The following is a 144,179-nucleotide window of genomic DNA, read 5'->3' on the forward strand; positions in this document are numbered from 1 at the left end:
AGATTCCGACATCTGCAACAAATGCAAAGCAGATTACTAACCAGATAAAAACTCTAAAATATACACACACACACATGCAATGAAAGCATATATACAATGAGTTTTAATACACTTAATAATAGTAACATTTGAGGTACAGCCGTTTCGGGGCTGCGACAATGGAATCCCATCATAATCTACTAACTCGTAGGCACCTTTTGCCAGAACACACTTGACAATATAAGGACCCATCCACATTGGTTTGAATTTCCCTGCTCCAAGTTTATCAGCTTCCTAATCGTAAAGCAAGACCAGGTCTCCTTCTAAGAATATATGAGGCTTGACATTTCTATCATATTGTGCCTTAATTCAATTATTATGTGCTTCATTAGCCAATGTAGCATCACGATGGGTTTCATCCAAATGGATTAATTCCAAGAAACATGCCTCTTCGTCAGAAGTGTCGGGTAACAAGTCAATCGCGAGTTTGAGAGATGAAATTTCGCACTTTATCGGTAAGATTTCTTCCAAACCATACACCAACTGAAAGGGTGTGAATCCAGGTGCATTTCTCACCGAGGTTCGATATGCCCATAAGGCAGAGTACTGGATTAAGTGTTAGTTTCACTTATGAACCCCTATCATTCTCTGCAACATCTGCTTCAGGACTTTGTTGATGGCCTCAACTTGTCCATTCGCTTGTGGGCAATAAAGGGTAGAACTATCATGTGACAGTCCTAACTTAGCAGCCAACTCAACCATCATGTGATTGAAAAAATGCGATCCATGATCTATAACTATGGCTTGTGGTACACCAAACGAAGCAACCACATGGTTAAAAAAGAAAACAACAGTCGTTTCGCCACTGTTGTTTAATGTTGGCATCGCCTCGACCCATTTGGTAAAATAGTCAATGGTGACTATAATATACCCATGCCCCCTGGCCGAGGTGGGGTTACATGTCATAAATTCAATGCCCCATTTGGCACATGGTATAACAACAATGACTAGATGCAATGATGTAGGTGGTAGTATGTTTTTTTGGTCATATATTTGGCATGCGTGACAGCTTATGACAATAATATTAAAAATATTTAAATATAGTTGGCAAGAAGTAACCAGCATGGAGAATTCTCTGTGCGGTTTCATATCTAGATAAGTGTCCACCATAGGCACCTGAATGGCAATAATTTAATGCTTTCTTGGCTTCCTCATGCGTGAGGCACCTTCGTAAAATCATATCAATACCACAACGTAAAGAGTGTCACCAGTGATCAGATAATCTTTAGCTTGGTATCGAATACGTCGTTGTTGTGACCGAGAAGTATCAGGCTGGAAAGTTTGGGTCTGGAGATAGATCAGTATATCTCCATACCACGCGTTAGATGATGATATTAGGAACAGAGACTTATCCAAAATAAATGGTTCAGATGTTGAATCAATGGAGGTCGAGGGAAAATTTCAAAGTAACTCTGCGAAAACTAGAGATTTCTTTGATTTGGACTTGATGAATTCTAGATCAAACTCCTACAAAATGACTATCCATTTTAAGTATTTCTCCCCCAGCAATTGACGCGACAAAATGTATTTCATAGGGTTGCAATCTAAAATGAAAGTTGTTTTCTAGAGCAGGATGTAGTGGCGAAATCTTTGAATAGCATGCATAACTGCCAAAGCTAGTTTCTTGACATAAGAGTACTTAATTTCTGTATCATTGAGATTATGGCTCAAATAATAAATCGGATGTTCAATCCCATTTTCTTCCTGGACTAAAACCATGCCAATGGTTGTATCTGCAGCGATGAGATATAGGTAATAGTCGTTTTGATAATTTGGAGAATACATTAATGAAGCTCTAATCAAGGTATCTTTAAGAGCATCAAAGGAAGCTTCCGCAACTTGATCCAAATGGAAGGGTATCTCCTTTTTCAAAAGGTGCATAAATTTTTTAGCCATCCCAATGTAATTAGGAATGGACCTCCTTAGAAAGTTTTCCTTCCCTTAAAGTCTCTGTAACTGTAAAAGGTTTGAAGGTGGAGGCAAATCAAGAATTGTCTGAACCTTTAATGGACCGAGTCGAATCCCCTCTCTAGACACTACAAATCCAATCGACCATAACCAACAAAAAACACACATTTGTGTGGATTGAGTCATATCTTGTAGTGTTGGCACCATAAAAATATTGCTCTCAAATTTTGCGGGTGATTAGTATGCTTTTGTGAATGGTCAAGTAAATCGTCAAGGTAAGGTTGAACAATGTGCTTGATGTCATGGAAGGCATAGTTCATTTCCCTCTGAAATGTGGCCCCTGCATTCTTCAAATCGAATGGGATTTTTCTATATGCGAATGTGCCTCATGGAAAAATAAAATCTATTTTAGATTTGTCCTATGGGAAGATATTGATTTTATTGTAGCTGAAAAAACCATCCATAAATGAGAATATTTCACATCCGGCACATTCGTCAATAATCTAGTCGATAAAAGGAGTAGGATAATTGTCCTTTGGACATGCTTGATTTACATCCCTATAATCGACGCACACTCGAATTGTCCCTTGTTTCTTCATGACAGGAACAATGTTGGAAACTCAGTTAGTAAGAGGCATGGGGTAAATGAAACCGGCATGCAAAAGTTTTTCAACCTCTGCTTTAATTGTAGCGGCTTTCTTTGGATGAACAGGTCGAAGCCGCTGTCAAACTGGCTTGACATCAGGGTACATTTTGATTTCGTGTTCAACAATACTAGAGTCAATGCCTAGCATCTCCTCATAAGACCATGCAAATATATCTCTAAATTCACGAAAGAGAGTATGGTAACTATCGAGTTCTGATGGAGAACAAGATTTGCTGACATGAATGTTCTCTACAACATTAGGCTTGGTTGAAATATTAATAGAAATCGTTTCTTCAATATTTGATAGGTTTCACTCAGATTCCACTGTGTCTATGAAAGTTGAATTCGAAAGGAAATCAATAAATGAAGGGTGGTTTAGTTTATTTGAATAATCTTCGATGTCATCTAGAAGATGGGAACAATGATGATAATCTTCCCAAGGTTCTTCTCCTATCATCATTGATTGGACGATTCCTTCATCTGTAGAATGTAGACATGAGAAAGGATCCAAAGAAGTACCATATTCTAATGAACGATCTACCCATACAATTGGTGAATGTGGATTTGGGTTTGCCGCACAAGCCCGAAAAGCTGATTGCTATGATAGTCCAATGGGGCTTAGCAGCATGACCTCAATATTACTATCAACTTCAAAATTGTTGGTAATCCTCCTTAAATCAGATGAGGTGGAGGAAACCATGTTGCAAGTCTCTACTCTTGTTACTTCTGCCAAATCAGATGGTGACAGTAGTGTAAAAGTACTCATTATGGAAGGATCTTTAAAGAGACCTACTCCAACAATTTGAAGTGACAGCGGGGGTCCATGTACCAACAAAATGCTTCCCGTAGCCTGTGAACTATTGACAAAGAAGGCAAGATGATCATTCACTATGATTCCACCCTTATGAGGGAATGCAATAGTACGAAGTACGTGGAAACCACAGAAGCCATAACATATACCCATGGCCTTCCCAATAAAATGTTGTAATCGAGGGGCTCATCAACTACCTCAACTTCAACAATAACTATTTTGCCCCCTAGTTCAATTTGCAGGCTAATAAAAATCCCACAAGGAGTATATGTTTGTCCATATGTAGTTGGTGATCATGACAATGACTAGGAACCAAGTGTTTTCCAATAGCTCATTAACATAATGCAAGTATATTCCCCCTCATCAATAATAGTTCGGTGAACATTCTTATTGGGAGCTTTTACCTTAATTAGGAAAGCTAACTACGCCGATAACTATGGTGTATATCCTGCATGGTTAAAAACCACAATATTCGAATCCATAGGGTCTATTCTGCCAATTGCTGACAGCAAAGCCTGCTTCTGAGAGGGACAATTTTGTAACACCTCGAGTGTCGACATAATAGAAGGTGATTGAGCAAGATCTTCCACTATTTTATAGTTCTGTGCTGCTTGAGCCCGAGGGTTAAATGTCAATTTATACACAACTCCCTTTGGTGGTTTTATTGTGAATTCTGGTGTAATAAGTGGTGGAATATTTTTAGTTGAAGTCAAAGTCAAAGGATTAGGTTGATTAGTGGCCTGATTATTCGAAGATGATGGTGGATTTCCGTAATATTTTTTTCTCGTTGACATCAAAACTTCGTTTTGTGGCTTTGTGATGGATAACATGAGTACTTGGGATGTAGAAGCATGGTCTGTCACAACCAAATGTGTCTCCGGGTTTAGAAATAGATCAGTCAACACTGCAGATGTGTTAGAAGTCTTTAAAAGTTTAGAGACTTCTGAGCGGTGTGGGAAATCTCTTGTAAAATGCTCGTCATTACATATTAGACATGGATAACGAGGTTTCCTTGCCGAATTAGAGGAATCAAATGATTTCTCTTGAGGGGAATTATCTTGTTTCTTCTTGTTTTTCCCCTTCTTCTTGCCTCCTAGTTGCTTTTGATTTTTTCCTTTGTCAAATGACACGACATTAACTTCAGTAGCAAGAGTTTTTTCTAATGCATTGGTAGTTTGATTGGTAATAGCAAGAGTTTGACCAGATGGTCTTCCTTCTATTTGTGTGCTCAAATAACTGATCACATCATCGTCGGCATGAGAGTCCTTACTTGATTGTGGAGGAGGAGGAACAGTGAAGGCTGGTCGGGGTGCATTGGGAATTTTGTCGTAGAGCATGTCGGATTGTGTGTATATCAAATCCAAGTATTGGGCACAAGCAATTACTTGCTCTCCTGTGACAACTCCACCTTTTTCCACATCCTCGGTGATTGATGGCAACAAGGATTTTATGAACCACTCATCCAAAAGTTGATCGGGAACATATGTCTTAACCATTCGACGACGATGTCTCCACTCATGAATATGATCTGATATATGGGTAGCAGTAGTCTATTTAAAGTTGCTTAGGAGTTTTGTTCTAGTCTCGTATCTGATAGGTAACTGGAAATGGGTCAGAAATGTGGTGGCTAAAGTCGTAAATTTGTCAAAATAAGCTCTTGGTAACTCAATGTACCATTTAGCAACCAGACCAATAAGTGTTATTTGGAAAAGACAGAGTCTGACTGAATCATCATTTAAGGAGTTTCATGAACACAAAAAATGAAAGGTCATGGCATGATTTGATGGGTTTTCTCTAGGATTTCCATTGAATTTTGGAATGTTAGAAGGTGACTTATGCAAAATCACTGACCACTAAGGTGCATATAAGATTGGATCATTAGTGAGCTGATTTAAATCTGGTAATTCTAAAGTTGCTACAAATGGCAACTGTCGATTTATGCCAGGTTGAGAATACCTAGGATATGATGGAATTGCCTGAGTAATAGGTCTTTGCATACCAACATAGGGCATCTACATTTGGTAACCTTGATGAGGCTGTTGTTGAAAAAATCCGGCATAAGGTGGTTGTTGATAACCAGGTTTAATTTGCGGTTGTCCATAACCTGCAAAGCCTTGTTGACTAGGACCTTGTTAAGCTTGATACTGTCCAAAACTAGGTTGAGCTTGTTGGGCTGGTCCAAATTGGGGTTGGAATTGTTGGAATTGAGTTTGTTGAAATTAGGGCTGACACGGTTGTTGAATCAATTGTTGTTGATTTAATGGTTGTTGTTGTCCAACAATGAAAGGTTGGCCAAGTTGTGAATAAACTATACCAGTGTAAGATTGGGTCAGTATAGATAAGGGTATACTAACTTGACGTTGTTTTTGAACCCTGGAAATAAGTGGTTGTTGTACAACAACCTGAGAAATTTGAGCTTCTTGACCTGAAATTTATGGTTGTGAGGTAGAAGGACCACTTTGTACTGGTTGAGATACAACAATTTGAACTTGTGACTATGGTACAGTAGTAAAAATAGGTGTAGTAGGAATAACTGACACAATTTGCATTGGTTGTGTTGGATACACAAACCTTGGTTGAACTAGCATTGTTAGTTGCCATTGACAAACTCGAATTCCAAGTTGAGAGGATACTTCCATATGACGGTCCTCCATAGGGAGGACAAGGTGAATGGGCATATTGCTCTCCATATGGTGGCAATCTAGTATTTAATGGATACATAGGTATTTTTTAACTAGATTTCCCAACTTGATATTGATATGCAGGATCAAACTGTTGAGTTCTCGTTAAATAAGAACCAGGTAGAATTCCGGTTGAGGACATGGGTTATGACCATAGTGTAGAAGCAACCCCTGAGTGGGTTCCAGATAAAGATTGGTAACCAACCAAGATGGATGATTCACCATATAGGTGCGACTCATGTTTGGTAGAAAACATCGAAGAGGTTGCAACAAAAGATTCTACCGCAGTTGCATCAGATGATACAGTTTGGGATGTTGACGGTTGTTCAACCATAGTTAACTGACCCAAACGTTTTCCTAAAGAATCGATGGGTACTTGAAAATAAGCAGGATCAAATGGAGTAGTAAAATGAGGAGTATGAGGGTAAAGATAAATCCTAGTTCCAAAGTGGAATGGGGTTCCAGGTGTAGAATCTTCTTCCAATTCTTCCTCGACAACAATTAAACCAGGTGGAAGAACTTCACCGTCTGGTCTGTAAAATATTTCTGGTGTTGATAAAGTGGAAGTTTCAGTAGTTACTGATGTCTGATGGGTAACCAGTTGATTATCTTCTGGTAAAGTAACAACTTTTGAATGTTCAAATTCGAAGTCCATATGTTTAGGTAAAAGAACAACAGTTTCAAAAAGAGGTTCCTGAACAACTTCAGGTTCAAATGTAACTTCTGTTTGAACTGTGATAGGTTCTGGATTAAATTCTGGTTGAACTGATTCAAGTTCAGAAGTAATTTCTGATTGAGAAACTTCAAGTTGAGGATCAATTTTGTTGTTGAACAACTTCGGTCACTGTTTCACTAGGATCAATGCTAATGTCCTCAAGTAATTGTGAAACCTCTTCTTTAGAAACATATGTACCAGAAATGGTTGGAGTAACTGGAGTCTCAGTACTTATCGAAATAGATGTTTCAGGTAATTCAAATGAAGAACTAGGAGTCCTTGATGTACTTGACTCAGTTAAGTGAGACTGCTTTGACCGAAAAAGTGTAGCTTCAGGTGGCAAAGGTGGTTTACTTGCTATTCTCCAAAAATGACAGGGTAAGGGTTGATGTTCCTCCAAAATTGTTGATTAATTTTATTATCAAAAAAGAAATTAAAAAAAAAGGGGTAAGCTAGGCAAAAGGTTTACCAAGCAACTGTGAACTACAAAATACCTCCTGGCGAACCAATAAGTATGGGCAGGCAATCTCCTCGAATGCTGTGTTCGGTGTATCACAATGTACAAGGTGGTCAAATCGGTTACCTAAGGATGGATAGAAGCCTAGTGTTGTCCTCCCATATATACCCAAAGGTACGTGGAGGCCCAGTCCGTATAAGTGTTTTCTAATGCAAAACTGCACATTGACAACATTCCCATATACTTTACGTACTGTAACACTGCCCTATATACACGAAGGTACGTGGATGAGCTACGATATACTCATGTATGTGGAATGAGGTATCACACTCGGGATGTATTATAGACAAGTTAGCAACAACGGCTTTGTTTTACGACGCCGTAAAATGTCTCTAGCCTAGAACCACTAAATTTTCTCATTAATGACAATGCTCCATTAGGTAAATTGATGTTAATTTTAAGTTGATCTTGCTTAGGAATTTTCCTTTCAAGTTCACCACGTGATGTATTCTGAAATTCCTAGGAATGAAACTATCATGATAAACATTCTTTCCATTCAATTTAATGATGAAAATCCTAGTTACTTAGGGATAGAGCAATCAGATTTCTTTTGATCAAAGAGCAAAGAGCACAATCTAATGCAATTTCCCTACACTATTCCTATGAGCACACAAAAACGTTTCAATGCAACATGCATGTATTTCTTTTGGATTTCCTTAATGTGAATATGAACAAAAGGAAATATGCACATACAATGAATCAATCTTTCGTAAGAACGAAGACTTTTACGACAGTTCTGTTTTGAAGGAAAAGAAGACTTTATGACACTTTCTTTCGAACGAAGATTAATCAACTATATTTTGACTTTGACTATAGATTGATAATGACAAAGAAAACATTAAAGAAACATTAATCAATCAAATAAAAGTAGGGGTAGACAAGGAGATAGAAACTTGTTCTCTAAGACATAACATTCATTGATCAATCAACAAACAAACAAACAGAAAAATGCTGGCAAAAACGCTTTCCAAAGATGGGAAACTCACCCTAGGAGGATCAGTGCAACCCTGAATGGGAGACAATGTGATTCAGAGCACTGTACCTAAGCCAAGGGTGCTTTGCAGTGCATTGTGTCCCTCACAAACCTGCACTAGTGACAATACGCCATTTCAAGAGGCAATTTGACACAGTTTTGACCAAATTTTCAATGCAAAAGAGTTGAAATATAATCACGAACACAAGTAAGGTATGCAAGGATGTCCTAGGAGGTGGATAAGCTACTAGGAAAGAGGATCTTCCCCAGCGGAGTCACCAATTTATTTTGGAGAATTTGGCATCTATGAATAAATACTAATTCCCTAGATAAGTAGCCCTATCTAGAACAACAGTTTAAAGTGTTTTAGTCTTTTCCTATAAGAAATAGATAAGATGAGAAGACCTACTTGCAGTTCCACTTTCCTCTCGTCTCCCTTTTATCGATCCTATCACTCCTTCCCATACTTAATACACTTGAGAAGTACCTGTAAACACAACAAAAAATAAAGAATCGATCAAAGAAAAAGATCTATTGAATATAAGTGAATGGAATCAGATAAATTTCACACATATAAGCATTATAAAACAATACAAACATATGGGAGAAAGGTTCAAACACTTTATTGAATAGAAGAAGGAACTACAACCATTTGTGTCTGATTCAAATCCATTCCTCTAGCTTGGATCCCATCCACATCACATCAAAAACATGACAAACTTGTAGCATTACAATACTTGCTTCAAAGCCAAATCTCATAGCAACATTATCTCCTTACAATTCAACATAATCCAGCCCCTAATTACTTAGATGAGTGGTCAATTTATAGGAATATGAAGGAGGTTTTGTAATAAATGGTGGTATTGAATGGCCTTCCATACTTAGAATTAGTTCTATGGAGGAAGGGATGAGAGGATAGGATGCATCTTAACTCATTCCTCATCCATTTTCGAGCTCATAGGAGTTGATAAGTGAGGGAACCTTCTATATGAATCCAAAATATAGTAATATTCCCCAAACCCTATGTGAATTTCGTTCAATCTCACCTAGCGCAGGTGAAAGGAAGCCTAAGTGCTCTGCAGAGCACCCTGGCATGGACTTAACTACTTTGCAACACACCCTTACATGGGCCTATCTGTGCTGGTCCCTCTAGAGGCTATTTCTGGATTCTTCAAGTCATGAAACTATCTGGGAAGGAGGCATTCAAAGGGGTGACTTGTTTAGGGCATGTAGCAACTGAAATTAGGGTTTGATGAGCCCTAAAACACTGATCTGAATGATGGGATTGATGTGCCCAAATGGATCTGTAATAGATGGGACTTAGTGATAGGTTAGGGGAGAAGGCCTAGAGACTACGCAATTGCACAGTTCAAGCAACCGAGGGTCAAGCTTGATCACTGAGACTGCACAATGCATAGCTTAGGCCAGACTAAGGGAAATTTCTGCACAGTCCTCAATGAGGGAAAGAATTGTGCAACGGCCACTGAGAGACAAAATTATGCAATTTAAGTAGGCAGTGGCTACTGCGGGATAAGGTCCTAGGAGGACAAACCTATGCAGTTTCAGGAGGCAAGGAAAAGACTTGAGGGTTACAGATGCGAAGTGTGCAATTTAGAAAGGATGGATGAGGCTAGGTTGTTAGGAAACCTCCAGAATTTGGCTAAGTGTGGGATCAATGGAGCCGATGTGAACATTGAGAGAACTTGACTATGATCACACACTTGAACATTTATTGATACAACATAGACCATCTAGAACATATGAAAACATACTTCGCGTAATGCAATGACCCTTGTGGAAGCTTACGACAACTGTGGCTTCGATGATAAACTTTGTGAGGATAAATAAGACACTTGTGAAATAGTGCATGAAACTTTGGAAACACGTGAGAAACATGTCTATATGATGAGACAACCCTTTTTCACAAGGATTTCCCCTTGAAGAAAAACAAACTTCCCTTTTCATGACAAGTGATAATCCCTATCCCTGAAGATGACACATACTATATAAAGATAAAAGTTTGAATGACTCTGACGATCAAAGAAGGGAGCTTGAAATCATCAACTTACCAATAAGGGACTAAGGAAAAATCAATCACAAGATCGAAAATAGGCTCCAAAATTCAAGTGTAGGCCAAAATTTTGGAGGTTGTTGTAGCCACTACAATGCTTGGTGACACACTGGTTGAACTCCAGCTTCTCTGTCTTAGTTGGTTTTTAGTACAGGTCCTTGGTCCTTCAGGGAGTATTGATTCGTTGTGCAGATTAATTTGGCTTCTCCATTTACCTCATGGGAAACCATGGTCCCCTTTGCACCTTCTAGTTGAACACAACATAATATTTATCCATCTCACAGTGTTTCGAATTGGGAAGGGTAATTTAGCTCGCGAGCCTAATATTTTCAAAGTATAGTTTTTCATCTCTGGTGTTTCTCTGCTACCAATAGGCCTGGACAATACCCCGACGGAGTCACATAGGAAAAAAAACATTACTCCACTACCAGCAAGCCTGGATAGTACACTGGTGGAATTTCCTTCTTCACCTCTCAGCGCAGGAAGCCTTTCTCTTCTTTCACCTTTATTTATTTATTTAAAGAGAATTTTGCATTGACACTTATTTATTTTTGGGCAGAAGAGGGATCCAAACTTATTGAGAGCAGGTGAGTTTTTTCCTTCAAAGAAGCATATAAATACCTTTGATTTAGGTTATCTAGTTTAGATTTTCCCCTTCTCCATTCTACTAGTTGGATAAGATTGAAAACACCAAAGCAAAAAACTCAGCATAGGCATGAGGTTCCCAGAATGGACATAGGTTCACGGTTGGACCAAATCTCTCTTTACGAATGGATTGTATTTTCCATTAGAAAATCATCGTCTAAAAGATACAACCAATTACAAGGAAGGTAGTCACAAGACTCTTTATAGTCTCGCCACACACATACTAAGAAGCCAAAACAAGTCTAGGAACAACACTTATTCATGTGTAGAGAGAAAAAAAAGAAAAATCAACAAGAAAGGAAAACAAGACGAAGAGAAAGAAACATACAACCAGGAATCAAAACTAGAAGACAAGAAAACAAAATAACTAAAGCAAACATGGTGTAGAATGAGAATAAGGAAACGAGGACAGATTACAGAAAACTAGTGCGGAATGAGTGCAAGAAAGGGAAAGCTAACAATATAACTAATTCTACTATGAACCTAACAACTAGAAGGTCAGGGTTATGTGTAATGAAATTTCTAGTGAAGCCACTATAGTCATTCTCAACCCGCATCCACAAAGATACGATCGATTAAAACAAATGTAAATTGATGTGCAATAGAAGATACAAAAACTTGAAAAACTTGCATAAGAAAAGGAAGGTCTTTTCTTTGGGTGGAAAGGTGTGTCACATCCACTGCTCTTATCCAATTCACATGCTTACCTTTTCGATGAATACCATTTTCAAAAAAACCTCGAAAGCTTCTTGTGGATATGTCTTCATCTACACTAAGCTCCTTGGAAAGTGTGAGGAAAGATAGAAACTTGTTGTTTGCTACAGAGCTTTCCAGGTAAGATTGTTCCAACCATTCAACAATTGGATCGTAAAATTCATGATGGCCCTCTTGAAAATGTCACGATCTTTGAAAAGATGAAATTTTGAATCAAGAAGCGGGATCACGATGCGAATATTGTAAGCAAAAATATATCTAATCATTCTCGATAATCATGCCAATACAGTGAGGACCTCCCATAACCATAAGAAAACACTGAAGTGCCTCACTTGCTTGATAAAAATTTGAATAGAGAGATGTTGAACAATGAAGACCAAAGGGTGGGAAACAATTGTTGTTGGATTTCCTGATGGGAAAATGATAAGCCAAATGATAGTCACCAAAGACAAAGAAATGGTTAGATGAGCTGATTGAAGCATTAGATTCCCAGTTTGCAATAAACAAATAAAAATAAATTTGAACAATCTTGTGAATGCTCTAAACAATCGAACCAAGTTCCTTGCAAGCTAGATATGATAGATCGTTTTTCTACAACTGGTGATAAATTGTACAAGCATTGTAGTCAACAAAAGAGTTTAAAAAGTATGCTAGCACGATGAATGCATGAGACAAGTTGGGACATGGTGAATGGAGAGGAACTTCATTTGTGTGACAACTTGCACATTAATTATCACTCAAGGAGATTCCTAGTGTAGTGAGAGGAAAAATTTGCAACATAAAATTCGCAAGAAGACCTAGGAGTTGACCATTCAGGGATGGATTTGATAAGCATGATTTTTATTGGAAAAGATAGTCCTTGAGGTGATCAACTTCACAATTCCATGACTTTATGAGAGATGCACATTTCCAACCCAAGTTTGATGTAAGATATTTTCATGAAGACAAATGAAAAGTGACAGATCCTTGAATTCGGTCAGAAGTAAAATCTTGAAAGTTCGCACCCAAAATACCAAATATTTTTTTACACGGAAATCCACGCTGAGTGAAACCATGCATATGGACAGATTGTGCAAGAGAAACCAAATCTGATTCAGTTCAGGGGGCTTACCAAACTCGCAATATCCTAGCATAAACACCAATAGAAGTTGAAGTGCCTCAACTCCCTGGTAGATGCCGGAACTTTCTAGGGTCGTAGAATCACATTTTGAGATTGAAATAGATCATGCATGGTTTGAGGATAACTTCTATTTCTTATTTTAGCATGACCACTGCTCATCAGAAAACAACCATCTATTTTATAGATTTTATCGGAGTTTTCAACTTCAACAACCATATTTCTCAAATGGAGAGGCTCTTCTGATAACACATTGAAAGATAAATGAATTGGTGAGATCACATGAGCAAGTTGATTTGAATAATTGTCTTCACACAAAATAAGATATGGTGTGGGGCGGGAAGAGTTCTCTATGATTTTACTGTTTTTAATTTCATCATAACAACCTCACCACCTTGTGTCAATTGAGGGGATAACTCATCGGATGAAAAAACTGAAGAGCATGGAGTATCTCCATCATAAGTGGATGTGTTGCGAATCGTAGGACATAAGGGATAGCAAGGTGAAGAGGAAGTTTCAATATGAACGTCTTATTTGACCAAATCAAATTCTATATCTAAATTAAAATCTTCATGAGGAAGTGAAAAATCATATGATGTGCTTGGGAATTCATCACGACATACGAAAATATTGGAATGATTACTGCCCAAGGCTAGGGTTTGCTTGAAAGAATTGATTGTATTGGATTTTCCATCGCGATTAGCAGATTGAGAATCATTCAAGAATGGAAACGCAATATCTTGACATGGACCATTTTGAAAAACAAAGGAAAAATTGAAAGTGTCCTGACCTTTCTGCTCCTCTACCTGCATAATGTGACTGATTTGTACCCAGTCGCAATTCGGGCCAGCAACTTGACAATCAAGAGAATGTGAAGAACCAACTGATGGATCAAATTGATCAAGCGAGTCATGGTACAAAGAGTCAAGATATGCAGATGATAGAGGAAAATAGAAATCCAGATCAACTTTGTGACCAGAGTTGTGAATGGTGACATCATCTTGCAGAATGGAGGAGTGAGTCTTCACCATAGGCTTCATGAGCCATTTTAGAATTTCCTCCATTGATGCAGAAGAAGAATGAGAATATGGAATGGAGATTTGATTCACAAATTTCCCAATTTTACAATCACCGCAAGGATGCACCCTCATTGGGACCGAAAAAGGAGGAGGACAAAGAATAAAATGGATAGTAAGCTCTTGTTCTGAAATTTGAGGTGTCTCATGGTTCGCAAGAATTGGGGAAGAAGAAAAATTAGGAGGTTGAGGCTCACCGTATGAATAGACATGAACCAAGTGCTCAAACTCTTGTTTCAAGAATTCCTAATTCAAATCTTGTTTAGGAATTTCATAACAGAGGTGAAGGAACCGATCAGAAAATCCTCAATTGATTCATCAGGCTTCATTATTAAAAGATAGATTCTCCCACAAACATCTCCGTAGTTATACTTATCAAAGGCTTGATGGATCTCATTGAGGAAATGATGACAGGAATGAATGGAAGTAGGTGGAAAGGTATGGCACCACTAATTAGCACGACCTTCAAGGGTGAGGAAGAAAAGCATACAAGCAAACTCTTCATCATTGATTTTGTAAGATTCGCAAAATTTAAGAAAAATAAAAATGTACTCGGTTATGGATGCTCCATCCTCACCATCAAAATTTAATTGGGACAAGTGATCAAGAGGCTCATCGAGGAGTGAAAATTGACAAAGGGAAAAATTGGAGAAACATCCCGGGGTACGATTTGTGTATGAGCCATTTTAGGTAAGAGATTCAAACCAGATGCAATGGGTTCAACTTGTCATCTGGCCCTCATTCTAGCACCATTTTGTTTACGGTGCTGGAAATCTGTCAACTAAGGGGATCTCCCTAATATGAAGTCCCAATTAAATCTTAGACCATTTGGTGTAGGAGTCCCATTTGATATAAAGGCCCAGTTTCTAGATCCTCAAATATCTTCCTTGGATCTAACTGTCAACATAAGAGAGTGATGCAATGGTGTCTTTGAACAACAAGGTGAGTGTGCATGGTGAGTGTTCAATGCAACTGTGTCTAGGTTCTATTACTAAAAAATAAGGGAGAAAAGTGAGCCTCTAAGTGAGGGGTAATAGTACCACCCAGGAAGAGACACACATGAACCAGAAAGGCGTCCAACATCTAGCAGAATAGTCCACAATGGATGCGACAGTCGTTACAACCAATGAACAAGGGAAGCTTCATCTAACATCCAACATAATTGTCCACAACGAATGTGATGGTATTTATATATGGTAAGAAAGGAAATGTTTGTCTTGCATCCCTTAGAATATTCCACAGGGATGAGACAACAATGGAAACCATTACAACACATTCCCAACAAGATGAGCACTAAAATAACCGAATTAGTTAAACTATCTTAGTACATGTGAAAGCAAACATGAAATACAAACGTTCACTAAATATTCTTACAAAAATCCACAAGTCATGCATGAAAACGTGCTAGCCTAAAAAGGCTTCTGTAATTAAGAAAAATTTCCAAGACACATATTTACATTGTACATCACGAGCCCCAACAGTGGGACATTGGAGCCACTCCTTACTCCTCAAAGAATTGACTGTAACTCTCTATGCTTTGCCGGAGGATCCAAGGTGAAAATTCCTTTGCTCATACAATGAAGGGGTATATAAGGGGTGATGCTTGAAACTTGTGACTCTTTGACTACCCTCATGACTATTCAACTTCCTATGACTTTTCAACTGACATGACTCTTCCTATTCACGTGTTTCCATTGGAATTCCACTTTACATTACATTTGATTTACAATATACATGGCTCATAATAGTGATGTTGCCTTTGAAAAATCATGACACGACTTGACATGCGACTGCTGACATGGATTGACTTGCTGAGGTGGCAATGTCAAGGCATTGTTGCTTCTGAGGGATAGATGTGTTCTTGGATGTGATTTCTCTTCTCCTCCGCATAGCTTAATGATGCAGGGTCTTCAATGATCTTTAGTATTGAGAGGTGGTTGCATACATGTGCTCCTTTTGCTTGCTCTCGATAGGTTTCTTTGTTTGTCTAGCTATACGTGAGTCTTCAAGCATGTTTCCTCCTTCTTCTACTTTTTCATCATCTCGCTATGATCTAACAGCGTACATGTTCCTTCAATTCACTCATGATGAGACGACATTAATCCAAAAACTTCATAGTCTAATATGATGCATTATTATCCATGGACTGAGCCTGGTACAAGTGACAGGGTGGAAATAGGGTCGAGTAACTACGCATAGCATAGTTCTAGGTGACAGGGAGAGAGGTTGGTCACTGAGACTACACAGAGTGTAGCTCAGGCTTGACTGAGGAACTTTCCAGCACAATTCCCACAAGGGAGAAAAATTTCACAGTGGCCACTAGGAATTAGGATTGCGTAGTTTAGGCAGACAATGGATGATGCGGGATGAGACCCTGGGAGATAGATCTGTGTATTTTCCATAGGCAAGGAGGATTGGTTAGTAGAGAGGCCTGGAGGAAAAAAGCTACATAGTTCTTGAGGACAGTGAGATCCATTTAAGGGAGGACACTAAGGGATACCTCTGCATAATTATGGAGGTCCAAGGGAGGTTGGTCTCTTTGCTTACTACAAGATTCCAACAAGAAAGGGAAAATATTGAGGACTAAAAGTGCAAAATGCACAGTTCAAGCCGGATTGGAAGGAATTGCTGCATAATTCTGGGAGTTTAGGAATGTTTCTGAACTCTGGAATTGTTCAGTGCAACTACCCTGGAGGATAGTGACTACACATTGCGTAGTTACAGTCATCAAGGTCACATCACTGAGGGTTGAGACCATGCAGTGCACGACTCAGTCAGGGCCCAATGAAGTTGAGTTTCATACTCGAGAATATTTTTGAAAATGGCTAAGTGTGAGGGAAAATATGGAATCGTGATGAAATCAAAATATGATCACACACTTAGCATACTTCAACGACATGAAAACCACAAACCATCAAAACATAAAGTAAAGAATTACCCTCTGAGTGATTGTCTCATGACAAGAAATGACAAATGCAACACTTGGGATAGACTTTAGGAAAACCGTGACGACACTAGTGCGACAATTCTCAAGGCATTGTGTATGAGTGCGATAGGTGTTTACATGGCTAGGACAACTCGTATACACAAAGGTCAACATTAAAATTCACCAGGAAGGTTCACAATCATGACATAATGGTCAAACATGCCAAAAGATGATAGTTAATCGAACAAAAAGGGAGCAAAACACTTAGAGGCAACACATGGAATGACTTTTAGTGCTTGAAACCGTATATGTCATTGAAGACATAATGATACGAAAAATGATAAGAAATCCTTCATGTTACACTAAGAGGCATATTTCAAAAAGATGTGCCTTGTTTTCCATACCTAGCCTCCAAAGGTTTATGCATCAGATGGAGTCTTCATGTGGTCTCGATCTTCTATCATACCCTGGGTTCCTTGGTCTTCTTATCTGATCACTATATTTTCTCCTCATCTCGTTGAGAGTCATCTAGCATTTCATACTTCTTCATCATCTTGTCATAGCTTGGTAGAATTCTTGTATCTGTAATCTAATCATGACAAGATGATATTAGTCTAATAAACCCCTAGGGTAAAATGCTGCACTTGGATTCATAAATTGGGCTGGGACTTAGTGACAGGTCAGGGGAGAATGCCCAGTGACTGCACAATTGTGCAGCTCAAGCACCCAAGTGTCATACTTGATCATTGAGACTACACAATGTGTAGCTCACGCTATACTTATGGAAATTTCATCACAATCCCCACTTAGGGAAATAATTGTGCAGTGGCCAATGAGAGACAAAATTATGTAGTTTAAGGAGGTAGTGGTTGCTGCAATATAAGGCATTAGGAGGAAAAATGTACATAGTTTCAGGAGGAAAGGAAAAGGCTTGATGGTTTCAGATGTGAAGTGCGCAATTTAGAAAGGGTGAATGAGGCCAAATTTTTAGGAAACCTCCGGAATTTGGTTACGTGTGGGATTGGTGGAGCCGATATGAACAATGATAGAACTTGACTATGGTCACACACTTGAACATTTAGTGATACAACATAGACCATCCAAAACATATGAAAATACATTTTTCTTAATGCAACAACCTTTGTGGTAGACTTTGTGAGGATAAAGAAGACGCTTGTGCAATAGTGCGTGAAAATTTGGAAATGAGTGTGAAGCATGTCTATATAATGAGACAAGCCATTTTTGCAAAGATTACCCCTTGAGGGAAAACAAAATTCCCTTTGCATGAAAAGTGATAATCCCTATGCTCGAAGATGACACATAATATATAAAGATAAAAGTGTGAATGACTCTTACGATCGAAGAAGGGAGCTTGGAATCATCAACTTACTAATAAGTGACTAAGGACCGATCAATCACAGGATTGACAGTAGCCTCCAAAATTCAAGTGTCAGCCAAAATTTTGGAGGATGTTTCCTAGATGGGATAGTTTCTATTACACCTGGTTGATAATGAAGTTAATGAATATATATTGAAGGCAACAAGTGAACAATGGATAGTGATGCTTCAAGAGGGAGATGATCACCTCTTATTGAAGATAAGTATTTCTTGATTTATGATCCTCCTTTATGTCTTTACTTTTGTTTAGACTTATGGATTTGACTATTGTTTTGATTATTACCTATATTTCCTACATGTATATGTGAATATTTGGATACCTCTAACTTCTTGATGAGATATGATTAGGGACAATTTTAGGGATTAATATTTGCAGGTGGGATAATTTTCCATGTTTTTCCAAAAAAAAGATTCTCCAATTTCCATTTTTTTTCAAAAAATGGTTCACCCACATTTTATAGTATAGTTTTATTTTACTGTAAATATCACCAAAAATTTTAATAGACTAAAATAAAATCACTAGAGATCTAAATATTTTTACAAAAATATTGCCAAATGTTTTACAATTTTCATATTAGGAACTAGTAAGATTCACCAAGGTTTCTAAACTTTAAGATAAACTTCCATCCTTAAAATTTTCCTTGGATATGATAAGTGGGTCCTTCTTGAGGATCGGTTGAGATTTAGGAAAATATGGCTAGTGTAGGAAGATAAGAACTAGCGTTGGAAAAGGAAAGATGCACCTGATGAAAATTTGAAAAAATGCTACAACTACCTATGCCAAATAAGAAGGTATTTGAATACTACAAGGTATGAATGGTATATTGTTTCAATGTTCTATTTCGGTTGTAATATTGGATGACAAGGTAATCCTTAAGGTATGATGAAAATGTTTGCTTCACAAATGGCTCATGCATATGAAAGTAATTATTATGATGAAATTACTTGGTATTGAACAAGTATCCTACTTCTTAAACATGATGAAATTCTTGATTCTATAAAACTACTTTAAATTGATCTTTAATATATTGTTATACTTTATGTTTGGCTAATATCTATCATTTTGGATATCTCGATCCCATAAAGAAGGTTAGCACCTTGATTCTGGTAGATGGTAACTTGATACTACTGATATTGTTTGTCAAAAGAATTGTAGCCATGATGATAGAAGTGTAACAATGAGATTGATATTGAGGATCTTTTGTTGACAATGGTTAGGTTTTAATGAGCTTAGTAATTATCACATATGGTAAAATTGAATGCCTTGACTTGATGGATTGGGTTATGTGACAAATAAGTAATGTTGTAATCATGCTTCTTGAAATATACTCCTATTAGCTATTTGAAGCTAACCCTTGATGAAATATTCATGTCATGATGTAAAGGTGAAGTAGTTGATGCTAACATATATGATAAATATGTGATATAGCTTGAATTTATGGTCTAACAGATCTATTGATGCATGATATTATTATAAGGTTGGTGAATTGAATGAAGATGACTCATGCGGAGAGAGTTTTCCCTTACTATAACCCTCAGTCACATGGAGGTAAGACTATGGGTGCGGCTGTAGCATCAACTGTACAAAAGTAAGCTCAAGGGTACGACTATAGCCTCCCAATAACGCGAAAGGCCTATGGGAGTGATTATGATTGGAGGAAAAAACATTGAAGTCTTGTGCATGAAATTAGAATTTCACCTAAAGGATGTCAGTCCTACAGACATGGAGCAGACAACAGAAAGTTATATGAGTAGGGAAGTTTGAATTTTTGACTTACTTAATGTGAATATGTGGACTAAAATTGTGTTTGTAGGTGACCAAGATATTCATATCAATATGTCATTATGATTTAACCATTGAGGCTTGTGTATGAAAGTATTTGATAACAATTGCAAGGGTTTGACTAGATTTTGTTGATTGATATAGATAAGCAATGTTTGGAGTTTTGACATGATGCATGATAATGATTTGGAACTTTGACTTGATGATTGAGATATGTTTTGGGCTGTAGATCTCACTATGATAGAAAATTTTGGATTTAACCTAATGAATAATGATTTGATTTGACAACTGACGGTTTTCCTTAATAACAATGTTATATGGGCATAGTGACTTTCTATGACTTATATTGGAATTCTGTGTTAACATCATTAACTTTGACATAATGGTTGAAGTGTTAACAATTATGATTCTGTATGAGGTAATCTCTCAATAAATGGATGAAACCTACATGACTTATTCTTGGTGTATTTATTTGCATCTGGTGACTTATATTATGATCATGAGGATGAATTGATGAAGTTTGGATTGATATTTCTTGGTGATGATAACTTGTTAGAATGATAATAGATAAAGTCATAACTTGATATTTGGAAGTGAGATCTACCTATTACTTGGTCCAAAGAATTGGTTACAATAATATTGATGATTTTAATATTAGTTATGATTTGGCATCTGAACTTTGATAAGATGACATAGTTGATTTGATTGCACAATATTGACTTATGTAAGGCTGATCATATTGCTTTGGTAAAGTGTTAGGTTTGCAGAAGTATTGTATGAAGTAAGCTCCCGAGTTAGGTATGTCCAGATTGTTAGTTACCTGGTGAAGCCAATAATATGTTTTGATCTAACCCTCTACTTCAAAAGGGGTCCAATGTATGTCTTTGATTTTTGGTTTTATATACTGATGGTCTACTCTTGACAAGTAATGAGCCTATGATGATCAAAGTAAGAGGGAGTTGTCTTCTTAAGATTGAAATAATGAATCATGACATGATGAATCAATTTATGAATTTTGGAAAAGAAAATATATATTTCAAATCTATTGAATAGTTTTTGGAAGCTAAAAATGGAAATCCTTGGACACTCCGATCAAATTTTAAGAAGTAATGAAGAGACATTGTTGAACTAGACTTGGAAATTGACGTTTAAATGAATCATTAATGTTCCATTTAGACACCCGTCCATATACATATATGTTGTGCATAGAAACTGAATGAATTCATGATTAAGCCACTTCATACACATTGAGTTCCCACCAACAACCCTTTGAGATATTTGCATGGCACGATAAATTATTGGTCCAAGACATTCTTCCGATGATATGTGACTGCATGGATGAACTGATGATGATTGGGATCATTATTGATGAGATGAGCATATCTGAGTGCTTCCTTAGCATGAGATCTACCATGATATTTTGATAATTCTATAGCTTCAAGCACAACTGAGGTTAAGTACAAAGTTTCTAGCTGAGTAAAGATGAAAAAGATCCTTCGAAAGTTGTTTGGGCAAGTTCTAAATATGGCAGGGATACATTGCGATAATATTCAGTGGATCCTAATGACAAAGAATCCTGTATATTGTCGGTACTGAGATATATTCATATATTGAGACAACGCTTCTATACGAGATAAGCATAGGATTGTACCTCCATGAGAGGGAGGATGACTATATTATCCCTTTTGTTTGTGATATATATATATATATATATATATATATATATGATATTTGATTGGATGTTCTGTATGAAGAGGAGACAACTGCTATTGAGACATGATCATTATTAGATATGAGCACAATGATATGTTGTTGATATATAAAGAACATTGTTGTTCGAGGACACTAAGCTATCTCTTCCCCCTTGTTTGAGCTCCCAAGGTGTGGAATTGAGATGAAGGGATCCTAGGGTTGAGGGATCTATAGACAATAGGGTATAGCCACTATCTATTACCCATAGGTTGGATATGTTTCTCAACTATATTGGTCTTTGCAGAGTATACCCCAGTTGGAATCATACCCACAAGTCAGGCTTGTTGGGATTCTACCTCCCCATCTGGCCAACTGGTTGAGGAGGCTTGGGGGTGTGTGATCCTTACCTTTTGGTAAGTCGGATATCTCACCCAAGCTCATATTATCATGAAATTGTTCTACCACATGAATCTTGAGGGTCATTGTTGGGAATATCGATAGGTAATAAGATAGGTTGATATGTGCTCCCCTATATCACCTATTACTCAATATGGGGTCGTAGATGTTTATCTCCCCCATGAGATTCTTGGTTGAGATGCGCTCCTTGATGTTGTTCCAGGTTGATATGTGCTCCCTAATGATATGCTCTCCGATGACAATACAAGTTGTGTAATTGGCTCCTTGTTGATGTTTCGTGGGTGGTAGCATCGGGCTCTCCACTGGTAAAGATTCTGGGTGGTAGCAGTGGCTTCCTGATGAATAGAGAGTGGTATCTTAAGCTCCCCTCTGATGTAAAATTATTCTTATTTTAGATTCGATAATGTTCAACATATGAGCAGGTACAATCAAGAGATAAACATGAATAAGAAAGAGATGAATCGAGATGAACTTTGACAATATGTGATGATGAGATTATTGAGATTGGATATGATATGATGAAAAGATGACATGTTGATCGATGGTCAAATATTTACTGTTATGAAACCATCTCACAGAAAGATAGAAATGATGGATGAACGCCTTAGAAATAAGCCTCTTCGAGGGGGCAACCTCATTTACATTACACAAATGAACAATTCTTAGATGATTCAAATGACAAAACATCATTTCTATATATAGGAGTCTAAGAGGTCACAATATAACCAAATATGACCTAACAATAATAATATAAAGGCACAAAACAACAATACTAGGATTATATGGGGCACAATAATAACGATATGGGGACAATAGGGGCACAACAATAACAATAAGGGTACAACGACAATATTAATGGGGGAATCACTAGTATTATAGGGACCTAACATGCCCCTCTCCTTCAAAAAAGTGTTGTCCTCAACGCTTGAGTAGTTCTGAATGCTTCAGTATAAAATTCTCATCCTCCCATGTGGAATCTTCAATGGGTAAGTTCTTCCACTTGGTGAGATGCTTTGAAATTAATCGATTTCATAGCTGTCAAGTTCTTGTTTCTTTCACTACTTCAGGTTCCAATATGAATTTTCCTTCCTCATCAAGTTTTGGTAATATTCTTTGAACTGGAAGCTTTTCACCTATAACCTTCTTTAAGCATGAAACATGGAAAGCTAGGTGCACTCGAGAAGCTGTAGGGAGCTCCAATTTGTATGCCATAGTACCTATCTTTTGCAACACCTTTTACGGACCATAATACGTTGGTGATAATTTATTATCCTTCTTAGCTTGCTTGAGGGAGATTTTTTTATATGGTTGTAGTCGTAGGAATGCCCAATCACCTACATCAAAACTTCTTTGCTGCGATGTTGATCTACTTCCTGTTTCATTCTATTCTGTTCCAAGGTGAGGTTATCCTTTAAGAGTTGGAGGACTTGTCGTTGATGCTCAATGTGATCTTCAACTGCTTGAACCTTAGAATTTTCTCTTAAATATGATGTGATGGATGGTGGATGATTGTTATGAAACCAGCTCAAGAAAATATAGATCAATGCCTTAGAATTCAGCCTCTTCGAGGGGGAAACCTCCTTTACGTTACATAAATGAACAATTCTTGGATGATTCAAATGACAAAACCTCCTTTCTATATATAGGAGTCTAAGGAGTCACAATATAATCTAGCCGACCTAATAATAATAATATAAAGCCACAAAAATAACAATAGAGGGATTCTATGGGGCACAATAATAACAATATGGGGGCAATAGGGGCACAACAATATTAATAAGGGGTATAACTACAATAGTAATGGGGTAATCACTAATATTATAGGGACCCAACATGCCCCTCTCCTTCAAAAAATTGTTGTCCTCAACGGTTGAGTAGTTCTGGATACTTTTGCATAAAATTCTCATCCTCCCATGTGGAATCTTCAACGGATAAGTTCTTCCACTTGATAAGATACTCTAAAATTGAATGATTTCGTAGCTGTCGAGTTCTTGTTTCTGTGACTGCTTTTGGTTCCAATATAATTTTTCCTTCCTCGTCAAGTCCTGGCAATATTGTTTGAACTGGGAGCTTGTCGCCTATAACCTTCTTTAAACATGAAACATGGAAAATTGGGTGCAATCAAGAAGCTGCAGGAAGCTCCAATTTGTATGCCGTAGTACCAATCTTTTGAAACACCTTGTACGGACCATAATACTTTGGTGATAATTTATTATCCTTCTTAGCTTGCTTGAGGGACATTTGCTTATATGGTTGTAGCCGTAGGAATACCCAATCACCTACATAAAAACTTCTTTCACTGTGATGTTGATCTGCTTGTTGTTTCATTCTATTCTATGCCAACACGAGGTTATCCTTTAAGAGTTGGAGGACTTGTTGTTGATGTTCGATGTGATGTTCCACTGCCTGAACCTTAGAATTTTCTCTTAAATATGATGTGATGGATGGTGGTTGATACCCATAAAGTGCCATAAATGGGGTCATTCTTTTGTTGTACGGAAGGAAGTGTTATACCACCATTCAGCCAAAGGCAACCATTTGACCCATTGTGTCTGTTTATCAGATACAAAGCAACGAAGATATCCTTCCAAACATTTGTTTACTATCTCAGTTTTCCCATCAGATTGAGGATGATAAGATGAGCTATGAGCTAACTGAATACCAAGACAAGAAAATAATTCTGTTCAAAAATTTCCAGTGAAAATGGGATCTCTATCACTTACAATAATATTTGGGTTTCCATGTAGCTTTTGAATTGTTTCCATAAACGCAGTAGAAAGTGTACTGGCTCTAAATGGATGTGATAATGCACAAAAGTGTGCCTACTTGGTAAGTCTGTCAACTACCACCATGATGACACTCTTTCCCTCAGAATTGGGTAAACCTATGATAAAATCCATTGAAACCTCCTCCCAACGTTGGCTTGGAATGGATAAAGGTTGTAATAGACCCGATGTCTTAATTGTTTCAACTTTATTTTGTTGGCAAACCAAACATTCAGCCACAAACTTTTGAATATCTGATTTAAGGCCATCCCAAAAAATTCCTTCTTAACCCTATGGTAAGTTTTTAAAAATCCTGAGTGCCCTCCTAAGGGAGAAGTGTGCAATTCCATAAGAATCTTTTGTTTTAGCTGGGAATTCTTACAGAGGTATAAGCGATCTTTGTACCATAACGAATCATTTTGCTAGTTAAATGTACCAGATGTACTGGAATCTTGTTGTAACTTTCGAATAAGTGCCCACACTTCTTCGTCATTCTTCCATTCCTCCCTTGCTTCGTTTATCTAATCTGGTTGGATAATAGAAATGGTGCACAACAATGCTTCCACATCCTCATCCTTTCTTGAGAGTGCATCTGCCACCACATTTTGCTTCCCTTTTTTGTAGATGATTTCAAAGTCATAACCCAACATCTTTGTGACCCACTTTTGTTGCTATTAAGAGGATAATCTTTTTTGTAAAAAGTATTTAAGGCTATCATGATTTGTTTTTACCTTGAAGTGTCTAGCCATTAGGTAGGGTCGCCATTTCTTAAGTGCATGGAGTATTGCCAACATTTCCTTCTCATAAATAGCTTTGCTTAAAAACTTTCCCTTGATTGGACGAGTTTCAAAAGCAATGGGTCTTTTATCTTGCATTAGAACATCACCAATTCCATTTCCTGAAGTATCACATTCCACAATAAAGGTTTTTGTGAAGTCCGGTGTAGCTAAGACCGGTGCTTGGCACATTGCCTCTTTAAGATGTTCAAAGGCCTTTGTTGCTTCCGGAGTCCATGAAAATGCATTTTTCTTCAATAATGTTGTTAGAGGTGCTGCTATTCTCCCATAATTCTTAACAAACTTGCGATAATACCCTGTCAACCCGAGAAATCCTCGCAGATGCTTTATGGATGTGGGGATTTTCCATTCCTTAATGGCTTTAATTTTTCTAGGGTCTACCTTAACTCCTTCATGAGATACAATATGACCCAAATATTCCACCTCCTGGACTCCAAAGGAACATGTGGATCTTTTTGCATATAATTGTTTCTCCTTAAATAGTTGTAGCACCTTGTCAACATGTGCAACATGATCCTTCCAAGACTTGTTGTAGATTAGTATATCATCAAAAAATACTAACACAAATTTTCTAAGGAATGGTTTGAAAATTGAATTCATCAAACCTTTAAATGTTGAAGATGCATTGGTAAGGCCAAAAGGCATGACCAAAAATTCATAATGACCCTCATGAGTTCTAAATGTTGTTTACGGAATGTCTTCAGTCTTCATTCTGATTTGATGATATCCTGAACGAAGATCCAACTTGGTGAAGTAAATTGATCCATGCAATTCATCCAATAATTCATCAATGACAGGAATGGGGAACTTATCTTTAATAGTGAGCTTGTTGAGCTCCCTATAATCTGGACACATGTGCCATGATCCATCCTTCTTGTGCACCAATACTACTGGAGCAGAGAAAGAACTTTGACTCGGTTGAATTATACCAGCCTCTAGCATTTCTGCAACCATACGTTCAATTTCACTCTTTTGGACATAGGGATATCTGTACGGGCTGATGTTTGGAGGAACACTTCCTGGAATCAGATGAATAGCGTGATCATGATCACGCATAGGTGGGAGACCTTTGGGAGTCTCAAATACCTTGGAATGATTGTCCAAGACTTTTTGGAGATCTGGAGAAATAGATGATTCCGATGTGGAAACATCTAGCGAGCATAATTGTGCAATTACACCTCTTTGCTCCTTTTTTAGAAGCTTTGTCATACTATTAGAGCTGATTATCTTTCCTGGTTTCCCTGCAATACCCCTTAATTCAACTTCCTTTCCTTCCGTAGAAAATTTGATGAAAAGTTCTTGAAAATTAAAAGCTATTGTACCCAGGGATTGTAGCCATTGGACTCCTAGTACAACATCAGCACCTCCCATTGGAATGGAAAGCATTGGGCTAGTCAATACATATTCTCCCATGGATAGCTTGATATTATGGCACTTTCTAGAGCAATTTATTGTTCCTCCATTTGCAATCATCACTTGACACTCTGGTGCTGGATATAGGAAGCAATTCAATTCTTTTGCTACCTTACAATGAATAAAATTGTGGGTGCTTCGTGAATCAATCAACACTATTACCTTTTTCTTCTTGATTTGTCCTTCTATCTTGATGGTTTGAGGAGTGGTAATTCTCGCCAATGCATTACAAGATATGGTCGAATTTATTTGTTCTTCATCTAGGCTTTGTTCCTGGAGTATATCCTCTTCTTTTGACCTTTCTTGCTCCTTTTCTTCTTCCTCTTCACAATCTATGTAGAATAATTTCTTCTGAGCACACTTATGACCTTTAGTGTATTTTCTATCACAACTATAACAAGTCCCTTTTGCTCTTTTTTCTTCCAATTGTTGTGGTGTCAACCTTATAGGTTGTGGAAGACTAGGGGCAACAACACTTCCGTCTTTATAGTTGTGAGTGGTATGCTTCCTGGTTGCCATAATTTTGCTTTCCATTTTTCTTGCTAACCTGAATGCCTTCTCTAATGAATCAGGTTCCCAAAGGTGAACATCATGTTGGATATTATCCTTTAAAGACCCTATGAACACATCAACCCTATGCTCCTATGGAATATATTGTACCCTTATGTTCAATTTTTGGAACTCCTCAATGTGCTCCATTGTTGAACCCTTTTGTTTGAGACTTATCAATTGGCTAAAAAAAGTGTTGCTTTTTGTATCCTCATAATGTGCTATCACTTCTTCCGTAAAAATTTCCCAAGTGATAAATGGTTTATGAGAGCAAAGCCATTGATACCATACAAACTGATTTGGTTCCAAATATAAAGTTTCCATACGTACCTTTTGTGTGTTTGCACATTATTGAGATCGAAGAATTGCTCCATCTGTAATATCCATGTGGCAGGATCCTTGCCATCAAACTTCCTCATATCGGTTTTTGGAATATGGCGAGTCTTCGATCCAACATTAGCATCTATGGAATCATGATTAACATTTCTTTTGTTCTCATCATGAGTTTCCTTTAGTACCCTTTCACCCTTAGGGACCATTTCTTGTAGCAACTCATTCATATTTATCTTCAATTCGTCCATGTCTGTCTTCAAATCTATCTTCAAATCATCCATCTTAGCTTCCACATCAATCATCTTAGCTTCTACGTCTTTCTTTAAACAATCCATCTTAGCTTCTACACCTTTCTTTAAGCCATCCATCTTAGCTTCTACATCTTTCTTTAAACCATCAATCTTAGATTCTGTTCCTTTTTGTACAAGGGACAGTTGTTGCACTTGGTCTTGTAATTTTGATGTATCATGTTGCATTTCTTCCTCTTCTTTATGAGTCATGCTAGAGATTTCAGGTTCCTTACTAGGTGTTTGCATTTTCTTACCTCAGGGCATCAGTTACCGATAATAATGCTCTACTATGCCCTTTGAATTCCTTCAAAATAAATTTTCAAACCAAGCTTAAGCAAAAATTTAAGAAACTCTAACACACCTTTTTTCACTTTGTAGGAGCTCTATATTGCCTCTGATGTATCTATGTACTTTCCAATCATCTAGTTCTAAATTTGTGAGCTGTAGTAGCCCTCTGTGTCCTCTTTCCAATGCCACAAGTCTAACCCAAATTGGATTCTCCAAGGAAGAGTTATGTGAAATCTCCCACAGTGACTTGCTTATAGATTAGTTCAGTAGAGCGAACTTGTACGACGTGCCACGAGTCACTGTTTCGACATTTGGATCTGAAACATGCATACAAGAAACTACAGTTCGTCCTCTTTCTGTAACTTCTTACAAAATTTCAATCCGATCCCCAGAGAGAAAGTTATGATGATTTTCCCCAGGTCACCTGTTTTGAATGTAATTCAGGAGTCTGCAAAAATACCAACTTCCTCAGATCATATCTCCGCAAATATCGCGCGAAAAGCTCTGAAATTTGGACCCAAGGTTTAGCGCGATTTCTTCTCAAATGGATTCTTTTGCGACTTCTGAAACATCACAGAAAAAAAGTTATAGCTAAAATTCCATGATGACCTGTTTGGAGCAGCGAAACCCTAGAATCCAAAGCTCTGATACCAAATGTTATGAAACCAGCTCAAGAAAAGATAGAAAAGATATATCAATGCCTTAGAATTCAGCCTCTTCGAGGGGGCAACCTCCTTTACATTACATAAATGAACAATTCTTGGATGATTCAAATGACAAAACCTCCTTTCTGTATATAGGAGTCTAAGGAGTCACAATATAATCCAGCCGACCTAACAATAATAATATAAAGCCACAAAAATAACAATAGAGGGATTCTATGGGGCACAATAATAACAATATGGGGGAAATAGGGGCACAAAAATATTAATAAGGGGTATAACTACAATAGTAATGGGGTAATCACTAGTATTATAGGGACCCAACAATGATATCCATAAAGTGCCATAAATGGGTCATTTTTTTTGTAGTACGGAAGGAAGTGTTATACCACCATTCAGCCAGAGGCAACCATTTGACCCATTGTGTCTATTTATCAGATACAAAGAAACAAAGATATCCTTCCAAACATTTGTTTACAATCTCAATTTTCCCATCAGATTGAGGATTATAAGATGAGCTATGAGCTAACTGAGTACCAAGACAAGAATAATTCTATCCAAAAATTTCCAGTGAAAATGGGATCTCTGTCTCTTACAATAATCTTTGGGTTTCCATGTAGCTTTTGAATTGTTTCCATAAATGAAGTAGAAACTGTACTCACTTTAAATGGATGAGATAATGAACAAAAGTGTGCATACTTGGTAAGTCTATCAACTACCACCATGATAACACTCTTTCCTTCGGACTTGGGTAAACCTAGGATAAAATCCGTTGAAACTTCCTCCCAACATTGGCTTGGAATGGATAAAGGTTGTAATAGTCATGGGGTCTTAATTGCTTCAACTTTATTTTGTTCACAAACCAAACATTCCGCCGCAAACTTTTGAATATCCGATTTAAGTCCATCCCAAAAAAATTCCTTCTTAACCCTGTGGTAGGCTTTTAGAAATCCCGAGTGCCCTCCTAAGGGAGAGGTGTGCAATTCCCTAAGAATCTTTTCTTTGAGTTGGGAATTATTACATAGGTACAACCGATCCTTGTACCATAACGAATCATTTTTCTAGCTAAATGTATTAGATGTACTGGGATGTTGTTATATCTTTTGAATGAGTGCCCACACTTCCTCGTAATTCTTCCATTCATCACTTGCTTCGTTTATCCAATCTGGTTGGATAATGGAAATGGCGCAGGGATGTCAATTATTGATGTATTAGGTGTTGGGAGTTGGGTAATTCCTCGAGTAACTACAACTCAATCCCTAGATATCTATGGATCCTAATAAATCCATTGGTTAACAGAGATTTGTTGCATCAATTAACATCCATCAATCAAATTGGGAGATTTTTTGTGAACGGATTTTTTTTGTTAGTATGGCGGTCTAGTTTCCCTCAGGAACAGAAGGGTCAGTTAATATAAAAGGGAAGTTATGACTATTGATGTCCATCATCAAGTATCAAATTATTAAGTATTATCCTTCAACATATTGCAAGGTTTGGTATCAAGAGGTTGGGACACCTGCTATCAGGGTTTCCCCCCAACACTAATAAAAATCGATAAGAATTTGATGTGGCCTACTAGAGTTGCAGGTTCTAATATAGAAGGTTGACATGGATCAAAGAGTGATGTGGTGATAAGGTGTTAGTTGGTGTGGTACAACTAAAGATGTTGCATTATGAAGTGGTGATTGGTGAACAAGTACTGCCACATGTCTACCCCGTGATAATGGTATGGATGTTGAAAGGGAATTTGGATGAAAAATATTCAAATTGACTTAACTTTGTGTTCAGATCTCGAATTTGAATGAATTTTATATCATTGGAAATATCTTGATGAGTAGAATATGGTGGTGGTATTGAAAATAATTTTTGAGGTGGTTGAAGCAAGAGGGAGTTTGATAACCCCACTCTTTAAGGTAACTTAAGATGTTATTTTTACATACTTCGTAGCCATAATAGGGCATTGATGGGTTAGTTATATTAAAAGTGGTATTAGAGCTAAGTTTTAGCACTTGGACCAAATGGAGTCAGAAGGTATGATTTTGGAACTTTTATAGAAAAGGTATCAGAGTTGTAGTTCAAGCAATAGGCCTAGAGGGCCAGCAATACACAACAAAGTATCATTTGAAGCAAGAAAAATATATTACTACTTATATTTGGTAGTAGAACTGTTGCTTGGAGCTTATCATGGATAAAATATTATGTTTCTTAAATAGTTGTGTATTGAAAGAGTGCTCTTTAGGAGAATATAGTCATGCTTGAAAAAGTTTTTCCTTAGGGAAGGTTGGCTTTAGGAGCCTATTTCTTGTGAATATTATTAATAATGGAATAAAAAAGGTATAATTATAGATAGAAAGTGTATAATATGCACTTTCATGCATATGTATGCATATGGATATGTGTACATGGGTAGTTTTGGATGCCTAGAATTAAGGCAATGTAGGAGTACAATGCTAGAATGGATGGTGTAGTAGTGGCCATACATAAATATCCCTAAAAGGATTTCATCCTTGGTTGGATGATGCAATTGTAATGAATGTGGGTAACAGCCTAAGTAGATGAATCTCATTGTGTTGTGGTTGATATAACTCCTTTCACCATACGTGTGGATAAACCTAAGTTAAAAGGCCTTAGTTTTAGTTCTACGATAAATTTTCTAGATGGTTAAGGCACGATTTTTCGAGGAAAAGGGATAAGAATTTTGTAGAGCACGAAATATGGATGTGGTTGATGTATTCCTATAAAATAATGTAAATGAGTATGTTGGATGAAATGCATGAGGATAGATGGATGGATCAGATAAGTTGTTAAGCTGAAAATAGATTCTTGATAAGTTTTGGGAAAATTCAACACTTCTAAGGTTTCCTTAATAAAATTATGCATGACATATTCTACTTATGGATTAAAGTGTGAAAGAGAAGGAAACTCTTGGAAATGAGGGTCATAATACAAGTTACGAAATGATTAAGAAGTGAAGTAGAACCCTACAAAACATATTTGTTTAACACATAAGTTAAAAAATCGTGAGTGAAATAATACACATGAGTATGCTTATGTGTAAGCATATGAAAGTATTCAAAGCATACATGAAATTAACCTTGAGTACCTTGTCTAATACATGGTACTGGATTTAATGTCAGTGTGAGTATGAGGAAGGAGGTAATCCTATTTCCAGCAAGGTCAAGTTGTGATATGCTAACCATATGTGACGATGTACGCCTGATGAAGATGATAATTTCAAGTTAAATAAAGTTTTTACAAATTTTTGCCTGAAATTGATCGAGGCTTATGTGTATATAAAATTTCCTCATGGAAGACAGAGGCTTCTTGGTAAGATTTCTTATGTGTATTTTACATTAGATAAATGGTAAATTTGTTGATAGGTCTATGATACTTGTTATCCAAAATGTAATAGAAATATAGTAAGGACAGGTTAGTGTTGTCCCTAATATGTGAACGTGAACTTGAGGTATATTTTTATATGGGTTATCTCATAACCCATATAATTTCATGTAAATGATGATAAAGAAACCAATCGAGAGTTGGTCATGAGAGGGATGAATTCCCTGATATTGTTGAGTGAAAGGTTAAGGATCTCAAGGTGAACTAAAATTTGATAAGCCTATGGTGAGACCATAAGGAATGATGTTTTTTCATAAAGTAATATAATGGATATGTTGTTTTTATACTTAAGAAAAAAATATGGCTTGAGATATAAAGTTGATTAAATCTCTTATCAAGTGCAAGTTTTGCACAAATATGATGAGAAACCCAACTAGGAAAGTGTTGGTCAGATCAACAAAAATTAAGTGGTGTGATCATGATAGGATCAGGTTAAATCCAATAAGAAAGTTTGCATGGAAAGATGTTCCTTTGGGTGGACTATGTAAAGACTTTGTCTATGATAGACAAATTTATGAAATGATGAAAGTAGTGGATGCTTGAATGAAGGCAATTGTACTTTAAATGGATATCAAAGATAAAAATATAATGGTATCGACATGGCCTATGATTGAGATATTTTGTATGCATATGAGAGAGGGACCCTTAGGATATTAAAAGAGATAATTTGGGCTATTGAATTTGTTGAAAATTATGAGAAAAAATAAAAAAATGCGCTGTGTATGTTTATTTGTCCCATCATCAAGGACAAATAAAGATTTATTTGAATGTTGTGAGTGTAGGACCAGGATAAATAGTATGAAATGGTAACAGATAAATGAAGAGAAACATCAAGGATTGGGTAAATTTCAATTAATTTAAAATTAAATAAATTATTAATAATAATTAGCCGAATGCTTCCTATTTCAACTTAAGTTTCAACTTAACATGGATGAAGATTTGTTGATTTTTTTTTTAATTTACGACCTAGATTGATTCTTAATGGAATATGCCCAGCATATGCTTCATTTGAACGTTTATCATGGTTTTATTATGTTAGATATTTTGTTAGGTTGCATTGAATTTTTATAAATTCAAAAAATTTGATGTCCCAACGCCCACCAATTTCTTAGGGATTTTCAAAGCATACCTAATTTTAGAAAAATTGTCTTATATCTTCATTGTAAAGGATAGAAACTTTTCAACACCTCTATTTTTTATCAAGACCTCGGATTCTTAAGGGTTAAGTAAAACCAAAGTTAATAATAATTGTTTTGTTGCAATAGTTTTTTTTGTCATATATTTATTTGAATGGTAGATACAAATGAAGCCTTCCACTATATCTTTTTTTTGCTAAAGCAAGAGTTGTACCTTCATTATCATTAGATTGGAAAATAAATTACATAAAATACAACCGTCTACATGGAACTGTGGACCAAGGAAAAACTAATCTCTAAAAACCAAGGGCAACGAGTTAAGGGAAAAAACCCCGAACCCTACCAAAAAAACCGCAAGACCCTCAAAAGACAGACAGTGCTGAGGCCATATGGTCAACCCACAGAAATCCAAAAAAGGGACCAAAATTACATGAAATCAGGTTCGAATGGGGGAGTAACCCTTGAACAAATGGAATACTCAAAATCATCGAAACCCGCCAAGAAACGAAAAAAAAAAATCCACATTCGGACTTGCATCCTTTAATCTCAACCATCAAAACTCCTCACCCGATCCAACGGCTGAGGAAAACATCGTAGTGCCTAGAAGCTCGATGATTAACTGCTTGGACCCACTTACATGCTCATTTATTCCTGACCGTAGATCCTCCGTGCTTGATCCGACGGCTGAGGATCATATCGCACGGGTCTAAAGCACCAATAGTTAGCACGTGATGAGGGTGGTATTCATTCCCTCCCCTTGGCCACATGTAGCGTGGTGAGTGGAATCACTCCCATTTCATAAAAACCACTTCCAGCTTGAAAGGCTCGCGATAAACTGAATACCACCCCGCGAGTGGTATTGTGTCCATATGAAGAAAATCTGGGGTATTTCGGCTGCCGAGAAAGCCCAGATTCCAGCCTCTCGCTCCATCCCCTCTGTGCCAGTTCATGAACCCATGTAAAATGAAGCTCCATCCCTCCAGCCAACTACCTGAGAAGTAGAGTCTGTCGAGCAACCCATGAAGGACCAGACTGTGGAAAAAATAGCAAATCATAATGATTCCAAATCATCTAGACCCTGCCTCCATGGCTTTATTTCGAAACACCATCATGTCTTCATTCGCCTGGTCGTGACAATGTGCCTTAAGTCTATTCTAAGGCAACCCTTGCCAACCCATCATGACCCTGCTAACGGTACAATGCACTCCTTGATTGGCCAGAATATCCACTAGTTTGTTGGTCGTCCTTCGCACATGGTTAAAACTTACTGTGTGAAGGCCAAGGAGGTGGAGCTGGATCCGTTGAAAGACCTGTATCAGCCTCCAATGTTTTGATACCTTCTCCGGCTCCATGCCATAACTAATTCTCTTGACCGAGTTAATGATTAACTCAAAATCAGCTTCGACAATCACATTTTGGCGATTATCCTGCTCCAGGAGTTCTAAACATTACTCCAGAGCCATTAATTATGCCATATTGTTAGTGGCTCTACCTAAATGGAAATGGAAGATGAAAAGGATATTTCTATTTTCATCCCTTAACACCCCTCCAAAGCCAGCAGTGCCCGGGTTGCCTTTTGAAGCCCCATCAATGTTATATTTCAAAAAACCCTGAGGGGAAGGATACCAGTAATCCTGCTAAGTATCCATTTTCCTAACCTTCCTATCCAAGCCATGAGGAATAAGCCCCTGAATACCCAACTATCAGAGTATCCTCATTTCAACATCTGAAGGTGGATTCTTAGGGGTATTTCACACTAAAGTGCCAATTGTCTCCTTAAGTTGTTTTAAGAGCTGCTCAAAAAGACATTGGTAGGGTCTCTTTTCATTTTTGAAGATTTAATTGTTCATCTCTTTCCAAACATTCCAAATGATGAAGCTTGGCGTAAGAGCCCAAGCTGAGCCAAGAAATTCATTATGAGAAAAGTTTCACTTGAAGTTGTTTAGGGTATTGATAATACTCCCTCTACCCCTATCGGTCTGTTGGAAAATGGTGGCAAAATAATCCCACAACCTGGAGGTGAAGATGCAATTATTGAGAAGGTGCTCCATAATTTCCTCTTGGGCCTCACAGAGTTGGCATCTGGAAGGCCCCAGAACACCCCTCTTCCGAATGTTATCCCAAGTCAAAATTTTCTTATGATGAACCAGCCACATGAAGAGTTTAATCTTCATCCAGCCTTGATGCCTCCATAGGTTCTGCCAAATCCTATCCGGAACATGAGAATCCAACTCAAGGAGTATGTGTTTTTCCTCCTTAAGATTAAAGGTACCCTCATTATTGTTTCCCCATCTAAGTTGGTCATGCCCCCCTGTTACTAGAATCTTCCTTTGTTCCAACATTTTCATAAGAGCCTCTACTTTTGCTTTCAAGGGGCTATCATCCCTATAATCAATGTTCCTCCAGGTTCTCCATTTTCCTACACTATTGGTTTGATCCCAAAAATCTTTTACCTTAGATAACCCTATGGTGTCTGTCTCTTTCTTGAGGTCCAAAAAATCATCTTTTAATAGTATAGGTTCTTGTTGCCATTTATCGTCCCAAAATAAAGCAAGATCTCCCTCTCTGATTTCCTAGAAGTTTTTCTTTGTACTAAGCCTCTATTCTCCCAGGCCTTATTCTAGATGTGTGAGCCCTTTATACTTCTAGACATCCTGATGTGATCATTAATTTTCCAAGTGCTGGAATATTTTTCTTTCTAAATACTAGTTCACTGAGCCTTTGGGCCTTTTACCCAACACCACCATAATTTTACCCCTAAAGCCCTGCCTGGCACATCTGGATCGTCCAATCCAGGACCCCCAGTTTGCAAATTTTTTCCTAGGCTACCAAGGCCCATTTCTTTCTTTTCTCCCCCTTACCCCAAAGAAAGTCTCTTTGAATGGTTTTGAATTGTTGTAAGACTCCTTTTGGTGTTGGGAGTGCTAATAGCATAGAAACTGGGATTGATTGAAGAACAACCTTTGTAAGCACCAACCTACCAGCCAAGTTTAAAGATCTAATAGTCTAGTTCCTGATTTTATCCTACATCTTATTAATCGCTGGCTCCTGAATGCTCTTGTGCAAAGCTTTAGCAGTTAGAGGAACTCCCAAATATTTTGAAGGGAGGACATCCCTTTGAAAGCCCAGAATTCTAGAGATATTCCTTTGAATAGCAATATTGGTATTAAAGAAAAAAATATTAGATTTGGAAAGATTAACCTCCATACCTATAGCCATGGAAAATTCACTTAGGATTTGTTTGTATGCAAGAGCTTCTTTGACCGTGGAGATACCCTGCAACATGTTATCATCAACAAATCGTTAATGAGTCAAGGCCTATCCATTCTCAGAAAGTTTTTATTTTATTTTTTTATCTATTAGACTAACCTAAGTACCCACGGGGGATTTGAACCAGTGACCTATCGCAAGGAGTGCCTTAACAGCGCACCCATTCACCATCAATCCAAAGCCCCGTGGGCCATTCTCAGAAAGTTGGAGACCCTTGATTTTTCCAAATTCTTTTGCATGCTTGATAGACCGACCAAGTCCTTCCATCACGAGGATGAAGAGAAAGGGAGAGATTGGATCTCCCTGCCTGAGGCCTATTGAAGGAATAAAAGTGTTAGAGGGAGAACCGTTAACCAAAATTGAAAAGCTGGAAGAAGTTACCAGGGCCATGACCCATCTAACCCAATTATGATCAAACCCAAAAGCAATAAGAACCCTCCTGATATAGGTCCAATTCAACTGATCATAAGCTTTGGCTAGGTCCATTTGCATGATCATTCTAGCCTTCCTATTGCTAGTCAGTGAGTGCACCACCTCATGCGCTTGAATGATATTGTTGAGAATTTTCCTGCCTTCCACATAACTAGATTGTTCCCTAAACACTAGAGTAGGAAGAGGAGGTTTGAGTCTATTGGCAACAACCTTGGATATTATATTGTAAACCACATTGCACAAAGCTATGGGTCTAAACTTATCTGGAGTTTGAGAAATGTCCTGTTTAGGGATCAGGGAGATGAAGGAGGTGTTGAGCACCTTCAAAATAGTTCTATTCATCCTGGAATCTTCTACTACATTCAAAATATCCTGTTTAACAATATTCCAACAAGATTTAAAGAAATCCACATTGAAACCATCAGGGCCTGATGCTTTATCATTCTACATTTCCTTGAGGACCTCACTAACCTCATCTTCAGTCATTAGCCTATTGAGGTTGAAATTATCCTCTCTAAACACCAGCCTAGGTATATGTCTTGTTAAGTCCTTGATGAAATGCTCTCTATCTAAAACGGCTTCCTGTGCTATACCATGGAAGTGCTGAACTAACACATCTTCTATGTCTTCATGGGAATTAAGAAGGTGCCCTCCCTCATCCTTTATTGAAGAGATTCTATTATGAGCTCTGTTTGCCAAGGTGGATCTATGGAAAAATATGGTGTTTCGCTCTCCTTCTTTTAGCCATTGAACTCTAGATTTTTTTCTCCAAAATATCTCCTCTTGTTTACATAAATTCTCCAAACCTTGATAATATTTGGTGGCTTGATCATTTCTGAGTTTATCAAAGCCAACCGTGATAAGGGCTTGGTTAAATTCCTGCAATTTTTCTTCAAAATAATTTTTTTCCCTCAAAAATATTTCCAAATTCATTCTTGTTCCAATCTTTAAGCCTGAGCTTGATGTGTTTTAGTCTTTTGTGTAGAAGGAACATTCTTGTACCGTAAATATGAAAATATTTAGACCACCAATTTGCAATGTTGCTGATGAAATCTGGATGGGTTAGCCAGATATTCTCAAATCTAAAAGGTCTATTCCTAGGGGTACCAATGCCCTGAACCTCTAGTTGAACCGGCCAGTGATTTGAGCCTCCAAAGGGGAGAATTATCGCTACCATTTCCTTATCGATGAGCATAAGGTCCTCTATGATCATGAATCTGTCTAAATTTGAGGCCACTTGAGACTCTCCTCCTCTTTTATTGTTCCAAGTAAAGAGACCATTATTCAAATCAATGTCAACTAGCTTCATATTATCCATAAAAGTTTGAAATGCTAAAGATTCTTTGTTTAGAGTTCTATTTCCCCCTTTTTTCTCTGAAAGTGATTTGATCATGTTGAAGTCCCCACCCATGATCCATGGTATTCCTACATGTCTCTCTCTGAGATCCACAAGAGAATCTAGAAACCTGAGTTTATCATCCATTCTTTGAGGGCCATAAACATTTGTGACCAGATAGGTCTCCCTATCCCCCACAGGCTGAATAACCACTAATAAATAATTCCTAGAAGCCTCAGCATCTATTAGAACAATCTTTTGGGGGTTCCAAAGAGTTAGTATGCCTCCTGTTGTATTCTCTGCCTTGACTTCTAGAAACTCAAATCAATTGAGCCATTTGCTATATATTTCTTTTATTTTTTGAATGGAACATTTAGTTTCCTAGATGAAGATCATATCCAGAGCTTCTTGTTTCATTCTATTACTAAGTAATCTTTGTTTTCTTTTACTACCTAGACCCTTGATATTCCAAGAAGTGAACTTCATCATTAAAGATTTGTAAAGGAGTAACTGGTTAGGTCTTTCATATTACGTAAATCTATCATTAGCTTTCCATGTTCCATCAATAGCTAATTCTTCTTTTTCCTACGTCTTTTCTTTCCTGGGTTTCTAGGTGCTAAGTCTAGTATGTTTTTCATAGTTTTCACACCTTTGTTACCCTATCTTTCAATGTTTCTTTGCCTATCCAGCCCTTTAGCCTGAGTTTTCCATATGTACAACTGCTTTACTCTAGTGAACTCTTCTTGAGGTAATGAGTCTACCCCTCCCATGGTTCCCTATTTCAAGAACCCTTCCAGATCTAGGTGTTCTCTATCAAGAATCTCCTGTAGTTCATGGCCCTCAATTTCCATCTCACTCTGGGTCATTTCCTGGTCCATCTCCAGTTCTACATCGCTCATCATAGTCCCTTTCCGTTTATTTTTATCCTTTGTTTTATCATTGTCTTCTTCTTTCTCCTTCTCCACTAGACTTCCCTCCATTCCTTGATCTAGTTTTGTTATCTCTTCATCTTCTTCGAGTACCTGGTACCTATTCAGACTGGCATGTAGCCCTTCTTCTTGATGTTGCTATAGTCCCCTTTTGCCCTATTTTCCTCTATGACTCACTTTGTGAAAGCTTTCAGTATCTTTCATTGTGGTAGCTTTACTCTTGTTCTCTATTTTACTGAGAGGGCAGTCCCTGAATAGGTGCCCATGCTCATGGCATCTGTGAAATTTGAATGGAATATGTTCATAATCTAATGTTTGCACCCATTCTTCACCAAAAACTTCCAAGATAACCTCATCCGATAGAGCTCCGAAGAGATCCATCTCCACACAAATTTGTGCAAAGGAAGTGTATTTTCCCCTTCTGGTTGCCTCAGAAGCTTTGACAAAATGCCCTAATTTATTTCCTATGGCAATTAACGATTCCATTTGCCAGTAATCAAGAGGAAGGGAGTAGAGTCTTACCCAGACTGTAACCGAAGTGAAAGTCTCATGCTCCAGGACAAAGTTCATCATCCACGACCGCATGTAGTGGCCTGTTGCTACGTAGAAGTAGGGCCCTCCTTCAAACACCCTATCTTTATCCTCAATATTTGTGAAGACCACAGTAAAGAATCCCTTTGACCCAATATGTAGGTAAATACTTCCTTTTGGTTTCCTATGGTATTTAATCCATGTCTGTAATGCCTTTTCAGTGGGCCATAATCCCATGAATTTACAAATGATAGAATATGTCTGCATGTGGTCCCTGTGTGCCTGGAGAGTAGGATCATTCAGAACTACTCTAGGTGTGACCTCAACTTTGGGTTTACATGGTCCCTTTTGTGCTTTTTTCTTTGCTTCCTGTTCCTTGTCTTCTTCCTCCTTTTCTTTTGTGCTATTATTCTCCCTTGATTTGTTTCCCTATTGCTCCTCTTCCATACTCCTTTTCCCTTCTTCTATAGGACCTCTAACATTTTCTAATGGTTTCTTACCTCAGCTAGCCACGACCTGCTTGTAGGAGGGAGTGGAGCTCCCTGCTTTGCACCCTTCCATGGAATTCAACACCTGCTAAAGACTATAAACCCTAGCTATTTGTCCTTGCTCTCTGCCACACACTATCAATTGGATATCTCCGACATATTGATAAATTCGAAGCCTTCCATTATATCAACCACATTAATATTTTTAATGTAGTTGTACTAGTTAAAGGTATCCAAAGTGGCAAGATTTGACCAAAATCAAAATAGATTAATAGAAAAGATAAATTTTTTGATAATAATGGGTTTAAATCATAATAGAAAAGATAATACTATTATTAATCAATAAGAATTTAATATATTATTAATATTATTGTGCACTCTCCAACGAAATATGGTAGAGATGTTGTACTGTCTTGTTTAACATTTTGATTGAGTCCAAATAAATTAAAATTAAATTAAAAACATAAACAAAAAATTAATAATTATAATTATAATTAATAATTAAACCAACCTAGATCCATCTTAACTCTGGATTTACCAAGTGTAGAGAGGGATTAAATCTCTTGAGATGAAAACATCTTTTAGAGTGAAAAGAGATTTGGTCCCTCTTGTCACTTTTTGGATCAAGAGTTAAGATGGATCTAGGTCAGTTAATAGGTAATAATATTATTATGTGGAGAGACACTCTCCAACTGAGTATGGTAGAGATTTTGTAATGTCTTGTTTAACATTTTGTTTGGTCTAATTATATAAAATTAAAAATCATTAATTATAACAAAATAAAATAAAGTATTTTTACTCCATCAAATTACGTGACAAAACATAAAATTAATAATTATAATTATAATTATAATTAATTAATAATTAAACCATCTTAGATCGATCTTAACTCTGAATCTACCAAGTGTCGAGAGGAATCAAATATCTTCATATGAAAATCTCTTTAGATTGAAAAGAGATTTGATCCCTCTCGACCCTTGGTAGATCTGAAGTTAAGATAGATCTAGGTTGGTCAATTAATTAATAGTTATTAATAAGGAATTAGTGATGAGGAGAAATTAGAAGGGAATAATTTATTATAAAGTTATGATTATATCCACAATAATTTATTATAAATTATTCAGGATAAATAATGTGAAAGGTTGATTGGTCAATTAATTAATAGTTATTAATAAGGAATATAGTGACAATGAAAATTAATGGGGAATAAAATTATTATAATGTTTTGAAAGAAAGAAAGAAAATTATTTTAACGTCCACGAGGCTAAAGATAGGCTATGGGGCAAATTGTTTCTTCATCTGCTTGATGTATTCAACCCTTTTTCTGTGAAGCCTCACAATAAATTCTCCCAACTTCTTGACAAACCCCTCTCTAAATAGATTATCCCAAGAGCTAGCTACCAGCATATTTTCATAACTTTCCATGTTGTCTTTGAACGCCTCACATTCTAAAATGGAATTCTTTTCTATTTCCACTTTTCCGGAAGAACAAAAAATGCATACTCTTTCCTCCCACAATTCTTTTGGCCTTTTCTAGCACCTTGTTTCACAACGGAGTTGATTAGAATTAGTCCTTAATTGAGCAATAAGAATTTTGGTTCTGCAAGAGATATTGGCCTCTATGTATGCTTTTAGTTGATGACTATGAGTGGATTAAACACTTCAACATAGTACTTTTTCTTTCTTCCTATCTCCTTATCCTAAGTACACTTGTGGAACTTATACATAACAAAATATTTTCTCTCTTTGTTGTTTATGGGACATGCATTGAAGCAAATACCCCATTTACTAAACCATTTGTTATTTTGATGCATCCAAGTCTTTTTTATGTTGCACAATATTTCATTAAAGACAACCTTAGGCCATCTACCCTCTTCCATTTGCTCAATTATATCAATAATAATTTTTAATAAACTATTGAGGATAAATCATGTGAAAGGTTAAGGAGAAATATGGAGAAATGTGAACGATTCCATAAATTTAACCTAAATTAAAATTAATTGTGAAAGTTTAATGAATAAATGTGGAGAAAAGTGAAGAATTGGGTAAATTTTACCTAAATTAAAATTAAAGAAATAATTAGAATGGAGGTTTTGTGAGTGGAATTATTTAAACAATTATTTTTCGGATTCATCACATAAATGAATTGATTGCCAATATGAAGAGAAAAATAAAGAAAAACATGTTTTGAACCAACCAGTAAGGTTATGATCAGGACAATTAGATGAACATAATTTGATCCAACAAGGTTTAAAAAGAGAAATGAGACTAAATAAAAAAAAAAAAAAAAATAACCATTACAAAAATATTAAATTTAATAAAAGTAAAAAAATTAACCGTTAGAAAAATAAATAAATAAATTGATAGAAACTCATAATAAAATAATAAACTAAATTAATAATAAATATTTCTAATAATTGAATATTGATACACTAATAATAATAAACAAATAAAACTCGGACAAAATAAGTAATAATTCTATATTAGTATTTTATGAAAATTAAATATCAATATCAATATTTCATTATAAATCAATATAATAAATAAATATTTTATATAACTACTTAAATAATAGATTATATAAAACTAAAGATCATAGAGGTAATAAGGGTAAATAGAATTAGAACTAAGTATATAATACATTAAAATGTTATAATAAAAATTGAAGGAAAAAAACTCAAAAGTCCATAATTCAACAAGGAATATAAATATAGATTATTTAAATATAATTAGATATTAATTAAAACAAAATGGGTAATAGATGCAATGCAACATAGGCCCTGCTTCTACTTCTAATTAATTGATTAAGGCAACGTGGGGTTCACATTTTGTGATTTTTCAAGAATGTTTTTTTTTTACAATTTCTCATTATTCCCACCAATGCACATGCTTCCTCCATGCATCTGCACTCCACACAGTGAAATCCACCTCCCCACAGTTCCTGCCTCCACACATGCTTCCTTTGTACATCCACAGTCTGCACAATGAAAGCCACCTTTGTACAACTTTTTCTATTCTCGCCTCCGCACACCAATGTCAACCCCATATTTCTTTCTACAAGGCCCACATTTTCTTGTTATTTGAAAATGCTCACATTTTCAAAATCTGAAATCATCTTTATGCGCACTATGGAGGAAAATCACTTGACTCAATATAGTCCCTACTCCTTAAAAGACTCCTATGTGCTCAATTTCTCTGCACACCCTTTTTCCTTCCTCTGCATACCACAGAATTAGCCTTTGTTTTTTGATGTTTCAACTCTAGATACTAAATTAGCATTATGCAATGTGTAAAGAAGATATATTGAATTGATATTTTTCACACCCTTTCTTCTAGGAAACAACAAAATACGGAGAAGTAGCAATCTCAAGCATAATAGTGTTAGAGCAATCACTAACGAAATCACAAGTCACAAAATTATCACTTTTTTAATGCCTCGACTCCATATACTAAACTAGAGTTATGCGAAGTCTGAAGGAAGAAATATTGACTCGATATTCCACACACCCTTTCTTCCATAGTTCCCATAAACCCATTTTTCGGACAACAAAATAGTAGCAATTAGCCCCCCCCAACCTTCCTTTTTGGCATCATTGGTCAGAGCGATGTCCCGAAACTAATCGATACTCGATGGAATTTGACCACGAGGTATAAAAATAGATAAATAATTTGATTCTTTGATTCGTTTGTATTGTATTTCCTACAAAACAATTGGAATTTCCACAATTCATTTTGGAATTAGCTTTATATGCATTGCAGAGGAAAAAAATATTGACTCAATATATTCCTTTCCCCTTAACGGACTCCTCGGCACTCAAATTCTTAATACATCATTTTTCCTTCCTCTGCATATCATAGAATTATCCTTTGGTTTTTGATGCTTCAACTCTGCATACTAAATTAGCATTATACAAAGTGTAGAGGAAGAAATATTGACTTGATATTCCACACACCCTTTCTTATGCACAAACAACAAAAGACAAATAAATAGAAATCTCGAGCACAACAATGTCAAAGCACCCACTAAAGAAATCATCAGTTACAAAATTAGCATTTTTTGTCCATGTCTTGAATCCACATATTAAATTAGCCTTATGCACAATGTGGAGGAAAAAAGCTTGACTTGAGATAGTCATTTCTCCTTAACAGACTCCTCCACACTCGGTTTCTCCGCACACCCTTTCTCCTTGCTCCACATATCATAAAATTATCCCTTTTTTTATGCCTCAACTCTGTATACTAAATTAGAATTATGTGAAATATGAAGAAAGAAAGCTTGATTCAATATTCTACACACCCTTTCTTACATAATTCCCATAAACCCATTTTCCAAACAACAAAATACTAGAATTAGGCATCATTCACTAGAGAAATGTCCCGAAACTAATTATTACTTAACAAACTTTGACCACAAGGTATAAAAATAGATAAATAATTTGATGCTTTGATGCTTTTGGATTTTATTTCCTACAAAATGATTAGAATTACCACATATAATTTTGGTTTGTAGGTTATTTACTTATGCTTTTGTCTCACTTTTCTGAGTTCCTCTATGAATTTAGATATTGTTGAATCCTTTGAATCCTCAAATCGATTGAACTAAAGTTGAATTGAAAATATTCCCTTGGTAAGGATCGCGCATAAAGAGGCAGGTAAAACGATAGTGGAAGAAGATTTCAATGTGAAGAGTGCATAGCTTTCCTTATAAATGCAGTACTCTCTCTCTCTTACATAGCACGTCAATCCCACACAATGAAATCCACCTTTGGACAGATTTATTGAATTTTCATATCTTGAATAATGAAAGCTTCCTCACATAGATTTGTGCAGACTTGTGTATTCCATAATGAACCCGACAACTAACAAAACAAGAAATTAATAGAGCACATAGAAAATCACTTTGGAAAAAACTATTCATAACAAGCCCCATTGAAAATTGATTATGTGTCAACAAATGCATGATGAACACCTGGCGAATGCAACTACAGACATGTTACTTGCTAAAATTCCATTAGGTTCTCCATGTTAATTTTCATTTATTTTCATGAAAGCTTCATAAAATTATATTTCTTTGAGAAATTTTGAATTGAACACTTATTATTCCACATTAAATGAAATTTGATTTTAATTTGTGATGTGTGTAGCATAACAAGTGTGCACAATAACAAACATAAGTGTGTCGCGATGTTCAACACCTTTTTATGTATTCTCTCTTCACACAATTCTCCTGCATACCTTCCTATTGCACAAATAGACAGGTAAACTATAATGGAAGAAGATTTCATTGTACGAAATGTGTAGGTTTCCTTATATACATGGTACTCTAGCTATTACATAGCAACTCAATCCCACACAATGGAAGCCACTTTCCTCCACAATGAAGGCTTGATCTGTATCTTTGCATTCTCAATTTCTCTGCTGCAATGTTTCGTACTTCCACATGCATTCTCCCTTAGCATAGTTCTATCGTACACCTTCCTTTCATGAAATACTAGTTTTTGAATGATTAAAGCCACCATAACTCCACTTTTGTGTGAAGGAATAGTCCTTCACACTAAATTTTAGATATTGTACTTCCACATAGTATGTTATTAAGGCACCATGGAGGGAAAATTTTGTACTCGATATAGTCCCTTCCCCTTAACAAAATCCTTCGCACTCAATTTCTCCGCACACCCTTTCTCCTTCCTCTGCATATCATAAAATTATCCTATTTTTATGCCTTTACTACACATACTAAATTAGTGTTATGCAAAGTGCAAAGGAAGAAATCTTGACCCAATATTCCACAAACCCTTTCTTTTGTACTTTCCATACACTCATTTTTCAAACAAAAAAATAGTTGGCAAATGAAAATATGTACACGTTACTTGTGAAAATTGCATTAAGTTCTCCAAGATAATTTGCATTTATGTTCATGAAATCTTCATAAAACTTAAATTTATTTTAGCATTTTTGAATTGAACACCTATTGTCCAAGATTAATCTAAGTGTGTTTTTAATTTTTGATTTGTGTGGTAGAACAAGTGTGTGCAATAATAAATACCTTCCTCATTTCCACATGCATTCTCTCTTCATAAATTTCTCCCATACACCTTCCTATCACACCAGTAGGTAAAATGAATTATGGAGGTTTCCTTATATAGGTGGTACTCTATCTCTTACATAGCACCTCAATCTCGCATAATGAAAGCCACCTTCCTCCACAATGAAAGCTTGATATGTATCTCTACATTATGAATTATTTTTTCACAATGTTTCGTACATCCACATCCATTCTAACTACGCACAATTCTCCCACATGCCTTCCTTCCACACAACACTAGTTTTTAAATTATTAAAGCCACTGCAATTGCATCTTAGTTGAAAATGTAGAAATTCCTTGTAGATTCAAACTACATATTGTAATATGCTAAAACAATTGTCTTGAATCTACTCTACTCATCAGCAAAAACAATTAACGATCGATGAAATCACAAAGCATAAAAGAGAAATAGTTCAATCACACATAACATAATAATTTTCTATTGAAAGCTACAGTTAAAAACCCTTGCTATCTGTATATTGCATTAATCAGAAAATATGAGAAGATTGCAATGCTTTGCTCAAGCCTGAGCAACCTCTACACTATCTCAATCTACCTCATTACTTCACAAACAAGCTCTAGCCAATACTTAGCCAAATATGATGCTTCCAAGCTCTTATTTCCTTGCACACTTTCCTAGGGAATTAGCCCATATTTAATTGTGAAATTCCTCATCCATAACTGTGCAATCCATCATAGGCCTTCTTCTGATTGCATGCACCACCTGTAAAATTCGGATGATTATACAATTGATAGTACATTGTCCCTGAACTCCAATCTCAGTTGGTTCTTTCTCTAATCTGACATGCATGAGTTAATTATGAGTGAATCTTCAGTTTACTGGTTGAGCAGTGTTGGTTACAACCCACTACTGGATCTCCCACTAATTCCTCTGTGAATAGGAATTAGTTTAACTAAATTAAATAATTACAACTAAAAAAAACTCAAACTGGACCCCTAAAATTTAGGAACCACTCTCAATGACTCTAGATAGACTCCCAACTCAAATTAAATGAGCCAACAAAGTCAAGTTAACTTAGTTAACGTAGGGTGGAGAAGAAGAAGGGCAGAAAAGTATAGGTTTGATGTATTTGTAAACATTTTTTTTTATTTTTATCAGTATATTGGTCCTTTTCATGGACAACTATATGCATATGCTATAAGCATCTACAAAATGTAATTTATTTCAATATGAATATAAATTACGACTTTTTCTATGGGAAAAAAAGTTGCTATGAGAATTAGAATTAAAAATTAAGTCCTAATTTAATTCAAGGAAAAATTTAAATTAATATTTTCTTGTTGCATTTTCAACACTCCCTCTCAACAAGAAAGGGATTATCTGCTACCCTGATCCTACCTCTATGAAATTTGAATTTTCATCTTGACAATGCCTTTGTCAAAATATCTACATCCTGCTCCTATGTAGCATTGTACTCTAACAACATGATTCTCCTCTACACACAATCTCTTAGACGGTGATACTAAATTTCAATATGCATGGATCAATCATGAAAAAATCAATTCTCAAATAGCTTGATACAAACTTGATTGTCACAGTAAATCACTGTAGGATCCATCTGTTGACCAAATAAACCAACAAGGATCTTCCTCATCCAGATAGCCTCACAAGCTCCTTGACTAGCAGCCATGTAATTTTCTTTTGCTGGACTGAGTGCAATTGATCTTTGCTTCCTATTGTACCAAAAAATTGTTCCTAACCCAATACTGGAGATTCCTCTTAATGTGCTCTACCTGTCGGATGGACTCCCTACCAAACTAGCATTTATGAAGACTTGAAGCCTCACTCCCTCTGTTCGTTTGTATTGAATACTAAACTGAGTGGTGCCTCTGAGGTATCTCAACACATGTTTAGCTTCCTTCCAATAAAATTTGGTTGGCTTGACCATGGCTTGAATAAGTTGGTTAAATGCAAAGCATATGGCTAGGAATTTGCCACAAGTTATCTATAAATAGTAGCCTCTACTACTTCACTTGAAATAGAATCTTCCTTCCTCTAGTTACCTAGTAGAGGATTCTCCATGGGTTTGTTTCTCTCCATGTATAACTTCTTTAGTATCTCGTTGGCATACTTTCCCTGAGAGACAAATAGTTCCGCATCTCCTTACCATACTTCCATACTAAGAAAGTAATGCATGAGCCCCATGTCCTTCATCTCGAATTCTCTTGCAAGATCCTCTTCGAAATATTTTATCACCATATCATCACCTATTATAATCAAATCATCGACATATAATATTATAATCAACAATTTACCTTCAACCACAATATGGTAATGGTTCACATCTGATTCACTTTCGGTGAAGCCCAACCCAATGAAATAATTGTCAATCTTGGTGTACCAAGCACGGGGCACTTGTTTTAGTCCATATAACCCTCGCTTAAGTATGCACACATGTGACTCTCTGTTGAAGGTCTCAAATCCTTCCATCTGCTCAATATACACCTCTTCCTCAATCATACCACGAAGGAATGTTTTCTTCACATCCATTTGATGTATCTTCCATCCCATCTATGCTAACAGTGCTAGAATAGATCTTATTGAAGAGTACCTTGCTAATGGAGCAATGGTCTCATCGTAATCAATTTCCTCCACTTGAGAGAACCATATAGCCACAAATTTGGTCGTGTGTTTCTCCACACTCCCATATGTTGCTTGCTTTACCTTGTAAAGCCATCTGGAACTCACCAATGGTTTTTTTGTTGGCCTTGGGACCACTTCCCAAAAACGTTTTTTGATAACGGAGTCATACTCCTCAACCATGGCATCAACCCATACTGGTTACTACATTTCTTCCTCGAATGAGGATGGCTCAACCTCTACACTCTCAATCATCAAAGCCATGTAGCCAGTGTATTGGTCTAGTGACATCCTCTGCCTGCGTTGTGATGTGGGTTCTCCCACATTCTCTCTAGCATCATGCATCAATCTATTAACCTCCATGGTGTGCTTCCTTCCATCTCTAGAAGTCTCTACATGAGTGGGTGCTTCCACTCTCTGATACTTTACATGTGGTTTCTCCACATCATCCTGAGGTTCCTCCTTTGGAGATAAAAGTTCCTCATCTGCATGTAATTGAAGCTCCCTCTAAAGGGAACATATCATGAACTTCTCTTCATCAAACTTCACATCTCTACAAACCCGTGTCATCATCTTTGATGGCAAGTACACCTGATAGTTATGAGGTGTATTAGTGTACCTGACAAGTATTCCCAACTCAATTGTTGGCTCTATCTTTTTTCGTGCATCCTTGGTAACATGACAGTATAATGATGAACCAAAGTTCTTGAAGTGTATCACATCTAGTTTCTTACCTTAAAAAGCTTCTTCTGGTGTACTCATCTTGAGAATTCGATGAGGGATTATGTTCTACAAATAAATAGTTGTTTTGCATGCTTCATCCCACAAGTGCAACAGTAGGCCTTAGTCATGTAACATCGCTCATTTTTCTTCCACAATACTTATTTTCTTCCTTTCAACCACCCCCATTTTGTTGTGGGTTATGAGGTGCTATTAACTCTCATTGAATGCCTTCTGATGCAAAAAATTTCTTGAATTCATTCGACACATATTCTCCATTGTTATCACTTTTGATAGCTTTAAATTTGTTGCCATTATCTTTCTCGACAAGTTCTCTAAATTCACAAAATTTAGCAAACATTTGATCTTTCTTATGCATGAAGAAAAACCAACACTATTAAGAAAAATCATCAACAAATATTACATAATACATGTTCTTGGTCGTGTATGTTGTCGAGAATGGTCCACACACATATGAGTGAACTCTATCAAGAATCTCTTGTGCTCGGCTGTCTTTATCATGAAAATATTATTTTGTGCACTTCCCCAATGTACACCCTTTGCATGTGTCTCTTTGCTCTAGTGTACTCTTGGGAAGTCTTGTAGAAATTTTTTGTATGATATTCAAATCTTCGCAATGCAATTGAACCAATATTCTATGCCACAACTCATTGATGCCTTGGCTCTACACCTTCTTTGCTTTAGTGGTCAAAGCAGCGTAGTCTTCTACATCTAATTTATAGAGGTTCTTCACCCGAACCCTGATTCGCTTCACTTGTCCTGAGGCTATGTGATGAAGGAAAGCCTTTCTCTTGCTAAATATCACATCTGGCCATGGTCCTCCAACATGGAAACTGAAACCAAATTCTTCTTCAAACCCGGAACATACATGACATATTTTAATGTGAGAAGAGAACTAGACTCCATCTGAAAGGTGACAGTACTGATGTCGTTTGCACTATACCTCCCAACATCTCCCATCTGGAGTTCCTTCTCCTCCAAGTCACTAAAGAACTATTTGTTGTCAGTCATATGGAATGAGGCTCCATTATTAAAGTACCACACACTACCCATCACCAATGTCACCATGTAAGCGATGAGGGTGAAATCCAGTTCGAATTGCAAAGTAAGAAATTCACATGTGGCATAGTGTCCTAGCTCGTGAAAGTGAAAAATTTTAATCTTCGACATGTCCTTCTTCTTGCTGCCCTAACTGGAATCTGACTTGGACTGGGATGACTTCACCTTCCCTTTCTTTGCCTTTCTAGCTAATGTGAAATTCTCCCCATCATCATTCTTGGATGAGGATCCATCTTTGATGTTGCACCAAATCTCTTCTTGTACCATGTCGGACCACAATTGCAACCACTCTGGTAGCTTCTTCCTCCCATTAACTAAGTCTTGGTAGTTGTGCTAGCTCTTGGGAAGTCCTAGAAGTGCAAGGCTCACCAGATCATCTTCAATAACTATAACACTGACACTTCCAAGCTCATCCTGACATTGGATGAACTTGTTCAAATACTTTGGTATTGTGTTTCCCTTCTCCATCTTGACCTTTTTGAGCTTGTCCTTCAGCGCCAGCTTCTTGCGGTCACTGTTGTTCTAAAACAAGTTTTTCAAAGCCTTCCACATTGCAAATGGGGTTTCCTTATCATGGAGGTCGAGACAATATGATCTTGAACTCCTTCTAGGATAATCCTTCTTGCCTTTGCCACACACTTTCTCCATTATGACAGACCCTGAGCATCAGTCAGCTTTGTAATATCTTTGTCTATGAATTCCTTAAGCTCGTTTTCTTCCAACACTATCTCCATTCTGTGCTTCCAAGCAATATAGTTTAAACTACATTCAAGGTCATATTCGAGTCTCAATCCGTAGAACGACATCTTGTTGGCTCTAAAGTATGATATTGAAAATTTGATTTCTCCTGCAAAAGACAAACTCATATTCTCCTATTCTATAGTAATTTCAACTCTAATACCATGTAGAAATTCCTTGTATATTCAAACTGTAGTTTGAATCTACAAGGAATTTCTACACAAAACACATTAGTGCATATCTCAAAGTGAAGATCATTGTGACAAAGGACTCCAATATTGTACGAAGGAATCTTACTTTGCAATCTGCATTTGTATAAGGCTCTTCACTTTTGTTGGATGTGGAGCCTGATTATCTTCCTAATTCAGATGTCTTTGTTTCAGCCACAATTGGATCCCAATCCCAGAAAAGGGGGTGTGGGGGGCTTCCCCCCCACTATTATTGCCTATGGAGTCTAGGGGGAGTTGTATGTTTGGACCCCCCCCCCCCCCCACACAAATGGGGGTTCAGAGGAAGCACCCCCGAAGCTAAAAATAGATGAAAATTTTCCTTGTAAACTATTGTAATTTCGTAGTCAATCTGGGTCATTCATTAGGCGGATGATCTAACGATAGAAGTTATGTTTAATTTAGGATTTTTTCCCTAGAATGAAACCCCTCAGTTTATATGAGGGAATTTTATTGTGGATTTGGATTATTATTCTGAGTGAGAAAGAGAGAGGAGACTTTGTGAGAGTGAAGATGAAATTAAAGTGGATCTGTTATAGATTGTATCTCTTCCTTTTGTTGGATAATATAAAAGGAAGGACTGGTTTTTTCTCCATGGACATAGCCCAAATTGGGTGAACCACGCATATTTGTGTCTCTCTTGTTCTCTTGTCCTTTCCACAATATTTTGTGTATTTCATTGCTTCATTAATTAATTTCTAACAACTGGTATCAGAGCCAAAGGTTTATTTGACTGATAAACTCGCAAGAGAGAAAGGTTCCTAGTTTGAGTGGGAGAAATGGCAGAAAATTGTAGGTTTAGGTTCGATAAATTTAACGGAAAAAAATACTAGTTATGGAAGATGCAAATAGAAGATTATATGTATCAAATAGATTTGTACCAACCATTGTGCAGAAAGAAAAATAAGTCGACGATTATGTCAAATGATGAATGGAAGATTCTTGATAGAAAAACATTAGGAACAATACGGTTATGCCTCGCGGCGTCAGTAGCCTTCAATATTTTGAAGAAAACAAAAACGAAAGGTCTAATGAGGGCCTTGGAGAAACTATATGAAAAACCCTTAGCCTCAAATAAGGTATTTCTTATGAAGTGTTTGTTTAATATGAATATATCATAAGGTGGATATGTTGTTGATCATTTAAATGAGTTTAATATGCTTACCAACCAGTTAATTTTTGTAGGGGTGAATTCTGATGATGATTTTAGGTCTCTATTTTTTTTGTGCTCATTACCAGAAAGTTTGAATGGTTTATTTATGGCCATTAGTAACTATGTCTCTAGATCTAGTACTTTAAATTTTGATGATGTTGTTGGTGCCATCCTTAGTGAGGAAATGCGACGGAATAACTCTGGTGAGACATCAGGTAATTCTTTGACTAGAGAGACTAGGCAAATAAAAATGTAAAGAGGAAGGAGACCAGGAAATTTTAGTAAGTCAAGAAAAGGTAGATCCAAATCCATATCAGGGATAGTGTGCTAGAAATGTGGGAAGAAAGGAACTTGAAGAAAGACAAAAAAGCTTGGAAGGGAAAAGAAGGAGATGGACGTCAAGAGAACAATCATGAAGTGAATGTGATAGGTGATGTGTTGCAAGATACTTTTATTCTTTCATTAGAGAATATTATTTATGTATGGGTGGTAGATTTAGGGGCCTCATTCCATGCCACACCTGATAAGAAATATTTTCATGACTATGTTCAAGGAGATTTTGAATAGGTTCGTTTGGGTAATGGTAAACCCTGTAAAATCATTGGAATGGGTAAGGTTTTTATAAAGCAACAAAATGGAAACCAATGGATATTGAAGGAGGTAAGGTGTGTTCCATATAAAGAAAAATATAATTTCAATAGGGCAGTTGGGTGGTAAAGCTATGTGACTACTTTTACAGAAAAAACTTGGAGGTCACTAAAGGAGCCCTGGTAATAACAAAAGGAGAAAAGGTTGGTACATTGTATTTATGAAATAGTATTTCTAATTTTGTTAATGCTTTAACCTCCACAGGAGTAGATATAGCACTCTAGCATCATAATCTTGGGCACATGAGTGAGAAGGGGATGCATATTCTTCACTCAAGAAATTCATTTCCAGGTCTGAAGCATGTTGATTTGGATTTTTGTGAAAAACATGTTTATGAAAACTATAAGAGACTCGGATTTATCAGAGTTGGGAAGGAAAAGAAGAGTGAAAAATTAGAGTGTGTGCATACATATGTATGGGGACTTACTCAGTATCATCTCTTGGTGGTTCTCACTATTATGTTACTGTTATTGATGATGTAGCTAGAAAAACTTGGATTTATTATATTTGAAATAAATCTGATATATATGATACTTTCAAGAAATGGAAAGCTTTGGTTGAGAATGAGACATGAAAAAAGTTGAAGTGTCTCAGATCAAAAAATGGAGTTGAATATTGCAGCAAAGAATTTGATAACTATTGTTCATAGCATGGGATTCGCAAAGAGGAGACAATTCTATGAACGCATGGTGGGCTCCAGTATTGTAGCAATAATGCTACAACTCCTGGAACTCCCTTCTTTAATTTTATCAACCCGGTAGTTCGTAACAAACTTGGAAGCGACGGTGCTGTATGCACAAGTACTAGCGCTTGCCGCAGCTGTCACTTGGTCAGCTGGCACAAGTCCACTAAGAGCTTAAGCCAACTTCTATGAGCTCTTAGAAGAAGATTTTAATTGATGGATGAAAGCTAACTCGAAGGAAGCTAATATAATTGCAAAAAGAAACTGAAAGCCAAAAAGAAACGCAAACCCTAGCAAACCCTAATTCTACCAGCTAGTCCTACTGACGCAAAGGAGAGCATGCAAACTACTGAAATAGATGCCATTACTTATATGAGGGTAAAATGCATGTGTCTAAGTTATCACTATTTGAAGAAAACATCTTTTTGTATTTTTGATTAAGTTGTTGGAATTATCATGCATGTGCTTCTAACTATTTTTGACTGTGCAGAGGTGGATCAAGGAGGAGAAATGCTTGGGAAAGGTTGGGAAGGTTCAGAGAGGGTCTAAGGGGTCCCTAACAACCTTCCAGAGAGTCTCACAAAGTTTGGCTGCCAAGAAACCATGTTTATGAGCTTCTACAGGAAGTCTGCAGGGGTTCTACAGGATGTTCAGGATTTCTACAGGATGTTCTGTAATTCTTCTACAGGATGTTTAGTAATGGAATTTTGGAGCATGGATGGAGGGAAAAAGGTGGAGGAATGAGTATGGAGGTGAAACAGGGGTGTGAAGAGGTCTAGGACTTGGTGGATGAGGCTAAGGAGTGATTGGATTTTTTCAAGGATGGAGGACGCGATGATGCACAAGAATTTACGAATTAGGGCAAGGTGGGGAATGTATGGCAAATGAAGGGTACGAATCATGGACTAAGGGGTGGAGTAGATTATCTGATGGATTATGGGTAGATAGAGAAGGATAACAGGTGCTCTGCAAGTTATGTTTCCAACTGAACCAACAAAGACATGCAAGAAAACAAAGATCTAGTAATGCTACCCTAATATGATCTAGCTAACAGTAACAAGAATGGACAACAGCTTTATTTGCAAGGAAACCATGTATATTAACTGTGAAATGAAGCATTCAAAGATCTAAACATGTAACCAACTTCTGCAAATGAAAACCAAACACTAATGATTGCATGGCAAAGCAAAGTTAGTGCTTTTGTGGGCAGCAAAGTCATCCTAGTCACAACTCCTGATCCCACTAAGGGAGAGGTGAAACCATAGATGTTTGTTGGCCCTTTTCTTGAAGCGTTTTCTGTTAACAACCTATCAACTAAATCTGAGCATGAAAAGCTATTTTACACATAAAAATCAAACTAAATAACAAAACAAGAGTTAGATCTAAATAGCAGATTTTATTCTAAGAATGCAGCAAAAACACATAAAGATAATCAAAGGAGGTATTGGGCGCTTGAGATGGGCCCAACCCCAAGAGCTACAACCTCCTAAGAGAGATTTAGAGCTGGTGCAAAGCTGGATTCATCTTTATTGATCAAGAAATGAAGAGTTACATCAAAACTGTCCACAAGGAGAACTTGAAAATGAGCTGACAGCAAAACTAATCTATTGCCTAGAAATCGAACTACAAAATGACTACACCAAGACTATGAAATGACTAACTAACAGCTACAAAATGACTAAACACTAGCTAACTATCTACTGTCTAACAAGCTAACATCCACTGGCTAACCAAAATGAGGCCCTAAGCCTTCTTATTTATACAAATTGAGGACCCAACAGTCCTCCTAAACTTTAGGGACTCGGCTGCCCAAGACTTGTAGTTAACAGCAGTCCTACTTGACTTGCTTGGCTGCCCTTGTGTTGATTGATTTGGTGGCCTTTGAACTCCGAGCTGATGGTGGAGAATTCGAGGTAAGGGCCCATAAATGAAGGGGACACCTTCCTACAAATCCTCTCCCTTGTTCTCCCACGAATTTGGCTGCCAAGTGCTCATTAAAACCTTCAATTTTGTCTCCAAATTGACCAAAAAGGCTACACAAAGCACCCATTAGACTTGTTGGCATAATGACTAACCAAATTCACTCTATTAGCATAAATATAATCAAAAACATGCAATAAACTAATGAGAATGGTGGATTAAGTCAAATTAGGAGGTTGAATGAGCCCAAATAATTATCCATTTTTGGGGCTCATCATCACCCCCCTACTGAAAGTGTTGCTCATCCTCTGAGCAACCAATCTCTCTCCTCATCTTTGATGGCCCTGGTGGCCTCCTTGTCATGCCAAGCTTCTGAAGTGATGTCCTCTTTTCTGTCATGAAACCATGCTTCTTTGCTTCTTCCCACTGCCTGTTCCTTTTCCTAGTGAATTCTCAGCCTGAGTGTGCAAGTATATTCAATCTGATGGCAGCAATGGTGGCAAAAGGAGATGAAACCAGTGGAGGATGGAAGAAAAGAGTGGTTGCATGTCTCCTCAACAGTCTTCAAGCTTCAAATCCCTCTCCATAATTGATTCTAGCCTACCCAAGGGCTTCTACAGGATGTTTCTGGTAAAAATACAGAACTTCCTGTAGAAAGTTGAACCATGACTAAATTGTGTCCGAACCCTGAAAAGAATGAGTGTTCATGGAGGGGATGGATGTGAGGATGCCTGGGAACTTGGTAGTGACCTTTTTTCTTCTGTTGGGAGGTCCACTTTCCGTATGGTGTTCCTGTAACCTGCAAAAATTTCCAGGGATTAAACTTGTTTCTTCCAACACTTGTTTTTTTGGATGGACAGTTCAGTATCCTAGTTCCCCAGATGATGCGCAGTTTAGTGGCAGCATTCTTCAAGTTCATGATTACGTCCTGATACCCCTCAAAGTGCAGGTGTGTTTTGATCTTTGCAGAGGCATTCTTTCCAGCACACAATAACTTCATATACAGGGTGATATTGGAAAATGAAGTAGCAGTATTCCCGAGTAGCAGATGGACACAATAAGATAAATCCAATGTTTTTATAAGTCCATATGTCTGAGATGTTTTGTTCAGCATAGTAAGGCACCTTGAAGATTCTGGGAGATATTTCAGATTTGAAAAAGTTCAAATCAGATTTTGAACAGGGTGCAGAATTATACCAGCTTACAGAGGAGCACTTCCATGAGACTTTTGACCTCTTTCTTTTTTTTCTTTTTTTTTTTAATCAAAGTCAGAGTCTAAACCAACGCATATATTTCAATATGTAAGGTGCAAGCTCTGCAAACAAATCAACAGTCACGGTGGATTATAATACATGTAGAAAGCACAAATATGAGCATTTTCTTTTATTGGTGTTGTTCTTGTATGATTGGGCAAATTTGAAGTTGAAGAGACACTGTTTTGAGAGAAGTGGATGCTGTTTTCCCATCAGTTCCAGATCAAAAAATGAAAGGCATTTTTATGCTGGTCTATGTAGCCCCTGATTTCACATGTCTAGGTGCAGTTCTTTAACCAATTTATATGGTATTTGAGTGTTGTTTGAAGAGGAGCATATGAGGCGCTTTTTGGAAGACCAAGCACAATATCTACACCAGGAGATGGGGCACATCTGATAGGAGTTATAACCAGCAGCCTGGGCACATTTTCCAGGGTTGTTATGTGCCTTAGTTACAGCATAAAAGGGAGCATTCTTAACCATTGTTTCTGATGCCTGCTGACTAGGTAGAGGGAGCGCACTACTTCAGATCTGCTTTACCCATTTGCTGTGATGCCTCTTATTTCAGGCATTAAAACAGATTCTATTAGCAAGTGTTTTTCAAGCAAATTCATGCATGGTCACCCTCCAATTCAAAACATCTCAATTCACCACTCTTTTGGAGTATATCATACATGGAAGAGTGTTTTCGATCCTACCTTTCTCGGGACTCCAAATTCGATGAAGAAAAGTCTGGGCTTCTCTGGTCCAGAATGCTATGCCATACTTCCTGTAGAAGACCCCACCCGTTTCCTGTAGAATGTTACTCTGCCTTTGAGTGAGCCCGATACACTAGAGAAATTTGAACCAGGCCGCAAAGCTCCATGGAGGTTGATAGGTTAACCGATTGTGGGAGCAGAGGATGCATACTTCAGCTAAGAATGTCACAAATGCAAATTAATCAACGGATGGTGAGAGTCGGCCGAGTGTCATTTAACTGCAGCCTGATTTACGTGAGAGAGTGAAGTGGCCAAGTGTACGTGGCCACATGTAGACTGCAGTTCTATTTATTAACTGTATGTTTTCTTCTTGATCCGTTGCACTGGAGTTCAAACAGCTGACACTAACTGTGTTTTTCAACTTCCACGTAAATGACTTATCCATGCATGCTGCGTGATTTTTGCCTTGATGAGTGAAATCGAATATGGCTAGCTTCCTGGCTGAATCCCCCCATCTCATTCGTTCATGCAATGCTTATATTAGACTCATGCAATAGAGGAACAAGGTTTAGTCACGTACCTGAAGTGAAATGGCTGTTGTGAAGTGCTTTTTGCTGTTGCATGCTCATATTTTGTTGATGCATGCTTGGATCCTTTGGTTGCATGAGGGCATGGCTGATGATTGTTGATTGTTTTTCCTTGTGGAGGTGTCCTCTGACCAGATGCATGCTGCAGGAGTCCATTTCCACGCTCAGATCTGCACCTTGAAGCTGCTGTTGCTGAATTTTCACCAGACCAAAACTTATTTTCGCCATTGCTCCCAAACGGTAAACCGGATCGATCTGAAACTTGTTGAGCATGTTCCTATCATCATTATGCACCTCCCATAGAAAAATCGTGATCAATGGATGCACGGATTTCGAGAAAAATGGAAAATAACTGAATATTTCAGAGATCGATTTCTCGGAAACCGTGCATCGGAATCGGCTGAAACTGCTTGAGTAGGTTACCATCACTCATATGCATATCCCCATGAAACAGGTTTTGAAATGGATGCACGGAGATGGAGAAAGTGCAAAAATGGCTGATGGTGATGGAGGCTGATTTCTTGGAAACCGTGCACCGGAATTGGCTGAAACTGCTCAGGCATGTTGCCATCACCATTGTACAATTCCCCATACAACGGTTTTTCAAATGGATGCATGGTTTTCAAGTTATGGCAAAAACAAATTTTGTTCTAGGTATTTTTGCTTCAAGGCATTTTGCATTTTTGTTGCATGGTATGACAAATGAATTTGGGCTGTGATGTAGGTATGGAGATGATGGAGGAGGAGTTGGAAGATTTCATGAGAACTTCTGAACCCTTGAGGAAGCTACCATGTTCACCAAACCACCTTTTTGAAATCCATTTCTAGCTTCCTACAATTTCTACAGGAACTTCCTGTAGAAGCACAATGAAGAAGCACAACGAGGTGGAAAAGATGATGGAAAAGGGTGAGGGATGGACACAGAGGTGCTTGCAGGCCTAAACAATATATTCCAAGCCTTAGATTCCCTTCCAAGATTGAATCTAGCTCGCTTGAAGGTTCTACAGGATGTTTCCTGTAGAAATATAGAACTTCCTCTAGAAGGCACAAAATCTCCTTTGTCTTTGTTTTGAGTGATCCTCCTGACCTACAATGTCATTGCTGCAACCTGAAATTATTCAATGGAGATTAGATTTATTTTTCTTTTTCTTTTTCTCTTTTTTTTTTTTATAAACAACTAGGGCGCCTCATGGAGGTTTTCACCCTAATTGCCTGCCCTGGGCGCCTCCAAGGGAGATTTTCACCCAGAGATCTTATTCTCTTTTCTCTTTTTTCCCAACCCATTGACCGCCTCATGGAGGTTTTCAATCAATGAGCCAATCTAAGGCGCCTCCGAGGAGGTTTTCACCTTAGATTTTTATTTTTATTTTTTATTTTCATTTTTTCTCTTTTTCTTTTTTTTCTTTTTCTTTTTTATTTTTTCTACCCTACCCTACTTGAAAAACAAAATCGTTCTCAAGTATAAGAATACTTCCAATGGATCCATGTGCACATCGAGATTAGAGACAAAATGATGTGGAGGCTCGAAATGCATGCTTGGATAGCTATCCGGATTTTAGAGACCAAATGATCTGACTTTGAAGGGATAAAACATAGCTGAGGAAGAGAGTACCGCTGCAACTTAGTGACCGTCTGAAACCATATCTCAATATAGCTCTGATATCCTTGGTTCTTTTGCTAATCTAGATCAGGTTTCATGTCACCTTCTAACATGACTTCCTCATCTTCCTCTTTTTGCTGATCTTTCTCTTGAATACATGGAATATTTGATGGTAACCATGAGGAAGCTTTCTCGATCTCTGATTCTGATCTCTTCTCTTCATCAAGTGCAGCCCATGGTTCTTTGATCTCGTCTTTTGAATCTTCTTTTGATGGATGTGATCCTTGAATGCTTTCAAGATGATCTCTTTTTTGCAATTCTTTTCCTAAGCTATGGTGAAGATCATTGAGCTCAAGAGGAGTCATTTGGATATGTTGTGCCTCAGCTTTGCAATTGGGTTGAGCTGCTCCATTGTATGGTTTTGGAAATGGTGGTATGGGTAGTTGAGTGGAGGTGTGTAATTGAGATGGAGGTGGATGGCATTGTGGTTGGGCAGGCATTTGGGGTTTCCTTGGTGGAGGAGGGGGCGATGGTTGTGGATGAGCAGGTGGTGGAGGAAAATGAGCAGGATGAGAGTTGTACTGGGGCCTCCACTCCTGATAAGGTGCATTCCACTAAGGCTGTGGCTGAGCATAAGAGTGAAATGAATGAGCAACTGGTAGGGCATAATATGGATCTGTGAAGGAACAAGGAGGAGGTGTGAACTAGGAAGGATGAGCAGGGGGACCCCAAGAAGGCATGAAAGTGGCTTGGTATGGGTCATAATAGGTCTCAGGTGTCCCTTGCAGTTCCTGCTGGTAAGATCTAGGTCCATGCGGCCTCCTTTGGTTCATATAATGGAGTGGTTCAGTGGCTCCTTTGGCTCTCTGATATGCAACTTTAAGTCCAGGCAAGGAAGGACATTGATTTGTAGGATGGTATTCTTCACAGATGAAACACACTTCTAGGGAGTGCATTGGACATTCGTTCCTAGGATGCTTTCTAGTGCACCTAGGACAAAAGATGACCAAAGCGCTCTTGGCTCCCTCTTGCTTCCTTTGGATCCACAGGGTATCCAATTGCATGGCAAGAAACTGCCTCATATCACTCTTGAAATCTTCTATCTGATCTTCAAATTCGTCTTTGGACAAGGGACTGCTCCCAACATTTCTTCTTGTAGCCATTTGCTCCAAAGGAATGGTTTCTTCTTCTTCTCCCCTAGAGGTTCTTCAGATATGTCTTGATGTCCACCCAGGGGTTCTTCTTAGTCACAGCCATCGAAGAAGAGAGAAGGTTGGCTGTGTGAAGCAAAGGGGGGTGTTGTGCAATCATTTTTCTAACTTATCTCTACTCCTACAAGGCATGAAATGAAATCTTTTTGGTTGATTTTTGCTTTTTTCTACTTCTACTTGCAAAACTGAAATAGATTGAACTGCAACTAACTATCTTGCTAAAATGAAAATGCGGAATTGAAATGAAAGCAGGAAAGGACTAATCTATTTTGCTCAAATGAAATTGCAGGAATGAAATGCTAGTCTACGCTTGCGGAATTGAAATGCTAATCTACGCTTGTAGAAATGAAATTGCGGGATTGAAATGCTAATCTATGAAAGCGGGAAATGCTAATCTACTTTTGCATAAACAAAATTGAATAATGGAAATGAAATAAACTACTTAGCAGAAGATTGTAGTGGAAAATAGAAGAAAAGCGACAATCACCAATACTCTGACGCTTCCCCGGCAATGGCGCCAAAAAGATGGTGGGCTCCAGTATTGTAGCAATAATGCTACAACTCCTGGAACTCCCTTCTTTAATTTTATCAACCTGGTAGTTCGTAACAAACTTGGAAGCGACGGTGCTGTATGCACAAGTACTAGCGCTTGCCGCAACTGTCACTTGGTCAGCTGGCACAAGTCCACTAGGAGCTTAAGCCAACTTCTATGAGCTCTTAGAAGAAGCTTTTTAATTGATGGATGAAAGCTAACTCGAAGGAAGCTAATCTAATTTCAAAAAGAAACTGAAAGCCAAAAAGAAACGCAAACCCTAATTCTACCAGCTAGTCCTACTGACACAAAGGAGAGCATGCAAACTACTGAAAGAGATGCCATTACTTCTATGAGGGTAAAATGCATGTGTCTAAGTTATCACTATCTGAAGAAAACATATTTTTGTATTTTTGATTAAGTTGTTGGAATTATCATGCATGTGCTTCTAACTATTTTTAACTGTGCAGAGATGGATCAAGGAGGAGAAATGCTTGGGAAAGGTTGGGAAGGTTTAGAGAGGGTCTAAGGGGTCCCTAACACCCTTCCAAAGAGTCTCACAAAGTTTGGCTGCCAAGAAACCGTGTTTATGAGCTTCTACGGGAAGTCTGCAGGGGTTCTACAGGATGTTCAGGATTTCTACAAGATGTTCTGTAATTCTTCTATAGGATGTTTAGTAATGGAATTTTGGAGCATGGATGGAGGGAAAAAGGTGGAGGAATGAGTATGGATGTGAAATAGGGGTGTGAAGAGGTCTAGGACTTGGTGGATGAGGCTAAGGAGTGATTGGATTTGTTCAAGGATGGAGGACGCGATGATGCACAAGAATTTATGAATTAGGGCAAGGTGGGGAAAGTATGGCAAATGAAGGGTACGAATCATGGACTAAGGGGTGGAGTAGATTATCTGATGGATTATGGGTAGATAGAGAAGGATAACAGGTGCTCTGCAAGTTATGTTTCCAACTGAACCAACAAAGACATGCAAGAAAACAAAGATCTAGTTATGCTACCCTAATATGATCTAGCTAACAGTAACAAGAATGGACAACAGCTTTATTTGCAAGGAAACCATGTATATTAACTGTTCAATGAAGCATTCAAAGATCTGAACATGTAACCAACTTCTGCAAATAAAAACCAAACACTAATGATTGCATGGCAAAGCAAAGTCAGTGCTTTTGTGGGCAGCAAAGTCATCCTAGTCACAACTCCTGATCCCACTAAGGGAGAGGTGAAACCATAGATGTTTGTTGGCCCTTTTCTTGAAGCTTTTTCTGTTAACAACCTATCAACTAAATCTGAGCATGAAAAGCTATTTTACACATAAAAAAAAAAACTAAATAACAAAACAAGAGTTAGATCTAAATAGCAGATTTTATTTTAAGAATGCAGCAAAAACACATAAAGATAATCAAAGGAGGTATTGGGTGCTTGAGATGGGCCCAACCCCAAGAGCTACAACCTCCTAAGAGAGATTTAGAGCTGGTGCAAAGCTGGATTCATCTTTATTGATCAAGAAATGAAGAGTTACATCAAAACTGTCCACAAGGAGAACTTGAAAATGAGCTGACACCAAAACTAATCTATTGCCTAGAAATCGAACTACAAAATGACTACAACAAGACTATGAAATGACTAACTACCAGCTACAAAATGACTAACCACTAGCTAACTATCTACTTGCTAACTAGCTAACATCCACTGGCTAACCAAAATGAGGCCCTAAGCCTTCTTATTTATACAAATTGAGGACCCAACAGTCCTCCTAAAATTTAGGGACTCGGCTGCCCAAGACTTGTAGTTAACAGCAGTCCTACTTGACTTGCTTGGCTGCCCTTGTGTTGATTGATTTGGTGGCCTTTGAACTCCGAGCTGATGGTGGAGAATTCGAGGTAAGGGCCCATAAATGAAGGGGACACCTTCCTACAAATCCTCTCCCTTGTTCTCCCACGAATTTGGCTGCCAAGTGCTCATTAAAACCTTCAATTTTGTCTCCAAATTGACCAAAAAGGCTACACAAAGCACCCATTAGACTTGTTGGCATAATGACTAACCAAATTCACTCTATTAGCATAAATATAATCAAAAACATGCAATAAACTAATGAGAATGGTGGATTAAGTCAAATTAGGAGGTTGAATGAGCCCAAATAATTATCCATTTTTGGGGCTCATCAACACATAGGAAAATGGTGTGTAAGAAAGGATGAGAATGAGAATCATGGAGAATGCAAGGTGCATGAGATTGCATGCAATATTTCCCTTACAATTTTGGGCATACGTTGTAGATAATGTTGTTTATAATCAATAGAGGGCCTTCAATTTCCTTGGATTGTGGTATTCCATAGGAGGCATGGACAAGTAAAAATGTAAACTACTCATTTTTAAAGACTTTCGGTTGTGAAGCCTTTGTCCACATCAATAAAGAAAATAGAACAAAGCTTGAGGCAAAATCAAAGAAATGTACCTTTGTTGGACATTGTGAAAATGATTTTGGTTATCGCTTATATGATTATGAAAATCACAAAAGCATTAGGAGAAGAGATGCCATATTCAATGAAAATTTCTTGCATCAGGATCAAATGCAAGGAAAGAAACAAGAAAAGGAAAACAAAGAATACTCAGTACTTGATGAGATCACAGAAAAGGTAAAGGTGCTTGAAAATCAGAATGATCAATAGCCACAACAACAACATGCACCTGAAACACCTGAAAGTGGTGTTAGAAGATCTAACACGATAAGTAGAGCCCTGAATGATACTCACCTTCATTATATTATTTATTATTGACTGATTATGGTGAACCTAAAAGATATGAAGAAGCAATACATGTAGAAATCAGGAAGAAGTGGGAATAATCCATGGAAGAAGAGATGGATTCCTTGATGCAAAACCAGACTTGAGACTTATTCAAGTTTCTTGCTGGTAAAATAACATTGCAGAATAAATGGGTTTACAAGTTGAAGGAAGAATATGGAGGTAAATAGAGGTATAAGACTATAATTTTGGTGAAGGGATTTGCACAAAATAAAGGTATAGACTTTGATGAAATTTTTTCTCCTTTTGTTAAAATGACTTCAATCAGACCTATTTTAAGTCTAGTGGTAGCAGAAGCTTTGCATATTGAGCAACTAGATGTAAAGGCAATCTTTATCCATGCGGATTTGGAGAAAGAAATATATATGCAGCAGCCACAAGGGTATAAGGTCAATGGGAAGGATAAATTAGTATGCAAATTGAAGAAGAGCTTATATGACTTAAAACAGGATCCAAGGTAGTGGTATCTAAAAAATGACAAGTTTATGTCTGAACAAGGTTATATTAGATGTCACTCTGATCATTGTGTTTATTTTAAAAGGAAAAATGGTGGAAGTTATATTACATTACTATTGTATGTATATGGCATGCTTGTTGCAAGGTCTAACATGCAGGAAATAAATATGCTCAAAGGAAAATTGGCAAATTTATTCTTAATGAAGGATTTGGGTGATGCAAAACAAATCCTTGGTATGAGAATAAATAGAGAGAGGAAAAACCACAAATTAATGTTGTCTCAAAGTGAGTATATAGAAAAGATGTTGGAAATATTTAATATGCAGAATGCAAAACTAGTCAATACACCTTTGCCTAGCCATTTCAAACTAAGAAGATGTGTCCCAAGACCCAGGAATATGGATTATATGTGTAAATTTCCATACACATCAGTTGTTGGAAGCTTAATGTATGCAATGGTCTACACATGCAGTGGGCGTTGTAAGCAGTTATATGAACAATCTAGGAAAAGAGCATTGGATGGCAGTGAAGTCAATTCTTAGGTATTTGAGGGGTACCACAAATCAAGCATTATGTTTTGGAGGTTTAAAAATTACTCTACAGGGATATGTTGATGCATATATGGCAGGTGATTTAGATAAAAGGAGGAGCACCACATGGTATGTGTTTATTTTAGGTGGAATAACTATCAGTTTGGTTTCAAAATTGTAAAACATTGTTTCACTTTCAATAATGAAAGTAGATTATGTTGTTGCTATAGAGGCTAGTAAAGAAATGATTTGGTTACAAAGTTTTATGGATCAATTGGGAAAGAAGTAGGAGATGAGAAAGTTATATAGTGATAGCTAGAGTGTCATTCATCTTGAAAATAATTCAACCTTTAATTCTAAGACTAAACATATAAAGCTCACATATCATTTCATATGGCCAATTTTGGTTGATGGATAGTTGAAGCTGGAAAAGATACATACTAGCCAGAATCCTGTAGATATGTTGACAAAAGTTGTAACGAGGGATAAATTGAGTTGTTGCTCAGTTTCAATTGGCCTTCAATAATGATGTTGAAGATAAGAAACAACCAGGTCCAAAGTGGAAGCATATTCCAGAAAGTGAAGCAATGATGGATTTGATATAATAAGTCTCCAAGTGGGAGATTATTAGATGTGGAGCCTAATTATCTTCTTGATTCAGAGGTCTTTATTTTAGTCGTGTTTGGATACCAATCCTTGACGGGGGTGTGGGGGGTGTTAAGGGGAAATTTATTCCCCACTACTACTTCTTGGGGGGTCCAGGGGGCCATGGTTGCATGATTGGAGCCCCCCCACCCCTTGTAGGGGTTCAAAGGAAGCACCCTCGAAGCTAAAAATAGATGACTAATTTCCTTGTAAAATATTGTAATTTCCTATTCAATATGGACCATTCATTAGGTGGATGATCTGATAGTAGAAGTTATGTTTAATTTAGGGTTTTTTCCCCTAGAAGGAAACCCCCTGGTTTATATGAGGGAATCATATTGTGGATGTGGATTATTATTCTAAGCGAGAAAGAGAGAGGAGAATATGTGAGAGCAAAGAGGAAATTACATTGGATCTATTGTAGGTTGTATCTCTTCCTTTTTTTGGATAATATAAAAGGAAGGACTTGTTGCTTCTCCATGGACATAGCCTAAATTGGGTGAACCACATATATTTTTGTCTCTCTTATTCTATGCACTTATGTATTAGTGTTTCTATGATATTTTGTGTATTTCATTGCTCTGTTAATTAATTTCTAACAACTAGTATCTAAGTTGAAGGTTTATTTGGCTGATAAACTCACAGGAGAGAAGGATTTCTAGTTCGAATGGGATAAATGGAAGAAGATGGTAGGTTTAGGGTCGCGAAATTTAATGGCAAAAACTACCAATTGTGGAAGATGAAAATGGAAGATTATTTGTATAAAAAATATTTTTACCTACCATTGAGCATAAAGACAGCCGATGAGTATGTAAAATGAATAATGGGAGATTCTTGATAGAAAAGAATTACTAACAATACGGTTGCACTTGGCAGCATTAGTAGCCTTCAATATTTCAAAGAAAAGAACAACGGGAGGTCTAATGTGGGCCTTGGAAAAACTATATGAAAAACCCTCATCCTCATATAAGATATTTCTTATGAAGTGTTTGTTTAATATGAAGATGTCAGAAAATGGATTTGTTGTTGATCATTTAAATGAGTTTATTATGGTTACCAATCAGTTAAGTTTTGTAGTGTTAAATTTTGATGATGAAGTTAGGGCTCTATTGTTTATGTGCTCATTACCAGAAAGTTGGAATGGTTTAGTTATGGCCATTAGTAACTTTGTCTTTGGATCTAGTACTTTAAAGTTTGATGATGTTGTTGGTGCCTTCCTTAGCGAGGAAATGCAATGGAAAATCTCTGGTGAGACATCAAGAAATGCTTTGACTGTAGAGGTTGGGGGAAGAAAAATGGAAAGAGTAAGGAGCACAATAAATTGCAGTAAGTCAATAAAATGCATATCCAAATCTAGATCAAGGATAGTGTGCTAGAAATGTGGGAAGAAAGGACACCTGAAGAAAGACTACAAATCTCGGAAAGTAAAAAAAGGAGATGGATAGCAAGATAACCATAATGAAGTGAATGTGACAAGTGATGTGTTGCAAGATGCTTTGATTATTTCATTAAATAATATTATTGATGCTTGGGTGGTAGATTCAGGGCCTCATTCCATGCCACACCTGATAGGAAACATTTCCATGACTATGTTCAAGGAGATTTTGGACAGGTTCATTTGGGTGATGATAAACCTTATAAAATAATTGAAATGGGTAAGGTTTTAATAAAGCACCAGAATGGAAACTAATGGATATTGAAGGAGGTAAGGCATGTTATCAATATAAATAAAAATAAAATTTCAACAGGGCAGTTGGGAGGTGAAGGCTGTGTAACTACTTCTATAGACAAAACCTGGAAGGTCACTAAAGGAGCCCTGGTAATAGCAAAAGGAGAAAAGTTTGGTACATTGTATTTATGTAATAGTATTTCTAATTATGTTAATGATTTAACCTTCATTGGAGTAGATACAGTAATATGACACCATAGGCTCACGCACATGAGTGAGAAGGGCATGCATATTCTTCACTCAAAAAAATTGTTGTCATGTCTAAAGCATGTTGATTTGGATTTCTATGATTTATGGAAAACATAAGAGAATCAGATTTATCATAGATGGGAAGGAAAAGAAGAGAGAAAAATTATAGCTTGTGCATACATATGTATGGGGTCATTATCAGGTATCATCTCTCGGTGGCTCTCACTATTATGTTACTTTTATTGATGATGTAACTAGAAAAAACTAGATTTATTGTATTCGAAATAAATTTGATGTATTTGATACTTTCAAGAAATGCAAAGATTTAGTTGAGAATGAGACAAGAAAGAAGTTGAAGTGTCTTGGATCAGACAATGGAGGTGAATATTGTAGCAAAGAGTTTGATAAATATTTTTCAAAGCATGGAATTCACAAAGAGAAGATAGTTCCAGGAACACCAGAGGAAAATGGTGTGTCGGAAAGGATGAACATGACAATTAAGGAGCATGCAAGGTACATGAGATTACAAGCAGGATTTCCCTTACAATTTTGGGCAGATGTTGTATATAATGTTGTTTATCTAATAAACATAGGGATTTCAGGTTTCTTGGATGGTTGTATTCCAGAGGATGCATGGACAGATAAAAAGGTAAACTACTCATTTTTAAAGACTTTCAGTTGTGAAGCCTTTGTCCACATCAATAAAGAAAATATAACAAAGCTTGAAGCAAAATCAAAGAAATTTACCTTTATTGGATATGGTGTAAATGATTTTAGTTATCGCTTATATGATTATGAAAATCACAAAATCATTAAACGAAAAGATGTTGTATTCAATGAAAAGGTCTTGTATAAGGATCAGATGCAGGGAAAGAAATGGGAAAAGGAAAACAAAGAATACATAATGCTTGATGAGATCACAAAAAATGTAAAGGTTCCTGAAAATCAGAATGATCAGTAGCCACAACAACAATAACAACCAAAATAGGAACAAGTACCTCAAACACCTGAAACTGATGTTAGAAGATCTAACAGGATAAGCAACCCCCTGAATGATACTCTCTTTCATTATATTATGTATTATTGACTGATTCTAGTGAACCTAAATGATATCAAGAATCAATGCAGGTATAAACCAAAAAAAAGTGGGAGCAAGACATGGAAGAAGAGATGGACTCCTTGATGCAAAACCAGACTTGGAACTTGGTCAAGTTGCGTGTTGCTAAAACAACATTTCAAAATAAATTGGTTTATAGGTGGAAGGAAGAAGATGGAGGTAAACAGAGGTAGGCTAGAATTTTTGTGAAGGGATTTGAAAAAATAAAGGTATAGACCTCGATGAAATATTTTCTCCTATTGTTAAAATGACTTCAATCAGAACTATTTTAAGGCTAGTGGCAACAAACGATTTGCATCTTGAGCAGCTAGATGTACAACCTTTCTCCAAGGAGATTTGGAGGAAGAAATATCTATGCAATAGACACAAGGGTATGAGGTCAATGGGAAGGAGGAATTAGAGTGAAAATTGAAGAAGAGCTTGTATGGATTAAAACGGGCTCCAAGGCATTGGTATCTAAAATTTGGTGGGTTTATGTCCGAACAAGATTATACTAGATGTTACTTTGACTATTGTATTTATTTTAAAAGGAAAAATGATAACAATTATATTATATTTCTATTTTATGTATATGAAATGCTTGTTGCGGGGTATAATATGTAGGAAATAAATGTGCTCAAAGGAAAATTGGAAAATTCATTTGCAATGAAGGATTTGGGTGTTGTAAAAACAATCCTTAGTATGAGAATAACTAGATATAGGAAAAATCAAAAATTAACATTGTCTTAGATTGAATACATAGAAAAGGTGTTGGAAATATTTAATATGCGGAATGAAAAACTAGTCAGTACACCCTTGGCTAGCCATTTCAAACTAAGGAGATGTGTCCCAAGACCCAGGAAGAGATGGATTATGTGTAAAGTTCCATATGCATCAGATGTTCGAAGATTGATGTATGCATTGGTCTACAAAATACCTAATATTTCACATGTAATGGGAGTTGTAAGTAGGTGTATGAACAATCCGAGAAAAGATCATTGGATGGCAGTGAAGTGGATTCTCGTGTATTTGAGAGGTACCATAAATCAATCATTATGTTTTGGAGGTTCAAACATTGCTCTACAGGGATATGTTGATGCAGATATGGTAGGCGACAGAGATAATAGGAGGAGCACCACAGGGTATGTGTTTACTGTAGGTGGAACGGTTTTCAGTTGAGTTTCAAATTTTCCAAGCATTGTTGCACTTTCAATAACGGAAGCAGAGTATGTTTCTACTACAGAGGCTAGTACAGAAATGATTTGCTTACAAAGGTTTATGGATGAGTTGGGCAAGAAGCAGAAGATGAGAAGGCTATATAGTGATAGCCAGAGTTCCATTCATCTTACAAATAATTCTCTCTTTCATTCTAAAACTAAACATATGCATCTCATATATCATTTCATACAGTCAGTTTTTGATGGTGGGTAGTTGAAGTTGGAAAAGATACACACTAGCATGAATCCTGCAGATATGTTGACAAACATTGTAACCAGGGAGAAATTGAGTTGTTGCTTAGTTTCAATTGGCCTTCAAGAATGATGATGAAGATGAGAAAAATCTAGGTCCAAAGTGGAATCATTTTCTAGCAAGTGAAGCAGTGATGGAGGTTATATAACCAGTCTCCAAGTGGGAGATTATTGGATGTGGAGCTTGATTATCTTCTTGATTCAGAGGTATTTTATTCAACCACGTTTGGATTTGAATCCCAGGTGGGGGTGGGGGGCTTTCACCCCCACTGTTGCTTCATGGGGGGGCTTTCATGCTTGGAGCCCCCCCCTGGAGTGGGGGTTTAGAGGCAACGCCTGAAGCAGAAGATGAGAAGGCTATATAGTGATAGCCAGAGTTCCATTCATCTTACAAATAATTCTCTCTTTCATTCTAAAACTAAACATATGCATCTCATATATCATTTCGTACAGTCAGTTTTTGATGGTGGGTAGTTGAAGTTGGAAAAGATACACACTAGCATGAATCCTGCAGATATGTTGACAAACATTGTAACCAGGGAGAAATTGAGTTGTTGCTTAGTTTCAATTGGCCTTCAAGAATGATGATGAAGATGAGAAAAATCTAGGTCCAAAGTGGAATCATTTTCTAGCAAGTGAAGCAGTGATGGAGGTTATATAACCAGTCTCCAAGTGGGAGATTATTGGATGTGGAGCTTGATTATCTTCTTGATTCAGAGGTATTTTATTCAACCACGTTTGGATTTGAATCCCAGGTGGGGGTGGGGGGCTTGCACCCCCACTGTTGCTTCATGGGGGGGCTTTCATGCTTGGAGCCCCCCCCTGGAGTGGGGGTTTAGAGGCAACGCCTGAAGCTAAAAATAGATGAAATTTTTCCTTATAAAATGTTGTAATTTTGTAGTCAATTTGGGTCTTTCATTAGGTTGATGATCTAACAATAGAAGTTATGTCTAATTTAAGGTTTTTTCCCCTGGAAGAAAACGCCTCGATTTATATGAGGGAATTTTATTGTGAATGTGGATTATTATTTTGAGCAAGAAAGAGAGAGGAGAATGTGTGAGAGAGAAGAGGAAATTAGAGAAGATCTGGTGTAGGTTGTATCTCTTCATTTTTCTAGATAATATAAAAGGAAGGACTGGCTATTTCTCTGTGGACGCAGACCAAATTGGGTGAACCATGTATATCTATGTCTCTATTCTTCTATGCATTTTTGTATTTGTGTTTCCACAATATTTTGTGTATTTCATTGCTCTGTTAATTAATTTTTAACAACATTGTCAAATGCACTAAATGTTAGATAATGTGCTTATGTACAATGTGTTATTAAGGTTATGTATCTTTATTAATCAAAAAATTTGTGCGTATGTTTATCCGATTAACACACGTCATGATTAGAGTAGTCAAACATAAGCATGTTTTCCATATTATTTGTAACGATTTGCCAAACCATATATTGATAGAACAAATGATTACCCGTAAACATTAATGTTTATAACATAGTATATTAGGTAATAATTTTAATGATAAAAATTAATGGAGAAACTATTGAAAGCATTTAATACTAGAGAATGCAAGAAAGGATAGGTGGGCATGGTGTCCATATATGGAAAAACTATGTCGAGATGGAAATTTTTGTGAAGATGGGGAAAATTTGAGTGATGGATACTATTACACTATAAATGAATCCATAGTTAGCATTGAAGAATTAATTAATGTGTGGCAGTACTATTAATATCTATTTAGCATATCGATATGAAATCACGGCATTGCTCAAGTGCTTAATAGAATTTACTCTAATGCATTGTGTAATGATTTCTGGCTCCAAACATATCAATAAAATTGTATCTATCGATATTATAAAATACTATTTTCAGCATTTATTCGATGAATCAATGTGTAATCAACATATCGTTTAAGTGCATAATATCATTTATTATTTGTAAACGATGCAAGAATATGGACAGGTCTCCACATCCACTATGCCTCATAGAAAACTGAAACGATGTGTGGATCTCCTTCGTACACTTATATCTACATATTTCTTTTTCATAATAGAATCTTCCTCCACATCTTCTCACTTTGCACATGTATAATGATGGTCATAAACATATCAAGAAGAACGTATTTATTAATATTATAAAATACTCTTTTTACAATTTATTTGGTGAATCAACATGTAATGGGCATACTTGTTAACAAGTATCCGTATAGCGAATTGAAATGATATGCTTCACACACTTCTTGCGCACATTGGCTTGTTTTTCAGAAACATTTCTGCGATTATCAGATATAAAAGAATAATCAATACATAATCATGACATCATAAAAAACTAACCGAGGCTTAATTTTATGAATAACATATACTTTTTCAGATATTAATGGTAGGTACTATTGAGATTATAAACATTTGTAGTTGAGTAATGGTAAAATCATAATATATTTAGATCTTATATGAATTCAAGCCTATTGAATTTTTCTAATGGTTTTTGTTTCTTGATAGGTAATCTAGTTCTTGCTTATTATTTTTCTATTAAGGAAAAGACGTGAATGTTTCATTGCTTAATCTCGCATCCTCGCACTCCACAAATTGCAATGTGAGGCATAATCATTTCATTATTTTCCTTAATTAATTTTTTTAATGTTCAATAATTTTTGCTCCAAAAATTTGGTATGTGTGGATGAATAACATATAGAAAAGTGTAGAAAAGAATGAAAGAAGGCTTTTCCACACATATTGCTTTCTGCACATCCTTCTACTCTCCTAGATCAAAAACGGGTTGCGGAGAAATGTTTATGCATTCATTCACTAAATAAATACTAAAAAGGACTATTTTATAATATTGACCAATTTGTTAAAAAGTAATCATTATTATTAAATGGTGATCTACCAAACAAATGCTTACGTTAACCGGAAAGGGAAATAGACAAATACACGAATTAAGTTATGAAAATGTTTTAAAATTAGGGAATATTTTTTGGCTTGTGAAAAGATTAAGAAATAAGATTTTAGACCCAAAGCAGATTAACGGCTAAATCTACGGAGATATACATTGACGTAGGGTATAGCCAACAAATTAAAGAGAGGCATATATATAAATGTCACACATGCAAATTAAACGTTGCTTATTCAGAAAAATATGATTATATGTTATTCTATTATTTTTTAATTCGATAATGAACTAAGTTGGAATGCTTATATGCTTCGATTTCAGTATTTTGTGTTATTACTAGATGTTATTCTATAACTTTTCCTTTGTAGTCTCTGACTATTCATTTAAACAATTCCTTTTGGGGTTATGTACTAGTTCATTGCAATGAAAGTCTAAGAAATTTCTTTCTATTATTTGACTCATTGTTCTCTTTAATATAAAATATGTCGTTAGTTTATCCCATCTATAGAATTATTGTATTCGATACTTTTTTTTTCTAATAAAATACAATATTCCATGCAAACAAGGCAGAGTGAGGCGTGGAGTTGGTGAATGAGAGAGTCAAGTCAATGTCACCTAGGGAGCACTGGTAAGGGTGAAGTTATATATCATATCCATGTCACTAGATATGATTTTAACGACTCCGCATTTGATCAACATGACGTTCGTAATGAGCTTGCATATCTCAAAAATCTTCTGGAATAACCTATAAGAAATATACCTAATGATCGAAATACTATCATCTCATTCATGAATGATATCCAATGCAATCATTGGTAGATGCAAAACAGTTTAGAAAATTTACAGAGGGGTCAGAAGCATTTATAGGAAAATTAAATCGCTTTGAAGGAAGATTGGAAAATATGGAGAAACATGTAAATTGTGAGTTTTAGCTTCCATCGCCAGTAGGTTCAAGAATAGATAATATTGTTACATAACTACCACTAGTAGTTAATATCTTTTCGATATGTATTGATCTTGAAAGTTTTCTGGATCTATGTTTATTTCCTTTTTTGGTAGTGAAGAAAATTTTAGTTAAGTTGTTATCGACATTGTAATCCTTTTTCTTTTGCATAGACTAATACTTAGTTCATTTACAAATTCTTTTAACATTATCAATCATTTTAATTTTCCATTTTCCTACTATGGAGTCCACATATCCTTTTTTCCTTATTTGCATTTATTTTTATTTAAAATTTGATGAGATGATTGTTTTGTTTCATTGGGATGTCATATCCAATTCTCGTGTGCTCAAATTTATTTTTAGTCTTTAATATCTTATGCCTCACATTTTATTGATCTCTATGATTGCTCTTATGCATTAAAATTATTTTTTATTCATCATATTGCACAACATCGTGATAAATAAAAAAAATGGAACAAAATTTTGAAATGAAAGCTTCTTAGGAATCAGTAGCAATATCACACGTAATAATGTCAGAGCACTCACTAACAAAATAGACATTCACAAAATTAGTTTAGCTTTATGCACATTGCAAAGGAAGAAAGGATGAACCAATATAGTCATTGCTCCTTAACAGACTCTCCCACATCCAATTTCTCCACACACCCTTCTTGCCACACTTCCCCCATATCATTTCTCTTTTCTCTACAAATTAATTACAAAGAGTAATTTAGCATTAATTATTGCAAAATGAAATATCAAGCTTTTCACAATGCTTTCAAAAATAATACCAATAGCTTAATGTATTATGAGATCCTCCTTTCAACTTCATCAAAATAATTTATTGTATCATAAGTCCATGTTGTTTTTAGAAATTAATAAAATTTCTTATTAAATAAATTTGATTTGGTGATAATCAATGTTTGATTTAAGCAAACAATCGTTTCCTTTTGATCAATTGAAAGAAATACTGAATGTCAAGAACAAATAGATAAATAATTTTCAAAACACGTCTATTTAGATATCTTAAATCAATTTATTTAATTAAAGAAATAAAAAATTTGATGAATTCTAATATTAAATTTTGGGAAAAACCAAAATATCTAAACGATATATCCAAATTGCTCACAAAGCCTTTATTATGCTTTGTTTACATTCTCACACATCTGCATTACGAAATTTACAAAACCATTTAATTATTATAATAATATAAGAACAAATATGAAAGCAAATTATGAATATAAAGTACTTGCTAGTTTTGTTTCATAAATAAAAACACTATTACCGAACGAGAAAAAATATGTCAAATAAAGTAAAAGTCGAGGATTTGCATTTTGCAAAATGAAATGTGTGGAGGAGGAACTTGATTTTAAATATTTTTATTATTTTTTTGCGATGTTTTATCTATTGTGCGAAGCTGAGTGGCCTAATATAGTTTATGTGGATCTTTTCCAGTTGAGAAAACGTTTACATCTTTGCACTTACTTTGTATTAAGACTCAAGTTTCAATATTGGCACCAAAAAATATATAATTATATATAGTTGAACTACAACAGGTATCTACACAAATGCACTAGGGATAAAGTGTCAATTCATTGCTCCGCATATCTATTTTCCCACACAACTGTTTCGGTACGCATGCAAAATTTGTGCGAACGTTGTTGCAACAACCATGTGCAAGAGTGCACAAGAAAGTGTGCGCGTAGAGTGCATGTGCGATGCAAGGTGCACAAATAGCTACACACACGTTGCTTTTTCATATTTTGGTAAAAACGTGTCGGTTACAATGTCAATTATAGTTGCAATGTTCAAGTTCAGAAACTTCTAATGTCTAATCCATTAATAATAGTAAAATTTAGCAATTTGATTTTCAAATTTATGTTTTTCCATCGCCTATATTATCTTAATAATTAATATTAATGTATATCTGTTATTTTAATAGTTAACATTACCTTATTTCTCTAATGCGAAACATGAATGTGCAGACAAAACTTTGTATAATGATCATCATATATTGAAGAGCATTAAAACTCCTATTGTAACAATAATAGTTTTGAAATGCTAGTTTTTAGCTTAACGTAAAATGGTAGAAACTATATTGAGTCAAGATACAAAATTTCCTTGCAAATACAGCTAATTATCTATACTTATTCTGCATCTAATGCACACACAAACCAAACTTTTGATGTCACAAATTACTACGTAATTGATCTATCTATATTATGGTCCGTATATGTGTTTTCTTGCGCAACACTTCTTCCTCACGCACATTGGAAACACAATTGATTTAATATTGGATGATATGAGTTCAATTGACAAATGTGAAATCAGTAATTCACTTAATATTCCACAAATGTCAATACCAAGGTTCATTCACTCTATTTTGGTAGCAAAAAGTTGGTTGATAGAAAAACTAGATAATAGAGTAAATGTCATAAACACACATTAGTTCAATGAATAAATGCCTAAAAGAATTGTATTTATTGGCAAGAGAGCTTTACTTAATCAAATTAGAATGAGATTTAGGATATTAATAAAAATGTATCTTGATATTGATTTCTAAAGTGTGTCAAACGAAGGAATCATGAAACGCAATCATATCAATTGGACTATCTTGACTTGGAATTTAAGAAAAATGGACGTGATTTAAAGTAACTGATTTTAGACAGAATTTTTTTATTACAGATATCAGTACTAGCCAAATTAATGATGATCATTCATTAATGAATATCATTAAAATTGATAGTAGTCAAATGTCCTTTCAAAATTTTGATGTCAATTTGTCATTTAGATTAATTATCACCTTTGACCTTTGACGCATTATATGTAGGCATGTTGACTTTGAACTCCATTCTAATAGCTTTTGGAAATTGATTTTCCAATGTTCATCTTGCTATAGACCCGTTAGTACTAAATTTACCACTAAAAGTTCTAGGAAACTGAATTTCTTTGTTTCCTCTGAAATTGATAAGTGTTTTCAGGATTTTCTTTTTCATTTGTCTATTGTTTTTTAATTTAATACCAACAGTGAGACAAATGGCCAAAACAAATAATGGAAGAAGCATACAATAAGAGGTATATGCAGAAATTGAATATATATTAATGCTTAGCGAGGATATTTTAATGTTAATGGATAACATATTGGAACTTCAACAAATGGTTAGGTGGTTTAAAGATGAAGTGGACATCGTAAGAAAATTGTTAGAAGAGCTCTTTCAAAACATGAATGGAGTAATCAAACCTCCATTCTTGTAGCATAATTAGTAGAAGCATCAACCTCCAAAAAAAATGGTTGATTAATAAAGAAATTGTTACCAAATTTTGCTACTTGCTCAACCAATTTTGAAATTTAGTATATGCTAAAGCATATATATTGTAATTTTCTCAGCACAGTAAAAAATATATATTGGAATATTATGGAATATACACATATGTATAGGTGAAAAATATTTTCTATATCGTATTATTCCATGTACGCCATTTCTTCAAATAAGAACTATATTTACAAATTTGTTTTAACTCTTTATGATAATGATTGATTTAGAAATTTGTTTAAATTTTCAATGACAAACCCTTTTTGATAGAAATATTTGCAAATTTTATAAATCAATAAAACAATATAAGAAATCACATTGTAAATAAACATACATGACATGGGACAATGAAAAACATGGTAAATAATGTTAGTAAATAGCATAGTACAAACAACAATACTTGAGAGGGGGGTGGGACAGCAATATCCGGAGTGCAGACAAAAAAGTGAACGGGTGGGCAGGAGAACAAATCCTCCTCAACACAATGTATCAATGTTAACAATTCTATAAACTATGTAAAAAAAAACATATAGGAATATTGTGGAATATACATGTATGTGTGCATACAAAATATTTTGTAAGTTATGTTGTACTCTTCCATATGCTGTTTCTTCAAATAAGTATTTGATTTACAAATTTGTTTGGGTTATGTATGATAATGATTCATTTATAAATTTATTTAAACTTTGCGTGACAGACCCTTTTTGATAGAAATTAGTAATAATAACTAGTTATTAGAAATATGTCAATGTATTACAAACAAACATAACTATGTTTTCTAATATTGTCTCATTAATTATAGGATTCACAAATTTGATAAATCAATAAAACAATGTAATATATCACATCGCAAAAAAGCATACATGACATGTTACAATGAACTAGTTACACATTACAATCACAATATAGTAAATAATGTTCGTAAATAGCATAGTACAAACATCAATACTTGGGGGGGATTGTGTGAAATGCAAGAGAAAAAAAAAACAAACAAACGGGTTGGAACAGGAGAAAATCCTCCTTTGCACTTTTGCATAATGTATCAATGTTAATAATTCCATGAACTATGCAAACATCTCAAATTGAGGATGCATCAAGTATCTATACTCATGACCTTGGAAATGTAAAACCTGAGTTTCAAACACAATTAAGTGCAACATAAGTCACATTGCAAAGAAGCAAACATGACATAGAACAATGAACTAGTTAGACATTACAATCAAAACATAGTAAATAATGTTAGTAAATAAAATAATACAAACATCAATGCTTGAAGGGTTGAGGGGGTGGGGGGCGTTGTGCAGAGTGTGGAAGAAAAAACAATTTTTTCGGGGGGGACAAATCCTTCTCACACCTCTGCAAAATGTATCAACATTGATAGTTCCACAAACTATGCAAACATATTGAAATGAGAAGGTGTCTTGTAATTGTATGCATGGCCTTGGAAATGTAAAACCCAAGTTTCAAAAATAGTTAAGTGCAACATATTGTATGCTTTATTTCCTTGTTTATGTTTTTAGATTTTGGAAAATTGAAAAAGAAATAACAATGTAACATTGATAGCTCTGTGTATACATATTACATCTGCACATATATAAAATGTTATTAAAGTTTTAAATATTTATCTAACAATTAAATATTTAACTTGTCAAATGGATCGTGAAGAATACACATTGTTTTTGTGATCATAAGTTTGTGGTGCAAACTAAGAACCTTAATTGCAAGAGCCTATTTCAATGTGTGTAGCTTTAACTATGAAGAGGAAGTTTCCTTCATGGTCGAAGCATGTTGACTGTCCAATATTTTGCTGAGTTTTTATTATTATTATTATTATTATTTTATCAAAAAAGGAACATTATATACAATATAAAAGTTGAAAATAGATTGTCAACAACTAATGCAAAACATCATTTTAGAATTGTCTACAAAATTATTGAACAATTTCAGAATTGGAACAAAGTAATCAGTCTTTATTGTTGAAATGTCATGACCGATAGTGAATACAATTGAAGTAAAAATAATTGTATCCAGATTCAAATTCCAACTATAATAGCTATGATTAACATAAATACTACAAATGTAACAAATATATCAGATCCAAAACTATTGTTGAATGTTCATTTTCTTCATCATAAATTATATAGCATTATACATAATATAAAATCACAAATCATATGCTCAAAAAATTGACTTCAATCAATGTTTTTGGACAACGGTAGAGAATTCACTTATGAAGCATTGGATATAGTATAAAATCTTGAGTTAAAAACTTTTCAGCAATGCTCTAATTCTTGAACCAAAAAGTATAAGAGGATGTTAATATTAGAAGTGTGGATATGCGGAAGCATGAAAATGCAGTGGGTGCCTTACCCCTCTCGAATAGTCAATGGAAATTTAGTATTACTAATTATTAGTAAGAAAGATATATGCATTCCAAAATACCAATAGTAGATTGCTTGAAAATGCAAGCAAAGAGAATATTAGATCATCTAACCATACCATGAAATCAGATCCCAATCATCAAAAAAACCAAAAAAGTTGTCCAACAATAGTCAAATCCTTCAAGCATAAATTATAAGGTAATGTTAAGATTATTTGACAATGCAAGCAACAATAAATGTATCATCGCTAGATTCGAAAAACTCTTTCTTGTTTTCTAACTATATTTTTTAGCAAGATGAGTGGAACAACATTTTCTTGAAATTGTGTTTGAATTGGAAGATACAATGAAAGAAATTTATTATGTACTTGAACTTATTACATGTGTGTTATTTGTAAAACAATAAATAGAAACCATATAAAATATGAAAAATAACTTTGTAATATTGAAACAATTAAATAAATCAAAGCTTATTGTTTCCTTGTCCTATTCTACATGTTCGTCTTTGATTTCCAGTACAAATTGCATTATTATTTGTGTTGTTGAAATTTCAATGGCACCAATTATGCCAATTAGAAATGGACCTTGACTACGATATAGATTTACAATCGCTATATTTGGAAAGAATCAGTACTCTACGCAAATAGGACAAATGTTTTCAACAATTCTAAAGCTATTTAGACAAATAGTTTTTTCACAATCACCATTGTCATACTTGTGCTTTGGAATAATTTCAAAATTTCTAATAGAAACACAAACATTTTCAATAAGTTTTTCCTCATGTTGTTCGATAAGCTGTGTTGGAACAAGCAATGTTATTGTCATTTCACCTTTCTTATCTATCAAATCTACACGAAGTATTGCTTTTGTCTTATTTCTTTGTCCAAAAATGTTCAATATGTAACTAAGACAACACCATGAAAAATGATCCCTGTTATATTTTTAATGATATATTCGATCAATAATGGCATAGGCTCGATCAATTTTTTCCAAGTCATGAGCATCGAATTGAAATTAATTCAAGAAAACATAAAAGAAATATGATATACAGATAACTAAAATTGGACAAAAATACCTTTTTTCTTTTGTTTCTTCCCTATTTTTTGTTCCTTTCATTTTGTTTCTTGTGATATCTATTTCTGTAATAGTGCTCATCGTCATCTCTACTCCCTCGTCCATGTCTACTATCATTTCATTTGAATCCGATATTTTTTGTTTGTTCACAAACAATACATTGAAATCACTTTAAAAGGACATTATAGTTGATACCAAGTAAACACTGACTCATGAAGATAGAAATAGATAGTGCAAAGTTATTGCTAATGTGTATTCTAATATCAAGTTCATAGTTACCAGATAGAATCTGATTTCTATGCTTATAGGTAAAATACTAAATAGATTTTAGTTTCAACAAATACAAATGTTTTGTAGAAATATTCAAAGTACCTTTTCCTTGTAATTATTGTCTTAGATTCAAATTTCTAAGTGTTATATGTTTCCTAAAAAAATGAAAATGCCTTGTTTTTATTTAAGAATACATAAAAAATGTAGCAAAAAAAACACAGAGTTGTATATTCTAATAATAATCAAATGACAATAAATACAACAAAAAGACACCTCTTAGAAAAGTTATCATTATCTTTAACTATATTTGTTCTACAACTTGTGTTCACTTTCCCTGTTCATTTTCAGTTTAAAGGAGTCTACATGGTTAATTGCACTTGTGGAATGTGCTACATTGGAGAGACTACTCTGTCATTCAGAATTAGACTCAAGGAACATGGGGTAGACATTAAGAAGGAAATAATTCACTCGTCTTCCCCTGCTCAATATTTGTCCAAAACTATGCACCACTTGATATGAAAATGGGGCTCTTAGGCTTCTTGTCTAATCCATAAGAACCTCTCTCACTTCCTAAGCTTGAATTTTCCCAAGTCTATTTGATTAACCAATGCAGAATTAAGAAATGCTTGAGAATATGGGTGTATGCTTGTATTTGTTTTAAACTAATTATGTGATGTAAATTAATGTGCTGAAACTGATATATAAATGCATATAACAGTGAATAATGCGGAAAAGAAGTAAACACATAAGACAACAATGTAATATGGAGTTCACCCTAATATCTTGGGCTACGTCTCCTTGAGCTCTAATCAACTCTATTAGGTTCTTTGGGATTATGGTTGAATTCTTTTACAAGTCCTTGACTCAACTCCATATGGTTTACAAATGAACCAATGGGCTCAGAATACCATCTTACCCCTAGTTGTCCTTTAGCTGCAAACAGATCTAGGTTTCTCTGGACTAATTATTTCAGTCATTGCTCTGAGCTCCTTTGAGCTTCTGGCTTCTCTAACTCCCTCAGAATTGTTTATTGTCTCTGGACTCCTTCTTCTGTGTTCAACTCAAACAACACCAACAACAGCTCGATCATTTGGTCTCTTTGTTGTCTGATACTTCACTAAAGTAATTTTTTTGTGCTACCTCCATTCTCTGGTAGCTTCGATCTAATAAGCACTCTAGCTCTGCCTCTCCAACCTCCAGTGGCTATCTCCTATCTAGCGCTCTGGCACATCGAGATTCTCCATGGGTTCTTCAACGCTCCAACTCTGCTCACGCATTCACTTCACGTTATGGACTGCCCTCCTAGAAAATTCTCAGCGTCTAAGCCTCTTTGAGCTTCTGGAGCTTCCTCCATCTCCACGCTTCCTGCTTATGCCTCTTAATCATGCTCTCAGACTCAGCCAACCCTACTATCTTTGACATTCATGGCTTAAAAGCCAAATTGGGCTGCCTGTTGGTTTCCCTTTCAGGCTCTGCAACTTCCAGCTTCGATCCACTCAACTCCCTCTTCTGGCATTCAATAATCATTGCATAATGCCTTTAGGGAAGGTGGCCACCTATTCCATAATGGAATGGTACTATCGATTCTTGGAATCCTTAGTAACAGTCGTTCTCTATTTACACAGATAACGCTGTGAAAACATAGGAAAGTCCACAGAAAACATAGTTCATGGACTTCGAGTTTTCATAAATGTGCCCTAAACTCCCATCGGGTCAGTGCACAAGTATTTGTTTCAAGTCACAAATGGCCTGTCCCATTGTATTTTAGAAATACATTAAAACATGGAAAATATTGCAAAATCCTGTGAAAATGGCTTTGGTCCGGATCTAAAATATTATGTGTTGGCATTCATAGCCCCGTTGGGTCTGCATATATATATATATATATATATATATATATATCTATATATATATATATATATGTATATATATATGTATGTATATATATGTATATATATATATATATATATGTATATATATATATATATGTATATATATATATATATATATATATATATATATATATATATATATATATATATATATATATATATATATATATATATGTATATATATATATATATATATATATATATATATATATATATATATATATATATATATATATATATATATAGATAGATAGATAGATATCGCAAGTCGCGTATCGCGGGGACCCGGGGTAAGCCATATGGTGTGCCCACTGCCAACACCGATTGCAATCTACCGATATCGGCGATTGTAGTCGCAAGTCGCACTATCGCATCGGCATGGGTCTGTGGCTCTGCTCCTCCGATCACTAATCGTCGATCGATGCCTATCACATATCGCTCATCGGTCCTTCACAGTACCACATGTCATGGTCCATCACATTTGGTTATGTGTGATGTGATAAAGCATTCATCGCTTATCGCTAAACCTTCATGCCCTTGGCTTAAGTCCTCCCTTTGGATGCTTGCGATGCAATATTTCCTCTTTGACCAATCAAACAGGGCCATGTGACCCAGTCCCAGCCTGCCATGTGTCAATTGTGGATTGGGCAGTGAACCTATACTAAAAATCAAAATTTTCAATATGGTTCAAAATTCAATGAAACCGCCTCCTTTTCTAAGGACATTGGGCAATTTTCATTTTACAATAACTCCTTCATCCGAAGTCCCTTTTCGCCCATTTAAGTTGCGTTGGATTTAGAATGAAGAGATTTCTACAATGAGACTATTTCCAGGATTAGCCTGTGATTTTCATTTTCCTCTGATTTACAAACGATTTGTGCCATTTGGCACCTTTTACCTCTTATGTGAAGTCTTTTAGACTTAAAGGTTTATTCAGAATCCATTTTTGGATCACACCTTCCCACTAAGAGAACTTTTGGTCTCCAAAAGACTGATATACTAATTTGAGCAGTAAATGAGAGTGACTCACCCTCTTCTTTCAGTCTCCCTAAACTTTTCTTTGCATAGTGCCTCTGAACCAAAGTTTCTGACCACTTCCCTTCTCTGGATGGGTTGGTCTTCCTGAGAAGAAATGTCTTCCTCCTTGCCTTCCTATAGAACTCCTGCTGAATGGTTATAGAAGGTAGTTTTGAGCTTCTTTGTCTTGATCATTGATCTAAGGTGGCTCAAACAAATGTGAAGTACATCTGCTCCACAAAACTTTCATTTGTACTCGTTTGACATGTTGCCAACAATGTTGTTAACAAAAACAGGGATACAGACAACAATTGGATGGACTAAACTCCTGCTTCAACAAAAGAAGCAAATTTTCACATCTTGTGAACACTTCCATGTCTTACATCTTCATACATATGATGGAATAGATAACAAGCCCACAAAACATGCCTTTAAAGAAAATGACCCTTCAAGTCAAGCATCTAGAAAAATACCATTAGGACTCTTTTTCAAAAGATGAAACACTTCATCATTATCTCCATTTGGAGACCAAGTTAACTTTTCCCAAATCGACATTACATGCATGTTTACAACAAAGCATTTAGCCCTTCAAGTCAATCACACACACATGTTCCAGAAACAAGGAAAACATCAACATCCATGTTCTCATGCACATCATCTCATGCATGCACTTAATCCTTCAACTTTCGCTTAAGCTCATTGTACTTTCAAAGCTGAAATAAAATATAATGTTGTAGCAACAAAGTGAGCTTCCCACTCAACTTCTCCATTCACCTTCTTGGTAAAATCCTGCAACTTGCATTCCATTAACAAATAAATGCAAATAGATGCATCAATAGACATGCAATATTAATTGGATAAGAACTCTAACCATTTCTTACCAATCCATTTCAAATGTCCTTCTTTTGTATGCACATCAACATCGACATGTGGATCATCCTGAGACACATCATTCATGGAATCTTCCTTTCCATTTCTGCCATTCTCTCTTTCCACCTTCTCCTTCAGCTTTTATGGAAGAATTGTTGGATTCGGAGTCCAACACCTTTCAGCAAGATGCCCTTGCTTATGGCAGTAAGTGCACTTCATGTGCATCCTCTTGACAGCAAGATTTTCCTTGTCCAATGGACCTTTGGCTGCTTGTTTTCTTTCCTTCAAAAGTTTCTTGTATGTGGCCATTCTCTTCCAACATCTAGAAACATGATGGTCATCCAAACCACAAAAGGAACATGCAATTATTTTCCCATATCTATGTGGAAATTTATCATGCATTTCAAAATCGAAAGGACTATGGTTAGAACCAGATTTATACCTACCTCTTTCACCTTTATTGCCTTCATGAGGAGGTGAAGCAAATGAAGAAGTGGCTCCCTTTGGAATCCCATCAATCTCTCCAAGGCTATTAGAGTTTCTGTAACTCTCTAGTTCAAGGGTGTGATTCTGAACACCTGCACCCTGCAAATGGTGTTTCACGCCATTGCAGTCCTCCTAAACACAATGTTCACACTCTTGAGATAGGGGACCTGCAATGAAACTCCTCCTTGGAATGGTTTCAATGGCCTTCATGGCAGTGTTGGAACTTTCTCCATAAGACTGTCCATAGCCAAGACCCAAATACTTAGGCCTTTCCTCAACCATTATTGGTTAAATAATACCTTGTTCATGCTTTCCCAAGTCATTTCCTTCATAGCCCATCTTGGACATTAGCTTGGAACCTATGCATCTAGTATGTTTTTCAAAAGAACCAATATGAGCATTCTTAGACGAATTTTAAGACAAACTGGAATGGCTTACCTCTTCTTCAAGTTGATACTTGACTAAGGCTCCTTAGGCAACAAAGAGCTATGACTCCAACTCATGCATCCTTTTCAGGTTCATATTTGCAATATAGAGTTGCCTCTCCATTTCCTACAATTTGTCAACAAGCAATTGCTTCTCTTCCTTCATGGAATTCAACTGCTTTCTAAGCATGTTGGCTCTTCCTTCCATCTTCATACATTTCTCTCACCATATCCATCATGGTGGAAAATTCCTGCTTCATGTCTTCATCAAAGGGTCTCGTGATGGAGAAGGAATTTGAGGATACACTGGTAGAAGTTGTCATTATGCCAATGAACAAAAAAACTTCAACAAGATAAATAAAGAGCTTATTTATGCAACCTCTTGCAACAAACCTCTTGTGCTTTGGATTGCATTGAGGTCCTTTGGGATAGAAGAATGCCTTCATCCCTTCTCCTTCTTGTTCTTCCTGGATTGAGCTATCAATAGCTTTCCCCTTCACCTCTGCAAACTCAGCAAATAGTCAGTCTGCAAACAAGCATACAATCAACCTCTTGCTATTCAAACACCTTTGAGACAAGCAATCTTTGCTCTGTCAATCAAGCATTCTGATATAACCTTCTTAAATGTGTGGTTAATCAATCTTAAGCTCTGATATCACCTGGGGCTCTTAGGCTTCTTGTCTAATCCACAAGAACCTCTCCCACTTCCGAAGCTTGAATTTTCCCAAGTCTATTTGATTAACTAATGCGGAATTAAGAAATGCTTGAGAATATGGGTGTATGATTGTATTTGTTTTAAACTGATTGTGTGTTGTAAATTAACGTGTTGAAATTGATATATAAATGCATATAACAGTGAATAATGTGGCAAAGAAGCAAACACATAAGACAACAATGTAATATGGAGTTCACCCTGATATCTTGGGCTACGTCTCCTTCAGCTCTAATCAACTCGATTAGGCTTTTGGGATTATGGCTGAATTATTTTATAATTCCTTGACTCAACTCCATATGGTTTAAAAATGAACCAATGGGCTCATAATCCCATCTTACCCCTAGTTTTCCTTTAGCTGCAAACAAATCTAGGCTTCTCTAGACTAATTATTTCAGTTAGTGCTCTGAGCTCCTTTGAGATTTTGGCTTCTCTGACTCCCTCAGAGTTGTTTACTGTCTCTGGACTCCTTCAGGGAAAATTTTAAGAACCCCCCCTAAATTTATAAATATAATAAATGGGCGAATCTCCATGGTATATAGGAAAAATGGAAGGCGATTTTATCAATAATATAATATGTATATATAATTTTTTGGCGAATATTTTACTCAATTATAAAATCTTGTAAGATCTTGGTGAGTCTTTCACTAAATAAAACTTTGTAAAGTCCTAGTGAATCTTAGCATAGGCTACATGCTAGTTTAATTCCCCCATTTAAATAGGCTACATTCCAGGTGAATACCATGGGTCAATACCATGTGCCATTTTGGTGAATACCATGGGTCAATACCATGTGCCATTTTTGTTTTTATTAATTCTAATATTAGGGTTAATAATGGTTTTTGCATGGTATTAATAACAATCTAGTCCATGGTATTTGTCCCATAGTATTTTGGCCATAGGTTTCACCTAAATATAACCCATTTTTTGAGTGTTTGTAAATATAAGGTGACTTATGGAGTAAATATAAAAAAATGTTTTATTTGTTTACCATACCTCTCGTTTATTTATATTTTTATTAATTTACCATACCTCTTTTACAAATATGGTATTTGGCCCATAGGATTCACTTAAATAAAACCTCTTTCTTGAGCCTTCATAAATAGAACGAGGGTTATGGACTAAATATAAAAAGAGGTTTTATTTATTTACGATACGTCTAGTTTATTTATATTTTTATTTATTTACCATACCTTTTGAGTAAGTATAAAAAAGACGTTTTATTTATTTACCATACCTCCACTTTACTTATATTTTTATTTGTTTACAGCCTTACATGTATATAAGGTGACTTATGGAGTAAATATAAAAAACGTTTTATTTATTTACCATACCTCCACTTTACTTATATTTTTATTTGTTTACACCCTTACATGTATATAAGGTGACTTATGGAGTAAATATAAAAAATGTTTTATTTATTTACCATACCTCTCATTTATTTATATTTTTATTAATTTACCATACCTCTTTTATAAATATGGTATTTGGCCCATAGGATTCACTTAAATAAAACCTGTTCTTGAAAATGGGCGAATAGATTCACTTAAATAAAACCTATTCTTGAAAATGGGCGAATGGAAGGTTGTAAGTCCTAATTTCAAGGGCTAAATTTACCTTTTTTACCCTCTCCCTTAAAATAAGGTGGCCTATTTGAGGTGATTTGTAAAAATGTACTATGATACAAAATATTCGCCCACTAAAAATTTAAAACCCCTTAATTTCGCCAAAGGGTGAACATTCGCCCCTAAAATTATCCTTGGACTCCTTCTTCTGTCTTCAACTCAAACAACACCAGCAACAGCTTGATCATTTGGTCTCTTAGCTGTCTGATACTTCACTGAAGCATTTTTTTTTCGCTGCCTCCAACCTCTGGTGGCTTTGCTCTAATAGGCGCTCTAGCTCTACCTCTTCAACCTCTGGTGGCTATCTCCTATCTAGCACTCTGGCACACCGAGCTTCCCCATGGGTTCCTCAGTGCTCCAACTCTACTCACGCATTCAATTCACGCTGCGGACTGTCGTCCTGGAAAATTCTCAACGTCCAAGCCTCTCTAAGCTTCTAGAGCTTCCTCAGTCTCTGCACTGCCTGCTTATGCCTCTTAATCATGCTCTCAGACTCAGCCAACCCTATAGTCTTTGACATTTGGCTTAAAAGCCAAATCGAGCTGTCTGTTGGTTTTCCCTTTCGAGCTCTTCAACTTCCAGCTTCGGTTTGCTCAAATCCCTCTTCTAGCATTCAATAATCATTGCATAATGACTTTAGGGCAGGCGGCCACCTATTCCGTAACGGAATGGTACTATCGGCACTTAGAATCCTTAGTAATAGTTGTTATTTGTTTACACAGAGAATGTTGTGAAAACACGGGAAAGTCTGTAGAAAACACAATTCGCGAACTTCAATTTTTCATAAATGCGCCCTAAACTCCCATCAGGTCCACCAACAAGTCATTGTTGGAAGTCGCAAATGGCTTGTCCCTTTGTATTTTAGAAATACATTAAAACATGGCAAATATTGCAAAATCTCGTGAAAATGGCTTTGTTTCGAATCTGAAATATTATATGTTTGCATTCATAGCCCTGTCGGGTCCGCATATATATATATATATATATATATATATATATATATATATATATATATATATATATATATATATATATATACATATATATATACATATATATACATATATATATACATATATATATATATATATATATATATATATATATATATATATATATATATATATATATCGCAAGTCACATATCGCTGGGACCCGAGGTAAGCCATATGGTGTGCCCACTGCCGACACCAATTGTGATCCGCCGATATCACGCAGTCGCAAGTCACACAATCACATCAACATTGGTTTGTGACTTTGCTCCTCCAATCGTTGATCACCAATCGGTGTCTATCGTATAACACTCATCAAGCCTTCATAGTACCATGGGCCATGGTCCATCACCTTTGGTTATGTGCGATGCGATAAAGTGTTCATCGCTTATCGCTAAACCTTCATGCCCTTGGCTTAAGTCCTCCCTTTGAATGCTTGCGATGCAACATTTCTTCTTTGACCAATCAAATAGGGCCATGTGGCCCAATCTCGGCCTACCATGTGTTAGCTGTGGATTGGCCCGTGAGCCTATACTAAAAATCAAAATTTTCAATATAGTTCAAAATTCAATGAAATTGCCTCCTTTTCTAAGGACATTAGGCAATTTTCATTTTACAATAACTCCTTCATTTGGAGTCCGTTTTCACCCATTTAAGTTGCATTGGATTCAAAATGAAGATATTTTTGCAATGAGACTATTTCCAAGAGCAGCCTGCGATTTTCGTTTTTCTCTGATCTACAAAGGATTTGTGCCATTTGGCACCTTTTACCTCTTATGTGAAGTCTTTTAGACTTAGAAGTTTATTCAAGATCCATTTTTGGATCACCACTTGTGCTTGGAAGACACTAAAATTATTGCTAGGGAAGATCATTATTTCAAGTGCAAGTTTAGAGAAGAATTGGAGATCATTAAACATCCCAACAATCTTAACATGGATGGGGGTGTTGAAGTTAGTAATAGTTGGATTCCTCTACTCTCTCACATCTAATCTCCCCCTACCCTCCCCTTTTTCCCTTTTTCCCTTCTTCCTTCTCTTCCCTTTTGCTTTTCATTCAACCCTCCTCCCAACCTCCCCTCTTTATTCACTCCTTTCTTCCTTCCTTCTTTCCTTTCTTTTCTTTTATTTTCTCTCAGCGTTTCTTTTACATTTTCTTTCTTCTTCCCCTCTTTTCTTTTCCCTCTCTAGCATCTTATTTTACTATTTATTTATTTATTTGTATATTTTATTTTATCTTATGGTATGGTATTTTATTTTATTTCATTTCTAATTTTATTATTTTAATATTTATATTATTTTATTTTTCTTTCCTTCTCATAATTTTCTATTTTATTTTCCTTTAATTTATTATTTAATTTGATTTGATTTGATGTTTCTCTTGACTATTACTTTTTCATTTTTATTCATTTCATTTTTCTTTGTTCTCACATGGTTTTTATTCATTTTTTTTTTTTTCATTTTGTTTTCTTTTTATTTCTTGTTTGTTTTGTTTTATTATCAATTTTACTATTTGAATGACTATTAGTCTTTTAATTGTTTCCTTTTTTCTCTCTTTCTGAATTTTTTTTTCTTTTTTCATTATCCTTTTTTTCCTCTTTCATGACCAAATCACCTATGAATTATTTTCTTCCTTATATCCATATTTATATCACCCTCTTCCTCTCCCTTCTCTTGATAAAAATGAAAATTGTGGATTTAATTCTCGAACATGATTCTTCTAATCTCAACCACAAAAATCTACAAACACCAGTAATAACCTTGTATGAAAGGGATACCTGGAATGAGTTTCGTTTACTCAAGAAAATTAAGATTAAAATTGAGAGAAGGGTTGCAGATTTGTTTTTTTCTCAAGAATTGTCATGATTATGGCCTTACCCCCTCCTTTGCCTTTATCAAACACAAACTTTGTAATCATCACAATAATAAAGCATTCTCTAAGCTCAGTTTGGCACCTATTCGCTATGAAATAAGGTGAACTCGAGTTGCTATGAATCGATTATCCTACACAGCATACAAATTGAACCTTAAACTTGGAAACATCATTCGAAAAGACCGCTTGCTTATTATTGTTGCTTCAATCGCCCTCAAAGCATGCAAGGAAGGATTAATTTCTAGAAATTGACAGTCCTAAAAAATCCAGAAATTCGAATCAACAGATAATTACCGTGGGAAAAGGAGTGTTACCTCCATTACTGTTGCAAACATTAAAAAACTTATTAACCCAGCCATTGACTCTAATGCTAAGATTGGAAGAAATAATGGCACTACAACATCATCTGAAGGTATTAGCAATAAATCAATGTATAATGATGTTAACGTTATTCCCAAAATAGATGTGACATTAGGGTAGTTTTGAGGTCTAAAATGGGTCTCCTAATAAAAAAGTACAAGCAAAATAAACTTTATAAGAACTAATAGGATTCAAGATGATGATGTCAACCATGGGAATGATTCACCATTTCTTGAGTAAAAAAGGTAAAAATATTAAAAAATAATAAAATAATACAACTACCTTTTCAACTCATATTTTCAACTTATCTCCCTAAGGTTTTACTCAAATTTCAAGTGGGAGTACTCGTTGGATGCAAAATTTGACTCCTCATCCAAGGAGTACCCATGTTGCATACTTTTGATGTACCCTACTACAAGCAAAAAATTATAAATACATGAAAAAACATGATTGCGATCACATTTTTTATGTATTTCTCATTTTTCATGTTGAAAGGTACATCAAAAGTATAGAACATGGGTACTCCTTGGACGAGGAATCAAATTATTCATCCAATGAGTGTTTCCACTCAAAATTTGAGTAAACCCATAGGGAGATAACTTGAAAATACAAGTTGAAAAAATTAGTTTTTACTTTTTTCCCTCTAAAATTTGATGATGTAATATAATCTTATTTTATTATTTCCACTATTATTTTATAATTTCCTTAGGAGGCCCATTTTAGACCTCAAAAATCCCCTAATGCAAACTAGAACACGAAATTCTCTGATGTCACTTATTCTTTAATGATTTTTTACATAGAAAGATTTCCATCCAACAATGATAATCTTGACACTAATGAGCGCAAAGACCAGTGTGGAAAAAGTCTGCAAAAAATCCTGATTTAATCCTAAAAACGCGATTTTTTGAACTAAACGATTTAATCCCCTGACTTTTTGGCGACTTTTTCACAAACGAAAAAATCACAATTTTTTCCTTATACTCCCGATTTAATTGGGAGTCGACCCAAAAAGTCTTCCTCCCTTCCCAGGCCGTCAGTCAGGGGACATCGTGTCAGAATCGACTACATAAATCTCAGGAGAATGCAAGGAATGGTAGAATTTCAAACACGAGAAGGATTCTAGGAGCACTCGGAAGAACAGGAGTAGGACAGGAGAAACAAGAGACCACCTGTGAAAATTTTTTACAGCAAAAGGGGAACAATAGCAAAGAGAATCATATCAGTTCCACAAACCACTCTAGATGCAAGAATCAAAGTTATGGATGATCTTTATGGGAAATATGACCAGCTAAACCTCATCGACAAAGACTTCATAGACATGTTCCAATTTCGAGGAATCAAAAGGGAGGTATATCCAGAATAATTTTAATGGGAAGATGGCACCAGGGCCTCGAGAATCAGGGGAGACTTCAAAGGGCTATAGAAGTCCATGTTTTTCAGCCTAAGAAATTTGCCTATGTTTGGCACCTAATTGGCTGCCATGCAGTGTGCCAAGCTATTAGTGGTCAGGAAGCATGGAGGTTCGCTATGGCTGGACAAAGGATACCTAATCCATGCTGAAGATATCTATCGATTGACTGGGTTGGCAAACATGGGGAATGCAGTCAGCACAGCATTCCATGTTGGGGCCAAGCGAGGGAAGAAACCGACAAAGGACAACATCTACACCTACTATGGGATGGAACGGGGGGGAAAGGCGTGAAGCTAAACAGAATCAACAAAGATAAAATTTGATTCACCTGCTACCTTATTGCAGGAAAGATGATGAGGCACTTCACGAGAAACGAGTGCACCCTAGACACAGTGTGAATAGCAGAACAGTGTTGCCAAAGTGAGATACTCAACTGGGCAGCCTTTGTAATCAACAAACTCTTTGAGGCATGTGAATATGTCTACCGATGAAGCACTGGATTTGTGTTCAGATATTTGGTAATGGCACTGGAAATGTGGAAGTGGAGGCCACCACCAGAGAGGCAGATGGCAACTATTACTGAAGATTAGCCAATTGCACTCAGATATGAACCATGGAGGGCATCAAGGGATCCTAACATAAAAGAGATTAATGAAACAGCCTTAAAAAAGAACGGGTACGCACAAATGGTGGATTCCATTTAGTCTGCGGAGAGAATACCCAAGACTCTCCTAAATGAGTTTTGAGTTGACCTCTGGTTCTGGGCTTCGCACGCGCATACTTGTCTCAGTCCGCAGTGTGTCAACCCCACCACATTCAAATTAAGGCCACAAATATTTATCCTGACAGAGGAGGCCTTGCATAGAGAAGTAGAGTCCTAGCTAGGAGTGGCCTATGAAATAATAGAATGGAAGTCGAGGTACCTGTTCAGATCTCTGATGCCACATAACCAAGAGGGATATGGGGAAGAAAGCAATAGTAGAAGGGCGGCATCTGAAGTACTCCAACTAATGCTGCTCCAAATGGAGGAGAAAATGTTCAAGGTAAGAAGGACTCTCGCAAGCTTCGAGCTAGGTGAGGTTGACTATCCTGAACATTTTCAAGGTTCAACTATGTTTTTCCCCATTATAACACCACCCCTCTCAATGGCACCTCCATGGGTGTAGCCTAGGCTCCCTCCCCGACACCAGTACCCAAGCCACAAAAGAAGTGAGTTATTCACGCACCCCAAGTCAAAAAGTTGGCTGCCAAAAAGCCAAAAGTTAGCACCCCAGCCCCAGTTGTTGATCTCACTATTGAGGTCAAACACCAAATTCTCGCAAGTGCCATAATCAAGGAAATCCCCACCATCGTAGCCACTGTAATACAATCGTTGTGGGATTCATCCCCGCAAACAGCTTCCACCTCTGCAACGGTGTCCGAGCTCTTTCCCTTTGGCCACTAGTGACTATCTTCGAAAGCAGAAGTTCAGTCAACTAGCTGGAAAGAAGGTGCCACCTCGACCTTAGGGATGCCACCCACCAAGAGTACAACACTGATGCTGGGACTGGACCCACTAACAAGAAGATGTCGGGATACTAGTTGGAAGGGAGAAAGGACTGGCCTATACCTACCCTCTCTCCTTATAAAGATCACAGTCCCCCAAACCCCAATATCACCCCAGCCACACCATAGTTCACCCGCCATCATAGTAACCATCCCAGCAAGAGCATTCACCTACCTCACATTCCAATAAGTCCATTGCAAGCGGCCTACCCTTACATTAACAATTTCCAGAACCAGACATAATGCGGGCTGATACACTTTATCATTGGTCATCAGCCCATTTATTTTCCTCCATTCAGCAAGTCGCCCACAAGGCCGAGATCCTGCATGAGAAACTGGATAAGGAACATGAGCAGTAGAAGATGCAATTGCTCGCAATAATGGAATAACGATATCGCCTGAAAGAGGAAAATACAAGATTACAAGCACAAGTGGAACAGCTTACTCAGAGGTTCCAATCCATGTAGCCAACCATCACCAAAACCAACAAGAAAGCAATGGTGGACATTTTTGCCTACCCCTTGATCAACTGTTGCAATCATATATAGACGGTGTGCATATGCCTAGCAGTCACAAATGTAGAAATGAAGAGGAAGCTAGAGACCGTCAGGTCTGTACTGCTAGACCTTGTAGAAATATATGCATGCTCGATTGAAAGAAAGGTATGATGACTCAAAACAAAGAAAAAAGCACTAGCCAATGCCCTCACTAATGGATATGCCTTAATGGGAAAGGTCCATGACTAGTTCGGCATTCTAGCTCTGAAGAATCACCAGGTCTACCCGTTGCGAGAGCAAATTCAATCTCTATTTTCTAGCACAAGGTTGTGCATAGACCCTGCTCAACTCCAGCAAATAAGTGAATAAAACGATGTCCTCCAGGCTCAGGTTGACACAATTGAGGAGGAGTCAGCAAGGATGAAAAGAGTAATCCAAGACTTGCAGCCCCCAGTTTGGATGCAGATCCTGCTATTAAAGGAGGCATGTGACTCAAGCAGCCAGCAATTACATGGCCTGTATGTCCAACGGCCGACAACCTTAATGTCGCAATCAGCCGAGGCATTCACACAAAACATAGATGCAATCCTCACAAATTGGGACTTCGCTATCCAGCGATACAGTGAGTTCAGGCAGCAGACGAAAATAGTAGTCCCAGAGTTGGAGCCTTCGTTTGTAATGGACGAGCCACAAGGTCAAGAAAGGGCCATAGAAATAAATGCCACACCATAGGCTAGGATAAAGATGGAAGAGATGCCTATTCTGCAAGAAAGTATCGCAACAACAAAGGTGTCGGCACAACAAATGCTGGAAACTTCGCTAGTAGCAACACAGTCACCACCCGTAGAACCCATGGAAACAGAAACGGAGCTACAAAAGGTCAAAATGACTTGACTCGGGGACGAGTCAAGAAATTGTGCTCGGGGCCTGTTGGAGCCTTTGTTAATTTTGAAGAGTTTTGACTAGTTTTGACCAACTGTCGCGCAGGAAAGGACAAATAGCAGCAATGGTTGGGCGGCGGAACGAGAAGTTGCGGAAAGGTGATGGAAAGCTGGTAGCAGAAGGAAAAGGCAGTCGAGGAGACGAGAAGGCATAGAGGTAGCTAAGGAAGCAAGCAGCAGAGTGAGAACTAGCAGTCCAGGTAGACGAGAAGGATATAAAAATAGGAAGAACAGAGAGGAAGAGGTTGTTATTGTTGTTGTTGTTATTGTTGGGTTTTCTTGATCATTGGGGTTGTTGTTGAGGATGGACCTACCGGACACTGAAGGATTTGGTTGTCGAGGAGGTACGTAGACATAAGGGCAGAAGCAAGAAGAATCGGAAAACAAGGAACTAGGTTGTGGAGCAGATCTTACCTGAGCTACTGGGCCAGGTATTTTAATGTATTATTGATGGCGAGATGCCAAGTTATAATGTATTATGTTATGTTGCTTTAATGTAATTAGAATTGATGGTTGTTAAGACTCATAACACATTGCGCATCATTTTCTATGGACTTGTTAAAATTTTAAATATTCTCCTTGTTGCATGAAGATAGTTATTGCTAGATCGACACTAGAATGTCGTTAGTTCTATGGTATTTATGATGAATCCTTGTGTATGATTTTAGGGTATCATTATCTCTGTTCCATGTATTATGAACACATATGTGTATGACCGCTTGTGTTCAACTGATATCCCCTCGACTCCATGCTGAGCCCTTCTCCCCTTTTGGTCGCAGCGCGCTTTGGATGAGACTCCTTGCCCTTCGGGGTGAGGTGAAAATGCCAGTGCTATCCTAGACTACAACGGACCATTGTTGGCCTTCTGTGCCTGAACCCGGGGTCTTTTCCATAATGACTCTTTCGAGCCAACATTTTATTTGAATGTTTTATTGTTATGAAGATATTGTCCATCTGTTTGTTTTTCCCCACCAAAAAAACCAATTTTCATTGAAATAAAAATCAAGTTACATATGCGTAGATCTGTATATCCCAATGTTCAAAAAAAAAATGTTCTTCATCTATTATATGCTTTTAATGTATTGTTTTACAAATGTTGCATATATAACAGGTTCAAGTACACAATAAACTTATTTCGGCATGTGTTTCAATTCAAAGAGGTTTATAGCAAACGTTTTTCTGTTGATCTTGCTAAAATATATAGTTAAGAAACAAGAAAGAATTTTCTTAACTTCATAGTTGACATTCATATGTCCATTGGAAACAAGAAAGAAAGTCGATAATCAAAGAAATATGCTTTCCTCACCAAGGGGAATATGCACGGTAAACTATATCATAGTTTTTAAATAGACATACATAAAAAACAAGAAAGAAAAAAGACATTTGACTTCATGTTACTAAGATTTTTTTCTATATCAATTTTACAGTATTTTCAAGGATACCTAAAACAATTAGTGCATATATAAATTCATTCGAGATTGTATGTGTGAAATGTAGTACTCAAGTTACAAGTACTAGAACTATGAATAAAACTATGCTTTATTGCATCGCTTGCAAGCAAGACTCTCACTTCCTTTATTTTCATCGGCTAAACTACATCATACATGCAAGTGACCTGACTGAAATACAGAGCATTCTTAGGGGCATTGAACTAGAAAGAGTATTACCTGCACTACAACAAATTTCCTACGACCAATACTATGCGGACAAAATAGATGTTAGTGAAATCTTGACCAACTTTGAGACATATGGCACATTTAAAATCAACCATAAAAACGTATTTATATGTACACAATGAGGGTTTTATTTTTTTATGTTGTCAAGCAATCTAGTAATGGCACGGTTCTCATTCCTTGTATTGCCAAGCATCCTAGCATTTCCTCAAAGTTTCTGGTTCAGGAATTGCATTTTTTTGTCAAACAACTCTTTCGTTTTACTCAATAATTGGGATCTGATTTCACAATATCAATCAATACACTATACTCATGGGAACAAGATTAGCAATGTAATCATCATAGTAAATAATACGATTTCTTTTACTAATGAAAATTCTAGTATGACATTATATAGAAACATAATCCAATGAACTATTTTTTCTAGCTCTATGTTTTGTACTATGCTATGTCATTTTTTCTTTCTTGCAGTCTCATTTCTTACATTGTTTTGTTGATTTATTAAATTTGCAAGTTCTATAACTACTCAGGAAATATTACAAGTTGGTCACATTGCAATTTCCAGTGACATTACTTTACAATCATGGTTTTCTTTTATTTATAGTTTCGACCAATCTAGTATTTTTTCTATTTAAGAAGTTATTCCATACAATATTTTTAAAAATATCTAAATAAGTCGTTGTCGTATAAAGCTGAAACAAATTTCTAAACTGAATAAGAAATATTACTATATAACTTATAAAACATATTGCATTTATACATATTACAATATTACTACACATATGTTTTTTTACTTTAACTCTATTGAGAATATTACAATACATAACCTTTAGCATATACTAAATTTAAAATAGGTTCAGCAAATAGAAAAAAATTGGTAGAAATTTATTTACTAATTAACCATTATTTATGGACATTAGTGCTTCTAGTGATTATGTTTTCCAGAATCGAGAATTGATTGCTTTATTCATTTTTTCAAGAGCTCTTCTGATAACTTTTTCACGACATCTAGTCCATATTTGAGTGGCCTAAGTGTTTGTTGCAGTTCCAATATTTATCCATTAGCATTAAAATATATTGGCTAAGCATAATATATCTTCATTGAGCATTAGGATACCTTGGCTCTCTGCATGTATCTCTTCCTCTGTTCTCTTGCCATTGTTTCTTTAGGCCATTTCTTCACTGTTAGTAGCAAATCCAAAAACTAATACACAAATTATAAAGAAAAACCTTAAAAGACTTAACAGTTTCAGAAGAACAAAGAAAGTCGGTTACTTATAAACTAGTAATGAGTCTATAACAAAATGAACATTGACAAATTTTCTTTGATGGGAAACAACCGTACATATAGGAAGAAAACTCACACTGAAAGCTATCTACATGCTAACTCATACCATCATCCATCCCAAAAATTTGGCGTCTTAAACACTCTGGTTGTTAGGGCTCTCAGAATTTCTAACCCTGATCACCTAAATGAAGAAATTGAACACTTAACCTCTGTCTTCAAAAACCTAGGATACAAAGGGTTTAGTATTAAGAAATTTATAAAAAGAGCTCAAGATAAGGTCCTCTCTAAGTGTCCTCCAAAAAACAGGAAAGAAAATTGTGGGAAAGCATACCTTCCATTCATCCAGGGGATTACTGATAAGATAGAAAAAAATTTAAGAAAGAAGGACATAAACACTCAGTTTACAACATGTGGAACAATAAGGCAAATGATGAGGTCAGTCAAGGATAACATAGATCATCAACAACTCAAGGGTGTATACAAGATTGATTGCTCTTGTGGCAAGAGTTATATTGGGGAAACAGGACGATCTCTGAAAATAAGACTTAAAGAGCACGGAGCTGATATAAAGAATGGGAGGTCCGATACATCAGCCCTTGCTGAACACTCATCCAAAACCAAACATCATGTGTGTTTAGAAGACACTAAAATAATTGCAAGATAGGATCATTATCAAAAGAGAAAAATCAGAGAGGCCATGGAAATTATGAAATTTCCTCAGAACCTCAATAGGGACAATGGGAGTGAGATTAGTGGAAACTAGCTGCCCCTGATTAGACAAATAAATCCCTCTAAACCTTTAGAAGCGTAGTATCACTCATTCCCCAAAATTAATAAAATTAATTAATAATAACCATAATTAAAATTTGATAAAAGAAAATTATTAAAATTATAAATTAATTTAATTAATTAATTAATTAATTAATTAAATTAATTAAAATTATTTAGTTATTTATCAATTAGACACTTAGGGTTAATAAAATTAGCATTGGGAGATAAATAGATAAATAGAAATAATAAATTATAAAAATGAAATAAATTAATTTAATTTAATTTAATTAATTAATCAATTAAATTTAATTAATTAATTAATTGAATCAATTAAATAATTAAGTAATGTTTCTTTATTAGATACCTAAGATTAATTAACTGAAAATAAATTTAAAAAATTTAAGAAAAAAATTATTAATTAATTAATTAAACTAATTTATGAATTAATTATATTAATTAAATTATTTTTAGATGCTTAGGTTAAATAAAAAAATAAGATTAATTAAACAATAAAACTAACCTATAATCAATGGAATAAATAGGTTTAATAAAAAAATTACATCTCTATTAATTAAATACTTACGGTTCATAGCTCAATTAAGTGATTAATTAATTAATTAAGTAATTTAGTAATAAATAAAATTAATTTAAATTTAAATTTAAATAAAACTAATTATAAAAGGAATCAAATAAACTTACAATTAGTATTTAATCAATTGTATTTATTAAGGATTATTAATTAATTTATCTATTTAACATATGATTAAAATCAAATAATTAAAACTAGAATAATCAAAATTAAAATAATTAAACTAAAATTATTATAATAATTAAAATAAAAATAAAAGAATTCATATGTGTAAGGGTCGGCTTCTACATAAAAATTTATCAATTTCTAGGTTTATATATACTCTGGTCGGAAGATTCTTCTCTCAAGAAACTATCTTTCATATTCTATCAATTTTGGTCCTGATGATGGACCCCCTTTGGGGTTCAAAACATCGACAGAATGAACATAATACTGTGGATAATCTGGATCTTGCTACTCCAAAAAACTACCACAGAATCTTAAAGTCTAACATAACCATACATATAATGCATCAGAGGCGATAATTCATCTAAATCACAAATTGACATCTTAGTTATGAAACGACATTTAACTACTATCAGTTTTAATGGTATCCATTAACCAATGATCGTCATCAATATGACTAGTACTAATTTGCCTGATCTTTAATCAAAAAAGATTATTGTGAAATATGTTACTTTAAATCATAAATGTTTTACTTAGATTCCGAATTGACATAGTCAATTGATACAATTACGTTTCATGATTGATTTGTCTTACATGCTTTAGAAATTGATATCAAGGTCCTATTTTATTAATATTGTAAACCACATTCTATTTTCATTAACTAAACATTCTTTTGCCAATAAATAAAAGTAATTTTTATAATTGTTCATTGAACCAACATGTATTCAACACATTTGTTATGTATACTTAACTTGATATCAGCCAGCTCTTACTTTATGGAAGTAATTTCATATCCTAGATATCCATTCATGACTTGGATGCCTTGTTGCCTTTGTCCCATTATCCAAATATTGAATGAAATTTGTTCACTAAAATAAGTTAATTAGGTAACAATTTATAACTTCATATGGTTTTTGTCATTTTGTGTTAAGCTAAAAACTAGCATTCCAAAACTATTGCACAACAAAAGCTTTGATTGTAAACTCTGCAACATTCTAACAAAAATTTCAGCATCTGGAAAACTTTCAGGATCAAGGCATTGCAAAAACCATTTTTCTTTGTGCGTCACTAGAAAACTATCACTGAATAGCACTATCCATTTCCATGTTGCATTTTCATATAGGAACCACATATATAAATAAGTCTCAGACTATTAGTCGAGAAATAGCCTTTGAAATAGATTGAATCTAGCATCGAAGAAATGGAATCAGGTCCATTCACATAGCTATCACTTTACCTACAACCTGATCTCGAATACTTGAATTGTACTTCCTCCACATCTCCTTCATTTACGACTAACATTTCTAACTAATGACATGTAGATACAAACTATGGCCACCAGCAGCATCTTTAACCAAAATTATTCTTTCAAAAGAAATATGTATTTTTGAATTCATACAGTGTTTTAGGGATAACATAAGTGTGTATCGACTTGTTGAACGGATATCAATATGACTAATAAGCATTAATTAATTATTTTATGCTGAGTGTGATTTCCAAGTTTTCGCATCTTCGTAAACATTACCATCTCAATAGCATTTTGCATATAACACACTTGTCCTTTATTACACATTATAGTACTAAATGCTTCTAGCAATTTATACATTAGTTGTTATCATTACAATAATTACATAATAAAATATGTTATAAATATTAATGTTATACTTCACAAATATATGTGATATCAAATTTGATAAATGAAAATTGATATTGTATATTGGCAACAAAGTGATTGTGCAGGATCGTATATTAGCTTTGAACCTTTCCGCAGTGATACTTTGCACTCACGCTTGTGTTCTGAGAAAAAAATCTACAAAATCCTTTAGTGTAGAATGTGGAGGTACGCACAATGAAAGCTTCAAAGCTTCCTCCGCACAATGGACTTCCTTTGTACTTCCACACATTGAACTAATTTCAATAAGATAGCCATAAACAAATCTTGTGCTTAATGATCCAACTTTCTTCACACTCTGCAAAAACTTTACTCAATTGACTACTAATATTTGGGAATATAGAGGTATGCATTATTTATAATTAGAATATTGATAAGAGAAAATATGGATTATTTAGTACTAAAATATTAGCAATAAAATAATTATTTATAATTAAAATATTGGCAACAATATCATACGGGTCTGCTTGCCTCGGTTTTATTGCGAACAACAAATATGGATTATTTAATACTAAAATATTAGTGATAAAATCCTTCAATGCGGAGTCTAGAGATCTACACAATGAAAGCTTCCAAGCTTCCTCCGCACAATGAACTTTTTCTGCACTTATGCACATGTGCATAATTTCAAGAAGATAACCATAAAAAAGCTTCCTCATCCAATCGAGAAGTAGAAATATCATTTACTGAAAATCAAGAATTATTTTTAAATATATAGAAAAATATAAATATTGAGCATTTTTCCATAAACTTTGGTTAAAATTACAAAAACACGATCAAATAAATCACAATTAAAGCAACTTGATCGCAAAGAAAAACTAAATGCTTCCAACATTTTATATGTTAATTTCTATCATTAAAATAATTATGTACTAAAATTTGTTATAAACAGTAATGTTATGTTGCACAAATAACGAGTATAATATGCGATATTAAATTTGATAAATGGAAATTGATATTATATAGTGGTTATTAATTTATTGTGCAGCATTATATGTTGGCTTTGAATTTTTCCACACTTCGTCTCTGCACTCAAACATGTGTTTCGAGAAAAAATATACAAAAGTATTTAGTGCAGAGTGCTGAGATCCGGACAATGAAAGCTTGAAGGCTTCTGCTGCACTTCCGCATGTGTGCCTAATTTCAGTAAGATAACCATAAACAAATTTTGTGCTTATTGATCCAAACATTGATGTGGATGCAGGTTCTTTGCATTCTAGAACAATTCAACCTTTACTCAATTGACTAGTGATTTCGAGAATACAAAGATTTACATTATTTATAACTAAAATGTTGCTAAAAAAAAATATTGATTATTTAATACTAAACTAATAGCAATAAAAGATTTTTTTATAATTAAAACATTACCAATAATATTGTATAGGTGCACCTCTTATCTCGGTCTTATTGCAAATACAAGGGTTCTTTGCATAGACAGAGGTGCTATGACACTAACACTACTCTGGCCAATGATGCGACAAATGATGCAATTGCAAGTTCTTTTCTTGATATTGTGCGAAAGTGTGTATATTACTACAATATTAGCAATAAAATCATTTATTACAGAGTGTGGAGATACACACCATGAAAGCTTGAAATCTTCCTTTGCACGATGGACTTCTCTACACTTCCGCACCTATACCTAATTTTAGAAATTTTTCCATAAACAAAGCTTCTACTCAAATTTCCAAAATTTGATGTGCTTGATAAGAAAGAGGTACCTCAATATTATGACACAATAATCCTTAGTGCTCTTCTAGCAAAAGTGAATATGGAGATACGTTATTTATGACTAAAATATTAGCAATAATAGCGTATAGGTCCAACTCTTTCTTCGATGTTATTGTGAACAAAAAGTATGTATTTAATACTAAAATATTAACAATAAAAGCCTTTAGTGTGAAATGTGAAGATCCACACAATGAAAGCTTCCTCTACACAATGGACCTCCTATGCACTTCCACACATATTCCTAATTTGAAAGATATTTGGAAATATGAAGATATGCATTATTTACAATTAAAATATTATCAATACTATAAGAATAAACAATATTATTGTGAATAGCTAATATGGATTATGTTTCAAAGCCTTTAGTGCGGAGTGTAGAGATTTGCACAATGAAAGCTTGAAAGTTTCCTCCGCATAATGAACCTTCTCTGCACTTCCACACATCTGCCTAATTTCATAAACATAACCATAAACAAAAAATTTTCTCACCGGAATGCGGTTTTGACTATTGATATCTATAAAATACTGAGATCTCCGAAGGCATCTTCGAAGAAAATGGAATTTGGAGATACACATTATTTACAACTAAAATATTACCAATAATATTAGCAATAAAAACCTTTAGGGAAAAGTATAGATATCCGCACAAAGAAAGCTTTCTACGCACAATGGACTTCCTATGCACTTCCGCATAAGAGCCTAAACAAAGAGATATTCAGAAATATGAAGATAAGAATTATTTACAATTAAAATACTACAATAATATCATATACCTCAATCACTTACTAAAATATTAGCAATATTTTATGTCAAACTTCATTTTGCACAATCTTAGAAGCATTTGTATATGAGACAAGATAACAGTATATGCCACACAAAAAAAGATCAGTACTAATAGTGCACTATGTCGAAAGCTTTGTTGAAAGTTTATTAAAATAATAAATATGCATATCTCTTTTTTAATTCTTATTTAGGAACGTGTTGTGTGGAGGTGGTTATTCATGTGCAAAGGTTATGTAGAGAACAAATGAATGTGCAGAATGAGGGATGTGTGAAAGTTGTGTGGAATGAGGGAAGTGCGAAGGGATCTTTTAATTATAATGTGTTTTCAACTCTTTTGGAGGGATGTCTCATAAGCACTCAATATTTTCCCAAAAGGCATTATTAAGTATCGAAGTTCCCAGATCTTTCACAAAAACAATCCTATTCCTGCACAGTGAAAGCTCTATGCACTTCCATAGTTAGCTACTTCCATACTCAATAACAACTTTCAGTCATTTATTGAGTACATGCGAGACATTCCTCCAAGAGAGTTGAAAATGCATCACAATTAAAAGATACCTCCACACTTCCCTCATTTAGCATAAATTTCACACATTCCACACATGCATTTGTTCTCTACATAACATCCGCACACACACAACCACCTCTGCACAACACATTCCTAAATAAGAATTAAAAAAGATATTTATATATTTATTATTTTAATAAACTTTGCACAAATCTTTAGGCATATTGCACTATCAGTATTGATCTTCCTTTTCTTCTTTTGTGGCATTTAATCTTATCTTGTTTCATTTACAAATGCTTCTAACATTATGTGGAATGAAGATTGACATAAAATATTTCTAATATTTTAGTAAGAGGTTGATGTATATGATATTATTGGTAATATTTTATTTGTGAATAATGTTTATCTTTGTATTTCTGGATATCTCTTTATTTATGCTCTTGTGTGGAAGTGCACAGGAAGTCCATTGTGCATAGAAAGCTTTCTTTGTGTGAATCTCTGCACTTTTCACTAAAGGTTTTTATTGCTAATATTATTGGTAATATTTTAGTTTTAAATAATGTGTATCTTTGTATTCTATTTTTTTCGAAGATCCCTTCAGAGATCCCGGTCTTTTATAGATATCATTAGTCAAAACTGAATTTCATTGAGTAGAAGCTTTGTTTATGGTTATGTTTCTGAAATTAGGCAAATGTGTGGAAGTTCAAAGAAGGTTCATTGTGTGGACAAAGATTTTAAGCTTTCATTGTGTGGATCTCTGCACAGTGAAGGCTTTGATTGTTAATATTTTAATATTAAAACATAATCCATATTAGTTGTTTGTAATAAGATTGTTTATGCTTATATTATTGATAATATTTTAATTGTAAATAATGCATATCTTTGTATTTCCAAATATCTTTAAAATTAGGCACATGTGTGGAAGTGCGGAAGAATTCCATTTCATGGAGGAAGCTTTCATTGTGCAGATCTTCGCACTTCCACTAAAGGCTTTTATCGCTAATACTTTAGTATTAAATAATGCATACTTGTTTGCAATAACACTAAAGCAAGCATTGGACCTATACGATATTATTGCTCATATTTTAGTCATAAATAATGTGTACCTTCATATTCTCTTTTGTTGGAAGAGCATTATGGATTATTGTTTCATAATATAGAGGTATTGATTTCTTATCAAACACATCAATTTTCAGATCTTTAAGAAGAAGCTTTGTTTATGGAATTTTTTTTCTGAAATTAGGTATATGTGTAGAAGTGCGGTGAAATTCATTGTACGGAGGAATCTTTCATAGTGCGGATCTCCACACTTTGCATTGAACACTTTTATTGCTAATATTATAGTAGTATACACACTTTCACATAAGCTCATGCAAAGAACCTACAAACACATCAATTGTTGCATCATTAACGATAGCAGTGTCACTATCAGAGCATCCTTGTCTATGCAAAGGACCCCGGTATTTGCAAAAAGACCGAGACAAGCGGTGCACCCATATGATATTATTGGTAATGTTTTAATTATAAATAATGTTTTGTTATCAAATAATCCATATTTGTTGTTCATAAAATAAAACAACCTATGGTAAGGCACCGTAAGCTGAACATATCTAGATAAATGTTGTGATGGATTTCTTCATGGGTCAAATTCTTGGCATTCAATTACAATGTCAAAAGATTACCTTTTTCTTTCTTTTGTTCCATCATTTCTTGCTTTCTAAATTTAATCACAACGAAGTGTTGACCTTGCGACTCATTTCCACGACCTCTATTAAAAGAAAATTGGTTTAAAAAAAATTGACATTTGGTGTAGTCAAAGTCGAATTGTTGCCTTTGTTACAGAGTTTTTCCTGAAGGTGGGGTATGATGGCAACTAACAATAAATTTTTTCATCTTTTCATTATACTTATACAAAATACATTATTCAAAATAATTATGGTTGTAGAACTGCACAAAAGAAACATAATAATATATATCATTCCATATTGTTCACTTTGTTGCACTATATATGTTTAGATCCTCTTGTACTTTGATCAGCATCTCTCCAATGCTTTAATATCAAATCTTATATTTTGGTCATATTTCCTCTACATGACCTCTTTCACTCAATTGGTTTGACAGAATCTCAAAAATTTATCCTTCCACAAGTAGTATTTTTCCTTTTAATTGTTTGTCAAACTATGAAGCAACCAGTTCATGGTAGACAACCTACATAGGAACATCACCCACCACCATGATGTGAGTACCTTATTTATAATTCACCTTCAACTCCAATGAAAAGGGAATATCCAATTTCAAACTTGATTCTCATAATGCATCTAGATACTCCTCATGCTAGATTTTCTTGCATGTTGTTTAATATCATTTAAATCACCCAGGATGAAGTTAACTTATACAAGATTTCCATGTTTCAAGAAGTAATTCAACCACCAAAAATAATATTTAGAGCTATCAACTTAAAAATAATGGAACAAATCTTGGAGTCCATTTATTTTCCATTTTATTAGATTTTCGTACTAAATACAAAGGAACCAATAAAATAATGGAAAGAATATTGAGTCCATTCCTTTTCTATTTTATTGGATTTTCAAACTAAATATAATGGAATTGAGTTAAGGATGTTTTTTTCTTTCAGCATCGATATCTAGGAATATTGTTCATTTATGAGCCAAAGCAAAAGAACTATTACCCAAAATTTCTATTAGAGTCAGTTATGTTACTATCATTTAATAAAGCAAAGACTTCTTTATTAATTATTGGCCAAGAGGACTTATATTTTTAGTGTGTATAATAAAGGATGTGCAAAAGAGGGGTATGTGCCAAAGAACCCTTTTTCCATACACATCCCCTATGTAGAAATTCCTTGTAGATTCAAAATGCATATTTTAATATGCTAAAACAATTGACTTGAATCTACTCTACTCATCAGTGGAAACAATAAACAATCAATGAAATCACGAAGCATAAAAGAGAAAGAATTCAATTGCACAACAAAATAATTTTCTAGAGAAAACCATAGCCAAAAACCTCCTCCTATCTGTATATTGCATTAATCAGAAAATATGAGAAGATTACAATGATTTTCTCAAGCTCGAGCAACCTCTGCACTATCTTTATCTATCTCACTGCTTCCTGGGCAAGCTCAAGCCAATACTTAGCCAATTATGCTGCCTACCAAGCTCCTATTTCCTTGCGCATTTTCCTTGGTAATTAGCCCATATTTAATTGGGAAATTCCTCAATTATGAATTGCGCAACCCTCATAGGCCTTCCACTAATTGCATGCACCACCTGTACAATTCATATGATTATAAAACTAACAATACATTGTCCCTAAAATCCAATCCCAACTGGATATTTCTCTGATCTGACATGCATGAGTTAATTATGAGTGAATCTTCATTTTACTGGTTGACCGATGTTGGTTACACCCCACTATTGCAGGTTACACCCCACTACTGGATCTTACACTAATTGCTCCATCAATTGGAACTAGTTTAATTGAATTTAACTCAGTCAAACTGAATTAAATAATTGCAACTCAAAATAAACTCAACTAGGGATCCTAAAAAGTAGGACACACTTTACATGACTCTAGTTAGACCCTCAACTCGAATTAACTGAGCCAATTAAGCCAAATTAACTTAGTTAACTATTACAAGTTGTCATGAGATGTGCAATTACAATTTAATTCCTAATTTAATTCAAGGACAAAATTAAATTAGGATTTTCTTGTTTCATTTTCAACACTCCCTCTCAACAAGAAAGGGATTATCTGCTACCCCGATCTTGCCTCTGTGAAAATCAAATTTGCATCTTGACAATGCCTTTGTCAAAATATTTGCATCATGCTCCTAGGTAGGAATGTACTCCAGCAACATGATTCTCCTCTGCACACAATCTCGTAAATTGTGATACCGTATGTCGATATGCTTGGATCAATCATAAAAAACTAGATTCTCAGAGTTTGATACAACTCTGGTTGTCACAATAAATCACTATAGGATCCATCTGCTGACCGAATAACCCAACAAGGATCTTCCTTGTCTAGATAGCCTCACAAGCTACTTGACTAGCAGCCATGTACTCTATATCTGTCAAACTGAGTGCAACTAATCTGTGTTTCTTGTTGTACCAAGAAACTATTGTTGACCCAATACTGAAGATTCCCCCTGATGTGCTCTTTTTGTCAAAAGGACGCCCTGCCTAATATGCATATGTGAAGCCTTGAAGCTTCACTCCCTCTGTTTGTTTGTACCAAAGACCGCACTAAGTGGTGCCTCTAAGGTATCTCAACACATGTTTAGCTACCTTCCAATAAAGTTTGGTTGTCTTAACCATGGCTTGACTAAGCTGGTTAGCTAAAAAACACATGTTCGATCGTGTGTTCACTAAATACATAAGTGAACCCACAATTTGTCTATAAATAGTAGCCTCCAGTACTTCACCTGAAGTAGCATCTTCCTTCCTCCAATTACTTGCTAGAGGAGTCTCCATGGGTTGCTTGTTCTCCATGTGGAACTTCTTCAGTATTCCATTGGAATACTTGCCCTGAGAGAAAAACAGTTCTTCATCTCCTTTCCATACTTCCATATCAAGAAAGTAATGCATGAGCCACAGATCCTCCATCTTGAATTCTCTTTCAAGACCCTCTTTGTAAGATTTTATCAGCTTCTCATCGCCTGTTAGAATCAAATCATCGACATATAATACTATAATCAACAATTTAACTTCAACCACCATATTGTAATGGTTCCCATCTACTTCACTTTTGTTGAAGCCCAACCTGGTGAAATAGTTGTCAATCCTGACGTACCAAGCATACGGTGTTTTTTTTAGTCCATACAGCACTCGCTTGAGTCTGCACACATGTGAATATGTGTTGAAGGTCTCAAATCCTTCTGGGTGCTCAATATACACCTCTTCCTCAATCATACCATTGAGGAATTTTGTCTTCACATCCATCTAATGTATCTTACATCCCATCTGCACTAATAGTTCTAGAATAGATCTGATTGAAGAGTACCTTGCCACTGGAGAAAGTGTCTCATTATAATTAATTCCCTCCACCTAAGAGAACCCTCTGGCCACAAATTGGCCTTATGTTTATCCACAATCCCATATGCTATTTGCTTTACCTTGTAAAGCCATCTGGAACTCACCACTGACTTGTATGTTTTCCTTGAGACCACTTCCCAAAAATTGTTTCTGATAATGGATTCATACTTCTCAACCATGGAATCACCCCATATTAGTTGCGACACTACTTCCTCAAATGAGGATGGCTCAACCTCTACACTCTCACCCATTAGAGCCATGTAGCCAGTGTACCGATCTAGTGACCTCCTCTACCTACGTTGTGATGTGGGTGCTCCCACATTCTCTCTAGTGTCATGCATCAATCTGTCAGCCTCTCTGGTGTGCTTCTTTCCATCTCTAGAAGAAGTTGCATGAGTGGTTGCTTCCACTCTCTACTACTTTGCATGTAGCTGCCCCACATCATTCTGAGGTTCCTCCTTTAGAGCTAAAATCTCCTCATCTATATGTAATTGAAGCTCCCTCTCAAGGGAACATCTGATGGTCTTCTCTTAATCGAACTTCACATCCCTACGAACCACTATCATCCTGTTGGATGGCAGGTACACCCGATAGTTGTGAGGTGTATCAGTGTACCCCATAAATATTCCCAACTCAGCTATTGGCTCTATCTTTTTCCATGCATCCTTGGTAACATGATGGTAGACTGATGAACCAAAGATCCTAAAGTGTGCCACATCTAGTTTCTTACTTGAAAAAGCCTCTTTTGGTGTACTCATCCTGAGAATTCGATCAGGACTTTTGTTCTACAAATAAATAGTTCTGTTGCATGCTTCAGCCCACAAGTGCAACGATAGGTCCTAATCATGTAACATCCCCTATGTAGCTCCCACAATACTTATGTTCTTCCTTTCAACCACCCCATTCTGTTGTGGGTTATGAGGTGTTATTAAAACTCGTCGAATGCCTTCTCATGAACAAAAGTTCTTGAATTCATTCGATAGATATTCTCCATCATTATCACTTCTAAGAGCTTTAATTTTCCTACCAGTATCTTTCTCGACAAGTGCTTTAAACTCAAAAAATTTACCGAATGTTTGGTATTTCTTCTGCATGAAGAAAATCCATCACTTACAAGAAAAATCATCAAAAAATATTACATAATACCTGTGCTTGGTCGTGGATGTTGTCGAGAACGGTCCACACATATTTGAGTGAACTCTATCAAGGATCGCTTGCGCTTAACTGTCTTTATCATGAAAGGAAGCCTTGTTTTACTTCCCCATTGTACACCCTTTTCATATGTCTCTCTGGTCTAGTGTACCCTTGGGAAGTCCTATAGAAATTTTTTGCACAATCTTCAAAGCTACGTGGTGAAAGTGGTGAAAGTGGCCCAATCTTCTATGCCACAATTCACCAATGTCTCGGCTTTTCACCTTCTCTCCTTTTGTGCTCAAAGCAACGTTGTCTTCTACATCCAATTTGTAGAGATTCTTCACCCAAACCCCGATCAGCTTCACCTATCCTAAGGCTATGTGATGAAGGAAATCCTTTCCCTTGCTGAATATCACATCATAGCCACAGTCCTCCAACATGGCAATTGAAACCAAAGTCTTCTTCATACCTAGAACATACATGACATATTTCAATGTGAGAGGAGAACCAGACTCTGTCTAAACGGTAACAGTATTGATCTCAGTTGTGTTATACCTCCCATCTCAATGTGCATTTGGAAGTCCTTCTCCTCCAAGTCACCGAAGAATCTTTGTTGTTGGTCATATGGAATGAGGCTCCACTATCCAGGTACCACACACTACCCATCATTGATGTCACCATGCAAGTGATGACGATGACATCCAACTCAAATTGTGAAACAAGAGCTTCACCTGCCGCTCCTTCTGAGGGATTCTTACTAGCCTTCTTATGCAGACACTTTATGGCATAGTGTCTTAGCTCTCGACAGCAAAAAAATTTAATCTTCCACATGTCCTTATTCTTGTTTCCCTGACTTGAATTTGATTTGAATGGGATGACTTCCCCTTCCCTTTATTCTCCTTTCCAACTAAGGCCTAGTTCTCCTCATAATATTGCTTGGATGAGGATCATCTCTAGTGTTTCGTTGAATCTCTTCTTGTACGAATTCTGACCAAAAACGCTCCCACTTTGGTAGCTTATCCCTCCCATTAACTGAGTCTTGATAGTTATGCCAACTCTTGGGAATTCCTAGAAGTTATAGGCTCACCAGATTGTCTTCAATAACTATAACACCGACACTTCCAAGCTCATCCTGGTATTGGGTGAACTTGGTCAAGTACTTTAGTATTGTGTCGCGCTTCTCCATCTTGATTTTTATGAGATTACCCTTCAGTGCCAACTTCCTGTGGTCATTTTTGTTTTGAAATAGGTCGGTCAAGGCCTTCCACATTACAAATGGAGTTTCCTTATCATGTAGGTTGAGACAATATGATATCGAACTCCTTTTATTATAATCCTTCTCGCCTTTGCCACACATTTTCTCCACTCTGCCAGATCTTGAGCATAAGTTGGTTTAGGAATATCTATGTCTATGAATTCATTAAGCATGGTGTCTTTCAACGTTGCCTCCATCTTGTCCTTCCAAGAAATATAGTTTGAACTACCCTCAAGGGCATATTTGAGTCTCAATTCATAGAATGGCATCCTATTTCCTCTGAAGTATGATACTAAAAATTTGATTTCTCCTGCAAAAGAAAAACTTGTATTCTCCTCTTCTATAGTGATTTCAACTCTGATACCACGTAGAAATTCCTTGTAGATTCAAACTGTAGATTGTGTTATGTTAAAATAATTGACTTGAATCTACCTTACTCACCAATGGAAACAATAAACGATCAATGAAATCACGAAGTATAAAAGAGAAAGAATTCAATCACACATAACACAATAATTTTCTGGAGAAAGACAGCTAAAAAACCTTTGCTATCTATGTATTGCATTAATCAGAAAATATGAGAAGCTTACAATGCTTTGCTTAATCCCTAGCAACCTTTGCACTATCTATATCTACCTCACTACTTCCCAGACAATCTCAAGCCAATACTTAGCCAATTCTATTGCCTTCCAAGCTCCTATTTCCTTGCACAGTTTCCTTGGGAATTAACCCATATTTAATTTGGAAATTCCTCAATTATGAATTGCAAAATCCCCATAGGACTTCCTCTAATTACATGCACCACTTGTACAATTCGAATGATTATACAACTTATAGTGCACTGTCCCTGAACTCCAATCTCAATTGGGTCTTTCCCTGATCTGACATTCATGAGTTAATTATGAGTGAATATTCAGTTTATTGGTTAACCAATGCTAGTTACTGTTATAGACATTTTTGTGCCTTGCAACTCCAAGCATGAAATTTCCATAAACCAAGGGCTCCTAAGTCCCTAAAAGTGTTGTTCTAACCCCTAAAGGAACAAGGTCAACAAATTACAGCTTCTCCCAAAAGTTCTCCACCAGAAACTGCTCAGAATAAGTCAAAACGGGATCATTTCAGCTGCTCCACTGGCTAGATGCGTTGCATAGCACCTAAACACACTGGCTAGGTGCGTTGCAACGCACCTAATTGCACTATGAGGGTGCGTTGGGCGAGAAATGACAAATGGCAGTGTCATTCCGCGAGGTGGAGAGACAACGGAAGCTTCCAGAATCTTCTCCTATGACACTTGCCTCACTGAATTCGACCAAGGATGAGTAAGAGGCCTTCAGTCTCCAAGTGGAAGCAAGAACTGACAAAGAGAAGACACTAATCAAATTACAAGCTGACTCATCCTCCTTACACACATCTATATATGGATCCCTCATCCCAGAGATCCAGAGGCTGGAATTTTGCACATCGTAAGGAATTGCTGTTGGTTTTGAGAAAAATATCAGAGTATTGGGTGATCTATGCTTTGTTGGAGGTGAAGAGGGGCTTCTTTGCTGGGAGGTTGATGCTGGGTCAGGAATCATCAGTTGTAACTCCTCCTGGATCTTTTCTTGTTTATCAATAAAAACTATTTGAGTTTTTCCTCCATGCTTTTGTATCATTGATGCTTGTTACATTTGTATGGTTAACTTAAATCTGATCCTAAGTTGTTTATGAATATAGATCCATGTCTTTGTATAGTGTTCTTCTTCTGTGATCTTACAGGTACTTGGTGAAGCTGGGCAAGTAAGGGAGCAGGTAGCTGGAAGCTGTCAAAGAAGAGAGGGATTGGATCAAAGGATTAGCGCAAGACACAGGTCGGTTCTTTCTATTCCTCTCTATCTATAGTTCATAAAGGAAATACAAAAGTAGTTTTCTCTGTTTGTTTCTAAGGCAGCTGTCACACCTTAGTGGGATAGAGCAGTTCTAAATAGACACTTTTTCCGGTAACAAAATGGCGACTCCACTGGGGAGAATGTCTAATTAGTTTGTTTGTGTATCTCTTTGTTGTTTGTTTCATAAACTTATAAGTAGCATTCGAACTGCATTTGCCATAACAAATGCAAAGTAGACATCTGATGCTTCAATCCATTCACTGGATTTGTTTATGATTTGAACAGCTGATCCACAAACTATCTGATTGCCCTTGTGATAGCTCTTAGACCCTCCTTAGATCTACCCCTGATTGTGCATTACTGATTGCTTTTACTCAGCCAAAAACCAAAGACTAAACTGCAAAATGTGACCTAGAACCCAGACAGATTCTCATTTCTGGCCCAGCGCAGGTACTGTTAAGAGTTCCTTCATTTTAGCGCACTTCCTGAAAGGGAAACCTGCGCTGCAATCCAGTTTCTCTGTGTTATAGGTGCGCTGATCAGACTAGCCCTGTGCAGCTGAGGTTCTTGTGCTTCATTCTTTCCAGTTCTGTTTCTGAATTTTGCATCCTGTGATCAGTATATGTCTGTTTAAAACCGCTTTTCCTTATTTTTATTCCGCCTCCTTTGTACAAAAGAACTGTAGATGTTTTTGTGTGTTTGTTGAGTTGTTTACAGTTTTCCATTGCAAAAGTAGAATAGTCATATTGTCGTCCTTTGATTTAGATCTGTCACAAGTGTCGATTTCGATCATAGGAGAAAGTTTGATTGTTGTTGATGGTCGATTATACTTTTACTATTGCCTTTGGTCTGAATTTGTGATTTTCTAGTGTCAAAACGAGTATTCATTTCAAAATCGTAAAGTGTCGTAATCATCTCTATCTTTTGATTTCGAAAAGAAGCTTGTTTGTGTTTGTCGCTTGAAAGCAAATTCAGATTTGTACATCAACTTTCTTTTTAGCATCAATACTAAGAAAGTCGAAAACAAATGCATGCATGTGCATTTGCATATTGACGGTCTGTTTGGCTTGATTTAGGAAAGTGCATTTACAGTGTGCTCTTTTCTCTTTGTGAAAAGATTGTGTCTTTATGTTCCTCTAGTAGCTAGGATTTTCATTGCACAAAAGAGATAAAAGTTTGTTTATCATCTTTAGATTGCATTTTAGGAATTACATCTACATCTCGTGGTGAACCCAAAAGGAAAACTTCATAAGCAAGATCAACTTAAAATAAATTCAATGAATCTAACAACGCTTTGGAACTTAACGCACAACATTTAGAGGTCTAGGCTAGAGACGTATTCCGGCGTCGTAAAGCCTGGTAACTGTTGATGGTTGGGTGATTCCTCCACTTTGAGACGATAAGTGCCAGTACGGACTTGTGCTCCCACGTACCGTCGAGTATATTTTGGGAGACCCCTATAGGCTTAAATCCTTTATCCATAGGAAGTCGTGTCTACCGCCCTATTGATCGCAATGCACTGAACACAGCATTCGGGAAGATTGACTGTCGTACCGTAAAAAGTATTCTGCATTTTTGCGATTGGTTTGGTACTCCCTCTACCTAGACCTCCAGAGCAGTCCCTTTTGTTCCTTTTCAGACTCCTTAACGGAAAAGGTCCATCTGAGCACTTGTCACTTCAGGCTCATTAAAAATCGAAGGAGACTAGAGTCATCTTTTGTTTTTTCTCGACTCTTAAAAACTGAAAAAACAAGTTGTGTCAAAGCGTATAAAAATTTATTTTAAACAGAATATTCATTACCCTTTCCTACGTTGATCTTGGGTTGAGAAAATGGAGTCTACCAACCAAGGAATTCCCCTTGGAGGAAATCCTAGTCCCTTCTCCTCTTGGGGAGATGTTGGTGCGCCCCATATGGCCACATTGTCGCTTCCAGGACTGACAATTGGTTTGCCTGTATGGCTCTTCTCAACCTCTGTCGTTCAGAACACCACTATTCCTGAACAATCAAATCAGCAATTAGACGAGTCCAGAGTTGCCCACCAACCTTCTACTTCCTCTAATTCTTCCTCTCCTCCTTCCTCTTCGCTTGATGGGGCTGGTAAAGCCAAAAGTCAAGTTCCTAAGGAGAAGAAGGAAAAGAAGAAGAAAGAGAAGAAGAAGAAGGAGCCAAAGGTGAATGGGGGAAAACGAGTGTCGTCTAACGAAAATCCACACACTGCACCGACCAGGCCTAAATCGCCATGTGTCATTTGCAAAGGAGACCACTTTCACAGAGATTGTCCTTGCATCCCTCGGATATTAAGGGACTGGTCTCCTCGTTTGCGCAACCCGGTGTCATCAACCTCTGATAACCATGTTGAAAGCACACCGTCAACTAGTGAAAGTGAAGCCCCAGGACAAAAAGGGAAATGTAGGTTTCCTTGTAAATTGTGCAAAGGAAATCATGTCGTCCACCGTTGTCCCTTCTTAGACGAAGCTAAAAGAGTTTTGGATGATCGTCCGGTTTCACCGTTACGACTTCCTCCTGGATATAAAAAACTCTTGCCGAGTCCGTCACTAGTTGAAAATCAGGTTGGCCCGCTTAGGTGGTCGGCTGAAGCACCTATCATTGAAGATAAACCATCTGGATCCATACCCGATGAAAGTCAAAAGGTCGAGGCGACAGTTGACCCGGTCTTGCCTTCAGAGGTTTCATCTTCAGATGATACAGTCACTGAGGAGAACAAGGATGACACCATCCAAATTCTCTTCATAAACACAGACTCCAACGAACAAGGGGGCAATTTACCCGTTCCTTTACCGCAGGAAGGAAGTTCGTCAGAGCCGTACCTGGCCGTCTATTCGGTCCCACCTCCAAGCAACCTAGTTGTCTCCTTCGACTGGAATCAACTAGGCATACCCCGTTTACCAGCAAGCATACCATTCCGAATTATCGTTCAAATATATAGAATGGTTATGGCTGGTACCATCATAGATGAAGGGGCTTCTGTGAGTATCCTTTCCTCAACTACTTGGAAAGTGCTTGGTTCGCCATCGCTTTTGCCTGAGATGAGAAATCTAACAGGCTTTGATAAAGGAACCAGTCGACCTTTAGGGATCCTTCCCGATGTGCCCATAACATTGAGAAGGAAGACAGTTCGCATGAACGTAATGGTAGTTCAAGGACCCCTGGACTACAATCTACTCCTTGGACGAGACTATGTTTATTGCATGGGGGCAATTGTCTCCTCACTCTTTAGAGTAATGTGTTTTCCGCACGAAGGAAGAGTGGTCAAGCTCATGGACCAGCTTTCATTTCCCGGATCACACAGAGCAAATAGTCATATACCATCCCTGAATGGTCTTTTCACGCAAGAAATGTCTCAATCTCCAGTCCGTCCTCCCGATGAGCACGAGTAATTCGGATGGATATGACTGAAACCCAGGGGGCATGCATCCTGGTCTGCTTCGGCAGGAAAACTGCAAGTATAGGGTAGGTTTCTGCGGGAGAATATGACTAGTCTGTACCCCCGTCCGTGATTGGAAGAGGGGGTTATTCTAGAACAATATTCTCTTGTCAAAGTTATGTGAGTTGGCGAGCGCCGCCACTCACCTTTGTTTATCTCGGTAGACATCGTCGAAGAAGTGTTTTATTTACGCCATGAATAGAACAATCTTTGGGTAACCTGTAAGAGGTATACCCTTCCTGATAAAACAAATGTTTTGTCAGCTCGAATAGAGGGTGACCTTGAAACTCTGTTTTATACCTGGGGGCATGCAAGCCTTTTGGTAAGCAAGCAAAGAGCGACTATTTATTTTTTAAATTTTTAGGACCTCTAACCCTTTAAACCCGTAGTATTTGTCGTTTCCTAACTTGCATAAAGAAAGGATGTGGGGCAAAACTCTAAAAGTTGCCGTTTTTATATGAGACATTCTTATCATACGATTGGATTAATCGAGCAGTGTTACTGCAAGGTTCAAGCTCGTTAAAAAATAAACCCGCATCGAGCAATGTTACCGCAGGGTTCAAGCTCGTTAAAAAATAAACCCGCACCGAGCAAATGTTTCCACCCGCGTTTAAGCTCGTTAAAAAATGAACTATTCCCCGGTAAATAACCACCGTGAATGTAGTACTTCAACCATTAAAGCCTTGGTCGTGTTTGCACCGTCACCTCCACTTTTACATTGGCCGATCATTCACCTCCATTTGATTGTTTACCCATTTTGAGGAACAGCTGCGAAGAGTGATTTCACTAGCCATTCTTGTGACACTGCCGTGATTGGAAAATTCCAAACCTTACCTGGAATCAGCTGCTACCCATTTTATCACTCGTTCCTCAAAAGACGAGTCTTCTTTAAGCTCTTTTCAACTGACTCGTAAAATATGAAAAGATTTCCGAGTCCTTGGCCTTCCAGCTCGTTAAAGGGACAGGAAGTGCTATCCCTCATCTAGATTTTAATCTTTTTGGACTTGAGGGATCATTGCACAAAAAGATCGAGCACTTGTTTTGTTCGGCTCGTTAAAACTATCGAAAATTCATCCCTTCTGTATTGTTTTATACTTTTTCGGATTTAAGGGATTAGATGACGAAAAAGTAATTTTGGAGTTACCTTTTCAGACTCTCTAAAAATGAAAAGGACGGAGTTATCTTTGTCGTTAAACTCGTTAAAAAGATCAATAGCGACAAACTTGTCTTTAGACGAGAACGAGTTTCACTATCGCTAGGCTCGTTAAAACATAGCGATGGGTTTGCCCGAAGGGAAAATTATAGAACAAGCATATGTTATCCTCCTCAAGCTTGACAAAAATAAAGAGGTACTGGTCAGCAATGACTGGGGAAAAATTGGGAAGAAAACTAAAAGAATATTTATTAGTAGCAAGTTGCTCTTGAACATGACACTTCCACTCCGTGTCCGAGTCGGGTTGGGTTGTTTCATTCACCGGTCACATCGCCATGGTCACACCATACCATCCACATTTGGGGTTAATGCTACCAATCCATCACATCAGTGTCGCCGACATGTTCAAGAGAAGTCATCCAGAGAAGCCACCTGTGTCCCACCCACTACCATACATTATACTCCATTCTTTCATGACCGCCACCCTGAACCGTATATCATCAGATCGTTTTCACCTCCATCAAAATCATTTGCTCCGTTCCGTGTCATTGATGTGGGATTCATTAAGGCCCTCTTGTGATAGATCACTTCTTGTCAACATCAGCTCATTATCCAAGAAGTTGGTCTAGGAAAACCCGATTCAGTACTTTCAAGCTTGCATGCCTCATGGCAAGTTTCTCACTTCCAGCGATAGGTTTCCATCAATGACCTTCGACCGAAAGATTTTACGTGGTGTTCGACACCAAGTCCTTTATTCACACCACGTGAATTGTATTGCAGTAGCTTGAGGATCATTATCATTAGCGGTGATTCCTCTCGCGCTTGTTAACAGTTTACATCATTGACTGGTAATCAAGCGATGTCTTTCCATGTTTGACTTCAGGACATCTCTCACATGGATCGACTTGTACTTTGAGTGAAGATCGGACGAGATTGAAGACCCCGGATCTAGTTTCATCCATCTGGGCTGCGATATATATTCAGAGAAATAAAGACATTAAATGTACAATCATTGCATCACAGATAATCATCCTACCAAAGGATGATGGCTCTATCAGAATCATCAGTCTACAATCAGACGATTGTCTGTCCTATGTACATGAGAATGAATTTATAAAGTTGAGCATGGGAATGCCCGCCTCAGCTAGATCATGAAAAACAGTATGAAGATAATGTATTGTATTGTATCTTATTACAGGTCTCCTCCCAGCATTGAAATAACTTCGGATCCTCATAATAAAGCATTTCACCCGATTAACGGCCTCATACTTTAGGGGGCAACTTTTATAGACATTTTTGTGCCTTGCAACTCCAACATGAAATGTCCATAAAACAAGGTCTCCTAAGTCCCTAAAAGTGTTGTTCTAACCCCTAAAGGAACAAGGTCAACAAATTACAGCTTCTCCCAGAAGTTCTCCACCAGAAACTGCTCAGAATAAGTCAAAACAGGATCATTTCAGCTGCTCCACTTGCTAGATGTGTTGCATAGCACCTAAACACACTGGCTAGGTGCGTTGCAACGCACCTAATTGCACTATGAGGGTGCGTTGGGCGAGAAATGACAAATGGCAGTGTCATTCCGCGAGGTGGAGAGACAATGGAAGCTTCCAGAATCTTCTCCTATGACACTTGCCTCACTGAATTCGACCAAGGATGACTAAGAGGCCTTCAATCTCCAAGTGGAAGCAAGAACTGACAGAGAGAAGACACTAATCAAATCACAAGCTGACTCATCCTCCTTACACACATCTATATATGGATCCCTTATCCCAGAGATCCAGACGCTGGAATTTTGCACATCGTAAGGAATTGCTGTTGGTTTTGAGACAAATATCAGAGTATTGGGTGATCTATGCTTTGTTGGAGGTGAAGAGGGGCTTCTTTGCTGGGAGGTTGATGCTGGGTCAGGAATCATCGGTTGTAACTCCTCCTGGATATTTTCTTGTTTATCAATAAAAACTATTTGAGTTTTTCCTCCATGCTTTTGTATCATTGATGCTTGTTACATTTGTATGTTTAACTTAAATCTGATCCTAAGTTGTTTATGAATATAGATCCATGTCTTTGTATAGTTGTTACACTAAAAAATGTCACCTTGACTACTTACAGTTAGTATGGCTCCAATCAACAAGTCATGCTACCCTCTTAGGCAAGTCTCATGCCTCTGTTATCCATCTCAAACTCAAAGAAGAGAGAAAGTCTTGTAAAAATCATGTTTATCTCTGGGGTCGCAGGTTCTCTCTAGCCTTACCTGCGGGGACGCTGACCATGTTCACAAAATCCGCGTCCATAGACGCTCTGTATGTTAAGGGACAGGTGCGTCCCTCTGTAAAAGGCAAAATGCGCGAGTTTTATCTTGAAAAAGTTACTTGTGGTTACTTCTAGAACATTCTAGAGGTCGGTTTGATGAAATGGATGCGCCTCCAGTTGGTTCATGTATCTCTATTAAGGGGGAACTTATCCCATCAATAAGGGAGCTATCCCACCCATAGAGGGGGATGATCCCATTGATAGTGGACCTGAATAACCTCTTTACAGCACTATAAATGAAGGCATTGAGCCAGAAGGAGAGGAGGTTGGAGCTATACATTTTCTTTGGGTAAATGCTGCAGGATTTAGGTCTTCCATTAGAGCCTTTGTGAGGAGAGATTGTCTTCACTTGATTCTACTTGGGAGAGGGTGAGCTTTGTCAAAGTAGAGGAAAACCCTTGATGGACCCTGGGAGGAACTTGCACAACACCAAGGCCAGGTTGTAAGAGTTTCTTTGTTTCGTTATTAATACAAACTGGTTTATTTTTCTCAATAGCTTGTGTTAATGAGTTATTTCATGTGTTCCTTGGTCTGCATGTTGAATATATGTTTTATTATATGAAATGCAAGTGCTTGGTAATTGTTTGATTGTTTGTGGTTGCAGGAATTGACTTGAAGGAGGAGCTCATCCGGATCGTCAAGAACGGACTTCAACAACAGCGTTTTGGAATAAGGTAAGCCTAAACACTTGTAGTTTTCATGTTGTAAAAGGTGTATTTAGAGAAAGATCACTCCATTTTGTCTTGTTTGTCATTAGAATGTCTTAGACTTCTAGGAAGGTCAGTCGTGTCCGCACCCTTGACAGATTCCGTGTGACAATAGTTTTCTTCTTCTGTGATCTTACAGGTACTTGGTGAAGCTGGGCAAGTAAGGGAGCAGGTAGCTGGAAGCTGTCAAAGAAGAGAGGGATTGGATCAAAGGATTAGCGCAAGACACAGGTCGGTTCTTTCTATTCCTCTCTCTATCTATAGTTCATAAAGGAAATACAAAAGTAGTTTTCTCTGCTTTTTTCTAAGGCAGCTGTCACACCTTAGTGGGATAGAGCAGTTCTAAATAGACACTTTTCCCGGTAACAGTTACACTACATTATTGCATGTTACACCCCACTACTGGATCTCCCACTAAATCCTCCATCATTTGGAACTAGTCTAACTGAATTTAACTCAGTTAGGTTTATTTAAAGTTTTCAAATGCATAAGCTTTTAAATTTTTAGTGTGTGGAATAAAGGATGTGCGGAAGAGGGGTGTGTGGAGGAGAACCTTTGTTTTGCACACATAACTGACTTCATACAATTGTTGTTCTGCACATCTACTTCCATAATTGGATATTTTCTAAAATAATTATCACTTTAGAAAACATCTATTATATAGGTTTAGTTAAGTTTTCAAATGCATAACCTTTTAAAGAAAATTCATATTGTTTTTCTTTATATAAATTTTTACAATGCAGGTCTTTTCCTACTTAAAATTAAATTTCCTTCACATATATCAAATTTAATTTATAATAATTTTTTAATTCACTTATATAAATAATTATGTTGATAGATATGTCTATTTTGGAATAGGTCTTTCTGAATGTGGATGGTAAAGATTTAACCTTCATAGAATATTCTAGAATATTATTAATAGTATACACAAATTAAAGATGAAGGTACTTCCCCTTTTGCATGTTCCCCCTTCTGCACACATCCCCACTTCCGCACCTCTGTGCACATTCCGCCCTTTGCACATGCATGAACTATTTTTAATGCGATGCATGAAAAAGCACACTCAATAAAACCAACATAGCAGAAAATTCCTAGTATAAGTTCTTTTCTTAAATTTTGTATTTCAATATATTGTCTTCTATTTTTATTTCTGAATTGTATTATATTTTCATAATTCCTTACGTATTAATCAATTAATTAGTGATTTTGGCTTATTAAAATTTGGGGCATAAAAAATCTATTCCAAACCTTAAATGTTTAAGAACTAATACTAGAACTAGTTCATTTAACATAGAAATTATCTCGTCTTCTTGAAATTTATCCTAAATATTGCCTCGATATGAGGCCAAATAAGATCTCAAATTCGTCCATTGGATATAAAAATGTGTGTAAGTGTTTCATAAGTGGGGAAAAAGTATTTAATTAAATATAAAAGGAAAACTTCTCTGATGGGGGTAATTGTTCCACGTAGATCTTCCGGCCACTAAGCATTGCATCTCCAACAAGCACACAACACTATACCTGCCTTAAATGCTCCTTCTCTCTCTCACATGCATGCCCTCCATTAGCAAAAATGGTTAACTGCACAGGGCCCTCCTCATCACCCCTCATGAATATTGTGTGTCTAGCATAGATCGCCGGTATTGCCCTCCTCCTCACCCTCTTCAGCCTATTAAATGTTAAACCCCTTCGCATACCATACTCCACCGCATCGGGATCCTCCCACACTGTAATTCATTTTGTCCCTATGACAATGGCGCTCCTGCCCCATGGCGGATCGGTCATCTATTGGGATCTCGCTCATAGACAAATTTACCCCATTTATGATTGCATCATGCACTTCTGCTTTGCATTGTGGAGTCTCAGTCCATTCTAGGGCACTTGGCCTTTCAACTGCACTATTATCTATCCTACCTTCATGACCCCTTTCAGGTATTCCATGTAGCAATGATTATATAAAGCCCCCATGTAGTTTGTGGGGTGGCGGAGCTCAAGAAATTACTCTGTGTTGGAATATGATGCTTGATACTATGGGGCTCCTAGGTTAGCGTCGAGACGAAGGGCTCTATCCTAGCCAATCGTGCTAATTCAAGGTTGGATATATATTTGGCTATCTCTGCTCCCTTTGTGTAAACTCTTTCAATTTCGTTTTAATTTTAGTTTGAGTATTTGATCTCTGGATGGGTACATTCATCTATGTTATTCATTTTATTTCTACATAACATGGGGTCAGGCCCGGTGTTTGAGTTATTCATTGTCCTTTCCCCAACTTCCCTGCAAGGTTCCGATCCGATTGGTGTCTCTTTTAACTGCTTGGTTCTTTCCTGTGGGGTTTGGTACTCAAGCACCTTCTCAATCTAGTTTTGAGTTAGTCTCCAAGGGTTCTCAACTTCCTATGTTTCTCTCTATTGTTAAGTTCCATGCTAAATTTCAGGTCTACAATAACATTAAATGCATTAAGGTTCATATAATAGTTCTCATATATAATCCTTTAGATTATACCAAGGTGTGTCACTTGTGTCTACTCCTGGGATTCCATAATCGGTTTCATATGTGTTTCAGGGTGGCCATTTACAACTTTATCACCCTATCATCCTTCAATATCATCCTTTCTCTATCGAGTCATAAATTAGTCCTCGTTAGTAGCTACACTCCCCTAGTTTACTTACCGAGTTGTTATTATATACGGTGGTCAGTTGCAGTCCTATTAGTGGTTTTTTGCAGGGAATTTATGGTACCTAGACAATGACAGTCAGCTCATTGAGTAGGAATTGCTAGGTCTTCTTCCACTAGGCGTCAATGCCTCTTCAATTGGGAGTCCATCTCCAACTTCTTTGAGGCTGCTCAATTGGATGTCAAGAAGAAAATTTTGAGGTTGGAGGCCAAAGCATTTAGTGACCGGGAGTACTTTTCAAACTCTAAGATTAGTGGAAGTTGTCTTAAATGGGTTTTAGACCTTGGAAACTTCAAAAAGGGACGCCCTCACTTCTTGCATTCCATCACTCCTCATTTTCAATTGGAGACCTTGTTAAACATGGTAATCAGAGATAAACAAATTGATAATTACAAGATCCTTTTTGGGTAGAAAGACATCAAACGGATTATGAGAGACATCAGATACAACTTGGAAAATATAGCGGTATGACTGAACTGATTGGAAAGGTATATTGCAACAGATTCTGATAATGAATCAAAATGGCCATGACGAAGAGGAAGTCATTATCAACACAGTCCCTATCAACTCCATTCCTACTAGCTCAGACACACCATCGAACAATTCACATGTAGTTGCCTCTCTAGGATCTACTGTCATCATCCTTGACTAGTCTACAGAGATTTATGCTTTACTACTTATGTTTCTATGTGAGCTATGCTTTTTTACCATTTGGTATTATTTCTAGTACTTGTCTAAGTTTGATAGAATGGAATTTTTTATATGGGAAGATAAGAAGTTGAATAGTCATAGTGTTCCCCAATTTTCTATGTCTTGTACGTTTACTATGGCCCCAATTTTGGTTTTCATAACCAGGATCATTTACTGCTATGGTACTTTCAGAGTTTTGATTGATCTTAGCAGCAGAACTTCATGTAAATTCCCTAGTTTTCGATAATAATACAAGAAATATTTAAAACATATATAGATATATGTGGAAAAATTTAAATTTCAAGTCCTGGATTGACATGAACAATTGATCTGATAACTACCAAAAGAGGCAAGGACTATGTTGCTTTGGAGCTATCCACCTTGTTGATTTTACCTTCGTAATACATCAACATAACAATTTAAAATTGATCTAAATCTAAGATATAACTAAAAAAAATACAAACTTAATAAAAATAAATAAATAAATAAAATTGATATTTTAACATATTTAATAACTTGTCTTGAGGATGAACCACAATAGATAGTTCGAAACGTGGACTCTCAAACAACAATGTGATTATTCTGAAATTTTGATAATAATATAGATCACAAAAGTCTAAAATCAAAAAACTTTTTATTTTTGTAAAAATATATATCTTCCTTATTATATATATATATATATATATATATATATATATATATATATATATATATATATATATATATATAGAAAATGTGAATAAAATTTGTGGCCTCTTGGTTATCAAGGACCTAAGATGCAATTCCTCATCTATAATAAAATTCACGTATATATGGATTTATGCAATGAGGCAATTAATAATGGTTCCCTTACACTATTGAATTAGATTGAGATATTCGTGTCTGGTTTAATTATCATATTATTTTCCAAGTAATTATCATATTATTAATATGGCCTTCCACAAAGTGGTTGTATTCTCTTTCAATGTTTTTTTGGTCTATGAACTTTTTTGTTAATGGTTTAATATAAAATATTTAAAAGAGATATTGGCTCTATATTCTCTTCAAATGAATTTTAAGTCAAAGACGTGTTTTTTGTCACTGGTTTATATAAAATATTTAAAAGAGATATTTGTGTAAATAGGTCAAATTTTATTGGGTTATTTTCTTTAGGGATTAGGTTAATAAAGAAATTTATGCCATCGGGCATTTTTTTTCCTCCAACTCTTGGTTAGTCAAGCAATATATAAGTCAATTTTAAGGATTTTGTTTTGGGATATATAATACAAAGATAGAGATATATAAGTTTTTTTAAGGATTTTGTTTTTGGAATTTTGTTTTTGGAATATATAATACAAACATAGAGATAGCCCTAAGGGTTAGCTCAATCGGTCAAGTCGGGGCCTCGCCAATGGGAGGTCACAGGGTCGAAACCCGAAAGCTCTTGGGGTCAGGTCAGTAAATAGGCCGAGGGGTGTGACCCCCTTCGGGTGGGGTCCACCCTAGCGTTGTTCGATCCTGGACGTAGCGGACCCACTGACCATGGGTATCCGTGAACCAGTAGTGAGAAAAAAAAATTACAAAGATAGAGATATATAAGTTCTTTTTGTAGAATGGATTCCAATAAATATATTGATTGCACTCTTTTGAAAATAATGGATGAATATTTTTTTAGTATATTAGTGTTACCCTTATAAATCTTTAGAGTATATTTAGTGTTACCACTAAAGATGATATTTTATTTTGAACATTTTATATGTAGAATAAAGGAGAAGAATTTCTTTACATTCCTTAATTTTGTTTTATTTAGTCAATATGCATTTTCTATATTATATTTTTTTATTTATAAACCAATTTTATATTTTTATTTTTGAGATATATTCAAATATTCTTAGAGTTAAGTTTTTAGTAAACTTTTTATATAAGGGGATGTTATAAACAATGTGTTTTAAAAATGATAAGAAATGAATAATTATCATCTTTTTCGCCGAGAAAAATTGTTTTTACAATCAATACAATGTTCAAAACAAGATGTGATAATCCTAAGACTATGTCTCCTTAATATGTATGTATGTATGCATATATATGCATATATGTGTGTGTGTGTGTGTATAGGAGATAAAGAGTACAATTATAATAAAATAGGACCATGAAAGGTTCTAACCTACATAACAAAATAAGAATAGAAATTTAATCACTCAATATCTAGGGCTTAATATGTAGTTTTAGAGTTAGCATGGGACTTATATAGCGCTTAACATGCCCCTCCTTAAACAAGTTCTGTCGTCAACACTTCACTATATGCAAGTGTTTTTGCATGAGCAACTCATATTCCCATGTCGCTTCTTTCACTACTAGGTTATTCCATTTGAAGAGGTACTCAGTAATTGCTTGATTTCTTAGTTGTTTAATCCTTGTTTCAAGGATTGTTTCTTGTTCTAGTATGATTTTATTTCTTCATAAATCTTTAGTAAAATATTTTGGACTAGGATCTAGTTATCAATTACCTTCTTTAAGTGAGAAACATGGAAGACATATGTACATGTGAAGATAGAGGAAACTCCAATTTGTAAGCCATAATTCTAATCCTCTCTAACACCTTATAGGGGCCATAATACCTTGGTGCTAATTTATTGTCCTTATTTTGTTCCCTGAAAGACATTTGTTTATATGGTTGTTCTCACAAATACCCAATTCCTCACTTTAAATTCCCTTTCACTAAGATGTTGATATGTTTTTTGTTTCATCCTATTTTTTTGTTATAACCAACTTATTCTTCATTAGTTTCAAAACCTCTTCCTGGTGTTGTATGTGGTCCTCTACTACTTGAACCTTTATAGTCTCTTTCAAGGCTAATGTGATGGACGGAGGATTATATCCATAAAGTTCCATAAATTGTGGCATTTTGCGTGAAGTATGGAAGGATATGTTGAGCCACCATTCTGTCTAGGAAAACCATCTAACTCATTGTGTTTGTTTATTAGATGCAAAGCAACATAGATATCCTTTTAAACTTATTCACAATCTGAGTTTTCTCATCAAATTGAGGATGTTAAGATGAGTCGTGAGCCAGGTAAGTGCCCAAAAAATAAAATAATTTAATCCCTATATTTCCAGTGAAAATTGGATCTCTTTCAATTATCATAATTTTTGGTATTCCATGCATCTTTTGAAATGTTTCGTGAATGCTTTTTCCACTGTACTTAATTTAAAAGGATGAGAAAGGGATAAGAATGGGCATACTTTTTCATTCGAACTACCATTACCATAATGACAATCTTCCCTACATATTTTGGAAAACATGTAATAAAATGAATTGAAACTTCTTCCCAACATTGGCTTGGTATGGTTAATGAATGGAGCATGTTGTCTTGATTGTCTCTCCCTTATATTTATCCTATGGTATGTCTTCAAGAACCATGAATTTCCTTCTACTAGAAAAGTGTGTAATTCCAAAAGGACCTTATGTATGAGTTGAGAATTCTTACATAAGCATAAGTGATCTTCATGCCACAACAAATCATTCCTCCACATATTTTTTTCTATTGCATTGAGGTTCTTTTGTATTCTTTGAATGATCGTGTGCACCTTCTCATATTGCTTATGTTCTTTACTTGATTCTCCCACCCATTCATATTGTGGAATGGAAATAGTGCATAGTAAACTCTTTGTGTCTTCCTCTTTACTTGAGAGTGCATCTACCACAATATTTTTTTTTTCCCTTTTATAGATAATTTCAAAGTCATAACCCAACATCTTTGTAACCCATTTTTGTTGCTCTTTTGGAGATATTTTTATTCCAAGAAGTAGTTTGAACTAACATGATCTATTTTACTTTGAAGTGTCTTCCTATTAGGTATAAACGCCATTTTTTAACAACATGTAGTATTTTTTTTCAAAGATGGATCTAAGTCACTTATTTCCTTTAAGTTCACTACTTTCAAAGGAAATGGGCCTTCCTTCTCTCATCAAAACTACACCAATGTTATGGCCTAAGGTATCACACTCCACAATGAAGGTTTTTGTGAATTCAAGTGTTGTGACGACAGGAGTTGTACACATAGCCTCTTTAAGTTTTTCAAAAGCTTTGGTTGTTTCTTTAGTCAAAGAAAATGCTTCCTTCTTCAATAATTTGTTACAGGTGTTGCTATTTGACCATAATTATTGACAAAATTGCAGCAATATCCTCTCAATACAAACAATCCTCCAAGTTTCTTCAAGGTATTAGGGATTGGGCATTCCCTCATTGCTTTCATTTTATTAGGATCTAATTTAACACACTCATGAGATACAATATGACCCAAATATTCCACTTCTTGAACCGCAAAGGCATACTTAAAATGCCTTGCATATAGTTGTTTCCCTTCCAATAGCGGTAAGGCCTTGTCAACATGTTGTACATTCTCTTCCCAAGATTTGTTGTAGATTAGTATGTCATAAAAAATATTAGCACAAATTTTCTGAGGAATGGTTTGAAAATAGAATTCGTCAAGATTTTAAATGTTGAGAAGCAATAACCAAAAACCCATAATGACCTCCATGTGTTCTAAAGGTTTTTTTGGGAATGTCTTCATGCCTCATTCTAATTCGATGATATCCCGAACGGAGATCCAACTTTGTAAAGCCAATCACTCCATGTCATTCATCTAATAATTCATCAGCACAAGGAATATGAAACTTATATTTGATTGTCATTTTTTTGAGTTGTATATAATCTCGACACATACTCCATGAACCATCTTTTTCTATAACCATCACCATTTCTTAAGAGAAAGCACTCTAGCTATTGAATGATGCCAGCCTCTAACATTTATTGGACCATACACTCAATATCACTAGTTTATGTGTATGAATACCTGTAAGGCCTAATGTTAGGTGGTACACTTCTAGGTTGCAAATGAGTAGGATGGTAATGATCTCGAGTAGGCGGAAAACCCTTAAGTGTCTCTCCAAATACCTTGGAATTAGTGTTTATAACTTTTTGGACATCCATTGGAGTAGAGGATATAGATGTTTGAAAATATAATGAACATAATCGTGTGATTACACCTTGGTGTCCCTTTTTAATCAATTTTGTCATGTTATTATAACTTATCACTTTGATAGGTTTCCCTTAGATATCTCTAAGCTTAACTTCATTTCTTTCTAAGGAAAATATTATGAATATATCTTGAAAATTAAGAGTCAATGTTCCTAATGGTCGTAACCATTAGACCCTACGTTAGAACCACTCTTTTAGATTGAAATCATGGGATTATCCAACAAATACTCACCCAAAATTCAAATTAATAAGAGGGCACTTCCCTAAACAATTTATGGTATCCCCATTTGCAATAATTGCTTGAAATTATGGTGTTGGATATAGGAAGCAATTAAGAATTTTTTCCAATTTGTAACTAATGAAGTTATGCATACTACTAAATCAATCAATATTTTTACCTTTTCTTCTTTTTTATATATCCTTCTATCTTAAGGGTTTGTGAAGCACTCATACCATCCAAAACAAGACAATATAATGTTGGAGCGGTTCCTTCTAGCTCTAGATCTTGTGATGGTTCCACGTCTTGATATTTTTCATCTTCACAATCTATGTAGAGCAATTTATTCTCATTTCATTTATGCTCCTTATTGTACTAGCTATCACATTTGAAAAATGATTCATTTACTTTTCTTTCATCCATTCGACAAGGAGTCAACCTTGTCAGTTTAGCAGATGGAGCATGATTTTCTCCATAGTTATTAATGACCAATTTTTTAGTGGCCATATTTTTACTGTCAATTTTCCTTGCCAAACTGAAATATTGCTTTAGATATTTAAGTTCCAAGAGATAAACCTCATGTTACATTATTTCCTTTAAAATTCCCATAAATAAGTCTAACAAATTATCCTCTGAAATGTACTTTACGTTGACACTCACCTCTTGGAATTGTTAAATGTGACCCATAACTTAAACCTATTGTTAAAGATTTACCAAATGACTAAAGAATTTATTTCTATTAATATCCCCATAATATGCTATCAATTCCTCCATAAAAATGGGTCGAGAGATAATAGAATCAATTTTCATTTCACAAATTGGTCTTATTCTAAAAATATGGATGCAATATTTACCTTTTGTAAGGCTTCCACTTGGTGTATATCAAAGTATTTCTCCATGTTGAATACCCACATTATAGGAACATTAGCATAAAATTTCATCATATCAAAATTTGGAATGTTGCAGTTCCTTGATGCTAATTGAAGCCATGATGATGTGGATCTTGGATTGAAAATTCATGGTTATGGTTTTGTGGTTCAATATTTGTGTTTTCCAATTGTGATTGTTGGGATATTGACAATTTTGAGAAGGCGGGGGAAGGGGTGAATGAGTATTTTACTTGATGGATCAACGATTACCAATTTTTCCTTTTCTTTTACATTAACTTATTGTGAGCTAATTAACCAACAACATAACTATGGACATCAAATATCACATGTACACATCATGAGTAGCATATAAAACATGAGAGAAACAAGTAACATATCAAGTAAACATAATCAACCATATGAACACCAAATTTTAGGTGGAAACCATTCCAAGAGAAAAACCATAGTCTACTTTGTCTTCTACTTCTTCTTGATATTAACATAATATTCTTACATCATGCACTATCCATCACTAGTGTGCAAGCCACTACTTACGATGCATGTGAGAAACCACTCACTCCAGGCCACTATCTAACAAAATCCACCACTTCCTCAACTTTGGAGATCACCACCTATCAGAATTCACCACTCCTTTATCTATGCAAGCCACTACCTGTTGGAGGCCCCAACCTCCAATAGTTTCCCATGCCACCACCTAGGGGAACCCACCACTCCCAAAATTTTCAAGACACAACCTAAAGGAAGCCACCACCCCTTGAATCAGAAAGCCACTACTTTTCAGTAAGCCACCACCTGCCCATTGAAGGCCCCAACCTTCAAGCTCTCATGGACCACGTTTCATCCATTTTCAAACTAGGGCCCACTACTCTTTGCAGAAAACAACTATGAGTCTTGTTTCATAATTTTTAGACTATACCCACTTATAAATCTCACCTTAACAACTAAATACAAAATCATATAAATAAAATCCTATGCAATACAACTTTCTATCTAAACATAAAATAATACATCATCTCACACAATTTTCTCATCAAAATCTAACACATCAACTCACTAGGAAACAGCATACATCTCTTACTCAACTCAACCATACAAAAACACCTACATACACACTTTCATAATATGTTATATACCTAGGGGGAATAATATGGGGTACCAAGGGAGGTACCCAAGGTAATAATGTAATAATGGGATGGGCCATAGTAATAAATAAGGTGGTTAACCCATGTCATGTAAGGGACCACAAGTAGTTAATAATAATGTAATGGGCCCATGGTATTAGTTGATGGTATGAGGGAACCATGGTAATGACCCATGGTATTGTATGTATGAGGCCTATATAGAGGCTAGAGACTCCATGTGGAGATATAGAGAAGGATTATTGTGTGAATAGACATATGGCTTGTGGAGTGTTCTCCTTCCTTAAGGAGTGAATGTATGGTGTTACCCTACCTTAAGGGTTTGATCAATAAAGAATCATTTCATATCATTTCTGGGTTTATTTGCATTGTCTTTTATTTTTATATCAGATCATAATATTTCTGGGTCAGATCTACAACAATTGGTATCAGAGCACTTTCTTGGGCACAACTGTGGAGAAAATTTTTTTATATTTTTTGCAGGGATTTTGGGTGGCGAATTTGCAGATCATATCTGTACATTTTGGTGTAAGATCTACAAAATATAATTATATATCTGTATTCTTTGTGAAAAAATAGCCGATTTCAAAAAAAAAAATCGGTTGAATCGGAGTCCGGATGAAGGAGATATCGCTGATTTAAAAATTAGTGGGGTTGTAGACAATTTTCAGGGCAGCGAGTTTGTGGCGCAGATCTAGACGTCCTGGTGCAAGATCTACAAAATATAATTGTAGATCTGAATTGTTTGAGAAACATTACCCAATTTCAAAAAAAAAATCAGTCGAATCGGAGTCCGGATGAGGGAGATATCGTTGATTTAAAATCAGCTCTTTTTTGCAGAAATTTTGGTGACGGCGGGACAGTAGAAGCATAGATCTGAAATTCTAGTGCCTATATCAATATTTCTATCACATGGGCAGATGCAGAATGATTGTTCCATTTCTGAAAACATGTTATAATAGGGATTCTGAGCAATATTGACAGAATTGTGACCATTTCAAATTTTCGCCAATTTTTTTGTGATGGCGGGCCTAGATCTGAATTTGAGGGACTTGTATCCATTTGATGGCTCTCATCCAGCCAAATGGCTAGCACAAATGGAGAAATGTTTTATATTGAATTACATCATGGATGATGAGACTCATCTGAGTGTGGCAACAATGTACTTGGACAATGAAAGATTCCAATGGTGGCAAAGGCATCAACGTGGCTATCGAAGGCCCTTGACTTGGGACAAATTCACAAAAGCTCTTATGGACCACTTTAACCGTAAAGCTAATCTTGTGGATAAGCTCACATAGACAGACACACAGCCTAGCAAAGATTTTATTTTTACAGGAAAGAAGGAAACCAAGGAACCTAAAGGGTTATTTCCTACTGGTATATCTTTATTGCAGGTTCATGGATTGATTCAAAAGGAGAAAATTGTTGTCTATAAACCCTAGTTGCAAGCAAAATCTTATAAGTATTAATTTGGCAAAAAGATTGCAAGTTCCAGCAAAACACATTGAAACTGCACAGATTGATAATGAGGATGCTCAAGTGTATAAGGATTTGAAGATTTCTATGGATAAGTATGTGTTGCATGGTGATTTTTATGCTTCAGAGATAGATAATATGGATGTTGTTTTGGGATATCCTTGGATGGAATCTATGGGTACTATCAATATTAATGTGCAGAAGAAATTCCTGAAGCTCTGGTATAAAAAGAATAAAATTACATTATAGGATATTTCCATCAATAAACAGGTAGAGTCCATAGAGGTTGACGTAGAAGATGTTCCAGGGTTTGACATATTAGATGATGAGCCAGTGATGATAGACAATCAAACACAAACAGAGGCTGAAGCAGAAAAGGTTACAGGTGTTGATACATCAGAGGAGGGCTCAGTGGTTCAAGTCATATTGGAAAAGAAGACACCACAACGTGCACCACAGCAGGGTGAATTAAAGAAAAAGACACTGTGGGTTAAAACTTCAACATATCATCACCCACATCACCCCGCAAGACAACAACCAACAAGATGGCAACCAATTAGCCACAAGGACAACAACCCCCGTATGATGGATAGTGAGGAGCGACAATCCACCTACTACACACAGAAGAGCTGCCACGGTCAACTTCCATCTCAAGCGAGCGAGGCACCAGCGAGATCGAGAGTTCACCTTTCTCTTGGATGGCTAGATGCACGTGCATGGTACCGGTGGACTACTCTTTTGAGTAGATCTTATTATTTATGTTCTTCCCATGTTTCGGGGACGAAACATGCTTAGGGGGGTGGAATGTTATATACCTAGGGGGGATAATATGGGGTACCAAGGGAGGTACCCAAGGTAATAATGTAATAATGGGATGGGCCATAGTAATAAATAAGGTGGTTAACCCATGTCATGTAAGGGACCACAAGTAGTTAATAATAATGTAATGGGCCCATGGTATTAGTTGATGGTATGAGGGAACCATGGTAATGACCCATGGTATTATATGTATGGGGCCTATATAGAGGCTAGAGACTCCATGTGGAGATATAGAGAAGGATTATTGTATGAACATGCATATGGCTTGTGGAGTGTTCTCCTTCCTTAAGGAGTGAATGTATGGTGTTACCCTACCTTAAGGGTTTGATCAATAAAGAATCATTTCATATCATTTCTGGGTTTATTTGCATTGTCTTATATTTTTATATCAGATCATAATATTTCTGGGTTAGATCTACAACATGACCCCAGCAGCATTTCTCCATATAAATCACAATACATAGCCATACAAGCCCACTCTGACAATTACAACATACATAATGCGTCACATGTTCATGGTAGACCTCAAGCAATGCATGGCAACCACACCTTCAAAGATATTATCCCTGCAAGCACACTATTAACACACAAACATTCTAACAATACTAGCCATCAATCTTTGAAAAATAATGCATTAGTATGCAATTCTCCATTAGTTACAAGTCGTTGACTAATCGCATAAGTCACACTTCTTCATATCACATCACTTCATTTTGGGCTATCATAACGCAAGACAACTATCCCATGTGCACTCTCTGTAAATTGGCTTTGCTACAGGTAACCAAATTGCATTCTCCTCAAGTAGAATTTCACTTCACACAACATCAATGCTCTCCATGTGTAATATCAAAAAATCTCACATCCTCTAACCTCTGCCATCACATTGTCTAATCTATCAATCTCACACATAGGTAGAGTGCACCATTTGCAAGGGATACTTGCACTTACTTGATCCAGATTCCACACTATCTAAACTCTAAACTAGTCCATGATAGGAAGCATTTAAAATGTGTTAAGTAGAGGCTTAATGGAATTGCATTCATTTCCATAACCACTGAGGACCAAATCCATGCCACTAATCATCACTTCAACATCATCAAATGCATTCACAATTGTTCACTATAGGTTCTACATGATTATTACATTTAATTTTGATGAGATCAAACCAAACATTACGAGGAGGACTACGCATGTGTTCACACTCCCATTAATGACCAATTCAACCGTTAACCATAACCATATCTATGCATAAATTCATTCCACCATTAAGACTATATCAACATTCTCTTTCTTCGGATCCATGGGAAAATTCCACTATAGAAGGTCGTGGTTTTTGCTTTTCACACCTATAGGAAGTGTGACGGGCATAGGCTAGGAAGCATGCAACAAGTGTCATGTGTAGGCCATGACAAAACCATGAGAGTGTGGTAGTGTCACTTTGTGATAATAGCAAGACCGTTGTTAGGCCTCTGTTTTTCCTTTCTTTATATCACCTTTTACTCGAAATCACTCATGCTTTTGTTTAGCTTGACTAGTCATTTTCATAGTTTTGTGCATTCTCGAAGATAATATGTAAGTATTTTATATTCCTTTGTTTTAATGAGATTTAAACATTAAAGGCATATTTAATAATAGTTTGTGTATTTGCAGGTTTACAAAGTTGGTTATATGCCTATTCTGATAGAGGCGAAGTTCCTGCACCACACATTCTTGCACTAGTACCGGTAGGATTCCTGCACCACACATTCCTACACTAGTTTAGATTTTATAACTTCCACCCGAATTCGCAACAGTTTCCCAACAACCGATTTACTCCTTGATTTCCACGCTGATCGTTGCGAATCTCAAAATTTTGAAACATGGGTTCTTTTTACCAATATATAAAATTGAGTAAGATGTGGGTCGTTTTCCAAAATACGTAATGGTTGAGGAGATACGAAGAGGTCTTTGGAGGAAGTTTGTTAAAAATACCAATTTTTCCAGAAATCTAGAAAACACCCAGACTTGGAAAATTTGTATTAAATCTCTATTTTTTTAATAGAGGAACGATTGTACTGATATTCTATTTAATTAGAATTAGTTGGGTTGAAATCCCCATGATTGTTTACAAAGGATACGATTAATTATCATGTAAACATATTATAAAAGGAGGAGCGATTATGCACGTAAGGGGGAGAGGTTGTAACAGGATTGTGTTTCTAAACAGGAGATTGTACATTTTGTTATCGCCCAAATCTGGGTTGGAATCTGTATTTCATGATGTACTTTGCCTTTGTGAATTAATAGGAGTAAGGAGCTCCACCTCATGCTTTTCGAATATTATTTGTTCCTTTAAACAAATGAGTCTGATCTAAGTTACTGAGCAGTGTTTTTCTTTAAAAGGTAAACACGCTAGTTGACTAGGGCCCAGCCAACCCAACACGTTTACCCCATTTCGTTTCCTTGTAATTTGTGTTTACATTGTCAAGTGTGATTTAATTTCCAGCACATGCATTCCTATCTGATTGAAAGTGGATCCGTTGTGTGAAGTAGATAAATTTCCTTTTCCCGCACTTGATTTCAGATTGGTTTTCCCCGCCTGGTCCAAGCAGGAGAAATGAACCTACACCAATTCACGTTGGTGTCATATTTGCTCTCTTGCAATTCCATTTGATTGGTTTTCCCCGCCTGGTCCAAGCAGGAGAAATCAACCTGCACCAGTGCACGTTGGTGTGATATTCCTTTCCTACAATTTCATTTGATTGGTTTTCCTCGCCTGGTCCAAGCAAGAGAAATGAACTTGCACCAGTTCATGTTGGTGTGTTGCAGCAAGAATTTTTAGCTTACTTCCCGCAATATTCTTTTCTTTCATTAAATGCTTATGATAGGATAAATGTATATTGATTGTTTCTTTATTATTACATTTTGTTAAGATCAGGAACATTCACTTTTTATGTGTGCAATTTAATTTGACACTTGCAATAATTAAGCACTCATTTTAAGAATTAATAGCTAAGTGCAGGAAGCTCTGATCAGGTGAAAGAACTAGTTTCTTGTCATAGGATCTGAGTGCTCTGAACCTTGGAAGTTCGAGCCCTTGCATGAAGTAAAAATCCTTTGGTAAAGACACCATATATACCTCCTGCATAAACCTCTGTTCCTACACTAGTGCAAGCAGACTGCGATAGTGCAGGACAGATTAGTGCAAGAAGGAAATCTCTAAAGAAGTAGGTTTAAGGGCCCATTCTACGAGACTTCCAAGGGTCTCTTCTAAATAAAAACAAAACACATACTCAGTAATTAAAAATTGATCAGTTGGAGTGATTGCATTCTTTCTTGTTCCAGCACTAGATTACTTTGATGATTTAGTTATCTTTTACTCTTTCGATTCTACAAGCTTTTCTTTAAGAAAGTAGGAATTTCTATTAGGAAAATTCATACCATCTATGGCATTGCATGTGCTTCATCTCTAAGTTGATGAATCCCCCGAGTTGACAATTAAGTGTTGAGGAGTTTGCTTAAGTGCAATTCCTACACCCAACATTTTGGCGCCATTGTCGCGGAGGCGATTTGATTTGGTAAGAATTTTCTATTGATGCAATAGGGGTAAGTCTGCCTTTATCTTTTCGTATTTTTTATGCAAGTGTGATGAGCTTTATTTCAGCCAATAACTTTTAAAATCAATTATCTTTGGATCCTAATATCTAACGTTATATCATTTTTGGGATGTTGTAAGAACCCCCATTACTAATATGTGTGTGGAGATAGGGAATATCAATCAACCAGATGGACTTAAAGATGATAACAATTATGAAGGTTCTCTCTCAAGCCCTAGCAGCTGCTGGGATCTTGATCTCTACCTCTCAGGAAGAAAACTTCTTGACAATAGTCAAGTACTTGTCCATTTCTCCACCATCACAAGAGGATTTAGAAGTCTCTTTTGAAGAGACGAATGAATCATGCACTATAATCAACGAAGGATATCCATTGGAACCTGAGAACGAAAAGTTCTTAACATGTCTATCAGCAGATCCAGAATGTGATCAAGAGACTAATCGCTCTAAGGAGGACAATCGACATGACAAGGAAGAAGAAGATGTGCAGCATGGGCCAAATCAAGAAATGGACCAAGGCTACCATGATTACATCGAACATTGGTTCCAAACAACTACTCAAGCAAGGCAACATTATCCTCTTCTAAAATTCTTGTTGTCATATCATTTACATTCGTTCGTTTTTCATGCTCATGCACACTTTTAAGTTTGTATGATAAATTTGAGCATGAATATATATTTTCACCTTATCTGCACATGGCTTCATTGGAAGTACTCCTATACATAAAAGGAAGTCTTCCGCCTCTTAGGTAAAGTAGGGTAGTTGAATAAAGTTGTTATGTTATTAGGGTTTTTTATTTTTAAAGTGTAGTCACTAAAACTACTTTTGATCCGCATTGGTTGTTAACACACGCATCTGTGACACATCTTGTTGAGTATGATTCACTCTAATACCTCATGATTTTTCAAAGTAACCATGACTAATCACTCTAATAAGTTATCATCTGATATATATGATTTCAGTTTCCCTTAGAAGGTACTATTGGAAACCCCCTACGGAGGATCACTCTTGTTAAGATCATAATAAGCTATTCATGAGAACACTAGCATTCTTAATTCAAGGAATATTTTAGTCATTATCTGGGATATCTTTAATAAGTCTTTGGGGCAGAGGAACTAGTCAGTAATGATTAGTCATTAAAAACTTTTCATGCTATCCCGTACTCTTAAGGAGTAGATCTGTCTCCCCACTTATTAAGTAACCTTTTAGGTTAATCATAATCAGAGTATACAATAAATTTATGGGAGGATAGAAGTTCTCATGATGAGCCGCCCTACCAGGATCATGAGACCTAGCATGCATGACGTTACTGCTTCTAGTCACCAAGCCAGAGTAATGGCTTTTAACTGAAAAGTTGGAAGACAAGAGGTCTCATCACAAGATGACCTGTTCATCCATGTTACTTCTTGTGAGTGGCACTACCATTAGTTGGTTACCAAGCTAGAACAGTGGCCTTCATCTAAAATTAAAATAAGATAACTCTAAATCCATGCCTAGTAAGTGGGACATAGACATTTCAATGGGTCAAAATACACCCTTGCCGAGGTTATGGACACCTGCAGGCAGCAGGGCTATGTCTGTGGTATTAAAGTTAATTGCATACTATGATTTGCTTGGCTATCTTTCTCTTCCCCTAAACTTATCTGTTTTTTTGGAAAATGTTTTTAAAGATTATTTGAACATGATGCTTTGAGTTATATCTTTAAAAAATGAAGAATCTTTAAGGATGTGGTACCCTTAGTAAAGGTTATTCTTTGTTCTATATTAAGAGGAAATTTATTTTGAATCCGGATGACAACGGAATTTAGAGTGTTCAATAAAGAGGTTGCTAATTGGTATCATAACTCATTTTGACTTTCATGGTATTTAGAGTGATGAGTTACTCAATGATGACTACTCACAAGATGCTGGTTGGCAACAATGTGTATTGATGGTGGTTGCCTCTAAATATGTGCTGCATAATCTATGTACAATATTGCTATAGTAGGTGCATGAACTTGTGGTAGTTATTTTGAGATTTCACATTTTCAACAAAATTTTATTTTCATTATAAGACTTTGGGCAGAAACAAAACAAGGAATTCTTTTGGGACAAGGTAACAAGTATGTACCATACTCTTTTGTCTATCCATGTTTTACCAAAATTCCCAGTTTTTTTAGCAGATTTTATGCTTGCACCAATGAAATCACGTTGTAATATATAGTAGTGCAAGAAAAAAAGTGCCAGCAAAGCAGCGCAGTTTAGACGGCGTAAGTAGATCAGTGCAAGCACGCACCATCCTTGCAATTTGGGAGCAACAACGCGACAATTGATTTCCTTGCATGAGGACATGCAAGAAAGTCAACATGGGGGGATGTTGGGCCTCTATTTTGCCTTGCTTTATATCACCTTTTACTCAAAATCACTCATGCTTTTGTTTAGCTTGACTAGTCATTGTCACAGTTTTGTGCATTCTCAGAGATAATAAGTATTTTTTATTCCTTTGTTTTAATGAGATTTAAACATTAAAGGCATATTTAATAATAGTTTGTGTGTTAGCAGGTTTACAAATTTGGTTATATGCCTATTCTAATAGAGGCAAAGTTCTTGAACTACACATTCTTACATTAGTACCGGTAGGATTCCTGCACCACACATTCCTACACCGGTTCAGATTTTACAACTTCCACCCGAATTCGCAGCAGTTTCCCACCAGCCAATTTACTCCTCGATTTCCACGCCGATCGTTGCGAATCTAAAAATTATGAAACATGGGTTTTTTTCCCAGTATAGGAAATTGAGTAAGATGTATGCCGTTTTCCAAAATGTGTAATGGTTGAGGAGATACGAAGAGGTCTTTGGAGGAAGTTTGTTAAAAATACCAATTTTTCCAGAAATCTAGAAAATGCCCAGATTTGGAAAATTCGTATTAAATCTCTATTTTTTTAATATGGGAACGGTTGTACTGATATTCTATTTAATCAGAATTAGTTGGGATGAAATCCCCATGATTTTTTACAAAGGATACGAATAATTATCATGTAAACATATTATAAAAGGAGGAGCGATTATGCACGTAGGGGGGAGAGGTGGTAATAGGACTGTGTTTCTAAACGGGAGATTGTACCTTTTTTTATTGCCCAAATCTGGGCTAGACTCTGTATTTCATGATGTACTTTTCCTTTGTGAATTAATAGGAATAAGGAGCTCCACCTCATGCTTTTCGAATCTTATTTGTTCCTTTAAACAAATGAGTTTGATCTGAGTTATTGAGCAGCGTTTTTATTTAAAAGGGAAACGCGATGGCTGGCTAGGGCCCAGCCAACCCAACATGTTTACCCCATTTCGTTTCCCTGTAATTTGTGTTTACATTGTCAAGTGTGATTTAATTTCCAGTACATGCATTCCTGTCTGATTTAAAGTGGATCCGTTGTGTGAAGTAGATAAATTTCCTTTTCCTGCAATTTCTTTTCCCGCACTTGATTTCAGATTGGTTTTTCCCACCTGGTCCAAGTAGGAGAAGTGAACCTGCACCATTGCACGTTGGTGTGATATTTCCTTTCCTGCAATTTTGTTTGATTGGTTTTCCCCGCTGGTCCAAGCAGGAGAAATCAACCTACACGAGTGCACGTTGGTGTGATATTCCTTTCCTGCAATTTCGTTTGATTGGTTTTCCCCGCCTGGTCCAAGCAGGAGAAATGAACTTGCACCAGTGCATGTTGGTGTGTTGCAGCAAGAATTTTTAGCTTACTTCCCGCAATCTTCTTTTCTTTCATTAAATTCTTATGATAGGATAAATGTATATTGATTGTTTCTTCATTATTGCATTCTATTAAGATCAGGAACATTCACTTTTTATATGTGCAATTTAATTTGGCACTTGAAATAATTAAGCACTCATTTTAAGAATTAATAACTAAGTGCAGGAAGCTCTGATCAGGTGCAAGAACTAGTTTCTTGTCATATGATCTAAGTGCTCTGAACCCTAGAAGTTAGAGCCCTTGCATGAAGTAAAAATCCTTTGGTAAAGACACCATTTATACCTCCTGCAACCTCTGTTCCTGCACTAGTGTAAGCATACTGCGATAGTCCAAGACAGATTAGTGTAAGAAGGAAATCTCTAAAGAAGCAGGTTTAAGGGCCCATTCTATGAGACTTCCAAGTGTCTCTGCTAAATAAAAACATACCACATACTTAGTAATTAAAAATTGATCAGTTGGAGTGATTTCCTTTTTATTTTGATTCCTTTGCAAATTCATTCTTTCTTGTTCCAGCACTAGATAACTTTAATGATTCAGTTATCTTTTACTCTTTTGATTATGCAAGCTTTTCTTTAAGAAAGTAGGAATTTCTATCAGAAAAATTCATACCATCTCTGGCATTGTCTGTGCTTCGTCTGTAAGTTTGTGAATCCCCCGGGCTGACAATTAAGTGTTGAGGAGTTTTCTTAAGTGCAATTCCTGCACCCAACAACCGTAACCATCCTATAAAGCTTAAGAAAACTCAAAGCTCTCTAACCCAAATATGATGCCAACTTCATCACCACTTCCTCATACACCTATGCAATACTAGGACCACATCAACATTGATGAGAACCATGCACAGGGTCATCTGGTTGTTGACATCAATGCCAAGGTGA

The sequence above is a fragment of the Pinus tabuliformis genome, chromosome 7, assembly GCF_031772625.1.
Source record: "Pinus tabuliformis cultivar Carrire ecotype Pingquan chromosome 7, CPIR1, whole genome shotgun sequence".
In the NCBI taxonomy this organism is placed as follows: Eukaryota; Viridiplantae; Streptophyta; class Pinopsida; order Pinales; family Pinaceae; genus Pinus; species Pinus tabuliformis.